Raw genomic sequence first — 144179 nt, 5'->3', positions numbered from 1 at the left:
AAACATACCTTTAACTGTATTTTTCTGGCTATTTCTCTTTCACAAGTGCTTCTTATTGTACATGCAAAAGGCTTCTCTGATTCTGTAAGTGAAGTGTGCTGAGGTAACGCCTTTTAGGAGTTGCATTTTACCTTCCTCATGTCTCAGGGCTTTTTATGGCCCCTGTACTTGACAAGTACTTAGGTATTCCCAGATGTCTTGCTTCCCTCACCACGTGCATGGAAACATAACCTGCATAAAGGTTTGACACCCCCAGGATAAGAGCAGAAGGCACACAGCTTTGTTACTCAGGAGGTACCACAGCATTTCTGAATTCAAATGTTTGAAGAAGCAGAAGTGATACTAAGGAATCATGGAGAAGAGCAGAAGACAGCTCTTATTCTTTCTTGTTAGGCTTTGAACATATCATGTGTTCTCCTTGAATTTAGATGATGGAAAGGAGTTGGGGAAATACACAGAGTAGAGCTTGTTTGTGCTCCTTTGGTTGACAGGTGATGGAGAGGCTGCTGGTTTGCACTAACCTGATCTGGAACTGCGTTAGACAGAAAGATGGTGTATGGTTTGCTATCTGTCCTCTGCCGTGCTGAGAGGAGCTTGGGGCGTTGGAATATTTAACCCTACTTTCAGACTGAGCTGCTGGGAAAAGGGTGTAAAGGGGAAATATTTTCAGCTGTGGACTGTGGTAAAGTGTGTGATTGGTTTTTATTACTGTTTTGTTTTGTTTTATGTATATTCTCTTTCCTCATTGGAATAATCAGTAAGTGCCAAGTTGATTACTCTTGCCTTTGTATAACTTTCTTTCATGAGTCATTCTCTCTATTTTTGCCTTTCTTTTCTGGAAGTATAATAATTTTGCAACTTTTATTTTTCCAGTTATGTTTCTCTGCATGTTCTATCCTAGCTTTGCAGTGTAGCTCTAATAAGTTAAACAAATGTGCGCTCTAAGCATTGGGTCAAAGCTTGATGTGAGTACCTGACAAATAATCAACATTTTGTTGCTTCTTACATGGATCCGAGGTAGAGGAACAGCCTTGTAATTTCTGTCACTGGCTTTCCCAACTACTCACAATCTTTACCTCTCAAAGCAGGGGTTAGTAAGGTTGGCTGAACAGAGCAGGACAGAAGAAGCATTTGCTATGTGTCAAGTTTCCCAACTGTTCTATCAATACCAAAAAAATTGATGTTTGGAACAGAAGTGCTCCTCTACTTTCAAAATCAAAGCCATAGCATGTAATATACTTGCAGTCTTAATAGTGTACCTTTATCAGATGGAAGCCAGCAATGTGTTCTGCACTGAAATACCATGGTTTACCCACTTTAATCACATTGCAGCAGGGTCAGATAGTGCCTGAAAGTGCTTTCCAATCAAAAGAGCCAGGACCATTTTAAATAAAACCTGATATTCTCCCGAAAGCTGTGTCAGCATCAGAATAGCAACAGTTGGACTCTTTCCATCTGTGCTTTTCGTTGCTGGATTAATTTTAGATATGCTGCATATGGATTATGCATAAAACATTGTTTTCCTGGTTTTCTTGTTGCTGTAATTGGCTCCACAGTAAGTAACTCTGCTGGGAATTTCATGGTCTGGCATGCAAGCCTGCTCTGACAGGGTTGTTAGCCCTGGGAACAGGAAAGGATGACACACACTGAAACCTAAAAAGTAACTATACATGCATTGAAAAAGACATTTGTGGCTCTGAATCAACCTGTGGCTGGGAACAGGAGAGGCAGGCACTAGCACAGGTTTCATCAGTCATGGCCAAGTCAACTGCTGTGCTTTGTGCAGAGCTGGGTGTTGTTAGTGATGTGCTGGGCATCTCTTCCTTCAGTTGGGGAGCTCATTAAGTTACCACACTCCTGAACCCAGTGTAATTAAGATGCCTCAAGTATTTTCTAGTGACTTTAGCAATGATAATAGAAACAGAAACTGATGTCCATGTAGTTCCTCTATTTTACAGCTGTTTGTTGTTTAAATAGTAATGCTGGGTCTATTGCTATTTACATTAGTCAGTAATTTATTTTTCATTTAAAATACAGTGAACACAGGGAAATATGACTTTTATTTTCTTTTAATTGAAAAAGTTGAAATCTTACCTTAGAAAGAAAAGCACCCTTTGATGATAATGTTCACAGAAAATGTTGTGTAAATGAAGCCAAGGAAAGCAATGTAACCTTTTAAACTTGGAACTTTTCTGCCACTGCACCATTCTTGTAAAATATGTACCTATGAAGAATAAATACAACTGATTTTTTTTTAAGGCACTTAATTAAACTTTTTATGCATGGCCCTTTTTATTTTTAAAATAATCTTTTACTGACTGTAACAAGCATGAACAATATAATGTGGTTGTTTAATCAGTGGACTAACATTAATGTTAAAAATCTCTTTGAGTTGAAGCTGTAGGGTGGTGAGATTCTTCTCATAAAACTGACGGGGTGCTATGTCCTTGTGTTAGGCAGCAGTACGGGTTTTGCACTATTCCCATATTTCTGAACACAAAAAATAGACATAAAGCACACAGAATGGAGTTTGTCCTTGAAAAATCACAGTATCCTTTGCTCCAACTAATGGAACTCTAAGGCAATGGGTTTAGGGTTGAGTTACTTTTCCTGCTTTTTTTACTCCAAGGTGGAATAAGTCATGGCTTTTCCAGTACTACTTTCTAAAATATTAAATGGTGTTTCCTGTGTATGTCACAGCAGAACTGTAGCAAAACAACTGGAATGAAGAGCAGACCCACAAATGAGGTTATCACTGACTTATCCTGGTGGAAGAGGGACATAGGTGTTAGTCTATCAGTGAGGGGACAGGCTATGTGCAACAGAGGTATGCATCTACAGCACTTTGGGAGGAGGGTATTTGAGGCATTTCATCAGCAATAGTTAACAGTTTGTAAAGTTGAGAGAGAGAGAGTAACTCAGAGTAAAAATCATGAGAATGAATGCCATGCAAAAATGTTTCCTTTAGAGTTGTGTGAGACTGTGTGAGCTGATCTAACCACTCAGGCTGTTGGCAGAAGGGAGGCTCTAGACCTTGCTGGATACTGCACTGAAACAGTTCAATGAGTGACCCAGTGATGAGCCATCGATTTCCTTCGGATAGCCACACATGGAGGCAGGCTCTTCCTTCAGGCCAGACTGGCTTTTGGCCAGCGGCTGCTGCTGCTTGTAGCAAGACCCAACAAGTGTGGCCATGGTGCAGCATAGGCTCTCGCCCAGAGGGGCAGGAGGGAGGAGGAAAACTTCCCACTTGGGCAGTAATGAGCTCTTGGATCAGCTCAGCCATCCCTTGTAACTTCTTTCTGAGGTTTATTGAGTCTGTTAAAATAGAAAAATGATAGAATTTCTTTTAGACAAGTGATTTCTGAGAGGTTTGAGGGGCAGTTGATTTGATGGATACTGCTGCTACGCACATATGGAATGAACAAACGAAGAGGAAGGATTTGTTAACTGGCTTAATTTTTGCACTGAGCAATTCTAATTTCCCTAATAAGGGAATCTTGTGGGAAAACAAGGGAAAAAAAATACAAAAGCTTGTAAGATAAGGGATAAATCTTTTCCTGAATTGATAGCCTGCGACTATAGACCTTTTGTTATTTCTACCACCTTGAATTAGCTACATATATTTTTGGATCCTCTTCTGGACTTTTGTGTCCATTCAGCATCACATCCATTGCAGACACATTTTATTTTTCTACTTATGCTTCTCAGTATTCTGGTGCTGTCAATTAATATTGGAATTTCAGCGTAAATCTTCAGTATAGCACAGAAGAATCACAAGCACGAGTTAAGTTTTAGCATACCTGATAAAATTTTTATTCTGTGCAACTTTTCCTCTGTATCTAAATTTCTTCTTTCAAATCTAAATTTAATTAAACATTGTAAAAAGGAACTTAGTCTGCTTCGTGTTGTAACTATACAGTGAGCTGAATAACAACAAGAGGAAAATAAACACTAAGTAGTCTTTTTTTCAGTGTTTCCTATTAACGAATGCTAATGTGTCTCTACAGACACCGTAGCATCTGCAGTTCCATTTATATGCTTTCTTTTGGGGCAAAGTACAATTCAAAGTGATAGTTATATGTCAAATAAGAGATGGAATAGTAATATATATTTATCATTTGCTTTCTATACAGTTTTTTAAAAGAAAACTAAGTTTTATTTTATGCAAAATGTAAAGTAAGGCCTGTGACCTCATAACAAATTCTCCACTACTGCTTGTATACAACACAGAATGCAGCTTTTCCTCTTGTGCTCCCTGGCCACTTTATTAAGCACAGTGGCTATTTGTGTAAGGCTGCTGCAAATTTAGACTCCACAGATTTTGGCTCATGCAGGATGAGATGAATATATGAACAATGTATTTAACATAAGAACAATGTGGTCCCATTCCTACAAATATTGTGAGTAGCCAAATGTCTGGCTAGAAATCCTCATTACTTATGTTTGCAAGATTAAACATGTGTTTGTAGTGTAATACTGAATATACTCACTATATTACATTGCAAATGCTGTAATTTTATAGGTTGTGTTCTCCATAACAGAATAATCCTATGTATCATAGCTTATTTACCTATAAACGTTGGTTACCAGTTGGTCACGTAAGGAATATTAGTGTAAGTTGGGGAACACCCACAGTTTCCTGTATATGTCAGATTTTATCAATAGGATTAATCTAGAGTGGGTAAAACCATAATGCCCAGAAGTACAGTTTGAGAAAGAGTGTTGATTATGTAGGAGAGCATGCCCTCAGCTGTCTACTTAGTATGAGGAAGATTCTGACTTATGGAAAATAGAAACTGATATCTTATATAATTGGACTCATTCAGGTAGAAAATCAGAAGTACAAATTGATGAAAAGTGAGCTAATGAAGATTAACAGCTTTGCTCTTCCTCCAGTTATTTTCTTCTGCCACATTAAAATTGTTTTCCCACCTCCTTGCTGTGCTCTACTCTCCTCCCTGGGGTGCGACCTGGGCTGTTCTGTGATTCTGCGATATTGTTGCTCTAGTTTAAAGGCCACCAGTTCACCCGCTGCATTGGGGCAGCATGATGAGTGATTTAGCACTAGATTTTTGACCTTCAAAGGAGCATCAGAGATATTTCTTTATAAATGGGCACAGAGTCCCTGGGGGAAGGAAATGAGTTACAGTTTTCACCTAGCATGGCTGTCCTCTAAGATGCTCCTTGCATTCCCCCAGGAGATCAATAAAAATAAATAACCCCATCTTCTTGTTAAGTAGTAAATGACAGGACTTCATCTCTACAATATGTGTAGGTGAACTAAGAGACTGTCAAGGATGTTTTTTGAGGGAGGTCTTCTCAGGCAGGAAAAACATCAGGAGAAAAATCGTAAAGTTTCTCCTATGAGAGAAGCCAAGGGGTGAAGTTGATGGGTGGTCAATAAAGATCAAGGATGCTGGCATGGCGATGTGAGAGATGACCACCACAATGGGATACGCAGTTACGACTTGGATGGACTGGTACTGGTGGACAAAAAGCTGGACATGAGCCAACAATATGCATTTGCAGGCCAGAAGACCCATATCCTGTGCTGCATCAAAAGAAGTGTGGCCAGCAGGTCAGGGAGGAGATTCTCCTGCTCTACTCTGCTCTTATGGGACTCCACCTGGAGTGCTGCATCCAGCTCAGGAGTCCTCAGCACAAGACAGACATGGACCTGTTCGAGCGAGTCCAGAGAAGTGCCATAAAAATAATTAGAGGGATGGAACAACTCTCCTAAGATGAAAGTCTGAGAGTTGGAGTTGTTCAGCCTGGAGAAGAGAAGGCTCCGAGGAGACTTTATAGTGGCCTTCCAGTACTTAAAGGGGCCCTATCAGAAAAATGGGGGCAATCTTTTTAGCAGGGCCTGTTGCAATAGGTCAAGGAGTGAGGGTTTTAGACTGAAAGAGGGTTGATTCAGACTAGATATAAGGAAGAAATTTTTTGCAGTGAGGCTGGTGAAACCCTGGAACAGGTTGCCCAGAGAGGTGATAGAAACACCATCCCTGGAAACATTTGAGGTTAGGTTGGATGGGACTCTGAGCAACCTGATCTGGATGAAGATGTCCCTGCTTGTTACAGGGGCGTTGGACTAGATGACCTTTAGAGGTCTCTTCTAGCCCAAACTATTCTATGATTCTAAACGGTATAAAGAGTTAATGGGAAACAGGAAGACTTGCAGGGACAGAAGGGCAACGAGCAGAGAGATTAAATGAAGGAACGTAGGTCTATAAAAATTGTTTCAGCAACATTATATTGAATAGAGAGAAAAAAGCTGCTAGAGTGAAGGTTTAAAAAAAGTAAGTTTAAACATAATATGTTGAAATCTTGGAGATGTGGGTAGAATGACGGATACCTAAGTAAAAGAAACGAGCAAAATCTAGAAAAAACCTAAAAGTGCAGATCCAGAGGGATTGTTGAAGTTATGAATTAAGTGGAGAGTAATTTAGAAATTCCAAGACTATTATAAAAATATTTGTGACAATAGTGAAGTTTTTCTTCATCTGAACTGGTACAGCTGCGTCACAAAATGCCCAGAGTTGATCATTCATGATGAGCAGTCTCATCATCCTTTAAAACTTCCTGTTTGTATGTCCATTATTCTCAAATATTAACAAAATATTTAAGACTATCACCTTTATTATAATCATGCTACTACGATTCATGTATATGATTAAGTTCACATTTTTTTATATCGTAGTTTGTCTAAGTTAATTTTAAAAATAATTTAACTGGCAGTTAAACTATGTACAGCAATGTTACACCACAGGTTGAATGAAAACCCCGAACAACTCAACATTTTAAACTACAAAAAGATTTTCTAGAGTGAACTGTTATATGCAAAAAGATGAGAGAAAGAAAAAAAATTATGAAAATAAAACAAAAAAATTATAAAAATATAGAAAAATCTTTTTTTTCCTAGAAATCCATTGGTTTAGGATCAAAGCTCAAAGTCTATCACTAAACTGGATGTCACCCTCTTTCCTCATGTCATATCAATACCTCCATTACAGACTAGATAGCAGAAGTGCTTCTTGGATTGAAAATAGCTACCGAGTTTTTTCTGTGTAAACGCAGAGAGAATCCCACAATTCTGGTCTCTCACAAACGTTTTTGTATTTATTTATGCCTTTGAAATAAGATCCTCAAAGAAAATATCAAACAGTTGTCTTAGATACGGCCATATTAATTCCTCTCTTTTTCCTCATTTTTGTCTAACGGGGTTCTGTTCCATCACACCACTTGAGCTCCACTTAGTCTTATTGATTTCAATGAGAATGACAATCGATTAAATGTGTGCTTATATGCTTTGCTCATTAATGAGGAAATTAAATGTACGCTTAAATAGTTTACTGGAGCAGAACAATGTTCTTTGCTTGCCTTTTAAATATGGGAGTGTGTGTATATATTCCTATCTACAGATATATGCACATACATAAAAACACACATGCGCAATACCACTCAGGTGCCTAACCAGCAGAGCAATAAATGCATTCAAAAATTTCTCAGAGCCAAGTTGTCTCAGGACTGGAGTTGTACCTCACCAAATCTTTGCAGCATGGACCTGTGCACTATGACTTTTAAAAGTGCTGCATGCCAGAACCTATAGAGAGGACAATTTCATAAGAATTTGCAATATTGGATAGAAAAATCAAAATACACTGAGTTCTGCTGTTGCCTAGATTTTGTGGCAGGTGGAAGGGACTATGATGGTGTCAAACTTTACAGTGTTTGATGTGGTAATCAGATCTCATCTCGTCTTCAGTCAGGTTTATTTAATACCCAATACCTAAAGGTACTCAGTAGTCCTGAGAAAATGTAGATTTCCCTGGCAAGCCTGCTGACTCCGTTTGCAATTTTATTTTAGTTTTTCTCTCATCTCTAAATCTCCAGGTTCCTGGTGCTCTGCATCAATCTTCATATCTTTTACGTCATTAATTTTGCCATTCTGGTTTCACTGTATGCCCCCATTTTTCAGCCATGTTCATCTTTTAGTGTTTGGTCTCATTTTAGTTCAGCCTGCATTTGTTTCCATGCTTCCATCATGAGTTATACTCTTCTATGCACATTCTTGTGCCTTGCTTTATCCCATTGATCAGTCCTATACAGTACTTAAACTACAAGCTGTAGCATATGTATAGCCATCTGTAGGGCCCTACACTGTTCATATCCAAGGATTTATTACACCTTGTAGTCTGTGCTATTAATGTAACGAAGGTGGTGAATTTGATATTCAGTTTATGACACATTCTCTTGTTCCATTTTACTCCACGTGTTGCTTATTTTTCAACAGCTCTTCAGAGTTAAGGAGTCTGATGGACCTGTTTTGCTCTGTTTATCTCCATTTGGACACAGCTCCATGTATATATAACCCCCATGCAGCTACATGCAATAATTCAGTAGAAGGAACAAAACTCTGCTCAGCCTCACTGAGGAGGAGGCTGAAGCTGTCCGGGAGGAGCACTGGCGTGTGCAACTGTGGCCGGTGAGCACACTTGTATGGCTTTGTTGTGCTATTAGTACGTGCCTTGCCATGCAAGAATGTCATGTTTGAGTTTTAATTGCTCGGTGTTATTTATTGTGAGCATCTTCACAAGGAACTAACTTGATTTCACCCAAACTCTCATTAAGAAAAGATTTTCTACAAACAACTTATTGTATTTATTGTTTGCAACCTCTACCTTTAACTGCTTTTTGCAGTCTGACCCCTTCTGCACATCTAGCTAGCCAGGAGTCATTGCACTTGGACAGACAGTGAAGTTTGAACCTGGGACTGTCAGCACAAAAAAGCACAAGAATGTGCTAAGATGAAGTACTAACAGCCAAAGACACAACAAGCTCAATACAAGAGAAGGTGAATGAGGACTTTATTTTGTGATACTGCGCTAGAAAAGTATTTGATGTAATCACAGTTTTGATGTAAGAGAGCTCTTTATGACTGTAAGAAAAAAAGACTTAATAATTATGCTTGGAGACACAAGGAGGTTGATAACTAACCTGTAGATGTTAAATTATCTATGCTGACTGGAAATTGAAGTACCAGTTATTAATATTACTTTCTGCACCTTCAGTAACAAATAACAAATAATTACTCTTTACTGAAAAGTAGTTTGGTCGAATCATCAAATCAGTTAGGTTTGAAAAGACATTTAAGATCATCAAGTCCAATCATCAACCTAGCACTGCCAAGTCTACCAGTAAACCATGTCCGTAAGCACCACATCTACACGTCTTTTAAATACCTCCAGGGATGGTGACTCAACCACTTCCCTGGGCAGCGTGTTCCAATGCTTGACAACCCATTCAGTGAAGAAATTCTTCCTGATATCCAATCTAAACTTCCCCTGGTGCAACCTGAGGTAATTTCCTTTGTCCTGTTGCTTGTTACTTGGGAGAAGAGACCAATACCCACCTCATTACAACCTCCTTTCAGGTAGTTGTAGAGAGTGATAAGGTCTCCCTTCAGCCTCCTTTTCTCCAGGCTAAACAACCCCCATGCCCTTGGCCTCTCCTCATAAGACCTGTTCTCCCGACCCTTCACCAACTTTGTTCCCCTTCTTTGGACACACTCCAGCACCGCAATGTCTTCCTTGTAGTGAGGGACCCAAAACTACACACAGTATTCGAGACATAAAAGGCAGTGGAGTTAAGAAAACAACAAATGCATGTGTTAACAAACTAAGCCTTTCAAAAGTTGTTTTTCCAGAATGCCATTCATTCCCAAAGGGAATAATCAAGTAGCTCATAGATAATTAAATTTGGCATCATCCTTCAAAGTGACTTATGCTATTATTGCATACCTATACCGAAGATCCTACTTTATTGTTGACCTAAGCTAGAAATCTCAAGCATAAAGCCACAGGACCCCTCTTTTGTTCCAGTGTAGTGCAGAAACCTCTGGAATGTAGTGTTATCAGTCTATATGGCTCTGTATTTTACTTTCAATAACAGTGGAGAGTACTGAGGCAGGTTTTGATTTATATATGAATTTTCTGAGTTCTGCTGATTTATGTACAAATGACACATTTTCCCTGCTATTATAAAAGTGGAGTATTTTTTGTCCCCAGACGATGTTTCTTGTAGACAACTGAGTTTAGATTTAACATAACATTCATTCACAAACCACTGCTTCCTTTGCAATATATAACATGACTCTGTTAGACAGGTAACATCAATGGGGGAATCATTTATGATAGTTGTATGACAAAAAACTGTAAGGTAATCTGTCAGCCTCAACAGGATATGAAGAACTTGTTCTGATACTGTTATATCCTAAAAAATGCTTGAAACAAAATAACAGTGATGGAGCGAATCCTTTGTCTGAAATCTACGGTGTTAGATAAGAACATGTATTAGGTAAGCTGCAAGCTGTGGTATATGTTTACTGCCACTTTGCATTACCGTTAGTTGAAGTCTTAAACTACAAATCTGACACCACAGTGTTTTTAACTGCCATGCCAGCTTTTGGTAAATATGATCTCAGACAAGATGCCCTATTTTGAGTGGTCTCAGTTTAATTCACTGTAAAACCAGGAAGGCTTCTTCTCCTCTTTGAATCCATGGCTTAAGTGTGCAATTGATTGTTACCAGTGAGTTCTGAAACACGGAAGGACAGAGGGACCAGGAAACCATTAATTCAGCTCATTAAATACAGATCCTATTACCATAGGTTAATAAATCAGTTTTTGGAGGGCAAAACACTTATAATCCTGTCTCCTTTGTGTTACATAACAAATCAACTATAAAATGGTGGGTTTCTTCAAATTCATTATATTTGTTTCGATTCTTAAATAGTTTGATGTGTAACACCAGTTAAAGCAGCTTTAATCTGTAGTTCAGATCTGTTAATCTTTAGTTAGGAATGTCAGTCACCTGTTACAAAACCGAAATTCTAAGATTCTGAATACACATGTGTGAAACTATATAACTTCTTGAGCATCATACCCTTTTGGTCAGCAAAAGCAAGTATCAAGTTGAAAGTAAAGGCTATATTTAGCAAATCTGTACATGTCAATATTTTCTAATTCATGAGACTTAATTACTTCTTTTGAAAGACAGCAGAAAGTACAAATGAAAAGACTAAAATTGATCTTTTAATCCAAGTTTTTGCTTGCTGGTTTAAATCTTAAGTAAGAATTTCACTTTAACAGTGTTGCACAACCACTAAAAATTGGTTTAACTGCATTTTTGAGAATAATTTTAAAGAGAAAGTGAACTTCTGAAAGTATAAATTTTCTATGTTGAATCAACCTCATGACAGATCAAAGAAAGTGTAGGAGAGGAACTGTCTCTGAAGTTTGGTCCTTTGTAACACCTTCATAGTCAGAATAAATTAGAACCTACTAATGGCTGCAGACATGGTGTATAGGATGTAAGGATGCAGAGAGATGCACTCAGATTCAACTATGCAACTCATAGCATATTTTATCAATCACAGGCCCATCATCTTGAGCTACTTATGTGCAGAAAAAAATCCATAATAAAAAAAGCTATGCTCTCATTGTCTCTTCCTGTATGAGGGAAAAATGAATCCTGTGTCTTCTAGTAAAAAACAATTGGAACACATTTGCATCATGGGTCCTTGCGGATTTTAATTAACCAACCAGCAGATGTACTTTTATGGCACAAGCAAAAGACACTGCTGCTTGTTTCCACTATAGACCACAAAGGGTTGATGTGCTCCAGTTTATTTCCAAGCCTTTGCTAGCCAAGAAGTAAAATTCTGTACTACAAATTAAAAAGATTGAAATATTTATCAAATGTCAGTAATAGGATAAAGATACCCATACGAGTTTGTATCCCAAGTAATCTCAGGACCATTTTCTCAAATAAAAGCTTAATCTTTGTGTGTATTTTATCAGAACTAGACAGTCTTTTTTACTACTTTGTTCACTAAACCACAGTTTAGAATCTACAGACTGTAACTTGCAGATAAGAGTTTGAAGTCTAAATGTAAAAAGGTATATCTGTGTGAGTTGCATTTTATGGAGCTATAGCAGATAAAGAGAAATACATTTTTGGAATTCATTCAGGTTATTTTTCCTCTAGATACGCATTTTGCAACCTGCTGCTCTGTTTAACCAGCTAATTAGGTAGGTCAATTCATGGTAATAGAGAAAATTCCATCTATTTACAGCCTCTTCTATGTGACAATTTAACAAACTAAAAAATGTTCTTTCACCCTGCCAGTTGTCTGGGACAGTTCCAAAGGGAACATTCTTAAGGCTATAGTGCTCCTTTGTGGCAACAGAATAATTTTGAATAACATTTTAAAACTTGTTTTGATAGAAAATCTTTTATGCTTAACAGTCTGAAGATCTTTCACCTAGAAAAGTCGTACTGGAATGGGAGGATAAGAGGCTGCACATTGTAAAAGTTGCTGCAAATTCACAAGTTGTCAGTATTGTATTTTGATATTTATGGAACTGTTACCTAGGCTTATCTTTCCAAATCCAAGCTTACACTATGTAAAACACTAATATGTGATATGGAACAGGTACTTTGTTAGTTTCAGTTATGCTCTGTGAAATTATTTTTGCCGCCTGAACTTTTGTGAATATCTAGGAATTAGGGATAAATTCTGTAGGAGAAATCCAAATAATGGAGCTTGCCCAATTTCTGTTATGAGTTCCAAATGCTGAGTGTTAGGATGCAGAAGGTTCTTCATAAGGCCTCACTGAAGCAAATAATATCACACCAGTATTAATGTAATGACTGAACAGGTCTGAAGCTCTCCCTGTAAGTTATATTTTTCAGATCGTGCTTAACGCATATTCATTGCACCTTCTCAGTTTTTCATTAATGGACAAAATATCAGTACATTCTTACTAAAGTCTTGTGAAGTTTCAGCCATCACTTAGATGTGACAGAACTTTACTTTTGCATTTTGAGAACATATTTGTAATTCGGAGCACAGACTTACGATGTACTAAACGATCATAATGTCTCAGCCCTCTCTAAACTGGGCTTCCTTTTTGAGCTCCCTCTTTGGGTTTATTTGGCCTGCCTTCCTCCTTGCAGACCTTGCTACAGCAGATTCACTTCCCACTCTGCCTTTTTTTTAGAAGGAAATTAGCTGTCCTGCATTTTTATAAAGCGTATAGGACAAAGAGATCCTAGTCTTGCTGAGGTAAAGTTGAACCAGTAAATAAGCTTAAGCAATATCATCTTTAAAATAAATGTGTGGTTACTTTTGCATGGCAAATATCAACTGCTAATCGAGGTCAAAGACACAGTGATTGAACTGCAGCATAAGGGAAGACATCCCAGCTTACAGGCTCTGGCTTTATTGTGGTGAGGTTGGACTGGGTATTTGGGTTGGTCTGGAAAAGAGGGCCTTGGGGGTGCAAGGAGAACTTAGAAGTAAAGTGTAGCAATAAATTTAGAGGAAGGGTTTCCAGGAGAGTCCTAAAAGATAGGAGACTTTGATAAGAAACATCAATATTTTACAGGGTTAGAAAATAACCTTGCAAAAACACATTGAGAAATATTGTGAAGAAAGGACCTAAGACAGTGAATCTTCTGAGTAATATATGCATCCACATAGAATGAAGTTACATGAGTAAAGGCATTTATTTATTACTATCTCTTGGCATGCTCCAAGAGGCAAAGTAATGTGTGTAGCAACAAACAGCTGCTGGTTATCTCACCGTGATTTTGAATAAACTAATTTTCTCAGTTTTTAAGTGAATAATCAATAACACTTCAAAATATCAGTAATGGATCTGAATATTTGTATCCAGTGAGTATAAAGAGCTAGTGGATGTATAGCATTAAAGCCTCTGAAAACTGAATATGAACTAGTAATCCAAGCAACAAGATGAACATAGAATTAAAGTTTTTAGATAAACGACTTAAATTTTCATATTGGTTGATTTTGGTTTTCAGCTTACGGAAGTTCACTATCTATACGCAAATTACCAGTAACACTGGGGACTTTTCTTATTTATCTTAACTCCAAAATGCATCATAACAAAGGAATTAGTACTGTTGCTAATAGAAACATGTCTTCAAATACACAAAAACGAAAAGTTGCAAAGGAAGGTTTAAGTTGCTCTCTAGTAAGCTATATTAATGAATACAATCATTCACTGTAAAATAACATTTTTATCCCTGTGCTAGCTGCACAGTGGCTCTACCAACTTAATACTTTTTGTTTACATCTTAGTTGATCCTCAGGGAGAATACTGTAAGTTTTCTTTTAGTTAATTAAAGCTGGTAATATAATATCCATGACTTCATCCACATGCTTGTGCCAGCATACTTTGAAAATAATTGTATCAAATCCACTGCAGGGTTTAACTTCTTAGGTGCCTGATGCCCAAAATGAAATGCCAATGCCTACGGTAGGTATGTAGGTTTCTTCTGCAGTGTCTGAGGAGGGACTGGGAATGACAGGGTGGGATCTGAATGCAATAAAGCTTCCTTCAACTAGCCAGTATAATACGCTGTGTTATACCTGAAACTGCTTTCTGGAACTAGGATATGCCTATTATTAGGGAGGTTCATTCCTAGAGATAGGTATCTATGCTCTTTTCTTCTGAAGATCTCAATGAAGCTCTCTATTTTTGTTGAAAAGGCAATTATATTGTGGGCATTTTATAGAAAAAAAGTTAGAGTTTGTAACACTCACTACAGACAGTGATCCTTACCCTAAGAAAGCTGAACCTCAGCTGTCTCTCCATAAAGCACCAAATTAAAGAGGTCTTCTGACTTGATGGTGGAATGATTTCCCTTTCTGCTATTGAAATAATGCTTTTTTATGGGGAAAAACTTTTGAGATGTATGAGTTAAACAGAATCTCTAGAGGCTTGATTCTGTAGGATGGGTTGATGAAGCTCATCTGGGAAACAATATACTTGAGTTTCTGCTGCCAGAATTTTATCCACAACTTTGACTGTACTTTTACAATACATCCACTGGATAAAACCTCCTTAAATGTAAATTAACATCTTAAGTACTAGGCTATGGAGTCATTGTACCCCTCCAGTTCCACTTTGGTCCAATTAATATTGAATTGCTTTCTGCAATTCTCTTTCACCAGAAGAGACAGACAATGTTACTATCGCTCTGAATAGCCTGCTGAGTGGTGTGCTCTGTGAGTAAGAGGTTGTGGATTTGATGTGAGCCTTGATGCCAGATTTTCCATGTGCTGAGTAAGTGCTCTGTTTATTTTATAAGAAAAATAATACTACCACTGTCACAACCACCTCTAAAAGGAGGTGACTGGATCTGTGACATGTAGTGCTCTGGTTCTCATGGATGCCCAGTCCACATTCTCAGTCTGTGCTTGTTGGATTAGCAAATTGGCCAGAGGATCTCCTGTTCATATGGGCTGGCTCTGGCTCTGCAGTCCTCTGGCTCAGGAGCAGACCTTGGTGCCTTGCAGGAGCTTACAGTCAGAGACATCCATGCTGCAGTGGCAGCTAGGTGGGGTTTTATTGGATCACAATTCTAGAAATATTTAATTTAATCCCACAAAACTTTTCCTTTAGGGTAAGTTTTTATGAGATTTACTGCACTCTTGTTCAAAAATTAGTGTTGGTTGGTCATATGTGTGGCAAAACTAGAGCTTGGTTTCACTTTGCTATCTCACTCAAATTTGAAAGCAAGATTTTCCAGTGTGGGAGGTGTTAGTGATTTGAAACACACAGCAGCTTTTCTACTGTTTTTCTCATTGCTCTCTCCTTTCCTTTGCTGCCCTTTTAAAGAAACAGATCACTCTATGTGTCTTAATATTCATAATGTTTTAGATGAGAGATAAGCTTGTAGTTGGACATTTTTCTCCATGATTCATCTATAAATCATGATAATGAATAAAATAATTTTATTCAGCTAATTGCTATCCAGTTGTAAGTTGTTATTGAAATTTAGTTTCCTACCAGTAATTACTCCTCAGAAATCACAGTTTATTCAATCTGTAAATCTTCTGCACCATTGATAGTGCTGTTATACCTATGACATTGTAACAGCAAGAGTGAAAATCAAATCAACGTCCTGCTGACAGAATAAGAGAAGTAAATGTCAAACCAATGAATATGGAGTGGGCATATGTAAATAGCCTAGGATAGCAGAGAGGTTCTTGGCATTTCTCATTTTAAGCATAGATCAACCTAAGTTTCACCTTGTGAAAGAAGCTTATGCAGTTCATCTGCCACGGCTGTAACTTCAGAAAACTTTTAAGGGCTTCGTGTTCTTGCTAAAAACTAAATAATGATTAATAGATGTCTAGCTTGGCAAGAATAAATTAAGAACAGGGATAGCACAAAGATTCCTTTCCATTCAGTGAAATGACATCTAGACTCAGAAAGATGGGAACTGAAAAGGTGAGGCGGTTTGGCTCTGCTCCATTCCCACCAGCTACCTCCTCAGAGGGAGCTGGACAAAACCTTTCAGAGGGGACAGTTCTCCAGGAAGAGAGGGTCAATTGTGGCCTGGTATGCCCTGGGAAAAAGTTTGGTGACGACTTCGGGTGTGGATCCGTAGGCCTCACTGAGCTCTCGTTCCTCAGCAAGTTGTGCTTTGGGGGGCAGACATGCCCTGTGCTGTGCTCCAGAGCTGACCAGGGCAAAGAGGCATGTTGGCATATGCCCCGTTTCAGTGCCCACGCACGAGCTGACCAGGGCAAAGAGGCATGCTGGCATATGCCCCGTTTCAGTGCCCACGCACCCTGATCCACTCCCTGTGGACACAGCAGAGGGAACAGTGTTGGGGAGGAAACATGCACTCAAGTCTTCCACATACCCTGGATGTACATCTGGTTTCAGGCACTGGGAAGTAACCCTAAACTGAGAATGCAGGTGTAACTTGCTTGTTTGGTTTCGGTTTGGTCTGGACAACCGCGTATATATGTTTACTGTCTCAAATGTTTCTTTCGCCAGCTTTTCTCTGATGTGATTTCCCATCATGGTTTGTGTTGCTGCTTGTGTCTTTAGTATTTTCTGAATCTGGTAATTGAAACTGTAAGGGATGCTGTTTACTCGGAACAACTCAAATGGCTACATGTAAAACCAATTTTTTTGAGAGCAGTTTCAAAATACTCTGTCTTCTAAAAAATCTCTTTTATGATATGCTAAAAAAAGCAACCAAATGACCATATGTGGCTTTCTCATTTATTGGTTTATTTTGATTAAGCTGGAAACCATCTCTGCTTATTTGAGAAAATACCCAACTTAAATATGTGGTATTTTAAAAAAAAATAATTCAGATAGGTAGTCAACTACATGAGAAGACATTGGCTAAAGAAATAAGCATCAACACAACAGAAGAAAAAGGAAGAAAACATTTGCATGAACAAAACATATCATAAAATGTCTGAATATTGTTTTCTGTGGATGTCCCAAGATGGATGCCCTCTGTGCATTGAATAGGTCATCAGAGGAATAATATAGATGTCAAGTATGTACTCTAAAGGTCTGGTTTATATAAAGCTTATTTGGGTTGAGAGGTTGCAGATCAATATTTCCTAGCCTGTGGCCTTTGAACTGTCACTATCAGTAAAAACTCTGAAAGTAGTTTGCAAATTATGGGAAAAAAAGTTTGAAGGAAAAGAACGAAAGTATATAGTGACTACGCTAGCCAAAGTCTTTAGACTTTTTTAAAAGAAATGTTAGGTCATCCATTTTTAATAAACAACACTATTGTCAGAGGATTTCCTAGACAACATGCTATGTGACTTCTTTAAATAGAACTAGAAGCAAATCCAAATCCATATTTAGATTGTTATTCAAGAAATTGGACAAAATATCCTTTCTGATCTGAGCAATCTTCTCTGGAGTGAGCTGCAACTACAATTTTGAGTATTTGCCCTTCCCTTAAAAGGCTTGAATAGATGAAATCAGTTTCTGCTTAGGAGCGATCAATCCCAACCTACTTGGTAGGGCCTGAGCCAGTGTCCTTTGTAGCAGTGCTTGTGCTGAACAAACTGAACCACCCATTCATCAGGAGAGTGGTTAAAATTTCCCATTTCTCATTCTTTCTGTTCGGTGCTATGCAACAAGTATAAGTACCTTTCTTTAACATTAATTTTGATAAGTAAGGATTTTAAATGAGTCGAGTTGAAAAAATAAAACTTTTTTTTTTTTTGTATGTGAGAATGTCTTCCATGAATCTAAATTAAAATCACTTAAACAAATGAATTCTCTGTTTTCTGTAGCAGTAGTTCAGAGACCACATGACACAGGGATTAGTATTCAGCAGACTTCTTATTTTATTGTATAAAAGTAATTACCTTTTAAATACTGCCTGAATTAACATTTTAATATCCCTCTGGGCTTATACATTTTAAAAGCATAATATAACTCACAATCTAATACAGAAGAACCCTATTTCCTTTTCTACTAAATTAGTCTGCTGTATAAATTTGAATAATTTGCAATGCAAGTGGCATCGATTTTTTTTTTTTTTTTACAAGTAAGACTCATGTTATGACCAAAGGCACTCAACATTTTCAGTACAGGCCACTTACAACTTGAAGAGCTTAATTTCCTTGTATGTGTATTTCTCGGCAAGCTATTTGTGGGAAATAATCCCTTATGTTAATGGTCTTTATGTTTTACTAGATCTCATCAAGGAAAAATGTGTGATTTAAAATATATAGAGATCCAGCTCAATTCTCTAGTGACTTTTAAAAGTCCCGCCTGACTGAAATAATATCTAAAATTCACATTTATCTATTAAAATTATTAAGAACATTTGACTGTTTTCATATTATACTTGGATATGTTTTTTCATGCTTTCATGTAAATTTTTCAATAGTGCCTCTTGTGATAACAACAAAAACGTTCTTCTTTTATCATTGTATTTATTTTTTGCTGAAGCTTGAAGCAAATTAATCACTATGTCATATGAATAAAACTAGCTAGCTTAGCTAGAACTTTACACTAGAATAACGGGGCAGCTAGGGAAAGGCTTTGAGTTTATAAAGAACAGATTAAGCTTGACAAAACAGGTGATGATGGAAGGACAGAAGAGATATAATAAAGCTGTAATAATCTGGTCCACCAAATATCTCAGCTCTCTGTTGACCATAAGAATACATCTGGAGAACAAAACAGGGTCAGGCACATAGTGAAAGATCAAGGGGTTTGCAAAACTTCTGGGAAACTCATTTTATTTATTAAAATTGACAAATGCAGTGATAAATGCTATAAGGCAGCCCTGTGAAAATGCGGACTGCTCACTGTCACATCCCAGCACAGGTTTGGTGACAGAGCTAGAAAGGCATCTTCTATAGATCCAGGACCATGAGTCTGAGCTGTGTTTCTGGCATGATTCACACTGCTAGACTCATATCTACAGGGCAGGTATTTGGATAACTTCAGTGTAAGGCAGGTCCATGTGCTGCTTTTGTACTACTGGCTACAGAAACTATTGAAAGCTCAACTCGTAATCCCAGTAGGCCATCCAATCTCTTGATTTATTTTCATCAGCCCTATTTTAACCTTCAAAAATACTGTATGCATTTGCTAGTCGAATATGTGCTTAGATTTGAGTGTCTCTTCTAGTTACTGCGTGGGTTTGTGCGTTGGTTTGAGAGAGGTGACAGACCTGACAGTTACAGTAGGAAAAAAATTAACTTCATCTTGTATGATAAAATATCAGTATTCTGTAGTTCTCTGTTTTGTTTACATGTCTGAAAACTCCTGGATGAAAAACCCTTTATGAAACAATCAGGCAGAACTACAACTTTATAGGTCCATGATGGCACAATGTATTCTAAAATAGTCTCATAGTTTCTGCAAGATTCTGGGAGTTTAATAGATATTAAAAGAAGCAAATGTTTATTAGGTAGTAATATATTTGTTGCCTTCTTTTCATGAGGCAGTATCATTCTAAACTATGAGGGGTGGATGTGCATGTTATATATATGTGTAAATATATGTGTCTAGAATTGTAGTTCCCTAACAGCTAAAAGCTCTTTCTGACTCATTTTTCCCTCCATTATATTTGTCTTAAAACATACCTTTTCACTTAAGCTTAAAATAAAAGCATTAAGAAACCCATGAATGTTCATAGAAATACGTCTCTGGTAGCATTTGCTTATGTGGGATTTTTAAAATAATTTAAATTATCCATATGAGGTATAATTTTTCCATGTCGCTTGAAGTTAAGGTTTTGACACAACATCAGAAACAAGGAAAGTGACAGTCTAATTCATTTAAGTAAAATTGTTTCATTGCCTTTGTGAAATGGACATGAGACCATAAAACTTAAAAATGAGTTTCAGAGTATTACCACTGCCCTTTATTCTAACAGTTACCTTTTTTAAAAGAAGAAACAGATTATTTTTTTTTAGTGTTACATTTATGGATCTATCATCTCCCTTTCTGCTTAGGTCCAGTTATAATATTATTTGCCAGTGTCATTTTCTACTTCAGCTGAAATTCTCTGAATGTATACTCATGTAGTTCAACCAGAACTGGTCCATTGACCATTGACAATAACTGTCCCATTTGCTGCTAAATACTTAAGGCTAACTAACTAAAGAGCATTGCTGTGTCACTCCCTTTGTGAAATAAAGAAAATTATAAGAATCATTTTGTTTCAAATGCAAAGTTCACAGTGATTAGTTTTACCAGCGAAGTACTGAAAAGAGTCTTGCTGACCTAGTACAATGAAAATGTACTACTCCGGTGCTCTCTTGTGTAGCTATAGAGTTAGTTTAGGGTGTCAGGATAGTGAGCAGAAGATGGGTTAGGCTCTCTGTCCTGGGTTTTATATAGGCTTAACGTGGATTGATTTGCATTCCATATTTATCTCTTGCTGATAAGCAATGCATTGGCCTGTGCTGGTATGACTGGCTCCTTATTTAGGTAACTATTGAGAATGTGTGTATTAATTTAAACAAAGGAAATCAAAGCTGTAACAGCATGTGTGGTCAGTGGATGATTTACCAGCAACATTTTGGTCAAACTGCAAGCAGAAGACTAAGTTATCACAAAGCATACGGCTACGGAAATAAGGCAAGTGCTCATCAAGATGTACCTTTAAATAGATAGCCTTTAGGAATGGTGTATTCCCCTGTATTGTGGATTGTATAACCATGCATAATTTAGAAAATACAAGGCGAAATGAATATGAGAACCTAAAAAAAAATATTCAAAGGCATATTTAAGGAATGATCCGTTGAATCAATTTTCCATCATCATTAACACCTGCTTATTTAATTTTTGTCAAGTCAAAAGGTTTTATTTTAATTATAACCAAACACTGGCAGAAATAACACTTCTTAAACACTCTTACAAAAATAACAAACATTGTAATTCTCAGGCTAGTCTATCTATCCAGTAAAACAATAAAGCAAAGAAAATTCTCCAGCCTTTTGTAGTTATTTGAGTTAAAATGAGAGAAAAATTATTTTTATAAATTGACAGATCACAAAAATGACATTAAAGCAAAGTAATCATATTTGTAAATTAACTGTGGTGTAATATGTGTGCTTTCTAATTCTGTCCCTTGACTTTTGTCAGAGCATAACTGAAGGCAGCTTTTTTGAAAGGCTGGAGAGAACAAACCGTGTGTATGTTAACAAGTAAACAGACATTTACTTAGTACAACAGAATGCTTTTACCAAAATTGGTCTTCTATTGTTGCCTTTCTCAATCCTATTCCAGGTGCATAGCATCACTTTAACACAAGCCCTGAAAGCATCCACAGAACCACCATTCCCTGAAAAACTCTTTTTGTGGTACAACAAAATACATCCGGTATCACTGATGATCTCTGAATGTTACACCAATGTTACAATGCACAAGCATGGTAAACATAAATGTATGCTCTTCTGCATCATTTAATGTGGCAGAAATCTGTACAGCGCTTTCTCTGCGAGTTTTAGTTGCATTTGTTTTTCCCACCCCGTGTGCCAAACTCTTATTGCTGAAATGATTTAGGTTTCTCAGGCAGACAACTTTTATATGTAGCAGCACTTTTCTCCATAATAAACAAGATGTGACTGCTTCCAATAGAAATGTATTTAATGTAATGTATTGAGCTCATTGAGTATTTTTAGCACATTCCCATCAAAAGAAGATGAAGTACATTTCATAAATCTATCCAGTTCTTCAGAAGCAAACTCTTCATTTTTCTTCTTGAGTTCTGTCTTGAATTTTTCTGGCTGCTTGGATGCATGTTTGGTCATGACTCTTTTTCCCTGGAGAAATGAGAACTTCTCCTGTTTTTAAAAACAAATTAGATGAGAATTGTCCTGGAGCAACTAAAAATCCTGATCCAGATACCACTGAAATAAATGGAAATATTTCTAAAGAGGCAAATTAGATCATGGCTAATGAGATAGTTCTTAGAGGTCCCATACAAAGGAGGAAGCTAGGGGAAAGCAGAGGATTCTGGTGGTTTTCAAGTTGTCTGTACTAGTTGCATTTTGGTTTGCTGTGAGAACTGAGGAAGTTCCCAGTCCTTTTTACAAAATTCAGTGGCAGAAGCCCAAAGTGACTTCAGAAAATGTAGCTGTTTTTACCATCTGGCCCACCTTTCCAGCCTCTGGTGGCAGCACAAGCCTACACGTGTCACTCGCTGCTCATGGAGACCTCACGCATGCAAGAGAGGGAGGAAGGACTCACAGCAATAATGAAGAATTCTCCCTCAATTTCAACAAATTTTCTATAGACAAAAGAATTGCTGTAAAAGCGGAATATATATCTTAGCTAAAATGACATTGTATTTCATCCTACCTGTAACAATATCACTCTAATTATAATTAGTGCAAACTCCTGCCTCTCTCTCAAGTTTGGTGAAGGGAAGAACCAATCCTCTACAGTAACCAGGCTGAAATGTTGTAGTAGAAACATCTGTGACATTAAGTTTTTGGAGCATCGCAATTCCAGTTCTGCCTGGCTATAGCAAGCAGCAAGGTGCTCCTTTGTCTTGTTATAGCCTCCCTGTTGAAATCATTTAATTATTCACATCAGGAGCAGGCATTTTTGCAGACAAACCTGCATTCTTATCCATTTCAAATATTTTGTTACACAAAAACGCATCCCGGCAAATATGGATCCAAATTAAAGGAAGGCAGGTAGGTAGGCAGGAACTTTGGAGAACTGACCAGGTAATTATATCCAAGTTCAAACTAGATATAAAGGAAAGCAAGGGCTTTTTAAAATGTCTAAAATGTTTTAGCTAATTGTAGATGTTTTTTAAAGCCAGAATGAAATTGTAGACTTTATATAATTTGCCTTAGGAAACATTGTTTTCTGTTCATATATTGCATCCACTGTAGAACAACTTTAAAGAAAATATATGGACGAAAGACAGTGAGTTATTTCGTTTTTGTGGCTAAAATTTTGCTTTTATAAATCTTTGTAATTCCAAATCATTCTGATGCTGAAATCTTTGTTGTTTTCTGTGCTGACAGGATTATTTTGGAAAGAGAAGACTAATCTTAAAACAAACAAACAAACAAACAAAAGGTTATTTTACAGCATTAACTTTATCTGTCTGATTGAACATCTGATTTTATTTTTTTTTTGTAATTGCAAGTTAAAGGTCCTTAGCATGATTTTCGCTTGCTGTATTTACTGTTTTGTTTGAAGAGAGAATTATGATTTATAGATTTCTCAAAAATACTTACAGTATACAAGCTAAGAAAAACTGTACACATTCTGTAAGGAACAGATAGGGTCTCTGCATGTTCGCAGTTAAATACCCAAAAGGTTTTAAGTTCTCTGTGCTTGTTTGGTTCCTATGTTACTATTTTATTATTTCTGTTATTTCTTCTCTATCAGGATAAATATTTGGGCTTCTTTAATGCTTTTGGCTTGGAGAGGCAATAGGTACCTTGAACAGGTCCTTAATAGCGCATCAATATGGTAAAGAACAACCTCATGTACCAGTATAGGCTGGGAACTGAGCTGCTAGTAGGGTAGGGGAAAGAGACCTGGGGGTCCTGGTGGGCAGCAGGGTGGCCATGAGCCAACAATGTGCCCTCGAGGCCAAGAAGGCCAATGGCATCCTGGGGTGCATGAGAAGGGGTGTGGTCAGGAGGTTGAGAGAGGTTCTCCTTCCCCTCTGCTCTGCCCTGGTGAGACCCCATCTGGAATGTTGTGTCCAGGTCTGGGGCCCTCAGCTCAAGAAGGACAGGGAACTGCTTGAAAGAGTCCAGCGCAGAGCCACAAAGATGGTTAAGGGGGTGGAACATCTCCCTTATGATGAAAGGCTGAGGGAACTGGGTCTCTTTAGCTTGGAGGAGACTGAGGGGTGACCTCATCAATGTTTATAAATACGTAAAGGGGGAGTGTCAGGAGGATGGAGCCGGGCTCTTCTCGGTGATGTCCAATGACAGGACATGGGGCAACGAGTGCAAGCTGGAGCATAGGAGGTTCCATATTAACATAAGGAAAAACTTTTTCACTGTGAGGGTGACAGAGCACTGGAACAGGCTGCCCAGAGAGGTTGTGGAGTCTCCTTCTCCGGAGACATTCAAAATCTGCCTGGACATGTTCCTGTGTGATCTACTCTAGGTGGTCCTGCTCTGGCAGACGGATGGGACCAGATGATCTTTCGAGGTCCCTTCCAACCCCTCAAACTCTGTGATTCTGTGATTCTGTGAATATACAGAAAGTGTACATCCACCTCACAGCAAACATGTGCTAAGGTAAAATTATTTTACTAGACCGCAAAACCACAGTAGCTCGCTCCAGCATTCCTTAGTGAAAGTCTCCATTAATTAAATATGCAAGGATAACAGTCTCTAAAATTGTTCGTAAGTAGCTAGTACTCAGTTTGGAAACACATACCATTAAGTTATTAATTTCTGTATTTCTATGAAGCAGCTGTAATATTTTGTCATTGCACTGTTTCAGTGTTGAGATTACAAAATTTGTTTACGTCATTGTTTTTACTTATTAGGCTGGGGTTTACTTTTGCAACTGTTATTGGGAAGTAAATGTTCATTTAATTTGCTTAATTTTATCTTTTCCTTGCAACCATCTTCAGGATGATAGATTTGCCTGAAGAATCTTTATTGTTTTATTACAGACCTGCCAAAATCCTGGCTTTCTCTTCTTTTGCAGAAAGTAAAAATAAGTATACTGTAAGCACAATTTTCTGGAACTAGCAAGACCACACAACTACTGAACTAATGAAATATCACTGGTTTTGACTGAGCAGATAGAAAACTAAAAGCAAAACATTTATTCCATCTGGTATGTTGGTTTATATAAATGCATTAGTTTCTTCTGGAAGATTTGATATGTCTGTATACATTCTTTTGCTGAAGTGACTTGACTAGTTCTATGTGAAAGATCACAAATGATAGAAATATAATTTCAATCAGTAAAGTCACAAAGTTACAAATCATCAAAATATTATCCACTACAGTAACCATCTATTAATATCTTTAGGAAAATACAGTATCTCAGTGGGGTTTTGTTTGCTTACAGCAGAAGAAAATTAATCTGGGAATCATAAGCACCTTTCAGTTTTCAGTAAGTAAAAGCCATTCTGTTCTATTGGAAATATCGCTACATGAGAAGGGGTTTGACAATGCAGTAGGGCAGCTGAAGGGGATGCCAGAATAGCGAGCGTGGGAAATGACAGGCCTACTTGGCAAAATGTTTCGAAAGCGGGTATAGAAGATGGTATTAATTCACTTCAAACTCATGCTGAACCCACTGTTTAGTGGCAATAACTATTTAAGATATTAAAATCAGTAAAGACTGATGTAAGTTTGTATTTCTTGTACATTGCAAAGATTACTCTTCTAATGCAGCATTTCTTAGGCTATTATTTATTTATTTATTTACTTGAGCCCTCCTCTTGAAAAAAATAATCCAGTCCTCACCATTCCTACGTAGGGGGTAGTGTCTTCTGTTCCTGGATATTAATAATTCTGCACATTAAGACCATTCCCCATGTCTTTGAATTTTCTCCCTTCTCTCTCCTTGCGTCTTCCTGAGAAACATTGTTTTAAAAGACGAGAACTGATTCTTAAGCAAACTGTGAACAGGGTTTGATGATACATTGATCTTGTGCGTTTTCTGAGATTATTATACTTTGAATGTTTTTTTATGGAAAGCTAAGCTGATATTTAGGGGAAAGGAACAGAACAAATGGCATTGCTTCAAAACACTTTGCAGTTCTGTACCTACAGCATCTTGGTCAGCAATCCCAAAACTTGCCTCAATAATGTTCTTCTAATGATGCTGCACTGACCCTAGTGTCTGGAGCAGGTGCTGCCTGGAAATCCATTTTCCTGCCATAAAGCAGAGGGGTAGGGAGAGAATGGATTCTGTCCGCATTATTTATAGGATTAATTTGATAAATAATTCCCTTCTCTAGGTCTCATTGTAGTGGATCTATTTCCCACTGTTTGACATACCTTTCTGCAGGTGGTGCTAGCTAGTAAATCATCTGAACAGAGCATGAAAAACATTACTTTTCTTCTCATGAAACTTAAGTATGAAGTGATAGACATATAATAATGAGGTATTATCATAAATTCACGTGTTTTACTACTCTGCTATTTCTATTATTACCCAGTAAGACTATTGCTAAACAGAGGAGTTTGGTAAGTGTGAATACTGTGCTACAATATTAAACCTACAGGCTAGTAGACCGTGGGAGCTGGGAGAAAATGCTAGGGATGAGGCTTCTACCACAGACGATCTCCCTCAGAAAAGCAGTGCTAGGAGAGCAAAGGTAGTACAGTTTTCATGATGTATTGATACTGCAACAAAACCTTGAGTTTTTGAACAAGGAGGAAAAATTCCATGGGGAATGCTACACTTTTTTACTGTCTGGTTCTACTGCAGATTAAATGCTACTGCAAAATGGGGAGAGTGGTTTACAGTAAGCTAGAATTACATTTACAAAGACAGCTGTCAGCAGGAATGGCAATGAAGAAGTACAGTCATATGTGACACCTAAGAACCTCTGAGCAGCAGTTACTAATTTGACTCTGGGTAATTAACAGAAAGAAACAGAGCTGGGAGAGTGTAAAGTGGGCAGGGAAAGCTGCAAAATTAGCTAAACTAAACTCTTCACAAAACCATTATCTCAAATTCTACTCCAAGGCCATTGCTTACACTAAGGAGAACTATTCAGTCTAAGTTTATTCCTTATCTAGATCCCTTCATGTAAGCTGACTTGTGCCCTTTTTATTGAGGAAAAATGGCATAAATATAGTGCATCTGAGCAGGATAAGACTAGAAGGATGCAATCGACTTCCTGGTAAAGTACAACCCATATATTGACTGCTATATTACTGGCATGAGGCATGCTATGGAAAAACTCTTTCAAGTAAAGCAGGCTCATCCAGGACCCCCTCACTTGGGATCCATTGAGGGCTAGTGTTATCTTTATGGATAAATTACAGATAGGGTATTGCTAGTACCATATAATGAGCTGTGTAAGAGGTGGGGGGTTTTGTACTTCTTTCAGAGCTTTACTTTGGCTTTTATTTTGGACACAGCTGATGTTTATCTTAGGTAAAATGTGTTTGTGATACTGAAACGAAGGACCTCTGGTACAGCTGTGACTAAAACTCCATTTAGGGAACTACCTCACTCAATGGTTGCTCTCAGGGATCTTTACATACACTTCAGAGGTGAATAGAGAGACATAAAGCAAAGAAGATCTGTCTGGCATCTCTCTGTGTTGATGTCTAGATAATCCTGGCAGCAACTGAAGATCTCAAGCTGCAGCTGAAGACTGTGACTGAGTGGCTGCTTGTGCTGGATGAAGAGGTGGTCTAGATGCTGTCAGCAGCTGCACAGCTGCTTCCTGATTTCCTCAGCTCCTTTCACAGACTATGGTAATCACTCTGAAATTGCTGCCTGAGCATTTCCCAGTATCATCTTGTTTATCCCTGTGTTTAGGCATGGTATAGCTGAGTGATCATCCCCTGAGCCAGTATAGGCAGCTACATTTCCCCAGAAATGCCAACCAGTAAAGAGAAAAAAAGCCCTAACCTAAAAATGCATTGTGGTGACTCCTTTCCTCCCTGAATAAGGAGAGGTAAATTCCCATTTGAGAGCTATAGAGGAGGCAAAAAGGCTAAACAGCTTCGTGAGATCCTGGAAAGCAAACACAAGTGCAGTGTGTGCATGAACTAAGCACAACTGTTTAAAGAACTTGTCAGTCTAGTAACTGGAAGCAAAATTTGGTCCTGCCACCTTCACCATACAGAAATCACATAGTGCTAGAAACCGATTTCAGAACTACCTGCTGGTAGAAAGATGGTCTAGGATGTACAGTAATACGACTGAGCTTTCTAATTGGAAACACCAATCGAGGATTCTGTAGCTAATAAGAAATGTTGCATTGAATTTCCTCAGACAAAAAATCCAGCTGGGGTAAGGCAAGCTCTGCACTATAGTTAATGGTCAATCCTATTCTCTAGGATAGCTTTTTCTATGCTTTCTTGTTTTCCAGACTGTGCTGCCCTGTGTACCCAAGGACCAACTCCAACCTTTCCTGTCAAACACTCGAACATCATACAAAGTGACAGACACCTTCACAGAAAACCTGAGATTGGCCAATATTTCAAGTCTTTCTCACTCTGTAGATTATGTGGGACTTCTCACATCTCAGACTGTGACTTAAGGATGAGATAGCTCAAATCTTCCAAACCTACCAGGAGTGGGGTTACAGAATTAGCTGTCACTGTTGTCCACATCCTTCCGTGACTACCATTTGTGGATTTGGACAACATGCAATTTCTTAAAAATAAAGATTGGTTTAGATTCCATTGCTTTTACATCTCAACAGATCTTACCTGAAGTCAAGATTCACTACGCACTGCTATTAAAAAAAATTTTTTTTAAAAATGGAGTTTTGTTAAATCCAGAGCAGTGTTGACCTGCAGAGCCCAGCTCCCCTTTAAGTAATTAGGTAGCAACAGTCTTTTCACTGGGATTGTACAAGCATATTTTAGAGAAGTTTACATATTTATCCTCGAAATCGTGGATGTGTATCCTTGTTGCCTCTACATTTCTGTGTGTTTTCCCAAAGCTATCCAATCACAAGTCTCAAACTTAGAACTGCTTCCATGTCTTGCTTCTGATATCTCAGCTTTTTTTCTGTTTTTGCTGAGTTAGTGTTATGCGGATCACCTTATGCTCTGGCTTATTCTGGGAGATTTTTATTACCATTTTGCTCACAACCCCATCTATTTGATTAATTCCCCCTTGCTTTCCCCCCAAAACGTGAAAGGACACACAGACCAAGAGAGCGATCTCTGCTAGCACTTGGTGCTAGCATGTACAAGGCTGCACACGAGATGATACAGACTTCTCATTCACCTCTTCGTATGTTACTCCTTTTTCAGATGAGTAGTGAATTACCTAATTAAAAAAAAATACTACTGCTGCAGTTAGGTATTTTGATGCAGTTCTATTTATTTATCTTTTAAAAACATAAAAAGTCCTGTTCTTGAACCCAAGCAATTAATTCCTTGTGCTTCTTATCTAAGACTCTTTCAGCTGGAATTCTGTCTGAAAACTTTCTCTTCTCAACACTGTTTACCCATGTGCTTTGGTAATGGGACATTTTTCTGATCTTCTCAACTTCTTTACTTTTTCCGTCAAATACAGCTCCATCTAACAACAGCTTCCATTTGCCACATAGCTCTTTTTGATTTGGCTGTATGAAGAAACTTGTTTTTTCCTTTCATTTTTTAAATTTCTTTTCTTTCCAAATATATCCAGAGATGAAAGTTGGCTCTTTATCTCCAAAAAACTTCAAGGGTTGACATATAGGCCATAACAACTCTTGTTCTTTCCTGGGCTCTCATTACCTGAAACAGATGGCAGAGGAGAGGTAGAGTCCTGCAAGATGCTTTCCCTGAGGAAAGCAATTGCCTTTAGTGACAGTTGGGCAAATGTTAATTTCTGACTCATAAGACATCTATTTCATTAAAAAAAAAAAAAAAAAATCTTATTTGGAGGAAACACAGCTTCTCAGATTTCCCTACAGAATAAAACTGGGCTGAAACTCCTGCCCAGAATACCGAAATCAGCTTCAGAGTTTTATAATCCCACTTGGAATCTTCACTGATATATTTATTTGTATATTCTCCTACATATCCTCACACAGGTAAAAAAATTTGCAGAAGGTCAGTGAAAACTCCTCACTTATGCTAGGAACTACGAAAATGCTACTCTGATAGGTAACAAAGTCAGAAACACCATTAATTTCATGTCAAATATGGAAAATATGCTTGGATTAAGATGAGCTCTACTCCATACGACAGAGCTTGTGGATACTCTGGGCCAAAATCTCTTGTCTTTTTGCACATAATATTTTTTGAATACTTAAGAGAAAACAGACTGCTCCAAATCAATTTGAAACTTCTTTAGAAAACTTTTTTGAAGTTGGGATATAGCCTATATCTCACTGCTAAAAAACTGATCCTTCTCTAAAAATGAGGTAAAAATGTACTCCCACTGTATGTATTCTTGCATATAAATCTGTCTAAAACAGCTTAAGCTTGTTTCAGTACAGACAGCTCAGGTCATCGATCCAGGTCTTGTGTACCTGCCTCTTAGAAGCTCATGTTTGCAATGATCTCTGTATGCTTTGAAGAAGGGATCTGGCAGAAACTTCTCACTATTTAGTCCAAATTAACATCACTGAATTCATTTAAGTCATTTTGGGTTCATATTTGAAAAAGTGGGGACAGAAGTTAGCCTAAAGGGTGATGTGCTGCTGAGGCAATTTGATAATGAACATGTTGTCTCCTCATCTATGCCCCAATATCTGAAAAAGTAGACTGAGCTCTAAAACAGTCCTCTTTCACTGATGTGCCCTGTGTTTCGTCTGCAACATGGTGTGCTGGTCAAACTTGGTCCAGAAAAAGCATCTTGTTCTTATGAGTTGTTTTAAATTTATTATTATTTTAGGTTATTATAGTAATATATTACATAATCAGTGCATTTTATATTAATACATTACTAAAATTATAATTGATGTATTTATTAATAATGAATTTTAAATACAAAATTTTTTTTAATAATATTTGACCCCACCCCACTGAGGGAAGAGCTTCGTTACAAAGAAGTAGAATCACGTACTTGGATAAGCTGCAGCGGTGGGTCAAACAACTAGAACTAGAAACGTTAAATTATCTTAATTCTTATGAAAAGCAAGGCTTTAAACCATTTTCAGCAGAAGTGATGACCAAAATCAGTTTGTAAGGATACAGTCCAGATGTCTCTGAATGTCATAAAGCCTTAAATTTATTTTTGCCTTACTGACTTCAGAAAGGAGAGAAATCCCAGGAAGCTAGAAGAGCTTTCAAATAGACAATAAATTAACTGCTGAAGTGGAACAAGGACTAGCCATACATCAACAGAAATTACTTGAGCACAGACAGGGTCTCCATCTAGATTAGAGAAGGGCTCAACTGATAAAACCAAGAGAATTAAAGAAAGAAAAGACGGACAAAGACCAGACAGCTCCTGAAACAAACTGTAATCAGACATATTTGTTATGTTAGAAATATAGGACAAGATCTTTACCTGGTGTAATTGGCATAGCAGCACTGCAGCTAATTGTGCTGCATGACCGTATGCAGCAGTAAATGTTGGTCCACATGACTTTACTCAAACTCTTATATTAACATTGGAAGTGTAACATATTCTGTCAGTGTCATAGTCGCTGAGTAAAGGCAACATTGAATTTCACAAAGTAGTTTATTTCCAGGCAACCCAGTAATTTAACGTTTAATGGCCTTTGTTTTTATAATAAAGGGTATTTCTAAACAATATACGTTCTTCAATGCAGCTTCTTCTTAAATGGTTTATTTTTATAATAACAAAGTGGAAAGCAATGAATTATACTGAAATTTTCACCATTCTCAGGTCTTTATTACAGCAAAAAGTTTTTGGGATACAAGATGCATCCAACATTCAGACTTACTAAAAGTTGTTTGGGGCCAAGGGCCAAACAAATGGGTTAGGCCAACTTTGCTCTTTCCTCACTAGCAACTCAAACATCCTGCACCACCTTTTACCCTCCCCCTTTCTGGTATTCCTCTTACACCCAAATTATTTAGATGGTGGTCTTGTTTCTCTAGGCTTGCTAGGACTGGTGGGCTGTACAAGAATCAAGATGGTTCTTCCCATAACTCTTTTTCCAAACCTGTGGGGAAAAAGCTACTGTGATAAAACAATAAACGATCATAGTAAAAGGATGAGTGACCTTACAGAACAAATTCTGGCTTTTCTGCAAGCTTCAGAGCCTCATGCATTCCTGCAGCTGATAGTTTCCGGTTGATATTCCTATATCTGCATTGCAGGAGGTTGCGATAAGTTGTCCTCAGGTCCCGATTGAAGAAGGCATATATAAAAGGGTTAATGAGAGAGTTTGCATAACCCAACCATAGAAATGTTCTCTCAACCCACAGTGGGATACAGCTGCATGCTGTACCACAGATGAAGGGCCTGGCGGTTGAGAGGAGGAAGAAGGGCAGCCAGCAGACAGTGAAAGCCCCAACAATAATGCCAAGCGTAGTGGCAGCTTTCTGTTCTCTTTTAAAGATGGAAATGTTTTTCTTGTCGTGCTTTAGGAGTCGTGAAAAATTAGTACATTCTTCAGATTCCTTGTGCAGTTTTACAACTCCATTCATAGAAATCCCTTCCATTTCATCCAGCTGGGGAAAACCAGCAAACTTGTGTTTAGCAGCACTCCTCTTGGCAGCTTTGTAAATCTGATAGTACATGAAAAGCATCACTGACATTGGAATATAAAATGCAACTGCTGTGGAGTAAATGGTGTAGCCGAAGTCTTGACTGATCAAACAAACCTTTTCATCATTTACATTTTGGGCCCAACCGAAGAGCGGTGGTATAGTGATAGAGGCAGATAAGAGCCATACGCACAGGATCATTTTGGCCATACACTTCCCGTTCTGCCTTACAGGGTATGTAAGAGGTCTTGTTATTCCAAGGTACCTAGAACGATAATGTAGAGTTACTATATAGTGTAGTGGTTAACTGATAAAATTATTTCATGTATTCTGCTCTGAAACAAAATATCTTTGGCTAAGGTTTCTATTTCACACTTTTCAATCTCTCTTTGTGTCTATTTCCAACCTTTAAATTCATGTACCTTTCACATTATAATTTATAATGCTGATATTCTGTATAAAAGGACTTTCATTCTAGAAGGAAATCTCCCATTGGCTGTAACAGACTGCGATTTTAATGAATTTGTACAATCTTCATGCAGATAACTCATTTTTGGGCTTTGAAGGAAATGCTGAAACATATATTTTATTTGGCTAACTTATGAAATCTTGGAGTATAGATGAATGCTCACTCCACAAAGCCTACGACTTTTTGTATTGAGTGCATGGTTAAGTTAAAACAAGCACGCATTCACCTTCATTCTTCTTACATATACAACAGTTGTGAAGATGGCTGCAACTAAACAGAGATGATGGGTTGTCTTTCTTACCTTCACATTTCAGGTGGGAACAACAAACTGTAAACATGCCAAAAGCAGATTATTTCAACACTACAGCAATTCATTTTATTATCATTTCATTAGAAAGAAATTATATTTATTCAACATTCAAACTGTTACTGAAAAAAATAACAATCATATTGTCAGTTCAAGAAGACCTGTGGAAAAAACACACTTTCACCAGAAGGTAGGTTTAGGGTGGTAAATCATAAACAGACAAGAAAAAAATGTTTATAATGTGTTGAGTTTGCACAGGGAAAAAAAAAAAAAAAAAAAAAAAAAAAAAAAAAGTCTGTTGACTACTACATTTCCTAAGCTGTGATAGCTTAAACTATGTAATTTTTTCTATTTTTAAAAAAATACCACTATGGCCCTACATAGCTGGGCAGCCATTTCCTAATTTTGTGTTTACTCTCAACTACAGAAAAATTCTTTATTTCCTTCTAGCTATGGAAAGTTCCTTTGGATGGAATTAGATGCTTTTCTTTTTTACACCTAACATTTTTGACTTTGAAATGTGGTTTCTGCTCAACTGGAATTTACTTACGAGTTACTGTTAACTTCTCAAATTGTTCTATTTTTCCTACCCCCCAAAAGAAAGAATCTTGAGAAAAATCACTATGGTTCACCTTGTTACTTGTAAATTACATGGTTTCAAATCAGGCTTCAGAACCCTTTTTTTCAAGAGGTACTAGTGTTTCATTACACAGTGAAGGTTTTGAAGGGTTACAAACAAGATATATAGTAACGTGATTAAAAATATTTTGGGGGGGAGAATTTTTTCTCTATATATTCAATTAGCAAATCAAATGAGTATTTGCCTGGCTCTGCGAGATGCTGCATTGTTGATTTTACTGCAATGCAGTAAATTACGGCCAGTGCTGCTGCTTTGTACCAGCACCCAGGTATGCTACAGTTCTGGAAAGAAAAAGAAGCATCATTTCGTGATCTGCTCTGATGAGTAACGAACAATCCCTTTCAACAATGCCATTGATTTTATATTGCTGCTATGGTAAGTGTTACACAAAGGACAGAACTTGTTTATTGTGCCCTATTCTTGACACCATGCACAAGTATATTACAGCAGGCCAGCATTTTGCTAGTGAAGCTGTGTCTGCTGGGGCTGTGAGCTAAGAAGAATTATTAAAATAATCTCAGATTACAGAAGTGCAATGCACGGACCACGCTATTAAAAAAGGCTGTTTCTTGTGCTCCTCATCATCAGCGTTAGCATATAGTCACTGGACCAGCTCCAGTGGCTGTGGGCATACTGTAGCATCTGTGGAGATTTCTATTTTGCAGCATCATGGCCTGTTTGCGCTTCCAAGGAGCTGAAAGTTGTCCGAGGCACTCCAAGATGCAGAAGAGCAGGGTTAATGCAGTGAAGTTTCAGAGTTTAACTACCTAAGGGATACATCATACTGCTTTAAGTAATGTAACAACAGCAAGGGCAAGTTATTAGCTGCAGCCCTTCCGAGACAAGAGTGGCACATGCTTAAAATTTGACTGAGAATAGCATGATTTAGCTACAAAACAGTTAAACACATCCTTTGTGCAGAAAGATTACTTGTCACTTACAACGCGTTGTTTAAAAAAAGTCTTTAAAATGTTCGTCCGCCTTCCTGAAGTAGGTATTTTTCTAGCTATTACCCAATTGGTCATTAAAAATAACACACTTATGAGGTGAGCTTTGTTATGTAGCTAAAAAAGTTAAACTGGATTTCTGTAAGAATTGGATCTGTGGGCTGCATGCACTGAACACCTGCTGATGCATTCTCATGCATCAGAATATAACAAAAAGGATTCATAAAAGCAGAGGTATACTGAAAAGAATTAAAATTCATTAGTTTTGCTCTGGCACCACTTTTTTTGGAAGCTATCTGAGCTTCAAAAATGCTATTTGAAATTAAAATACATTGATTAACATAAAAATACACCAGCATCCTTTCTGCCGTATCCATTTTGCTAAATGTAGTGTGATAGCGAAAAGAAGTAAGCAGGCATAAATGAAGGAATGTTATCTTTTTATCTCTACATGTGAAATCTATTACCCTTGAAAACTTACTCACAACTTCAAAATAATGTAAATTGCTACTGTTGTCCAATACACTAGAGAGTGTCCAAGACTTAACAGATTCATGAACTTCAAAAGTATTGTGTCAAATTCATTGCAAAAATACACAATGTAATGCTTAATCTTTGGTTATTATTTTCAAAAAAAAAAATTACTAAAGGTAAATCAGCCGAACTTAACATATCATCCAAAAATATGTAACATCTTGCCTTACTGCTGGGAAAGAAAGAAGTCAAATTCCCTAAAAAGCCCATTTCATGCATCCCAGCTACGCCCCACAAGAAAGAAGTGTCTCAGGTGTGTTATTCTGAGACTTGTTTCTTTTACATGCCACAGACGTTCATTTTGATCCTGGTGGGGAAGAAACTGTGCCTCATTTCTCACCTGTACAAGAAGGGCAATGCTATTTCCTATTCTTCCTCCTCTGAATTCCTTGACTATATCGTTCTGCCAGACAGGGCATCTATCCACATTACACCCAGTACAGCAAGGACTACATCTAGGTTGCTCCCCTAAAGCACAGCACTGCAGATGCCCAGCTCTTATTTCTTATAAACTGGTCATGGCATTTCTCATTCAGCATTGCCTGATGCTGTACGCAGAACACCAAAGTGCAGGATGCTACAGCAAATGACTGTCAGGCAACACCACGAGAAGCACAACGTGTATTCTGGTTGCAGTCCTGCTGCCACTGCAAGAAGAAAGGCTGCTGGGTGAGTGGAAAAAAATGAGAAGGGAGAACCTGGCACTAGTGTCTAATGGATGCAACAAAAAAAGACAATGGGACCTTTTTTTGTACTACATCACTGAAATGTGGAAAACAGCCCCTTACTCAAAGAGCTCAAAATAACAGCAGACAACACAGACCAAAAAGAAGGCAAATGGTGAGTGACAGAGTAAATTTATTTTTAAATGGACGTGTGTAAACACATTCAACATCCTCATTCTGGGTTGGTTTCTTATGATTTCTTCAGTGTCTCCACTTCCCCATGGAAGGATCAGAAACTGGCTCCTGATCCACAGTCTCATTCAGCTGTGAGGCACACACAGGGTGCCTAGCTCTAGGGAGGAAAAATCATCACTTGCCATCCTCTTTCTGGAGCTCTGTTCAAACATAGGCAGGGGGTAAAGAGCTCCCTCCTGTGTGGGGTGCTGTCGTTCACAATTGCCACTTGCCACAGTCACTAACAATGGTAAATGCAAATTAATAAGTCCTTTCTTTCCTTTTGCTTAATAGAAATCTGGCTCCCTGTGATTGAGTATTCTCTCCCAGTACCTCTAAATTGTTACCATTTAATGACAGGAAATTGTTATAGATAATTTAATGTAAAACCATTATAACCGTATAGGACTTCTTCTGAGATCATTCAGTTTGTTGTTTTTTTCGTTCTGGCTTTTTTGATACTGATGCATTAAAACAACCACGCAGATAGTTTTTATCCTACAGGGCTAAAAAAAAGTCTCTGTTGTCACTTGAACTGTAGACCACACAGGTATTTCTTATTACACTGTGCTCAATATATTAAATGTTACAGCAAGTGTTAAGATGTAATGTGTATGGAAAGAAGAATGGTATATGGCAGAGGGAACAGGCATCCATGGACCGTGGTGTCTGTTTCTGGCACATCATTTTTTCTCTCTGTGACTCTTTGTATTCCTTCTTCCCATTTATGTTTGTCTTAGCTATTTTCTTGTTGTGATAGCTGTCACACATTACAGCTTGCACAGTGATTATCAAACTGGAAACTGGACCACCACTGTGTTCCACTAGATGTTACTATATTCAAAAATATGAAAGGCTTCTTTTCTTGTAAATATATTAATTTCATTTTCTAATCTAGGAAATTGTGAAAAGTAGTTAGCTTTATCTGCACTACCATGGAGTGAGTTCACATGGTCATCTACTTATCATCTACTAGAAGAACTTCTCAGGAAGATCTTTCTCATCAATAACTCTCCATTTGTGGCTGAATTGATTAGTAATTCTATAGATGTAGATGATATCAATTTTTCCTCCAAGAATTTAAAAATCAGCAGTGCCAGGTATAGTAGTATTTCAGGTTAACCTGGCATGACTTTTTTTGGTGTATGTATGTGTGGTGAGAAAGTGATTTTTTTCAGTAGTACAAAAGTTCATTTCATTTTCTTTGTGCTTTTTTTCCAGAGGAAGATAAACATAGCTGTAATATTTAAGCTGTAAAAATGGTGCATTGTTCATAGCTATGTTGGAAACTTTAAGATGGGTCTAGTCCTCACACATTTTGAAATATCCAGAAAGCAAACTGAGACTTAACAGCTACATCAACGATGGAAAGAAAATAGTAATAGGATGGTCTAATTTTAGATCCTGCGTCCGAAATCTTTTGTTATTACCTCTGTTATATGGCTAAAAGATAAAGAAAAAAAAAGTAGAAAGACTTGATTCTCACTGTGAGCAAAGTCACAGAGTAATAGAAAACCTAGCAGCTAAAAGCGTTAAAACTGTTCTGAAGCCTCCCGCCCAACCCAATAATAAATTGAATGCACTGTGGCATCAGCATCACTTATGCCACTTTTGGAACACACACATGTAATTTCTCTGTGTCTGGTCTCCATGTACTTTATAGGCAGATAGAATTCCATTCTAATTAGTCCACACTCATTTCTCAGAATTCACTGACCTGATCTAACAGACGATTATTCCAGAATCAGATTAGCATCTTTCAATGTCTGACTTTGCTTTTACGAAGCAGATTGGATTACTCTGGAAATGTACTGGAAATTATATAGCTGTGTATTATAGCTATTTCTACTGGGGATCTTCACAGATTGTTCTGTTACCACTTACCTTTCGACTAGGAGTTGCAATCAACCTGAGGTTCTTTCAGTTCTTCCTATTTTTGTATTTTAAGAGAGTCATAAAACTGTTTTCTTTCAAAGACACATAAATGCTTACTACTTTGTTTTTGTGCTCTTTTTCTAGTACAGCAGCTTTCCAGCTTCAATACATATCTCCCTGTATTAGTGTCTTTGCCAGCCCACAGCAATAGAATCCTGTCTAATGATTCACCAGCAATAATAACTTATTATGAAGAATGACACTGATCTACTGTTCTTCCTTCAGTGGCTGTGATTCTCTCACAATGTTTCATAATTTTTCTGTTTAATTTAGCACAACATTAAAAGACACTTCATAAGAACAGGACGCCATTCCTAAACGCTATCCAGCATTCAGAAACAGTCTCCCTAGTATAGTGGTGGATCTAGATTTTTTTCCTTATACTTCAATACATTAAACAGGAACTTAAATATAAACGTAACAAGCTGAAACAATGATCAAATCTGTTATTTCTGTTACGGCTATGTCAAACTACCTAACAGAAGTTGTTTTCTTCTTTTCAGAGATATTGTGTTTACACTAAGCAAGAGATGCTTTGTCCCATAGACCTGCTTTTAAATAGAACAAGGTATACAAACTGATCAGGGAAATACTATTCCCATCACATAGCTAAGTACTTGAGATGGAAGTAAAGGGATAGAAACATAAAAAGACTTAAGTGCTGAGACATGAGTACCACAATGCATGACTTTGGTATTATAATGTGAAAAGTAACCTTGTTAATTATTGTATGACAATAGTGATACCTGCCTTTCTGCTATACAGATTTGCCTCATAATCACATCATGATAACTGCCAGTTTATTGTCTGGGAAGAGGAGAATATTTCAGAGGCGGTAAAATACTTTTCTCCTTCCCAGAAGTGAACAAAGGTACTAATTTCATTGCATATATGACAGCTTTCAGAATATGAATTAGATAATTTTAAAACCTAAACATGAAATATTGTGCAATGTCAGAGTGAGACAGCAGAATTAACAAAATAAACCATTACACAGTGGAGAAAAAAAGACTTTGTTCAACTAGTTCTGTGCACCATCTAGTTAAATGTTGCATCTTTTCTATGCAGTGAATTAGTACATAGTTTATAAAAAGTCTTAGCACAGTTGCCAGCTTCCGCATCTTAATTGTGTTTGCTAGAAATAGTTAAAGCTCTACTTGGTTCTTCTCAGTCAGGGAATGCAGTAGCGTGAAAGATCTTAAATGTATGATTTGGTATCTACTGTTCTAGATGCTTATCCTTCATGTTTCATACAATTTCAACGTTATTCTTATTATTGAAACAGTGATACTTTAATTTTGATACTTGGAAGAATGAGAATTAAGTATTCGTTTTGCTTTCAGCAAGGTTAACACTTTCCATTATTCCCCTTCTTGCTCTCAGTTAAATGTATTTCCTTAAATTCTCTTTACAAGAGGAAGATGTTCTTTCCCACTGTTAGAGCGGGTACATATTGAATACAGTACTATACTTTTACTGTACACAGTAAATGTTCTGACTTGATTTTTCTTTTTCTCAAAAATAATTGTAGGGTTTTATTTTTGATGGAACTCAAGAACTGTAGGCTTTCCTGGCAGTGGGGGAGGATTAAGTCAATCATAATTAAATATGTGTTCATTCTAAAGGAATGTAATTTGCATAGTAGAAGACTATGTTCTCCTCTCTTACATTTCTTTCCATTTCCCTGTACTTTCATGGACTTTCTTCCTCTCATATTACATAACTTTACAGCTTCATATTTTTCTTCTTTATTTTAGCTCATTTTTCATGCTTTTATTTTACTCATTCTATTTTTACTTCACTTTCTTGCCCTGCCTCATTTCTATGTCTCTCTTAGCTCTGTATTTTCCCCCTCCTCATTTTTGCCTGCTGATCTAAGACATCCATCCCATAGACCGGGGGATCTATTCTGCTGTCATTCTAAGAAATATGTAACAACTGTATTGCCAGAAAAAGATGTGCCATGTCTTTTTGTCTAACTTCTATTATCTTAGTCATAATTTCTGAAACCATATTCCTCTCTCCTTTCAGACCTTGGTAAATTTCTTTAACCTGTCCTCATCCTTTGCTTTCCTTTTCTCCTGCATGACTGTCAAAGTATTTGTCACCAGTCACCACCTTGCTCTTCACTTCCTGAAAAACAGTTTGGTAGCCTTTGGTTTTCCACTGCGAATAATATGTTCTTTGGAAAAAAGCATCCCAACATATAGTTGCTGATGTTTATCTTGCAACACTGCCTGAATGTTAGATAATATGTATTTCCTAGCCAATATTTTGCAATTACCCAAACAAATATTTTATATTATGGACTAAACGCTCTTATTAATTTTTTGAAGAAAACAGTACATGTATATCTTCTATTCTTCTGTCTTCACCAATGATGTAAAGATAGGAGACATAAGAAGGGAAACGGATTTCAGCCCATTCCATCCTTGACCAGCCTCCTAGAATCTAGATGCACTTGAAAACTGGAAGGTTTTGGCAACGAAACACTTCAAATTAAATTGCACACTGTAATGGAAGACTTCCTAATTTTAAATTTTTTCAATATGTCTGAACTCCAACTTTGTGGATTTCATCATCTCTGGTTTCCTGTATATAAGTGCAGTTTGCTTACTGAGAGCGATTGAATTAATCATATACAGAGCTTAAAAGTGCTTCTCACCCCACTTCTTGATGGATATTCTGTTACACTTCAAAAGCACTCTAGATCTGGGCAAGCCATACATAGGAAGAATCCATTTTTCTTTACACTTCAACAATGTGCAACGTTGAAGGAAAATAAAAAATAATGTAATGCTTTTCTAAAAGAAAATGTATAATTGTGTGAGGGGACACACTACCCAATACTGCCCTTTCACTCGCATAGATTTGAAAGTTTCCCTTAATTAACATTGATCTACTTTTTTGTGTGTGGAAGAAGTGGAAAGAGAGTCAAAAGGCTCTTCCTAATTTTTTCTTTATTTTCAAAAGTAAAAAATTGTATTAATCAAAATATATATCACAATACATGTTGTGATCACAATACACACTACTGACATTTCAGGAATATTCCCTAGAGAAGGGCTTCCCGGGCTTTTTAAGCAATGTCTCACCTCTCTGAAAAATCCTTCATGGAATTCATCATAGTATACACACAAACTGCTTCAGAAGTGCAGAAGGCCAGGCCCTCATACACTGTTACAGCTTCATACCCTATGGTATAATACACACTAGTTGTAAAGTCATTTCATCAATCAAGGAGAAAAAGGAAAAGCAAAACATCTTCAAAAATGCCATTTGTTGCTATCTTCAATAAGGTGATTTATATCGGAAAACACTGCTTTGTTTAAAATTCACACTACAGTTTATTCCACATTGAGTGCCTTTCTATCATTCCAAAATATTTTAGACTCATAGAAATAGATGCATACATTTGCATCATGTCAACTGTTGTACCTGTCTGAATATCTAATTACATGTAGACTAATGTCTATCTTATGTGACTATTTTTTCGTCTTCATGTGTATGATGCATAAATGATGTATCTCTTTTTATTAAGTTATTTCAAGATGCCTGGCCTCTTTTTGAGGAGGCAAAGAAGATATTTTAGCCTTCTGATACTATCAGAAGACTAAGGTAGGAAAAGCTTTGTTGTAGAAAAGAATTAAAGAGAAATCACATTCTCATTTATTTCTGCCTGGTTCTGTTGCAATGTTTGTTTGAGATTGGGTGTGCAGCAAAAACGTTCAGGTTGGAAGAAAGCTAGGAAAGAGGTTTTATCTCATATGGCCTTTTGTCCGGTAAAGGAGAATTGGTTAAATCTGAAAAGGGAAAATGAATCTGAGGATGACAAGTAAACGATCTGCCATGACTGTAGGGAGGTGGCACTGGCAGTGAGCTTGAGGAGCATCAGAGACCTTGAGCATGAATGCATATAGTTCAAAAGCTACTAAGAATGAATGAAGCTTGACTGAAATATCGCTTAGTGATGTTACGTGGGACTCAAGAGAGAAAAAAAGACAGAGAAGTACTGGCAGTTACTGTCCTCCTTTTATCAGTGTAGAGAATCTGAAACAGCAAGTGAATGGATTGGATGAAGGACTGGACCACTGGATGCTGGTAAGGCACTGGAGGAAAAATTACATAGCTCTATTCTTTCTTCTTTATAGTAAAGAAACTGGGGAGGAACGCTTTAGCACTGGAAGCCGTCTTTATGATGGCCTTAGTTCCTGAGGAGTTAATCTCATGTTCTGATCCTTACTTGCAAGCATTTCTACTTCCTGCACAATAAGTCTCACTGTCCTTCTGGCAATTACAGTCTATCAGAAGACAGGCGTTAACCATGATCTTTTGCTGAATGCCTACATGTTTAGAGGATCTAAAGCCTTAGATGATTCATTTGCTCATTGGCCTGACCGAGTTATACAACTTATGGGCTAACCAGAATAGAAAAAAATGAGAGATGGATGTCATCAGGATACCAAGCTGCCCAGCTGATAGGCAGCAGCATTCACTACAGTTGATATTTGCTGATAAGAAAAGGTTTATTTGCTGCTTTGCCTTTCCTGTGGTGGAGAGTAACTTAAGCAAAGCTGTGGTTTCTTGAAGCACCAGCTGAGATCAAATCCCTACTCTGTTACTCAGAGGCAGTTCCTGAGAAAAAGAACAGAGAGGAATGGAAAGTAGTGAGTTTTGCAGACTAGGAACTGGAAAATCCTCATTTTCCTCTTTTGGGTTCCCCCATCTTACCCCTCTCATCCCTCACTCCCAAGGCATTGTCAAAGCTAATGAAGATTTCAGGTTTTTGTCAGTCTGCAGTACTTCTAACATATTATTTTTCCTCCTTTAATTGCCTTCAGAAAGGGTTTTAGTTCTCAAACTCAGAACTTATTAACAGAGCTCAGTTTTCTCATCCTCCGATATCCTGACTGGTGTTGTCCTATGGCAAAGACAAGCACTTGTGATTCCAGGCCAGTCTGCTGGCTTCAGCCAGGCCAGAGGAGACGCGCCAGGAGACAACCACCAGACATGCCTCAGTCTGTGGACCATCCTGTTCTGTGCAAGTATTCAAGTAGGCTGTAACAAAAATTGCAATGTGTTTTCTCTCAGTTCTGTACCCTGCCAGACACCAGCACAAGCATCCCTCAGGTGAGCAAAGAGGCAGGCTGATAGCCCGCAGGATCTGTGTCTGTATTTTGGCCAATGTATCAGCCTACCGTCTTCTCCTCCCGTATGTGCACAGGCCCATACACTCACACACACACACAAGATGACCCCTTTGTATCTGGCAGCAAGATGGATCCCAGGATGTACATACTGCAAACAAGTTGAAAACAGAGCAAACTCCATGGGGACCTTCACAGAGGTACTGAGGTGCCTGCAGACGCACATGGGAGGGTGCATATGTGGATGCAGCTGAGGCAGCCTGGAGAGTTTCTCAGAACGAGTGGTGGAGGCTTAGATTGGGGATGGGACACCAGGCCTTTAGATGGTTCTCAGGAGGAGAGGTTGCCAAAACAGTAGAGGAATGTGCAGTTCAATGACACAAAACCACAGAACTTCCAAGTTTCTGCACCCAGCTGAGCACTCTGGCTGCTCCCTGGCACCATATTAGCGTAAGACCCAGGACTCTTGTGCTCCTTGCTTTTCACAGGAGAAAGCTTGAACACACAGGGAACTGCAGAAAGCTCTGCTTTGGGTAATCAGGGAACCTGAAAATCAGGATTTGCCCTGAGCATACCAGGCTGTCTCTTGAGGTGCAGTTTAAGTGGCCTGCTCAGAACCACAAGCTAAGCCTATAGACCCTGATCGCTGAGTCATAACAAGCCAAGGATGGAGCTTCAGTTGCATAACTGTTTTGTTTTTTTTTCTATTGCTTGAGGTAAGCTAACAGATACCTCAACTAAAATGTGGGGGGGCTTGATTTCAGAGCTATGAAAAACTGTCTTTTTTAGAAAGAAAACCCTCGTCAGACTCCCATAAAGTAGAAATGGCTAAGGTGATTTTCTCCAATCTCACTACGTGAGTCATGCTTGGATTGACACTAAACATCAGCTTAAAAGGAATTATTTTGAAAGTTATAATGGTGTTTCAAAATTAAAGCCTCCTACAACTTTAAGTAGAAAATCATGACTGATGCCTTTAGTATAATTAAATTAAGCATTTCAGAAACTTCCACAGTATAAGTGATGAATGAAATGAAAAATCACAGCCCATTGAACTGATAATACCACTATATTAAAACAAAGTATCTTCAGGGAATAGCTATTTAAATATGCTGGTATTTATGTTCCCTCTCTTCCTTCCTTGAATACAAACAATTTAAACATAATATCTCCAGATAAAGCACTTAAGGAACAACCCCTGTAGAATACATCTTCCCTCCTCCCGCTTCTTTCTTTTCCTCACTCTGAGGAGACAGGAAGAATACTGGGAGGACCTGATCCAAATTCTCCTCTTTGCTCCTCCTTGACAGTAATTTTGCAAGAGCCCTAAAGAATACCTATATAGTCATTATGGATGAATCTCAATACAGAGCTACTCTACTTGGACATTTTTGGTTTTGTCCATAGCTGTATTGGCCTGAAGGCAGATCTGAATTTGTCAAAAATCACACAAAGTTTTTGCTGTGTTCTGCTGGATTGAGTATGTAAAAATTGTAAATGTTCTCCTCAAGTTTTACTTTTTTGCCCAAGCACAGCAGGAAAAACCCACAGTATATCAATAAACTGTGTTAGATACACAGGAAAATCTGAGTCTAAAGCAGGTTTCACTAGAGGTATTCTTTTTAAAACTTTGGGATGTGCAAAGCATCTTGTATCGAGTCTGTATATATTTATCTGTATATATTTATCTATAACATTACCTGTGGAAATGTCAGCCAGAGGTACCTACTGTTCCTAGAAAGTGGGCACTGTGGGTTTTAATTTCACTCTGTTCCTGAAAAATACTTTTAAAATATTGTCATTGTAGTTCAGCGTAAAATACACTTTTCACTAATGTAATCCTCTCACAAAGGAACTCTCAATGCAAGTAGGTCTGAAAGCAAGAAGAAAACACACTAACAGAATAAAAGTGAGAAATGGCAACTTTGGGATGGCAACTGAAGTACTGAAGCAGCCAAAGCATCTAATTAATTCTGTTTCATAAAAAAGTCTGAGATGAAAAAGGATACTGTATCTCCTCAAACACCAACATATTCTGGCAGACTAACTTAGACCAGTGATGATTTACTTCAGAATAGTAGCAAACAAAGCAAAGAATTTTTGTAAGGCTGAGTCAATTAAAAAAAAACCCAAACCACCAAACTACTCAAAACATGAGGTAGGGAGTTTGTGATAAATTTCCAGAATATTAGCTACTAAGTACAACTCTAGTCAGAGCACTAGAAGTTACCACTGCTCAAAGTCACATACTGACAATTATCAAGCAGTGCGGTGTGAAGAATGAAAAGACCCATGCTGTGTTTCAGGAAAGCTTTAAAATTGGCCTTCATTCTGAATTTTATGAAGGAAAAATCCAAAGTTTATTTTATCCTGAATTGACTGGTTAGAAACACAATGGTGCACTGAATCCTGCTTTTTACATACAATAAATGAACTGAATCAACTTGCTCTGAAATATTGAAAGCGGACATCACTAGAAAATAACTCTAATTGTTACTTTAAAAAAAAATTTTAGCAAAATCATCTTAATTTCATAAAATATTTTGATAACAGAACATCCTATTCTGATCCCCCACAATACCAGTAGTTTGTTAAAGATGCAGACTCTGGAGCTGCTCATCCTCTACAGCAGTAAAAGCATGTCTCACTTCCCTATATGAATTGGTCCTATCATAGGAAGAAATCATAACCTGTTTTGGAAGGGGAGGCAGTGGATTGGAGAGAGTACAGCATGCAGGGAAGTTATCAAGGAAGGAAGGCAGAAGATTAGATCAAATTCTGTATCTGCAATTTAAGAACCTTTTGGAAAACTGCTATTCAGTCCTTTCCAACAAAAACTACTGGAACGGGGACTTAGCAGAATATAATAAGGTGATTCCTCCCCTGTAACTTATATAAACAGACTTCTTTTTTTGCCATTTCTTGATATTTTAGCAGTACATTGTCTGCTCAGCATGTGGTACAGAATGAGTTTATCATGTTTCATCATCTTTCATGTCAATGAATGTGAGCTCTACTGTAGCTACCACATCTCTCAACCTTATGTCATTTATTTCCTTAGCACACATTTTAACTAACATATTTGTTTATAGCAGGCTTGTACATCAGATCCCAAGTTCTCCCTTCACATGCAATCCTCCTGCCTGCTGTCATTTTCCTCAGAAAATGTCTCATTCAGCAATATTTTGGAATTTAATGTCAATAAATAAATTTGTCAGTTCAAGCTCTCTTCTATAAACTGGAAATAGAAAATTTGAAGGAATTTAGTATTACTTTACAAACATTTCTTCCCCCTGCAATTACTCTGAATCCTTAAATACACAGCCCCAGGTGCCCTTTAACTGAAGGAGAAGGTTGAAGGGGAGAAACATCTAGTGATGAAAAACAACTGCACCAAAACCAAATTGTGGTGGGTAAAACTTTATGTTCAGCCCTTCACCACCACAGTATTTAGTAGTTCACTTCTCATAATATTTACTCATTTTTACCGGCAGGTTTTGGAAAGTAAAAAGTAAGGACCAAACGGACACTACTTCTTTCTAGCTAACCAGTCCTCCACTCTAATGAACTTTGAACCTCCTGGGTCTTGCTCAGACCTGCCAGGCTGTGGTTCCACGTAGCTGGCTTTTTCCAGTTTGCCGCTTCAGTAAAATTTAATCAAAATCCAGAAGTCCATACTCCCCATTTCAGATGTCACCAGGTGCACTTTTGCAAAGGCAGCTCCAAGTAAACCTAGAGATTAATAGACACGAAACCTGAAAAAGGGAGATTAGCCAGGATAATGTGTCCTCTTTGTCTTGCTGAATAAGGGCCTGACCACAAGGTTCCCCTACAGTATATTCTTTTCCTTCAGCAACGTCTTTCATAATTTTACTCCTTTTTAAAATCATGCAAAATCTGCCACACTAGATATTTTTAAAATATAGAACTAATTTGAACACAACACAAACTGCTAACACCAACTTCACAGGCATGGAAACATAGTACAGAATAAACCTTTTGCTTTTCTCCTGTCAAGAAAGGAGTTTCTGGCTCTCATGCCCTGGACTTTCTGTACAGAATGACAAAATTTGAGGCTTGATTCAACTACTGGCTATCTACAAATGACCATTTGTCCAGCTCAGTTTGTGTGGGGGTTGGTCACAATTCTTTTACAATACTTTTTCACGTTCCCCGGAATTCAGAGTTATACCTTTATGCTGAAACAGAAATAGATACAGCTGATGATAGACCATCTCCTCCCCCAAAGTCTTTAAAGAGAGTGGGATGTGGATATTATCAACGATCCCAGACCTCTCTTCTCTGTTCACTTCACAGATGGTACGCCACAGGCGAAAGCAGTGAAATAAGTGGGATCGGTAGAAGGAAGCCCTTCTTCTCATCTCTCAGTATGTCTTTCCTTTGCTTTTCTCAGCAGGAAGTTGGCAACTCTAAGTTTCTTCTGAGATGTAGTGGCACCAACTTGGTGTGGATAAAGACTAAAATACCTAAGATTTATTGTTGTGCCTACAGTTTCTAATAATATCAGTTCTCATTGTCAGGCTGACAACTTTAAACATGTATCTGAATTTGGGAGCAGAACTCTGGCATCAGTATGGGATGAATCACCACAACTAGCCTATGGACATCTTGGGGAGCTCACTGCAAACTGCAGGTGTTTGGAATGTTTGATACGAGGATCCCTCCATTTTAACACTTAGACAGCAGTGGAGAAGCTTCATGTTAAGTAACAGGATTTGGAAATGTTAAGCTGCTTCTTGTGTTGTTTAATTCACAGGCGACTACGCTATTTTAATTTCAGTTAATGTTTTTTTTAAAAATGAAGATTGTGTTCTGCTAGTGACCAAATTCATCTAGCAAAAATAGCTTTTTAATATGAGACAATGCACTTTTGAGAGATTTCAATCTGTATTGTTGCTAAAACTGCTTGTGCTAAGAAGCGGATTCTCTGAATGCAGACTCTTAAGGTAAAAGGGAAACTGCAGCATATAACAATGCAAAAATTAAGTCTTTAGAGCCAAAGATGTACTATTTTTAGCATCTAAACATCTTATTAAAGAAAAGCTTTGTATCTTGTCAGCAGCTGTTTTGGGTCATGGGTATAAATATTTCCAAGTAATTTGTGGCCAGACAACACACTCTGACTTCATTCAGGGATTTAGTATTTCAACTATTCATTAAATGTCAACTTCTACAGCAAATAAACAAAATGTAACAACCCACATGGAGAACTGCTTACAGAAAATTATTCTGGCAAATGGTACTGTATCTGTGTATCTGAAATATTTCATGACAATCACAACATGTTTTCATGGTTCGTATTCATTATGACAGTTATGTTGCAAATTCTACAATAAGTTTAGATAATAGCATATACTTCTGTTATCTGTGCTCATGCCTTGCATTTCCACCTTCTAATTTTTATGCCTGTTGCCAATTTGTAAATATCTGTTACCAGAGTAAATCTTCCAGGCCGCTATTCTTTACTTGGATCCAAAAATCCCTGTATTTTCTCATACAAGAACAGTCCTCTAACTAGCAGACAGATGCAACTGACAACAGACTTGGGTTTTTTGCAGTTGCATTTTATGTCCCTCTCTGGAGATCTGCAAAATGTATGTTGAAATACATTGTCCCTAATCTCTAAGATCTCTCATGAAAATTGAACAGTTTACAAATAATGCACTTGAAGAAAGCTCTGTATTTGTGGCTCAGTCTAACTTCCAGCAGCAATCGGCCATATTTCTGATTGCAGGTACTCGTATAGCTGACGAGAAATGATGATTCCAATGCCAGCAAGGTTACTGATCAGTATTCTTCAGTGGGACCAAAGGTGGCACAGCTACATGCCAGGTTATTGGAGAAGACTGCATGATATGTCTGCCCAGATCTCAAATAACAAGCTCTCCCCAAAAAACTGGACAGCTTTCCACTCAAAAAAGTCAAAGTTTATTTAAATGAAAACTAGAAATTTGATCTGTTTAAATACAGCAAACTCATTGTATGGTGAGTTAGAAATAAAAAGATTTGTACACAATTCTCCCACAAAAACAGTGCCCTTGCAAGGCAAGCCTTTGCTTCCACTTCTGATTTTACCTGTCAGTGAGTGTCTTACATACAACAAACTCTGCCCAGTCTCCCTTGGTGTCTGAGCAGTATTTCCACCTCCATTAATATGTGGCAAGCTGCTGCTTGCTCCTCAACCTGCTACACCCTGCAGGACAAATGGCTCACAATTCGAGAAAAGTGTTACCTTTCACATAGCTGTACCTCCACTTCCCACAATCTCTGTAAAGAAACATAAAAAACTGTAAATAAAAATAGATAACGAACTTTCCTTGTGGTTATATTTTTAACTTACACTTCTACAAGCTAAAAAACTCGGTTTCAAGTTTTTGACAGTACCAAAAAACCACCCATTTCCTTGATATATCTCAGGAAAAAACTTTGCTGCCAGCTTTTTCATCAGGACACAATGTACATCTAAGAATAGATTTCACCCTAGTTTCTCCTTACTTTAAAAACCACTTATTTTTGTAATGTCCCTCCTTGGTTTTGTGTTTTGGGTTGTTTTTTTTTTTTAAACATTCATGACCATTTTACTGTGAAATAGCTGACCATGATGATGTTAACCCTCTCAGAGGTCTCTTGTGCTAGCTTACAATTTGATAGCAGAGGCCAGGATAAAGACAGAAAGAATAGGCTCAGTACTCACTTGATTTCCCTGCACATCTCAGTTCTGCATGTTATTAGAACAGCTGGCACTATTGGAAATTTCATTCTTGTCTGTGCATTACCCAAAAAACTTGTTTACTGTTAGAGGTGAATCACTACCTGGTTTGCATACCTGCTAATATGTATAGAACCACCCATATGTATCAGATAATCTGGATATTCTATATAAAGCCTCTTCAGTAAACAGCAAGGTACGAGAAGAAAATCAAAGCTGCTGCACTCTTTAATTTTGTTATGTAAGTTCAAACAGAATAGAAACAAATTTTCCCTGTGATGTATTTAATTACTGAAGCCTTTTGGAAAGGAAAACTTAACCTTTGTAGCAAGAGTTTGCACAAAAAATGTCATGTTTTCTCTACCTTCAGTATACATAGGAATAGGTATACTATGAATCAACCCTTTAAAAACAGTTGACTATCCAGTACAATATGAAAACCTAAAACTTGTAAGCTTTCCAGCTGAAAGAAATTATCTTCATCTTACAGACAGTAGTGACCATTAGGACAAAACTGCAGTAAGCATTGCTTTATGATGTTTGTGCTTTGTACACTCGGATATCAGAACCGGTAATTTTGCTCCCCAAGAAATTGTATGACGACTGCACCTCAGCAGACTCAACTGTTTCTCAAGCTCTTTTTTGTTCATGCAAGACCTACAATGGCCAGCTCTTTCTTCAGATTTCCTAGTCCACAGAAAAAGGACCAGATCTTTGTGTGATATACTGAGAAAGAAAGGAATGAGTTGTTTGTAGCTGAAAAGACAGCACCATACATACAATATAAACTGCAGATTAAATGGGATGTTCTGTTTCAAAAGTTGCCATAGAAGTTTCCAACAAAATGCTTCAAACTCAACAACAATATTAAAAATAATACTGGATTTCTTTTAAAGAAATAAGATATTCTCCTTACATAATTTACAGGGATTTTTATAAATAAGTTTTAGACAAAATTATTCCAGAAAAGTCAAAGAACACTCCTTGATGACTTTCTGTTCCTCTAGAAGGTTGTGAGAGCATGCTACCAGTGATACAGTAATCTTGCTTCAAACACAGTATAATGACTACGAATGTTTTGAGGTTTCATTCTGTGATACTCACTCAGGCCAAGAAAAACATTCTAGGAAAATATAGTTTGATACCAGTGTACACAGGTTATACTACATCATCATGCCAGTATGATATGCATTTGCATTTTTGTGATTTATATTAGGAGATATTTTTGAAAGCTCCCTGCAAAAAGTAAAAGGAGTGTTTCTACAATTGTATTTTTCCTGTGCATCTTGAAGCAAATCCAACCTGACATGGAAACTAATCTCTTAGGAAAAAAATAACTTTTAAAATATCTCCAGAATGCCCTGCTTGGCAAAAATGTGAATTAACGATCCCTTACCTCTGACTATCAGGCTCCTTTGAAATGTCTGGATGAACCCCCAAGAATTAGAGACCCCCAAATCACTTCTGAAAACTCATTCAGTGTTAAATCCTGGTAGGAGCAAACAGAAGATTGTTTCAAATGTGGGGGGAAAACGCAACATCCAATTTCAAGAAAAGGCATCCACATAAATGTGATGTAATTGCAAATCTCCTGGTACTGACTGAACTATAACTCCCCATTCATGCCTACCTTGGAATGTTACCAACTGCAGTCAGCTTTTCACCGCCACCCCTAGATTATATTGCATCTCCACACTTCATGATTCCGTTTCAGTAACACTGCTTAAATGCATCCAGATTTTTTTCTATAACATCCTTCAGCTTCCCAATCTTTGTCAGCCCCTATTGTGCAGCCACAAGACACACCTACCAAACTTCAGATCTTATGCCTGTTCCCACTGCAGAACAAAACCTCCACTCTTTTGGTGGTAAAAGAACCCCCTTTACTTACAAGTTGTTAAGTCTTCACAAAATAGTCCTTCTGATAGATAAAATATCTTTTATTTGATACCTCCTATCTTACTTATTGTGCATCTGACAGTCTAGTCATGAAGCACAACGTCTCTGCAAAACATAACAAAATGATTTTTATGGCCGAGACCAGGTTACAGCGTAAGTAACCACACCTCTTGCAGGCTGCCTACATGACATGGGAAAAGATGCCTGAGGATGCCACAGAAAGGTACCCAAAGAAGTGTGATCCTGTTAGTACAGCAGAACAGCCCAGTTTCATTTACTCTTTTGGAGTAAAGCTCAGTGAACTTTTATCTCAGCGAGAGATATCCATTGCGCTGCCTTGTACTACTTAATGCATCCAGCTTCTAACTCAACTTCTTCATCTTAGGATCTGGGAGCAAAAATCTATGTTGTACCTCTTCTCAATGTAAATAATAAAACGGAGATTGCAGAAGTGCTCGGCAAGAAATTATCTGCAAAAAGAAACTACAACAACTTAGGAACATTCAGTGGACTAAATTAGAAAAACTACATGGAAAGGAACAAAAACAAATTTGGTTTTTTCCACTTTAGTAGGTCAATGCTGTCCGCATCTTTCATAAGCTAGACAAGTTATTTACAGACTCAGAAAGAGTACAGTTGTTTATCAGGCTGAACAATGGAAAGAAGGGCTCATGTGATGGTGGTTGTGGTTAGGAATCAGCTGCAATATTGATCTCAAAACTTTCTTCTGCAACATAGACCTTAATTGCAGTAACAGTTTCTCTTAGGTTTTTCCTGATTCCTCAGTTATTTCTGTGTACATATATATACTGAACAAAATTTCATGGGGGGCACCACTGGTGGGTGCCTATACTTATTCTAGATCCAAAATATATTTCGTACAGGATTCTTTTCATATCTATCTCTACACATATACTCTACATGCACTTTCTGAAGGAACTAAGCAGGGCTGGCAGAATAGGCGGCAGCCTTTTCCAGCCATGGCCTAAAGGCAGAAGGAGACTTTCATACCAAACAGGGAGCCATGAAGGGCTCTTAGGTGCCATTAGGCACGGGAAATTGCTGACAGGGTTTTCAGGATGTTTTGGATGCAGGTAGAATTTAGATACCTGGATTCTACTGAAAGTGCTTAAGTCTATATTTAAATGCAGTCCCAAGTTCTTCCTGTGAAGCAATTTGAGGCCTCCTCAGTTCCCAGGCATGCACCAATGGCACTGGAAACGAGGGAGTTTTTAGGGACTAACTTATTCTAAGGTGAAGCATAAGGACTCATACTTACTTGGAGTATGGCAAAAAATACCTAACCAGGAGGGAGAGAGAACCGACCCTTGTGTATAAAAATCTCAGGATCAACAGAAGGGCCCACTTTGGTATCATTTGCACACAAATTCTAAATCCTTATCAACTAAACACAAAGTCTGGAACACTCATGAATTGTTGGCTAAGATACAGACTGCAAAAGTTCCCCAAAAAGTGTTTCATTACTTGTGTGGGTGTGGGGAAAGTGTTATAACTCGTCAACTATATCTGAGTAGTTACGTTACTTTATCACTTTCTAAGCCAAAGAGCTATTTTTAAATTGAATTAAAAATTGCTACTTATGCAGTTATGCAGTGGATACTCTCCAAAACAGGATTTCTGAAGCTATCTTCAGTCAGGAGAACGTGATGAATCAGCATGCAAACACCACCAGTTTAAATTCAATTAATTCCCTTTATATTTTCATTTACCCACTAAGATGTGGTTTGCATCCATCCCTCATAATTCATTCCTAATGTTTGCTCACTCTTAAATGGAAAGGAATCTAAATGTGGTATAATTTATTTAATTCAGAACTAGAAAAGTGGAGCCTTAAGAGACAAAAACCAAACAAGTGAATAAAAATGCTGAAAGGAGGCTACTGTTCACTGAGGCACAATTATCCTGTCAAAGTCTCTGTAACTCCTACCTTTCTCCAGAGCTACCCCTCACATCATGAATGTCAAGTATAGCAAAGGTAATACTGAGTGTCCGGATATCAAGCTGTTTTGCCTGTTTATCATTATGAAATTTGAAAAGGGAGAAATTCTCTTGCTTCTGCATCGTATCTGGTTTTGTTCTCACAGACCTGCCCGTAAGCAGACAGTCTTCTTCCAAAGTGGGGGCTTAAATAAGATAGAGATACCTCAAAAATAATGCTCATCTCGGGTCACCCTGATAAAGATCTGTAGAGGTTTTCATGTTGTGAAACAAAAGGAAAGATATGATCTGAAGAAAAGCGTAATAGTCCAAATCTTGGTATTTGGAGATTATCTCATGATCACTGAAAATTTAGTTCTTTGTGGATAATAAAATAACCTTTTCAAACTAGCTTCTTTCTTGTGCACCCTGTACAAAGTTAGAGAACCCCATAATAGCATACTAACATCTACTTTGCAGTCTTAACATTTATACAACTTAGAGTAGAAGCAAGTTAAAAAGTACAAGCAGTGCTTGATGTGTCTGACTAGGCAAAAAGATGGGAGTTTTCTTTCAACAGAATGAGACCAGCCCATTTGTAGACTCCATGCTAATCTGCATCTTTCAGAGTTTTCCAAATGATAAATTCAGCTGAAAAAACATATCCGCCACTAAGGGCTGTGCAGTAAAATATCTCTGTGTGCAATAGGCCTGCCAGCTGCTGGCATTTCAGGGCTCTCAGTGGCATGAGCTGAGTAGCACATATTTGTGCAAGGGAAACAAATCAAAAATCCTCTTCAATCTACTCATTTTATCCTGTTTGGAAGGGTCTCAAAGCCTCTTTTTTACCAGCTACAGTCATTTGTCTAATAAAAGATATTACCTCTCCTTACAAACCTTGCCTAACAGTCTGTAACAAACTAGGGTTTGGTTTGGGTTTTTGTTGTTTGTTTTTTGTTTGTTTGGTTTTTTTTTTTTAATAAAGATTAATTCAATAGTAACATTCTTTCAGCTATTTACTTTCAACTGATTCTCATATCTGCTTCAGGAAGAACTAGATGTTTAACAATGAAAACTAAAATATCCGACTTATTTGCTGTCTCTGCACTGCCTGCAACAGCCTCATCTTTCCCTTCAGGAGAGACTTTATGGGAACACAACAAAGGCTTCTTAAAGTGTCCTAAAGAGCCAGGTGGCAGTGAAATTCATAATTATTCTTTAAAAATGTTCTTTTTTGCCCTATCTTAACAATTCTCTCCCTAAACAAATGTCTCCTGTGTGACCCCAGGACACTTAACTGTGTTGCAAGGTTTAAGTGTATCTAAGTGTCACCAAGAATAGCGGCCAAGTTGAAGGACAGTGAATTTCATTCACTCCTTCCCTGCTTCTGGATTTCCTGGTTCATCTTGTATCTGTGTTCTTTGCACTGAGATGTTATAGGCTGTATCATCAGAGATCTTCTCCTCCTAGATAATATAAAACATGCAAGTGTTCCCACCAAACCCATGGAAAAAGGGTCCTTGTGAAAATGGTCCGACCCTCTAACGCACTATACACGTTGTGATCTGCAAACTCTTGTACCACATAAAATACTTTATCCGGAGGTACCAATTTTTTCAGAGGAAAGTCTCCCTCACTGATCATTCAAGGCTTTCCTAACTATGTAAGTGTTAAGATCAACTGCCAGTAAGACAGTACCATAAAAATCAATGCTACACCGGCAACATTTCATCATTCACATTTAATTTTCACCATTCTCCCTGATTTGTATATTTTGTACACGTTCACTATTCAAAGCTTAGTTAACATCCCAAGCTAATCTCTGGCCTGAATGAACAGTGTTACAACAGTATAACATCGCTTATTTTTAAATAGGATTACAAATAATGGATTTTTTTTAATTCTTTATTTACAAGTAGTAGAGAAATTTTGCTAATGAGTTGCTGGCTTGTTTCCTTTTACTTATGATATCACTTATCTTAACTGTGTGATGGATTTGGGTGACAGAGGTTAAGCATCAGGATTCACAGAATTTTGATTTCAAGTAGAGAGTAGAGAGCAGTATAATGAATTATGAAAAGGTCATGTTCAATAAAAATTCAGTGAAAGAAGTAGGAATGCAAAGACAAGAGGAGAATAATAGTGGTTTAAACCAGCACTTGTTAATAAAAATCAGTCATTCATAATAGGTTACATTCTGTTCTAAATACATAGCTATATCTCTTATGGGTGTTTTGGGGGGACGGGGAGGGGGGGAGAGAATGGAAAGAAAGCAGCAAGAGGCACAATCATCACTGTGATCAGTTCAGTCAAAGCCCCTGTTCAGCACACAGCAGTGACCCCAAATGTTAAACTGAGAAATGGAAAAGAGTAAAACTGAATTACTCCAGTGCTACAGTGTAAATCAGTCACACATCCTTACTTGTGTAAGAAAGCTTCATTATGTTAACCTGTCTTCAAAAGGTTATTAGGAATGGAGGTGAAGAACTCAGAGACGGACAACAAGAACAATCAAAGAATGGAAACACTTCATGTGGAGAGCGTGGAAAAATGAAATCGTCTATCTTAAAAATAGCTAAGACAGAAAAATAGAAAATAACATTGAGAAGGTAGATAAGCCTATTCATATTTTCTTACAATACTGGAATTGAGTTAAAAAGACAGCAAATTTCAAGGCAGCAACAACAACAACAGAAAACCCCACCCTTTGATAGTCAAAGTCTGTATGTGGATTTCATTGCTACAAGATGCTTTGCAGCGTCCTGCTGCATAACTGCTAGCCATTATAGAAGTCACAAAATAAAGAGCATTGGAGCAGGGGATGCTTATACAGAAATTAAATTTTTGAAATTAATATAAACCATGATGCTCCTTAGCATGAAACAACCTCCAGTTATTTTGGGAAACTCTTGAAAGTATTTCTTTACAGAAACCTAATACGAAGTTCATTCCAAAAACTTCCTGAAGTAGACAGTCAAGGCTACTGTAGACTATCGGACTTGATAAACTACTTCTACAGTCTAGTTAGGAAGTTCTTCAATTTCTGCAAATTGTGTTGAGTTGTAATGAAAACAGCCTCCCTCTAGACACTAAAATTCTTGGCATGAAATTTAGGCTGTAGAAGAAGGGAAGTTACAGGCTGCAACATACTTTACAATGGGACCTGGAAGGAATAAAGGAATCTGTTAGCCTTCCTCTGCAGAGGAGAGCTTAGACACAGGCAAATGCGAGATCTTAGTTACGGCCTTAACATCAGAAATGAATGCCTGAGATCCTCTTCTGCAGTCTGTATACACCTCCTTATTGCTCCAGTGCCCATATCTTTTGGAAGATGCTAAATGTCAATGAGCATATCTTGTTTTTTAAGAGGACAGACGAAATTTTTTAAACAGCAAATATTTGAAAGCAATTTTTCCTTCAAACAAGAAGTTATTTGTCAAAAACGGTTCTCTTAGTTGAAACGGAGCTATTCTGGAATTGTCATAGAATATGATAAAACCCTAATAAGCTACAAGGCCTGTGCCTTCTCCGACCTGGTAAAACTCCAGTGAACTGAGTGAGGTTACGCTTCCTCAGGGAAGGATCAGCTCAAATCTAGCTGTGGTTCAAAGCAGTTTAAAGACATAGGGTGCAAATTTTAAAGCGGCTGCAAATGCCCCATTGTTTGTACAGAGCCACAGTAGACGCCTACAGTTTTGTTCTGCCACTTTGACTCTGAAATGACAGCAGGGAAGTGACCCGGAGGGGAAACGAGGCACCTGGGCTGGGAGAGCGGGAGGCAGCACGCACGGCTCCGGCGGGCTCCTTCGAACGGGAGAGGCTGCAAGGGTCACTCTCCCCTCCCTCCGCACTTTTAGCACGTCTACAGCTCATTTCCAAGAGACCCGGAGGAGGCAAAAGGGGCCCCCGGTGGAACCGCTCACGGCAGGTCCCCAGCACCGGCGGCCCCCTCGGTCCCCGGGTCGGCGGCGCGGTGCCGGTCGCGCCCGGAGTGCCCCCAGGGGGCGGCGGGAGCCTCACCTGTCGATACTTATCACGCAGAGAGTCATGATGGAGGCCGTGCAGCACATGACATCCATGGCGATGAAGACGTTGCAGAAGAGGCGCCCGAAGATCCACTCGCCGCCGATGAGGTCGGTCACGCTGACGAAGGGCATGACGGCCAGGGCCACCGAGAGGTCGGCCAGGGCCAGCGAGACGATGAGATAGTTGGAGGGCTGCCGCAGCTTCTTCACGAAGCAGACGGAGATGACCACCAGGCAGTTGCCGGCGATGGTCAGCAGGGTGATCAGGGAGAGGAAGGCCCCGATGACAACTTTCTCCACGTTGCCGTAGCTGAGGATCTGCTCCCCGCACTGGGAGTCGTTGCCGGGGAGGGGGCTCGCCGTGGGCAGCGCCGACGGGGGGGGCGACGGGCCGAGCTTCGCCAGGCTGCGCGGGGGCCAGGAGCCGGCGATCATCCTGCCGCCGCTCAGCGCCCGGGGGTCCTCCAGGACCGAGGGCCGGAGGTTACCGTAGAGGTGACTGCCGTTGAGGGCGAGGACCATGTTGGCGTGAGCTGCCCATGAAGCCCCGCCGCCCGCCCGCTCGCTCGCTCGCTCGCTCTCCCCGCCGCCCGGGATGCTCGGGCTCCTCCTCGGGCACCCGGCACCGCCCGCCCCCTCGCAGCCGCCGGAGCGGCCCGCCGGGGAGCCCAGCCTTCAACTTCCCCCAGAGCGGCCGGGCTCGCCCACGGCGCTCCCCGGGCGGCCGGGGGGTGGCCGCGGCACCATCGCCCCCAGCCCGCGGGGAGAGGGGTGGGCGGGCGGGGGCGGCTGTTCCCCGCCCACCCGCGCCCACCGCCCGCTCCCATCCGCGGCTGCTTTCCGGCGGCGGGGGGGGCTGCTCCGCCCCCCCCCCCCCCCCCCCCCCGCTCTGAGCGGCAGGTGGCGGGGGAGCGCCCCTTCACCGCAGCCCGTCTGCGCCACGGGCGCCAGCTTCTCCTCTGCGGCCGCCCCAAGCGGGGGGCGCTCCGGGAAGCCCCTGTATATACACACACCTACATGTATAGGTAAGTGGCACCGAGAAGCTGCGGGCGGGTGGACGCGCCTCGAGCAGAAGCGACCGCAGGCTGAGCTGCTCCGGCCGAGACGGGCGGCAGCCTCCGGGCGGGCGTGCTCCGGTGCAGCCCTGCATCGAGACCGGCTGGTTCAGAAGCGCCTCTGCCCCCGCCATCGAAGCGTGCGTGCTGAAAGACTGGGGTCCAGCCGGCAGGACCCTGGCTGCCGCTCGCAGTTAGTAGTGGCCGCTCTTGTAAGATCTACCGCCAACAACGTGGTCATCTCCGAAGTATTTCTTTGTATCTTCAAGCTTACAGATTCTCCTTTCTACTAAATTAATGCGAATCCCATTACCTATATTGTCTTTTTATTAATATTTATATAGCATTATTTTCCATTTATTTACTGTTCCGTGTGCAATACTTTGAGTAAAGTTAAAACCAGTGACAAAATCCCATTGCTTTGAATTACCTGCTTTTCCTGCAGATTCCTTGAACTCTTGGATACCAGCCCATTGCTGGGACTCACTAGCTTTCTCCGTTCTTTAAATCATATTCTTGCCTCCAAGTGGGGTGAAAACTAACTGAATTGTCAGTTACTCATGGGATGGTAGCAGATTACACCTCTTGGTATAGTAACATGCTAGACAACGAGGATTAAAACCAGGAAACACCTGCTTTTGAGTGTCCCCTTGTATTTCCAACAAGAGACAGAAGCCAGATGAACCAGAGAGAGGAAATGAAAGGAGGACCGTTGACCCCAGATGGATCACCCATCAATGTCAGTGGCATCTGAATGAGGGGAGGCCTTGCAGGTAGCAACATTATAGAAAGCTTTATTTAAGTATGCACCAGACAGAGGGAAGAAGTGTGTGTGTGTGGCCTAGCAGTAAGAGAGGCTGCAGTATGAGCTCACATCATACAGACATAAAAATCTGCTTGAAGAAAGACCTAACAAGTACCGAGCTATTTGAAAAAAACCATTGTCTGACACTCATAGGCACTATTGAAACATAAATCCATACCAGTTGAGGCTTCCATACTTGGCTCATGGAATTTCTTCTTTTGAATAAAGTCTTTCATTCTGTCAGCATCACCTGTTCTTGAAAGCAAGCTTACTATCATGCGTGACTCCACGTTGGCCTAGCTCCCCTGTGAGTGTGCGCAGGACTGAGGGGTTGGGGTCAGAAATGCCTGACAATCTGAGCACAGGCAGTCTCCTGTGGTCAGAAATGCAGCAAGCCCTGAGCAGGGTTTGGGAATTCAGTTGCTTGCTTTCCCTTCCACCTCCGCATCCTGATTTGATTAAGACAATAAAACAAGCAAGCTTCACATGTTAAGGGTGAGATCTAGTTGAGCAGCTCTTTGATCATTATTAAACTGGAGGCGTTTTCCTATTCAGTCATGTATTTTCCTACATTTGGTTAGTTGCCTCACTGTGTCCACTCACAATAAAAGCTTTCCCTTTTAACCACCCGGAATGTGTTCATGAGCCTTGAGCTTCAGGCGACTTACCCCTCCGGGGCCATAAAGCAAGTTCTTTGTTCCTCTTTCCCAGCTAAGCAAATATTACAATGAAAAACACCTTTAGAAATGGCAAGGGTACATCAAAATAAGTTAAAGCACTAAGGCAAAACGTGGAGAGAGTATTTCCTCATTGTGTGAATACATTTTTTAAAAAATAGCGTCTGAAGTACAGCTAAGGAGATAGGAACTGGGTAAATTTTGCTCAAAATAGATTCACATCATAAAAGCTGATAAATTGTACAGTTTAATACCCACTGTAAAAGCAATTTTTCAGTTGCTTAAAATGTCACTGAGGCAGAGCAAATTATAATCTGGTGCTTCCTGCAAATGTGTTGACACAGTTCATTAAATCAGTCATTCTTGACGGATTTATAATACATTTCTGGAACGTGACTCTCTAAGTGTAGTCAGTGGATGGTATGCAGGATCATTTGTGTGTTACTTTTATGCATTCCAACCTGAAAGGAGGATTTTAGCCTCATCTTTTGTTCTGTACCTTAAATTACCATACAGTTCATTAGAAGTTGATCACCTGATTTCTTTCCTTCTCAAAGGTCATATGTCACCATTCTTTGTATTTACTCTCATAATCTTATCTTTGTAGATTATAGAGAAGGGTTTGCATACTGTTGCAGAGAAAGTGTGAAACCTTGGCAAGATGAAGCAGCTGATACCTTTGCATGAAGAATGATCACTTCTTGAAGTTAAATTATTTTGTTCACACCTGACAATGTAGTCTATTTGCAGATCTCATCTTTGATATTTCATTTTTGTTATATAGAAAAGTTCCAGATTAAAAATAAAAAAATAAAAGGCAAGGGAACCTTTTTCTTTGATTTTTTCTCTCTTCTCCAAAAATAATTAACTTTTATTTTTCCCCTCCTCCAGAAATAGTGTTAATCATGTAACATCTTCTGCATTTGTGATTCATACTAAGTGTATAATATAACAGTGGGCATTGGTACCAATTCTTTGCCCTGTATTAGTGAGGTGAGGTAAGGTAAGGTAGACATCATCAGGGCTAGGTAAGGAAATACAATTTCCCCAGCACACGCTCATTTAGTGAGGCCAGACTGTATCTATCTGTGTGTCTTTGTTCAACAAAACACAAGTGTTTCTGTTGAAAGAACTTGCACCAAATCATGGATCCTTCGCCCCTCTCTGGAGGACTTAATGCTTGCAGAGTCTATTGACACAGCAGCTCTTTGATAGCTTGGAGCACCCTGACTGAAACTGGTCAAGGAGTGCAGCACAAGATCTTCACCAGTGGAGGAGAAAGCGCTGACAGCCCAGCATGGTAACTTTCCCCCACACAGCCACCTCTAGAAAACAACAGCCGTGCTCATCTTAGCATAAAAGCTTAAAGGCGCTGATACATTCCTCTTCTTAAACAATGCAATTTTGGATGCGTGGCAGGAAGGCAACACAACAGGAGTATGCAACGTAATAAAGAGACAGAGAAGAAATTTTTCTTGCTTTTTTTCCTTGCTTATCATCCCCATTTTTTGTCCTTCTTTGCCCGAGCCAGTCTAGCTCCATAAACTGTTGTTTTCATTTGCCTGTTGTAATATTTTTTCTTTCCTTTTGTTTCCATCTTCTTTTCTTGGAAACCAATATAAGACTGGTGAGGACCTGCTGTTGGGAACAATAAATAAAGTATGGGTATATGTTTCTTCTGCCTCAGGGAAATATGTTGTCAAAATATTTAGAATACTTTAACAGAGACTGGTTAGAATTCTATGGAGAAATGTTACTGAAACCTCGATTTTTATTCCCAGCATGTACGGTTTAGCAAATAACACTCTTGTCCAACTTCTAGCAAAGATGTTGCAGCTGCAGTTTTCTTTTCTGACATTTCTTGTCTTTGTGAGAATAAATCATCACCACTCTGTGGCAGTAAATCAGAGAGGTAACCGTTCTCGTCTTTGGCATTTCTTATCATTGTCAAAATAAATACTTGCATCTGTGCAACTCAAATGTGAAATGATGTCTTCACTTTCTGGAACTAGCAAATACTAACAACAGCAAGCTGTCATCTGAAAATAAAATAACAAGGTGAAATTTATGCTAGAAATTCTGTATCACTCAGAAAAATAGAGCTCCCATCCCTGAAAATTCACTCTGCACCTTTACAAAGGAGGTTATTGAGGTTATGAGGTTATGATAAAAGCGATCATGACATTCATGTTACTGAGTTGCTGAGATAGATCGTACCAAATAATACCTTAGCTCCTTAAAAGTGCTAAATGCAGAACTAAAGCAAAAAAATCTAACAGTTGCTACCATGGACTGCCCGTTGAAAATATACTAGAAGAATTGTTAGTGTTTCTGCATGAAAATTTACTGAAAGGACTGCCTTGAGATCTAAGTGTATTGAGAAAGAAAACCCCTGGAGGGAGTAGATCTGGCTCCACCAGGAGGACTTCAGGACACCAATGAAATGAAGCACTTTAGAAACTTGTGGCTTAACAGTGAGGACCACAAAGATGTTTTAAGTAGATCACTGGGGCTGGCCTAAACAGTAGTAGTAAGATCTGAGTGATTAATATAGGAAAAAAGGTTGTACACTAGTCTCAGTATATGATTCATGACACCTGATGCTGCAAGTGTTTCATACTCAGATTCTTACACCATTAGAGCAAACGCAGTTCTGCAGATCTGCACAAAGATCTGTTTAAATAGTCTCCATTTTAAATGCCTGGAGGAAAGTTTGTTTCACTTGTATATTGCCAGACACAAAAGCTGCTTAATCCTGTTTGATATCTCTGAGCACTGCTGCAGTAGGGCCATTCACAAATAATTGATACATGTTTATGGATTGCTTCTTACATTCATTAAAACAAATTAAGTCAAGTTCCATGTATGCTCAAAGAAAACCTGGAACAATACGTCGAGCTCTTCCATTTTCACACACATCAAAGAAATGCCTTGACAATACCATTGAGGCTGTGCTGCTTGTTCGAATGACTGGCAAAGAAGCAGCAGTAGCTGATCTAATGTAATAGGCAAGCACCTTACAGACACAGATAGAGCAAAACAGAGCTCCTTTACTGAAGTATCTTGACCTGACATTGTCAAAAACAAACTGCTGCCACAGATGTGGCAAGAGCAAAGATGGTTTAACAGCTGGTTTTTTTCCCTTTCGGAGTGATGAATCTTTTCCCTGTCACAGAGATGTGGCAAGCTGTTGTCTACTGGCCCTCAAAGCTGCCCTGAGCTCCTAGCCCAGTCTCTGCAGCCCACCCTCTGCAAGCCCCTCTGCTACCACCATCTCAGGTCTTTGCAACTCATCAGACAGCAAGGCCAGAAACACACCAAGAAGGCACTACTGTTTCTCAGTCATCCATTGTAAACTGTGGGATCTCTTTGATAGAAATGAGGCAGAAGTCCCCAGGCACAGCTGGTGCAAGCTGTACCAAGGGCAGACCCCGTAAGTAGGGACGTACCAGGAGTTGGCAGCATTGATGCCTTGGCCTTGGTTAGAAGCATTTTTGCCTCATTAAGGTTTCAGAGCTCCAGTTACCCCACAGAATTCCCTTCATGAACACTTAGCCCAGCTTGAAGAAAGAGAAAGGCAAGGACTCCCAGCCTGGCTGCAGTCCTGGGGTGCCACTTGAAGCTGGACAGGAATCACAGACCTACCGTCTTCAGCAACTGCTGTAAGTCCCCAGACAAAAAAACCCTAGTGGTAATTATACCACCTGTATTTTGCATATTCTGTGCTATTTATCAATGGTAGATTTGTGCTTTTTGTAACACTGCCACACAGTGAATGTGTATTTGAATACTGGTCTATTACAATTCCTCAGTTCCTCAGTCAGGGGATACCTCTTGACATGCCAGCTTGGGGCTTTATTTCACGGTTTTTTTTAGCTAACATGAAAGAGAAGACCTTTAAACACCTCGAAAGGGTTCCTCTTTCTTACTGACAGTGCCCGGGTGGCGCTCAGCCAGGTTAAGCGGCAATCCCGCCGCCGAGTGAGGTTACTGCTCCCCCTGGCGGTACCCGGCAGGGCTCCGAGGAGCGCGGCGTGCCCGGCCGGCCGGCGCTGCGCCGGCTGCGGGAGGGGCGAGGCGCCAGGTTCGACCTCCCTCAGAGCCGGGTTTGGCCTTCCTCAGAGCCCCGCCTGGCACCTGAGAAATTCGCCACTCCGGCTTTCCGCGGGGTCATGGCAGCCCTTTGGTGGAGCAGCTCCGACCGACGACTACCCGCCACGACGTGAAACGCGCCCTTCGCTGGCCGCTGTGGCGTTGTGCAGGCAGCTGGCGCACACCGCAGGCTGCTGCCGGGGACCGGAGGGGACTACGAGCCCCGGGCTGCCGCCGGGCCTGCCGGGGACCGGAGAGGACTACAAGCCCCAGGCTGCAGCGGGCCGCCGGTGGGCGGTGCCGGGTGTCGCGCCCGGCCGCGGCCCGCCCCGCCGCTGCGCACAGCATGGCCGGCTTCGCCGACCTGAACCTCCCGCAGGGGCCGGACAAGAAGCCCCTGCAGAGCCTGCTGGAGGCCGCAGCGCACCGTGAGTCCGGGCGCGGCGGGGAGGGCGGCAGGGCCGGCCCGAGGCGCGGGGCGGCGGCGGGGCCGGGCTCGGGCTGCGGTGCGGAGCCGGCGGGCAGGAGCTGGGGAGGGCCGGGCCCGGCCGGGGGGGCAGCTGGACGGCAGCGGCGGCTCCGCCGGGCTGGTGGGAGCACGGCGCGGGTCTACCGGCCGGGTTTTCCCCCGCTGCGGGCCAGACGCTGCCATGTGCTTCCCCTCGCCTCTCTCCGCTCGCCCCGCTCGGCTGCGGGTTTTCTGCGAGTGGAGCCACCAGGTCTGAGGTCTTCCCAGTGCTCATGTGGTGTCTTGCAGGCTCCGTCCCTGCCCGTGTATCCCAGTGTAACAGCTGGGATTTCCCCAACGCGGACGCAATTTTTCCGCCTGCAGTTTCTTACGGCCTAAATCTGTTTCTGCAGAATCGTTGTACAGCCTGTCCGGTGTTTGGGAGCTGATTTGTCTTTGGCAAGTGTGCTGGCTTCCTCGAGTCCCTGCTGAACGGGACTTTCTCATCAATTTCGGCAGCATCTTTTGAATGCTCGCCTTGCATTCTCCTGTGGCCGTATCTCTCCCAGCTCTGCGTTGTCTGCAGTTTTAACAACTATCCTGAGTGTGCTTAACCATTTTCCCTAAAGAAAGCCATCAACAGGACCAAACTAGGGCAAAATCTTTGGGGACCCCTACCCCAAGTATTCATGTTCATAAAGCTCTGCCATCGAGTAGGTGTTGTCAGGGCTGGGATGTATTAAAAAGCAAAGTGGGTTTTTTTTTTTAATTTATTTTGAGGCAATTTGGGGGTGAATTAATCCTCAGAAAAAAATAGTGTGGAAGGTAAATATGCATGTGATTATTAATCTTGAGACATTTAAGTGATGAGTGTTTAACAGGTGTCTGCTTGAATTTGTTTCCATTAGTTTACCGGACAAATATTCTTACTATGTGTTTACTTTTTCAGTGGGATATTCTGTAGTTGCTCTTAATCATGTCATCGATTTTAAAGAAAAGAAACAGGTAATTTTTGTTGGGGTTATTTTTTGTTGGTGTGTTCTCTCTTTTAAATATATGTGCCTTCCCAAATAGCTTTATCTAGAATGCACACCTAGATGCAAATACAAATGTCTGCATTTGTGTTAGAGCTCCCATTTTATAATTCAGTATGATCACCCTGGATTTAGCTTTTAATATAGTCCATGTGTCATCCCTGGGAAATAGTTTTGTTAGCGTGGCAAATTTTATTTTAGGATTAGAACACAGCTTTTGTTTACATTGTAAATTTCACCCATGATGTTTTGAATAACTTTGTTTTATTCTCTTTTAAGGAAATCGCCAAGCCAATATCTCCTTCGGAGTTGTTTCCATCTTTGCCTATTGTACAAGTATGTCTAGTTACATGGTGTCTATGTATTATTATTCTGAGTTATGTTTTTTACCTTGGTGTGTTTTTATATGTGATTTTGTGTATTACAATGTAATCAAAAATGAGAAATTTGTCCCTTGCTTCATTGTTAAAACTCCCGGCATTGGAAGAATGATACGCTTGTGTTACAGGGCTCTATTCATTATTTTAGAAATTCTTAAATTTCAAAATTCACATGAAGAATTGAGTTTTGGAAATAATTTCGTTGTTTTGATGGAGCAAGATTTGGATATAATGAACCATGTCTGTATTTCAAATCATGACGTATGTTAATTCAGGAACTGCTTTTGCTTGCAATTGTGGCCTGTCCAGGGAACCATAGCAGTATTAAAACATAGTTAGTTTTTCTGCATGATTTTACTTTTTTTTTTTTCCTTTATTTCTTTCTTTCTCCTTTCTATTGACCCTTCCTCAGAGATACACAATGAGTCATTCTTTGTGAAGGGCGGGTATAATATCAAACAGAGCTATATAAAATAGGAAAGTTTACGTACAGACTCTGGAAAATTAGCATGGACAAGAATATGAGCAAAGGACCATTTTCTTTTTATAGCAGACAGGGTGAAAGTCACCGCAAATTTTTGCTTTGAAGCTTTTTGTGGTTTGGTTTTTTTTTTTTTTTTTTTGTAGGGGACATCTAAAAGAATTAAAGTCTTAACACGTCTAACACTAGTTGTTTCTGATCCTTCCCACTGTAATCTCTTGGTAAGTATATTTAGTATATTAATATTGCAATTTTTAATTTCTTTTATCAATGTATGAATGAAACTTTGGAAATTCTATGGGGAGAACTTTGTGGGTTTTATAGGACACTCAGCAGTGATTTCTCAGATCACATCTTTAAATAATGTGATCATGAAGAGATGCAGACTTACAAGACTGGATGTGGCTTCTGTTGATCATTTGTCAGTATGGGACAACAGTTCTGTTCCTCAGTTCTTTTTTTCAATGTCTGGACTTCTGTGTGTAAACTAGAAGACCATGAGCAAGCCCTATTTGTGTTTTAGTGCTACATGAGTGAAGCAAATGGTGTAAGTGTCTTACTAGGTGGGTGAGGCAAGTCTGAAATGAGAACAAATGACTTCACAGAATGGCTCACAGCAGAGATCTCCTATGTAATTGGATGATGATTTGCTTTGTTTTAGTATTTGAAAGTGAAAAAGGGATTTTCTTGCCATTATTTTGGTCATGATCGTTGTGCTTAGCTTTGTCATCTGCCAGAATTCAAGGTAGTAATTGTTTCGTCCTTTTGTAGAGATCAACATCTGCAAATATAAGGTTATATGACATCATAGCAGTATTTCCAAAGACTGAGAAACTGTTCCATGTAAGTACAATCCTCTGATTGGTAATGCTCCTTCAATAACTTTCAGTACCTTGGGCTGGTATAAGTACATGGTTTGTTTTGATTTTATTTCCCATTTTATAAAGGCCTGCATGTCATGGAGCTCATTAGGCAATGCAGACTGCCTAGTCAGTTGACAGACTGAGAAGGTTGGGAGGGATTGCAGGAGGCTGCAAGGCCTTGGGATGACTGGTTGAAGTCTGACACATCTACCTGATGAATGGGCTTGTATGCCCCTGCACTGTGGTTTCCTTTGCATGTCTTGTAGTCTACTGAGTACTCCTCTCTAGTAAGAAAAGAAAACATCTTTCTTTTTTTCTAATATATATATACACTGTTGTCACAAAAGAGTGATTTAGATGACTTAAAGAATTGCCATCAAAGGTACTGGCAAAAGTGATTTCAATATGAATTTGTCAAAGTGCAGCTTAACATAGTTCGCTGGCAGAGTTCACCGTTACTTACTACATGGAAGAAACATACAAAGCAAAATCGAGATAGAATCAAGATAGAATGATTTACATAGAGACCGGAGACACAAAAGGGTAAGGGAGACCTTCCCATTGATCCATGAGGTTCAGAATGGATCCCCTTGCTTTCTAAACTCCTTCACATAGAGGAGTCTAGGTGTGGCCAGATCCAGGCTTAGTCCCAGACTTGGTCAACGGTTGATGCCTAAAGGATTTAGACAAGTGGATTTCATTGGTATTAATTCAGCATGCTATCAGTCACTGAGGATCTGTTGTGAATAAGGGGTGTCACCGCCTTGGGTAAGGAGGTGTCTTTTAGTCTCAGGTAAGGAATCTCAAACCTTGTGAGGCATCCCAGCTCAAGGGGAGATCACAGCCATGCAACCCCACTACCTAGCAGGGAGAGCTCAAAGGAGGCACACTTTGGCTGCCGTGTTTGTGGGATAAAGTGGTTGGCTTGTATTCAAATTGCATACAATGGGAAAGGTATGCATGAGGCTCCTTGTACCCACAACTTCCTTTGTTCTTTGGTGAATGAGTCTTGGAGGAACCGACTGCTATTTGTGTATTGGTGTTCCAAGCTCATGCGTATCGGTGCTCACTGGGTCACTCTGCTCCTTTGCGGGTTTCCTAAAGGAGTTCTTGGGCCAGTTATGGCTTTTTACAGGCCTTTACCTCCTCTGGAGTCTGTACCAAACTACTGCAAGTTTGGTTAAGGGGGGTCAAGTGCATCCGTCACCACTGTCAGCATGTAGAAAACTTCTGTCTTGAACGTTAACTTCTCAAGCTCTGACAGATTCTCCAAAATTCGTTTGCTGTCTTCTGTGAGCACTAATTGTTCCTGGTCTCTGAAATGCCAGGAAAAGTGGGAGGATTTTAAAGCGCCACTAATGTGATTCTAAGAGTTACCTTCTTCCTTTTAGTCCTCTTAGGTCTTCTTTTGGAAGTTCAAATGAATAGCTGATCTCTTTTTCTTCAATTTTTCTTTTATTTCTTTATTTTAAATTGAGAGAGGAGCAAGAGCTTACGATACAGAGCTAGTTCCAGTTGTTACAGCACCTCATGAACAGATAAAATTTCCTAAGGTAAACATCCCTGATTAAACATAACTGCTCTTACTCCATTGCCAGAATGAGATTTCTGGTTTGGTTTTGCTTTTAGTGTTTTGGACGCTCAAGCTGAATGAGAGAAGCTTCACTTCTGTGACTTCATGATATGTTTGTTACTTTGCCTGCCAAGAAAACCATTGAGGCTGTACGAAAGTAGAGCAGCCTCAGGGGGAATACTTGAAGGGCAGTCATTTTCTCACTCAGATTTTATACTGGCTGTTCAGAGCAAACTTGCAACTGAAAACTGCCTCCAAAAAATTTGTGAGTCTTTGAAGGTATTGCTGTATCACTGTTACCAAACAGACATTTGTAGCAGTGGTAGCGCTCCAAGTGTGCTAGTGAGAGAAAATAGTGGGCATGAATCATTTTCAAAACCTTAGTTAGGCCTAATTTGTGACCTTAGCCCAACGCTGTTGCTTCTCACATAGATTTATGTTAATAGAAATGCAAACATTTTGAATGAAACTCCCAATACTCTGTCACGTCTATGATTTCAGAAAAACAAGGAGTTGCAAGTGTGTTTTGACCATGAACTGGTTCGGTCCGTTTCTGGTGTTTTGACTGAAGAGGACATTTATTATTTAGAGGTGATACCTAAATACAGTGATGTGCAGTAATTTTTCAGCTGTTACTAACAGCACCAAGCATTGTATTGTTTTCCAGCTTTTATACATAGCTGCTATATCTTGAATAGACCCTTCCTACCAGAAAAACTCCTAGCTTTAAAACACCATCTGAGGCAGAATGATCTCAGCTTGGTTTGTTGGGTGATAGGTGTTTGTTATCTCCATCTCTCATATTTTTAATGAAATTGTTCTCAAATACTTGGTAACAGCTGATGTGAGCGGTCTGATTGAGTAGAGCATCTGGAAGCAAGTTATCTTTTTGTCAGAATGTTTTTCTTACAAAACCCAAAATTGTGACATCTCATAAATAATAACATTAACTCTGAACTGGCAGAGTAGGTGGACATGTCCCATTTCTATTAGCCTTGGTAGGCAACAAGCTGACGTGCAGTTTAAAGCAGTGTGAAGAAGGCATAGGGACACCAAAAGCAAACATGAATCTCTTTGGAGGAGTGCCAGAATTTACTTTCAGAGAGCTTGTCAGTATAAAACAGTCTGGTTTTTTGTGGTGTGGGTTTTTTTTTTTTTGGTTTGGCTTGTTTGTTTTTTTGTGGGGTTTTTTTTAAAAGTTAAAGTTACTTTCTAGTACTGCTAAGTACCTGTTTTGACACATTAAAATGTGTCCAAAAAATTGTCCAAGTACAAAGCAAGAGGCTGTAGAAGAAGGTGAACTTTAAAGAATCTTTCAGCAGAAGAATTCAAGCATTAATTATACCAGTTACAGCTTAATGAAACTAATTTCTGACTGCTTTTATTTCCCCTGCAAGATTGTAGGACTCTTGAGGGTGTGAGAGGGGCGAATAGTTGTAAAATACTTTAGAGGGCCATTCTCCACCTCTTTCTTTTGGTCTCTGGCAACAATGTAAAATCTCGCATCTCAAGTGAGCTCAATCAGTTTATCATGTGTTTAAACAAACACCTAAAGCCGGGTAATCAGCAGGGGCGTGCTGTGTTGTTTTGGGGGGAAAGGGCGCTCTCTCATTTAAGGGTGGGTATTTTTTATTTTCACTAGTATCATGAGTTCTGCTGCAGCTGGATGTCTGGCTGCAGCAGTGTTTAAGCTGGCCTAAACAGCCACTCATTTCTGCAGGTCCCTGTCTGCTCTGCTGGTGAATCTGCTTGCTTAGCTGCACAACAGTTTGGTTTGAAGAACGTGCTTTTGGCTGAAAAGTAACCAGAGTTTGTGCCAAGTTATTTTGCAGGCAGATCTACTTTCCTGCTCTGATTCAGGATTTAGCCACATGGATAGTTGAGCTGGCACAAAGAGGATGGCTGTGCTCTGGGCAGGCCAATGCAGATAGCGACTGCTTAAGCTGATGCTCTCACAGGTGATGGACAGTGCCTTAGGAAGGAAGCAGGACTGTCGATGAGACTGTCTTCATTGCTTCCATGCTGGCAGCACTTTGAGCTGGGAGGGAACCCAGGCATGTTTTTTGAAAACTGCATGAGGTGAAAGACTCCATCCTTACATGTTCACATTCAGGGAAGATTTGCATGTTTGTCTTTTGCTTATAGATTTTAGGTTTTCTAATTCTCTGTGGAGACCTGTGTCAATTTTGTAGAGGTATCAACAGGGAGTCTGGCACAAGTGACATTTTGCATGGCATTTCAGCATATACCTCTGGCTCTTAAGACTTGTGGATCTTTCACTGTTAAGGATGAAGCCTTCTAGGGTGGGTCTTGCATCACAAATTAACTTTGTATTTTAAAATTGGCTGTTGGTAACTCAGCTTTACATCGAGAGCATGATTTTTGTCACCAACAATTTGGCACTTGGTTTATTCTCCATAGAACAGGATTTTTCATGTTTTTGTAAAAGGAATACGTAACCATTGGAGATGTGCTCTAATTTTAGCATGGCCCGAAACCAGTCTGTGCCTTCTTGTCACGTGCCAGGGAAGCCTTTCTGTGACTGAGTGTGGCAGTGATGTGTGCTGAAAGATGTGCTCAAATTCTCCAAATTACTTACATCCTCAGGGGTATGAGGAAGCTGTATTTGCCAAGATAATTGTACAACATGCTCCTTCTTTAAGTCTCCCAAGAGGATTGTTTTGGGCTGCATCAGGAATGCCCACTCCATGCCAGTAATAAGGTCTGTGCCTGTTTTTCAAAAATTTTGCTTTTTAAGTTTCTGGCTGTTTTAATGGTAGTAGTTAGTTCTGCCTGCTGTTTGTAAGCAGTTAGCAGATCACCAGTATCTAAAAAATCTTGCTTATATAAGTCTGAGGATGTAGTGCAAAGCCAATCTTCAGTGCTTATTCCTAAAGTATTTGCCAAAGCGTTCTTCAGGCCATCCAAGCAGTGCAAATTTATTTATTTATGGCTGTCTGGAGTTTCCCAGCAGATGGAGCTCTTGCCTGCGGTGTGGCTAGGCAGACGCTGGGCTGTGCAACTGCTGCATATCATTTTCTGTATGAAGTTTTTGAACTTCAGATCCTTTCAGCAGGCAGGGTAACTTTAACTTGCCTGCGTATGTGACTTGTCCAGGAGCCAAAGCTAGGCTGAACATTGGAGTGTTTGCAGAAATCTCCTCTCCAACTTCCCATGCAGTGCAGGAATTCCTCCTTATGGCAAAGTATGACTCTTAATTTTGTTTTTCCTTGGTAGTGTTTTCTGAAATTTTCTTGTCACTGGTATCCTGTAGATATCCTGGCATTTGGGTCACTCCCTTTCCCATTGCACTTAATTTGCAGAATGGAGAAGAGTTTTCCAGTGTTTCTGGAGCTGATTAGGAAGACTTGTTTTCTTATCACATGGGGCAACTTGCATGTTTCTGATGTGTGTTCTTGTTTCCTTCCTTTTCAGCTTTCTCTCTTCCTGAATTTCCTATGGCCTCGCTGAGATCTTTTCTAGGACATGATTCAGAGCTATTTGCTTTGTGCATGTTCCCATAAATCACCTCTGTCTAGATAGTAGTTTGTACTCCACTTAAGAAAAGGAGTAAAACTGGCTGTGGTAGAGCTAAACTTATCCATGCAAGTCTAGTTCAAGGCAATAGATTTCAGCTGTGTCCTGCCTGACAGACTTGGTAGAGGTAGAGCATGAAGGTAAAGTTTAGTCTGAAAGGTAGAGACATTTTAACATCAAAAACCTTGTGGTTTGCTGGATCTTTGAATTGCTTGCATGTGTGCTGTGACCCTCCTGTCTGGGAGGCAGTGCTATCAACAGCTAAGAAACATTCCTAAAGCTGGGCCAGTGCTCTCATCTCCATCCAAATTTCATGTGAACTAACTGGTAGAAGACTAGTTTGCAAAGCAATAACCCGCCCAGCGTTAGAGCAACCCAGCCCTGGGACTCCCCGCAACCCCCACTGCTTTTGTGCTGGTAGGAGGAGGGATGAATGGTTGGCATCTGGCCCAGGTGTATTTGGAGCAGTTGCTGGCAGGTTTCTGAATGCAGAGAGTTACCCTATGTGTAGAAAATTCCTTTTCAACTTTTTCAGTCTATTTTATGTTCTTTGTTACAATGCTGCTTACAGGCATTAATCTGGCCCTGTGTAATCATCTTTACAGGGTAGGCATATATAATTCCTACATATCTTGTGTGCATGAGATTATATGTAAATCAAGGGCTCCCTTTTATGTGCACTTTATTTTCTCTGTATGTCAGTGTGGAGATTCTCTGCCCTTTGTTCATGCATTCCATCTTTTAATACAGGCTGTAAATTGTGTTGTGAGTTCAAAGCTAAGCTTTTACACTATAACTTTCAGTACCATCTTCAAACTCCTCCAGGGATACGGCTTTCAGGAAGGGCTGCACGTTCCCCACCCAGCCAGGAAAGTGAGGCTCTGTGGATCAGCCTTCAGTACTGGGCATGCGGCACTACCAGTCACTGTCTAACATTCTGCTTTGTTTTCAGTGCTTTCTTGGTTGCTTCTGGTAAAAATAATTAATCCTGAAAACAAACAGTTACTACACTGGAATTAGTGACGGAGTAAGGGGGCATTTCTGGGGCTTTTCCCTTTATAAACAAGGGTTATCCTTCATTAGCTGTGAGTTCTTTCGCCAAAAGCCAGCATTGCTTCTTCATGTCCTATGTCAGTTAAAAACAAAGCAATAAGTCTTGCCTTTGGATTTGTCATTATTTTATTGGAAAAATAGTTCTGTTGGAGAGAAGGCTTGGTTTTTAAGCTTGAAATTCTCAAGCTGTGCATCTGTAGCCCTGCTGTTTTATTGACTTACCCTGCAATGCATAATACCTCTTTATTTTAAAACTGAACTCACCCTGGAGAGACAGCAGTTGCATTAAGAAATGAAGGAGAGTATTAGTGCACCTAAAATTGGTTATGTATTTTTTGGCATATCTAATAATCTGTTCCTATTTATTCGCTGTAGATCGCTTGCACAACTCTAGATGTGGATCTGGTATGCATAAATGTAACGGAGAAGCTGCCATTCTACTTCCGAAGGCCCCCTGTGAACATGGTAAATTTACATTTAAATTGCTTTCTTGCTGTTAAATTCTGTATTTAATGTCAGTCTGAGTTGAGTTTCCTACCATTTCCCTCCCACCATTCCCATTCAAGTGGTTCTTTTATTTTCTTGCACAATGTATAGTGTTGTTTCAGATGTCCTTCACTTCAAGGCCTCCACTGCAGCGTTTAATACACAGTGATGTATGTTTTTTCTTTTTCTCCTTCCTGTCGTCCACTTAAGGCAGAAGTGGTGTTCCTAAGGAATGGAAACAGAGCCTTAAGGCCACTACTATGCTAAGCAGTGAGATGTGGTGTGATTGCTGACTAAGCCACTTCTGAAACCAGAAGTGGTACAGCTGTGTCAGAATAGATAAACATCCCTGTGATTTAGAAGACAGGAGAATGTGAGTGACAGTGTTAATTTGGGAGAAGGTGTCATGCCAGTTATTTGGAGGACAGCTATATTGAATCCATGCTTAGGCAAAGGAATGTCTTGGCAAATGAACCAACTGTAGAATAGCTAAATATCTGCTGTGGGACACAAGATGACTCTCAGCATGGATCAAATATTTTGTTAATACAATTCTGCCTACTGTTGGTGGTTTGCCAGAAAGCTTAATCTGAACATACTCAGAGGAAAAAACTGGTTCACCTTAGAGTATATGTTAAGGTTCATTCCACACGGGCTGATGTAGTCCTTTGTGCATAAAAATTTATCTTTGGAACTGGCTAGAAGTCCTACCTCCTCTTCTACAGAAAGTTTAACCTAGAATAAAAATTAAAAAATAACTAGAATTAATCCTGAAACAGAACAAGAGTGTACTTTGGAATTTACTATACACTGGGAACAACATTCTATTTGCAGTAACAATTTTGTGTGAAATGTTTTTTGAAAGTACCCTAGTTGCCTAAAACTGCAGCAGCTGACCCAGATGAGTAGCTGGGTGGCTCTTGAAGCCCTGCGTTTGGACACGTTTCCTTAAAAGCTACTTCTCAGCTTCCACGCTCCCAGCTTCAAGGCAATCTGTCTATCAGACTGGTTTTGTGCACCCTGGGTAGTCTGTTTTGGTTGTTGTGATGCCAGACAGGCAGATTGGCAGGCAGCTGAAGTGGTGGGGATGAGGTTAAAGATCTGCTTGACTGGAAATTGGTGTATTGCCATCGCCTGTTTTGATTTTGTTAAATTCAGTCTTCTCTTCTTGTTTGCAGATGTTGAACTAGTTCTGTGTAAAACATATGATGTGTACCTAGCTTCTGCTGTGCTTGCATGCAGAGGTCATGCATAGATGGGAGCTGTGTTAATTCCATCTGTATTCAGTTCTTGGATTCTCCTACAGTATTAGCATTGCAGCATTTTGTGATAATAAGAGTATAAAGCATAGAGTAACATTTCAGGCAAATGTAGTATAGGCCATGGAACAAAAGAAACCTCATAGCTTTGAATTGTGTCTTTATCACTAACTCACTGTGTCCGATAGCAAGTTGCTTAACCTTTCTCTGTTAGCAAAAACGAGAATACTAGGCTTTTGGTGAGGTACTTTGACAGATGGCAAAGGATTTTAAAGCAGCTGAAAATATAATCAGTATTACTATTTGGAACCTCTCCTGTGACTCAATGTGATTTAACATTTTCACAAATACCAGAGTATGCTGTGAAACAGAAGAGAAGGGTCCTCATTGCTGCTTTTACAGCAGCAATTTACAAATTCCTCATCTGCAAGACACAGGTACTGTGGGAAGCAGTGGTCTTCTTACAGCAGGCTATGGGGCTAGGGGAGGAGAGTCCTTAAAATTTCAAGACTTGTTTCTGCCCAGCAGTGGTTACCTGTCTCCTCAACTCTGTGGTAGTGGAAAGCCAATTACAACTAATAAGTGGCTGGTATTTCTGTTAAACCTCATTTATCTGTCATCCCAAGATTGAAGTACACCTATCTGGTGTACAGTGAAGCCCTCCCACCCCACCCCTTTCATGCTGTGCTGTGCTCTTCCTAGAACAATTCCACTTTAATTTTTTCATATATAACATAGTTAGACTGAGAATAAGCTACATCAATAATAGACAGCAGTTGTTAGATTGTTATGTTTATCTCCTTTTGATTTTTGACCACTCTTTCATGTGAAGGCAATAGATAGAGGCATTTACTTTGAACTTCTTTACACGCCTGCCATCAAAGACTCCACAATGAGAAGATACACAATTTCAAATGCGATAAGCCTGATGCAGATCTGCAAAGGAAAGGTAAGCTCTCAAAATGAAAGCAAGCTAATTAATTCAGTTCAAATTCTTCTGGAGTTGTACAGACTGAGCCATTTTAAATGAGTTTGCTGAGGTTTCTGAAGCTATAACTGAATCTTTGCCTACTGATACAAGGACACATTTATTCTAGCTCCAGATACTTCCAGACATGCACCACTGCATGCTTTCTTCTTAAATTGTCAAACTGTTAGATTATTTTTTTCAGAACAACCTGCCTGTTAATATGGTATGCAATACCCAAAACAAAAGGGGGAAAAAAAGTGCCAGAGATCTGAGGTTTGCACTAGAACTTAAATCCGTGCACATCTTTAAAATCCTCAGTTTCGTATCTCTGACCAAAAGCTCTTTTTTGATAGTATACCTTGAATATGGGAGTAGAATATAATAACAAAGAAGTAGAAATCTTGGTTTTTGTTAAATGGTTAGTAAATTCCCAGTGTACAAAACAGATCCAACAGCTAGCTGGCCGTCAGCCAGGGCTTTGCTGCAGTCAGATCAACTGCATTCTTCCGTGCTACTGAAACCCAAGGAAGAAGTAATGCTTGCAGCTGAGATGCCTCTAATCCATTGTTTTCATACCTTACCTCCTCCCAGCCTACCAGGCTAAGCTGCCTGTCATGCTGGGTCCTCTCAGGCCATGTGTGTTTTTTTTCACAGGGAAGCATACGATAATACATATCCAAGTTAAAAGAGATTGTAGCTCCCACCACTTTTATTGGAAACGGCCTTTGCCACACTTAGCTAGTCCAGAGAAGCCAAAATTTGCATTAACCTGCAAATCTAGTCTGAAGTGGGATATACAGCTTGGAAGGCCAGTTACAGCTTGGAAGGCAGATCTGTCATTACCTCAGTTCCCCTCGGGCATGGCAGCCTGTTCTATAGGGCAGCAGAGTGGGTCAAACAGATTGATGCCCTTGGTGCTACAGAAGAAAGTGAGTATTTGCATGGCCTTTCCCAAGATGCTCAGCTCTAGGAGTTAATTGCACAAAATACTGACTTGGAGATGAGGTACCTACACACAAACCCCCTTTTCCTTTGGGATTCATTTTTGCCAGTGCTCCTCTTTCCTCTGTGCAGTTAAAGATGCGCTTCTGATGCGGTTGTTGATTTTGAGAGCACCAGTTAAGCTGGTATGACAAACAGAGCAAGTGAGACGTTTGGGCACTTGGTCTGTGCCCTTTCTTTCTACATCTGTCAGTCTAGTGCATCCTTTGTGCCTGGAAGGTAAATCAGCTGGAGCTGGGCATGACAAGCTGTTGTTAGGCACTGGAAGAGCTGGGAGAGGACTGCTAGCTTGTCTTTGTTTTTTGCCTCCAGGCTCAGTACCTGGTGGTGCAGCAGAGATGGTTATTAGCCCTCACTGGCAGTTTGTCTCTGTTAATTATGTAAAGGCCTTTTTTTAACAAGACATGGGATGGCTGGTCCATAGGCTGCTTCCCTTGGCAGCTGGCATGCAGCTTGCCTTCTGTAACCTCTAGATGCTGAGCTTATAGCAGCTTTTGGATCTTTTTGTTCCTCCTCTGTTGTAGTAGAGCAGAGAAGCTTCCAGAAATTTACTCATCCTCAGAGCTGGTGTTGAGTGGAGCCCTTAAAACATGTTCAAATGTGCAGGGAATGAGAGAAGGGCTCGCCTGCTTGCCAGACAGAAGGTGTGCATAGCCACAGTCCCTCACCTCTTGTGTTTTTGTAACCGAGCATGGGTACTGTGCCTGGAGCAGTGTACTGAACAGCTGCTGTCTTCTTTACCTGGGAGATAATGTTTTGTCTTTGAGTTCTTCCCTTCCCTTGGATTTGTCTTTGCCTGCCTCTCCTCCTCTCACTAGCAGTGCTTTTCTTGTTTTCTCTTGTCTCCTTCTCCCGTCTTACCCATCCCCTAACTGAACTGGAAGCCAGTTGCCTTTGAACCAGACAGAGCATGTCTCCAATGCACAGCAGTGAACCATGAACCTGTGGTGGTTCAAGATGGCTGACATAGCTCCTCTGGGAGCTTCTCTGAGCCTGGGAGACAGGCGTTGGTTGCTACAGCTCAGAGCAGGAGACTTGAATTTTCCCAGCAAACTCCTGCAGGCAGTACACTGAAGCTCAAAAGAACCCTTGGAATCCATAGTGCAGTCATTTTAAAGGTGAACTATGCAGAAAGAAATGTCCTAGCCTCCATCATGATGTATACTGTTAAGTCCCTTTGATGTATGTATTGCTTCTGCTTCTGGCTTTCCTTATACTAAGGCAGAGTTGGCTGTCCCATTCTTTCCTCCTCAGGACGCAAGGAAACCTTGGGCATAGTATGAGCATGCAGTCGTTTCCATGCAAATAGTTCTTTTACATGTTGAGCTCTAGCTGTGCACAGAGCATTTTCTTCCAGTGTCTGCCCTGCTCTTTGTGCTGAGGAGGTGGCAGGACAAGCAAAGCAGTGTGGGGAGGGGATCAAAAGCCACACCTTGTAACCGGAGGTGGTGTGATGTGTTGGTGGTACTGACGTCAGAGAGGGAAAGTCTTTCACTGCCTCAGTACAGTTCTCATTCCCACCCACTCAAAGCAGGAATTCCCAAAGCCTTTTGTTCAGTGTAATAAAAGATGCAAGGAATTTTTTGCTGCTGCAGTTACCACCTGTGCAAAACAGTCTCCCCCTGGGTGAGCATCCTTGGAGGTTTAATATCAGAAGAGCACTGGCAGCTGAGCTGTGATATCTGCCGGTCCCTGAGCAGTCACGTACCTATTCTGCAGAAACCCTTTGGGAGAGAAGGGAGAAGGATGTCTCTCAGCCTGGTGGTTTTTCATGGGAGTGACAGTGTTGAGGGATGTGAGTGTATGGCATGAATTGGCAGCCACTGCCTAGCTGCAGGCAGGTTACTTGAACAAGTGTTGGTTTGATTAAGGCCATTGTGAATGCTAAGGTTAGGATTGAGTTGTACCACAACACAAAGAGTAGGCTGAAAATTTGGAAGCACCAAACTGTCTAGAGGCAGTATATGTAAGCTGCTGCTGGGAGATCCTGGACTCCTAAATGCGTTTCTGTTACAGCTCAGACCAAGTTGTTTGTGTGGGGTCTCTTTTAGCTAGTGTAAATAAAGGGGGCACTTATTAACAATGTGTGCAACTCTGCATTTTTTCTTTACCCGTAAGGTCCCTTTAAAGTTCACTGTGAGAGAAACAGGCTGATAGGTGCTTGGTTACTGCTATCACTCTGACATTTACACTGTTTAGCCTATCCCACTAATATCCCACTAAAAGGTGCGATGCTTATTCAACTTACATCTGTGTGAGAGGTTTGTAAGTGCAAGGGAGGACTTGTCCCTGTGCCTCTCTCTCTGTAGGGGACAAGGAGATAACCTGGGTTTATTCATGTCCTCAAATTAAGATCCACACCCTGTAGAGTTCACTTCATCTGAGGGCATCAGATACTCTGATGTTTAATTGGGCTCTGAGCCTGAACTTAGCTAATGCTCATAAAGTCTTTGCTGCTTGTTTTTTTGGTGGTTTTTTTTTTTTTCATTTCTTGATGCTGTCTGACAGATGAATGTTTGTTCTTTTTTGTTTTCCAGAACATTGTTATATCTAGTGCAGCTGAAAGGGTAAGTCCCAGATTTTTTTTTTTTTGAAGTCAGAACAATTTGAGGATTTATCTGTGGCTGAAAATACAGCTTTAATTATATCTTAAACATAAAAAATTTGTGATTTTTAAATGTGATTGCCATCTTACGGGATTTTTTGATCAATCTATTTTGTCAAAGAATTGTATTGTGGGCTTTGTTTGGGTTTTTTTTTTCATTTGGTTAGGTGGGGGTTTTTTTGCTGCTGTGGTATTTCCCATGACAGTTTTCTCCCAGGTGGGGACTCTTGTTTTCCAAAATAATAGTATTTGCTTGATTTCCTAGTCCATCTGCAGCAGCTTGCTATTATGTAGTGTTTAATCTTGCCTTCCTGTTAGGCCTGTCCTGCCTGCTCACACTCTGTCAGCCTGCAAGAGAGTTTATGCATGCATCCATCCAGCCTTCTTTGTTTTGTTTTAGCCTCTAGAACTACGAGGTCCTTACGACGTGGCTAATCTGTATCCTTTTTCGAAGTCAAAAGACGGCTGTTCATAGTAACGTGTGAAAGTTCAAAGTGGTTTTGAAATACTTCCATCCTTTACCCTTCTTGAACTTTACACAGTGATGCTTGTTCATGAGCAATTCAATGAATCAGGGCTCTGAGTGGGTGTGGAAGAAGCAACAGATCTTGGTCATAGGGTGGCGTGAGTAGTCACTGTAAACAGTAATGTCTACATGTCTGTGTTCAGCTCCAGATATGTTTTGTTGTAATGTGCGTTGATGTCTCAGTGTAAGTGAGGAAATGAATAAAACCCATAAAAATCTACTGACACTGTGAGCCAAACCAGAAATTACTACTTAGGATCTCCAAGGTGCCACATTTTTGGTAGAAGAAACTATAAAATCATCTTAAGTTCCTGAGTACTAGTTAATTCTGTTTTGATCTTCCACTCCTTAATTACATATGTTCTGTTAAATAAGTGGTTGTGTTCTAGAAACCAAGGAGAGTGTCTTTCCTCCCCTCCTTTTAGGAGTTCAGATGCATTTTTACTACTCCCCTCCACCCCCCCACCCCACAAGCGAGGATCTGGACTGTCCCTTGAAGGGGAGGAGTGTGCTCTGAGTCATGAGAACCGTGTGGGAGGGTGTGTGGCCTGGAAGGATTTTATGTGCAATGCTTCCTTCCCTCTCACAAAGAGCAGTAAGGCTCAACCCAAACTGACATACCTAATCAGGTGTCATCCCTGCTGAAGGTGGCTGAGAACTTTTCAGTATAATGCTTTTGTATCAGACAGTGCCCTTTCCCCAAAACTGAAATTTTCGACGGGGTAAGTTTTTTGCTTTATTACGTGTATGAAAATGTTCTGATGATGACAGCCTTTTATTTTCAAAAGTACAGCTTCTGGTCTGGAAAAAAGCAATATTGCCAGGAGCTTTCCAGGAGTGCTGCTGGAGAACTGCAGCCAGGAGAATTGGGTGCCTCAGTTCCCTGTCTCTGGGTAACCTTATGCAAAATGTCGCTTTGAGTTACAGCTTTGCTAATTCCCAGTTATTTGTAGAGTAAGCAAACCTATCATGCAGACATACTTCCCTACTCTTGTTTGTTCCTTTCTGTGCGTTTTGGTCCTGAACAAAGGTGACAGAGGTTTGCTCTTTGGCCTGTCAGAAAGCGAAGCCAAAGCAGCTGTGTCTACCAACTGCAGAGCCACCATGCTTCATGGAGGTAAGTGGAAAGCACTTGCAAGCTTGTCTAAGTAACACGTGCATTTGTTAAACTAAGTTCATGTTAATGCATATTTTCCAAAAGGTCCAAGACATTATATAGAGCAAGTCAGCCTGAGGTTTTAGCTCCCTTGTCCAATGCATGAAGAGGAGCTTGTGTGGCAAGGGTGTTTTGTTTTCCCTTGTTGCCATGTTAGCAAATCAGTAGCTGAACTGTGAATGCTGTATGTACTGGAGTACTCACTTAACCATATTAACAAGTCATAAACTGTGTAGCCAAAACGCAGATCTGCCTGTTGTGCTTCGTAGTGAAACTATCCCATGGTTCAGAAAGGGTTGAATGCTGATCTTGGTGACGCCAGCAGAAACTCATCGCTGACTTCAAGAAAATAGGGATGTGTGTGTTTGCGTTTACCCTCTTGCAGATGAGTGCGGAAGCAACCTTTGCCATGTCCCTTCCTGATGCTTCATTATATGGTCTATTTCTGACTTGCTGTTCAGCGTGGGCCATTTCAAACTTGATGCAAGGTCAAATACCCTGAGTGCCTGCTGCTTAGACCAAAAAAAGAAGGTTTCATATAGTGTATGCTGGCTTGAAGTGTTTTGCTGAAATAAAACTTGCTTCTTTATGCTCTCAGCAGAGGCAGCTCACAGTAGCTCTCTTCTACTTGCCCATTTTTAATATTAAGAAAGTAGAAATTTAGCTTGTGGCCCCCTGCACTGGAAATCAAAAGTTTTCCAGTTGTATTTTGTGTCTTGGTGTCAGTGCAGCAAAGAGATGCCACAGTTTGCATTCCAGTAATCAATTTAGACCCTTGCTTTCCACTGTAGCACCAGTTTCTCCATCTCTACCCTCCCTTTCACATGCTTATTTATTAGTTTTTAGTGTTTCTTGATTTTTGTTGGGTTTTTGTGATGGCGGTTTAACTTTATGACTGAGTAGCTGCATCTAGCTCGTAATTCCTGCCTCTGTCAAGATTTGTTGGGTAGGTATAATTTCTAGTCACCTTCCCAACAACTTGAGTTGCTCTAAGTTTCAAACACACAGTGGGATTTGGTTTGCATCTCTTGCTTCAGTAGTGGTGGGGCTTCAACCTGCTGTAATTCACAGCAGGTAGCTTTGATCTTTTGGTGAGGGTATTTCTGTGAACAGGGTCCTCCTCTGGCCTGCTACTCTATTTACATAGAGACAGTGTGTTGGAAGGAATTTGGTCAAGATTATGTGAAATTTCTCAAGACCGTCATCTATGTCATCTGTGAAATTAAATAGCAGATGTCGTTTCCCTGTCTTCCAAAGAATAATGGCACAAAATAAGTCAATATATCTTGGCAAGGTTCTTGCAGAGCCTCTTTGCTAACAGAGTATTTGTAGGGAATCTCTTCTACCTCAAATTTTGCAGAGAAGCCTCTCACCAGTAGTTATGAAATTGGATTTGGCTCACTAGGTGGTTTGGCAAACATGTGAGGAGTTTGATAGCATCGCACGGTAGTATTTTATGGTAATGCGGAGGGTTCTGCAAATATAATATTCTTGAATACCATATACATACTTACTTGGTATGTATAGGGGAGCCTCTGCCAATATAGCTCTGCCAGCATTAGTCTGTTTAAGAATACATTTTCTTATTTAGCTTTTTTTTAAGAACAGTATGTTTTGCTCAGAAATGCTTTTGACAATGCTTCAAGAATGTGTCCTTCTGTGACTATTGAACTGATTAAGCCTGGTTTCTTATGGTTTTGTGTGTCTGCAGCCTCTCGACCCCTGCAGACCTCAGTTTTCACTTATGTTTGCTGTAATTCTACACCCACCATCGGATATCCCCCTTTAGTTTCCCCACTCCATAATGCAGTGTATCCCTAGCTCCTGCCCATGCACGTTGCTTACCTGCTGTGTATGCTGACTGGCTGGCTGTTAAACATGTTAAACTGTCCTTTGGGGTATGGACACCTGAAATGAGTATGCATTAAATGCATTAGTGTCATTTTATTTGAGGTACTGTGGTTTCTGCTTGTATATTCCAGAAACTCGGAAGAGTGCCTGTGGGGTAGTGTACACGGTGAAGAAGCCTCGCAAGGTTGAGGAGGAAGAAACAACACTGCCAGCCTGCAAAAAAGTTAAGACTCAAGCTTGAGGATTGAACCAATTGTCAACAGGAGCTTCCATCCCATCTTTACCCAGTGTTGAGTCTTCCCTCACCCTCCAGCTAGCCCAGTTCCTCTCTTATTACTTCATTTAGCCTGGAGAAGGATTATTCTTCTGGTGTTCAAGTGAGGAAAGCTGTAGGAATGAGACTGATGAATGGTAGTTCACCACATCTGAAAGGTCATGGTGGGCTTCTGGCCAAGGTCAGAAGACTGTCTCTCTACCCTGTCTTTGGTCTTCTGGAGTTAGTGCAAACTCAACACAACATTTCTAATATATGGAAGTTTTCAGTTGTACAGGTGCATTCCTTTTTTATTAAAAATGTTTCTAAGAACACATGCCTTCAAAATCTAGCCATTATGTTTTCTCAAGTTTTAAACGCATCTCTGTACTAAACCTTACAACTGCAAGCCAGTAGATGAAGTTTACCTTCAGTGGCCTGTGAAGAATAATAGTGCAGTTAAAAAAAAAAAAAAATCAGCTTCCCATTCTGTTTCGTGATCAGTGGCTATAACGAAGATCCCAGGATCTGTCACTTGCTAGGAGGTATCTTGGATTTGTGTTACAGTAGGACTGACTGACCTGACCAGCTGGACACATCCCAAAGGCCACCCCTGTCCTGCAGCCATGAGATGGTTACCACAGATGGGAAGGAAGAGCCCAAGGTTACACTGAATGTGTGCTCAGCATGGTTTGTTGCAGTCGCAGCATAACAGCTGTCTCGCCTAGGCCTGAACAGTCTCCACGTCACATCGTTTTTACAGCATCATTTCCTTCTTTATGTCCTGGTCTGGCAGCGTTGTCTATGAGAGTGTACATTTTGCTGCCTCCTGCCTTTCTGTTTTCCTTCCTGTTAATGCCTCAGTAAACCTAATCTGGCTGCCAAAAAAGCAATCATAACAGATTTATAATCGGCAGAGCATTTTCAGAGCTCTTCCAAATGTTGACTGAAGTTCTTCTTTTGATTAAACCAATATAAAAATTATGTAAGCTGCTGTAGTCAAGATACTCTTGAGCCAGCTTTACTGTGAATATTCCAGTTCTCTATTTGCATCTGACAAGTTGAGAATTGGAAGTTATAGCACATAAGATATTGCAGAAATCTTGTAGTGGGTCATCTTTGAGCTCTTAGTAACTAGACTGAGCAGAATAGGTTAAGGTCTCAGTAGACTAACAGTTCTATATAGTGCTGGTGTAAGTCACAACAGCTTTTGCTTCCTTCAACAAATAATGTATTTATTTTTCCTTTCTGTTATTGGTTTACTTGTTGGCTTTGTGATTCGAGTCTGTTTTATTGTAGGCATTGGGATGCGATATGTGTGTGTTTGTGTGTGTGTATATATATACACACACACGTATAGTCATTTGTTATTTATGGGTTTGCCTCTAAAATGCTGCTCTAACCAGAGAAGCAGCAAAATGTTTGGTGCAATTTTCTGAATAACATGTTATCTTGCCATGTACCTTGAGCATGACAAAAGTTGTTTAGTAACTAGCAGATGGAAAGAGGCTTTTGAATGCTAGAGATCTTTCTTCCTACTTATTTGACTTGATTAAAAAAATTACAGTCTGCATCTTTGCCCTTTAAGTAGAGACAGGGCTTCAGGAACTGACTGAAAAGTTTCTTCTCCCCCAGTTTTTTGAAGCGTGTTGTGCTGGCCACTTTGGTTCCTGAACAATTGAACTGCTCCTCAGTTAGGATGATAAACAGAGTTAGCCAGCACTGATGTAATTTCTGTTTCCTTCAAAGCATGCTCCCGGTGTCTGGGTAATTGTGCAGAAACAAGTAGTGAAGTAGTGGCTTGCAGAGAAGGGCAGCAAGTGGAGATGTGCCGTAATTTTTATGGAGAAGAGTGTTCACAAATAAAGTCTATGGCTGGCAAGGTGACACTTGTGAGTTACGGTGCTTGTGTGAGAAAGATCTCGTCTATCTGAAGCTGTTGGCCTCAGTCTAGGATAGCTGGCTGCAGACAGAATAGGTGTGTCTTCTGCTTGCTACTCTGTGGGGTTTCTGTAAATTCACTTAGTCTCCAAAATTGGCACTCCAGTAAAAAGTATTCATTGCTGCCCCCTCCTGACCCCACCTCAATGCCCAGGACATTGCTTTGGTCAGACTGTAAAGCCTGCTGGCTAGAAGCCATCTGACACGGGTTGGTGAAGGTGTGTGGGAGCCTGTGATGTATTCCACTGGAGGGTCATGCTGTGGGGCATTAGGATTTTAACTGAATGCAGCGTATAATGTCCCAGTGAAACTGGACATCACTGCCCCTGCTAGCAGCACTTAAGATTGTTCAGCTTCTGCTAAAGCAAAGGGAGAGGTGCCTGCCTTCCCTAGAAGGACTTGGCATCTCCCTTGGCTTGGGAAACTGTCTCATGTGCTCTGTGTAGTAAGTACTGAGAAACTGAGATTTTTAAATCAAACTCAGTAATAGAACTGTAACTATTTTACCAGCTACTCAAGTACTGTCTGTCTGCTTTTGTACATGTGTTTCCATTTAACTAGTAAGAGATGGCATTTACCTAGCGGGGCAGGAAGGTGGTTCAAGGGCTGTCTGCCCTAGGCAGTGGAGACTTTTTTTTTTAGTTTTTAAGAATTTTAGAGGCGCCAAGATATGAACTTTCTTTAAAGAAAGACAGAATTACCCTGTGCATCCTCACCACTCCATAATTCACTCCAGCAAATAAAAAGAACCACTCTGTTTATTTAATCTGGAATAGATCAGTACAAAATGTACAGAAAAAGCAGTACAAATTTACAAATATACATAATCTGGTTTTGCATTCTTCAGTCATCAGGCTTCCCAGTAGTCTAGCTAAAACAAAATTCACATTCCTGATACTGTCTCCTCTCACCTTCATAACATGGCATCTGAATCCCACAGCCCAAACGCTTACATGATATTTGGAACTCTGTCCTCAAGCTCCTTGTCAACCACCATTGCCAAGCCCTGTGTAAACCCTATTACTCAACTGCTTCTATAAGTCCACTTGGCACTTCAGTACACTTTCTTCCACTGCTCTTCCACATATCGCCACTCATTTAACAAATTATTTTAATAGTGAGAATTTGGCAGAGACAAGGCAGCAGTTGCAAGTTTTCACTATTTAGAGCTATTGGAAGGTTTGAGGGAAGTTGCTAGTGCAGTTAGAAATACTGCCATCTAAGACAAAAGGATTTATGTTGCTGGCAAAGATTGCATTAGGATGTAAAGCTCTATAAAAAAAGCTAAAATATTGAGAATAATTAAAAATTACTTTTTAAATAAATAAATAATAAATAGTAATAAATAAAACCATTTTAGAGCCAGTGGAATTTTAACACTCAACCTGCCTTTTAAAATAATTTCTTTACATGTTTGTTTTGCAGTTTTCAGTGAAGGTATCTCAAATAATCCAGTACCATAAATATTTTCAGTAAAAATGCTATGTTCAGGGCTATTTTCCTCCAGGTTCATATGAAGCATTTAAAAGCAGCAAAAGGAGAGCGGTCTGGGTTCTCTCTTCAGAACTTGCCTAGATGGACGCTTTTATAGGAATTGTCTTTCAGGCTATTGAATATCTCTTTGGTGCCGTTCTGCCACTGGAGAACAAGATCCATAGGGGTTTTCCCTTGCTGGTTAAAAAAAAAGCAGAGGAAGCAATATTTCATTCCAGTCAGTGATTACAGAGTCCTTTGTTCTTCCCTAAATATTTGTACAGTGCATCTGCCTGATGTGAGACCCTTCTGCATGCACAGGGTCAGACTTACTCTTGGCTCCCTGAGATCAGGGTCCTTTTGCTCTACAGATCTAGTCCCAGTCCTGGTCAGACTCATGATAAAATCTCCCTGGGTTTCAGTGGGTCTAAGCCATATTAGCAAATACTGTGACTAGCAGAGCGTGCAGGTGTTTCTTTTGATCTAGTTTAAGCTGATTAGAGATACTTTTAGGTGAAACCTCAATAAGTCACTCTTCTGTTTAATTGAGAATTCAGGTAAGAGTTTGTACTGGTTTAATTAGGTTATGAACCACATCTAAATTAAACAGGAGCAACTTTTTTTGTGCGGACAAAGCCTGAGAGAGCAAGTCTTTGGCCTTTGGGGCTTTACCTTTCATTGTTTATGTATCCCCGAAGTGGCCTTGCCTCTGGAGAGTGTGGGCAGACAGTAGGGAGTGTAAAGTGCTGCAGTGACTGGTTTCATCCTTGCCCTCTTAAGTTTTGCTAGATTGCCAACCAAAGACATGGTCTGGCCTTGGTAGAACCCAGTGTCCATCCCATTGCTGCTGGCTTTGGTGTTGGGGGGAAGGGTCTGTGATGTGCTGTATTTCAACAAGCAGTCATAGAGCTCCAGCAATGCATCTGCTGCTGCTGCAGTGGCTATGAGCGAAGTCAGGTGTGGGGCTTCTTAAACTGAAGCTCTGCTGAGCCATGGGGATTTGTTGCCCAACAGTCAGGTTAACAGCCAGTCATCCAGATGTAGTGCTTGGGCTTGCCATTGGCTGTGGGCTTAACAGAAAGGAGATTTCTCTGACAAGCTAAGATCTTTGTTGTCTTTGTGGTGGTTGAAGCCCAGGAGTTATGAAGACATTGTGTCTGTATGTTGTATCTTTCAAATATATGATATGTGTAATTAAATCATAGAAAGATGTGATGTTAAGTTGCAGCTGATAAGTTCTGGTTTTAGAAGAGGTACTGGTTTTCCCTCTTCTCCCTGACCTCCCCAAAGTTATACTTGCCCTATGTCGGCTCTGCTTTAATTAACTCTGAAGTGATCTAATTAAGTCTGTTCACAATAGTATCTGCTGGCCTTGAAACCTATGAAAGTGCTCTGAAGGGAAACTTACTCTAAAGTGGTTTGAATTACTGCACTTTTTTGCTATTACTTACGCAGTTCTTTATAGTTAGATCTGCTCCATACAGAATCAGAAGCCTGATCATTTTGTAGCGGTTCAGCCTCACAGCGTCATGCATCGGTGTGTCTCCTTCCTACAGGCAGGAGACATGGACCACAGCGTCAGTCCTGCTGGTCCAGTGCCACAGTCCAGCCCCAACCAGGTAGCTGGGGATTTTTACAGGCAAGTGGAACTATCGAGGCAGACAATAGCTTGATGCTACCTGATAGCTGACAGGTAAGAGGTGGTTGGTACTTACTCTGTCTCTGGCATTGAGATCTGCTTCACAGGCGATGAGGTGCTCCCCGCAGTCGTACTGACCCGTTCTCACAGCCACATGCAAAGGGGTACTGAGCAGCTGAGAGGTGGGAGGAGAAAGCAGTCAGTGGCATGGAACAGGTAAAGACTGCTTCAAGAACGGCTGCCAAAAATTATCTACTTGGACTAAGGGCCAGTTTTGATCTCCAATTTATAAAGCTGCAGAGTCCCAGAAGCACATACCTTGTCTCTTGCATTTCTGTTTATCCCTTTGTCCAGTAAGAATTTCAGAACATCCAGGTTTCCCCCACGGCACGCCCAGTGCAGGGCTGTAGATTCAAGCTGCAGCAGGAAAAACAAATGGAAAGTAATTTTAATTCATCATTATATTTTTGAAAAAATTAAACCATTTTGATCAAATTTCCAAATTAATCCAAAATCATTTTCATGCACTTAAACCTAAAGCACTTCACTGTGATCACTGATCTGTCTCTAGTAACAGCTTTTCTTATTTTGCCCTAATTTCTATAGTACTGTGAGTTTCTCACTCTTCACACTCACTGCATATTGCTGTTAAAGACAGAGATCTTTGCAACGCTGCTCTGAGAAAGGATGTGTTTTGTCAGTGCTGTTTACTTAGATGTTATCTTTAGCCAGGTACATGGCTGGTATGTGCTGGTTGATACTTTTTATTCGATGCCTTTTGGATTCTAAAATGCATAGAAAATTAAGCTTAAGAGAAAGAATAGTTCTCTTAAAAAAAAAAAAAATAAATGCAGCTCCACAAAGTGAATTAGAACCCTTTTCCTCTACAAGATTCAGTGTTTCTGCCCTTAAATCTGCGAGGAGGGGTGGAATGTCCCTTGAAGCTCTTGCTCTGCCTGTCATTCCTCCTGTTCCTTATGCTCTCCATGAGCACTGCTGGGTTAAGGAGGAAGAGCAAGGCTGGCCCGTTCCAACTGTGTAGCAAAGGCACGAACTGCTGGGAGCGGAGAAGCAAACAAGCAGCTGCAGAAGCTGTTGATACTCAGCTGCCCTCGTGGCTAGCATTCCAGAGGAGCAGAGGTCTCTCCCCAGCGCAGTCTTTGAATCCCGGTGGAGAATATATGCTAAGCCCTGGGTACACGCGTGGGACAGTGGCATCTCCACCGCCTGCTAGCAGGCTGAAGTGGCAGCCTGACCTCAGCCCCCTTACCCTGCGTTAGCCTTGGTTATTTGTGGCAGTCTACTGGCCAACGTGTTCCTCCACTTCCTGTGTTTTCCAGCAACCGTTTTGTCAAAGGGAGGCAGACACCCCCTCCTGAAACCTCTTCTCAACCGTGTTATTTTAAGGATAAACTTAGAAGACATTGTAAAGCTTTTTAGTGCTCCTCTTCTCTAAGAAGCACTTCTATAAGTGCTTCTCTTGGCGCTTATAAAACAACGAGCAGTTTTTTGAAAGCAGTGTGAGTTGATGTGCGTACCATGTCTTTCTGTTCAAGCCGGGCTCCAGCTTCCACCAACTTTTTCACCACCTCTAGATGTCCTTCAGAGCATGCCCTGTGCAATGCAGTACGTTTGTACTGGCAATTAAAACAGTGCAAAGTCAGATATTAAATATGGCACAAAGAGATACCTTTAAATCTGTTCTCCCCTCCTCCCCAGGATGATGGCAAATACATACTTTAGGCTGATTCATTTTCAAGAGCTAATACATTTGAGACCTGAAATCTGCTAAATTTTAATAGCATCCTGATAGCTGAGATCTGCCTACCCAGCATTTTAAAGGGTGTGAGAAATATCTGCAGTATGGCATTCAAATTTAAAATGATGCCAGTTGAGTTCTCCCATCCAACACGCTATGCTGCGTTTTGCAAATGCAGCTTATGCATTATGGAGTATGTAGGCAGCATTACTTTTTTGTCGTTCTGCAGACAGATTTCTTGTCTCTATCTGTAGCATTGGAAGATCACCTGTTACAGAAAATCAGGGTCACCTGAGCACCAACAGCTTACTTCAGATATAAAGATTCTTTCAAGGTAATATGACTTTGAAGAGTCCCAGTGGCCTCTTTATCACTAGAAAACTTGATACACAAAACTCCTGGCATTTATTTACTTCCTCCCACCTTTTTTCTCATAAGTGTGGAAGCTACAAAATCTAGTGGTAGAAGTTATTTTTGCTCTGTAATAACCTCTCTTCTGCAGCAGGCTTTGCAGTAAGAAGGAAGATTGTACCTCATCACAGACATTTGGATCCCCTTTGTCTGACAGGTATTTTTCAATTACTGGCAACTTATTCTCCAGTGCAGCTCTGAAGAATGTGGGTATATCCACTGGTCCTGTCTGATGGAAAGAAATAACAGGACATAAATGTGTGTGGTGCAAAACCCCATCAATGCTTTCCCAGAAGAAGGTACTTTGAAATAACTTACAATATCTTCTGGTTCAGGTTCCTTTAAAACAGGCGCTTTCACTTTCTTGCATTTTTTCTTCTTCTTCAGCTGAATAATTTTTTCAAGATCCTCTAAGTTTTCAAGTTTTGACCTGTCCTCTAATTTCTTCTTCTTCAGCTGAAACAAATCAGGGAAGCCAGCACATTGAGCTGCTTGTGACCACCTCTCCCTTCCAGAGTGGCAGGATAGCATGTGATACTGTTCGGCTGAATTCAGTTAAGACTGGATGAACTTTAAAATAATTTTTTTTTTTTTTTTTTTCTTACAGCTAGGGCTAATTGACCATTAGGATAAGTGTGTGAGAAATTCTACATCATCTATAGTTTTTCATACACCATTGGTACTCTTCCTAAATGCTGCTTCAGCCATATGTTGTGGGCTAGCTAGCATGAATTTTTGGTCTGTGTTAGGCCAGGATTCAAGAATTTGAGAAATCTGATGTGCAGCTTATGAAAGCTGGGAAGCCCCTGTGGTTTTAGCTGACTTCCACCAAGCATTTTTTCTTCAGCCACTTTCATGATGCAGCCCCCGATTTATTGTAAATTAATCCTCTTTGTTGAAAAACATACCCTTAAGTGAAGAGCAACCTTTGTACCAATCTTACCATTTTAGTCAGCAAGCGTTACGTTTTGGTAAGGTACAAAGAACGTTCTCAGTATCCTTGGAGAGGCAGTTCAATAAATGTTTAAGACTTCTTCAAGCCTGCTTGTAAAAGCCTCCCTGCATGAAGTCAGTATGGGACTCTGCTAACATCAAGGGCAAATGTGTTGCCTGAACTGGGGTCCCCAGTACCACGAGGTGTCCTTGACTTCAGAAGGGCAATTCAGAAACAAGGGGCATCTCAGGGTGAATACAGATGACAGATTCTGTCCCATGGTATCATTAAGGGTAAATACATCGGTGAGACCCTGTCATATGGTATACATTTTTTTCCAACTGAATTCTTGTTCAAGTTATTTCCATCTCTCCTTTATATTGTTCTCTGCATTTAGGGTTTGACCTGTAGATCATTGACTTAATGGAAAATAATTAAGTTGGCTGAATGGACTGTGGATCAACTGGAAAGCCAAAAAGTTCTTAGGACCCAGTTTTGGAGGAACTCAAAAAACCTCAGAGGCAAGTAATGATCTCTCTGTTGAAGGTCAGGGTCAGTAGTGTTTATTTTAGTATTTCCAAGGCTCACTTTCCACCCTTCTTTTTTCAGAACAAAGTCTTATGCTGCCTGCTAGTTAAACTTTTTCATTCCCAAATCATTTTACATTTTTAGGCTTGGCTGGTTGCTTATTCACCAAAGAATTTAAGATGTTACAGCTGCCATATTTTTGGGGGAAAAATGTATCAGTTCTTAGGGATATAGGGAGAATTGTTTTGCTCCAGGAATACAAAATGGTAGTTTTCTGCAGACCAGTATCACTTTCATTTGTAATTGTTTTTCCCGAATGTGCTAGTAAGCATAATGCAGTGTTTTCATAAAAAGAACATTTTCATGGTATATAAGGCTTCTGGCTTCAGAAATGTGCTCTTACGTCTTTCTTGGGCTAGCTATTTTTGGTGGCAGTCATTGGGTGTACAAGCTGAAGGTGTCTTACTGGCTATGATTGCTCCTCCTATTAACTGATAACTAGCAGGAGGTGACTCTGGGCAGGAGGGAGCCTTCAGTGTTTCAGTTAGATATTATAGGGGGAGTTTTGGGTTCTACTTCACAATGTTACTGCCTGCATCCATAGGCTACAGGAGCCAACAGACCTCCCCTTTGGTGGTGATCTCCCAAGGGTTTACCTAGCTCGCCATGCATGCATTTCTAACTTAGAAAGAAGCAAAACTTCAAGGTGTGCAGGAGAAAGCGCGCACAGGATAATAAAAAGCCAAGCACAGAACCCAAGATCCTACCTCTGCTTCTAGTTTTTTCTCCTTCTCATAAGCCAGATCACCTCGGGTCAGTGAGTGTTCAGAGACTGTCTTTAAGTCCTCCTGCTTCTCTAATCTTACTGCAGCTTCATACTCTCCATTTTTGAAGTCCTCAGGGAGGAAGCTGCCAGTCTCTTTGTCATCCACTTTCTTCCCAGTCACCTGTAAAAGCAAATGTGATATCATACAAGTAGCAGTTTTGTGACTGCAGTAGCCTGGGAACATGGATTACCTAGGGGCTAATTGCATGTCATTCCTGTCCTGCTCTAGGAGCGTGTGACAGACAGAGTGCAGACCTCATTCAGCCTGTGCCTGGATTAACTGTGTATGCGAATGGCTAGAGCAATCTCGCTTGCAGGCAGATCTCCCACAACCACGCAGCAACCCCCCCTTGGCATCTTCAGGGCTTGGATCAAGTTCCATGAGGCCAAGTCAGTCTAAATCCCTGCCTGGCTGGGGTCGAGGTGCTGCTGTAATAACAAAAGCCAGACAGCTGGGAAGAGCATCCTTTTTGTTCAGGGTCTTCTCGTTTGTTTAATCACCAGCATGTGTCAGACTCATCAGAAGGCTGTAAAACGTTGTGGTGGAAAGAGCCACCCCAACCAGCCACCAGCACCCTGTGAGCGTTGAGCAGGGGAACTGAGCAGGTAGAGTGGGAGGAGAGGCTTTCTCCCTTGGGACCTTACGGTTTTACTGAAACACATACTATGCAGTTAAATCAGGTTGCTGAGTAATTTCAAGGCGGGTTTTACACATCACTGTCAGTACCAAAGTCCCCATTTATGGCACTCAGCAAAATAGCAGAAGGTAGTTCCTGCGCAAAGCTATGTGATGCTGTGCAGCCCCACAGCTTTCACTAGCTTTCAGAAATATTACTGATGCTTAATTATGTACAAAGAAATAACTTGTTAAACTTAGTAGAGGCTGTTGCGTATTTTGATAGTGGTTCAGTGAATTCATGTGACCTAGACTGCCTTTTGACTCAGTCACCTTGTAAAATTGTGTTTGTTATAGAGTTTAACACTAGAGAAACTGTCAAGACCTTGCCAAAGAATTTAAGATGGCATTAACTAGTTAGGCAGTATAGCAGTTGCATTTTAACATAGCCGTCTGGGAAAAAAAAAAGGCAGTTTCTGCACGATGTTCCAGTGTTTTACTGTATCATTCCTGTGTTCCCAGTTTATTGATCAAATCAGGTGTTCTTAGTCTGACCCTGAAGTGGAATGTCCCATTATTTGTGATCTGGTTTAGACATGATTTTTCAAAAGCTTATTATACCATGAACAGCAGTGGGTGTAGCAACTGTTATTTTATTATTAGAAATTAATACTATTACTAAACTGTTCATTTAGTATCAGAAATTACTTTAGTTTCCCTGCATTGATACCTCTTCCCAGTCCCTTAGTGGATTGGAATTACTCAGTGTGATCATAAACTCAGTAGCTTCTAAAAAAAATAAAAATTAAAATGAAGTTCAAAGGCAAGTACATAGCTAAACTTTGGTCAGTCTCTTCTTCCTGGTGAACTATGCTCTGATGCAAAATCCAAATAGCTATGTAGTTGTACCAGTGGTGAGCCCCCTTCCCAAGGAAAAGTTAAATGTGAGAATGCAATAGGATAACATACAGTACATACAAGGTTTGCACCTAGAGCACTGCACTGCTGGTAACCTGCTGAATCACCTTGATGATCCACAGAAGTTGGCGCTCTCTGCTTGGTATAATGACAGTTTAGAAAAAAAAAAAAGTAATTATGAATAAATGAAAGAAGGTTGTACCTACCAGCTCTTCTACTTTCATCATCATCATATTTGCTGGTGTTTGAGGGTTGTACTCCTGTGTTGGTGAAACTCCCAAGTGCTCAGACCAGCTCTGCAGAGACCACCACACTAGCTTTGCTTATATATCTTTGGGAGAACTGTGCTTGAATGAGATAATCTTCCAACCTGGGAATCCAAGTATGCCCCTTGGGCTTGCCAGCTGAGAGGTAGGCTCACGCTCATTCCAGACATGTTAACGAGCCAGATCTGGTGTCGAGGCAGGGAGGGGGGGCGTCAGTTGGGCGAGGAAGGGTGAGCCTCACAGTCCAACCACACCGAGTATGTGAATCGGAATGAAATGTGAGCTCATCGTTCCTTTGGCTGTGACTGCACCGCTCAGCAATGTGAGTCATTCAGTGTTCCCAGTGCCCACTAGGACAGCTGTCTGTTGATATAGCATTATAACTTCATCTCTTTTTTTTTTTTTCTTTTTTTTTCAAACTGACATTCGGATGACTGTAAGACTCTGGAAAGGGTAAGTGGCTTATGTACAATACTTGTAGTAATATCTTCCTGATAACAGATTATGACCCCTTAAGTCTCGGAAAGCCATTCTTTTCATTGCTATTTATTCTTGGATGATAAACAGTTTTAGGGGAAAGGATTTTTCTCATCATGATGGCAGTCTTCTATATTTGTTGGAAGGAATTCTCTGAAGGGATTACTAAGTCAGAATGATGTCTGGTGCTAAAAGGGCCTATGACATGATAAGTTACAATCACTGTAAGATCTCAAAACAGCAAGCTTTGCATTTTTCTGGGACTTTGTCAGTGATCATAAGCAGAATAATAAATTATGTCCTATTATGCCAAAAAAAAAAAAAGTAAAACTAATACTGTTTTCTCAGGCAATATTTTCCTTTTGGATATGAGAGAATAGGGGCACAGAAGTGATTTGTCCGTTTTTGGAGATAAGATGGGATATAGACTAATATACACAGATGATGTGTGTGTTTTGGGGAAAAGGAGTTACTGAGTCCTTTGAAAAAGCTTTTCTTGTGCCATGAATCAGAGTAGCCTGGAAGCAGGAGAATGAACACCAGCAGAAGGCAATTGTTTAAAAGGAAGATGCATTTGAAAATTGTGGATAAATGCCAAGAAAAAACAGTTCTTTGCAATGGTTGGAGCTCCTGTGTGGTGAAGTATAAGCCTGGCTATAGGCACCCAGGTCACCTGGCTGAAATGAATACAACTGCTCAGGTGCTTCAAGTACGACACGTACATAAGTGCTTCACTAAATCAAGACCTAACTATCTTGGGTGTTGTTTATATCATTAGCATCATTAGCATGCTGCATTCCTGATACTGACCTTTCAAGGTGTCTCTCCTTTGAACTATCCCCCAGTAATCTGAGTACATCCAAACTTGTCTGCTAGTGCCCATCATACCTATGCCCTCCCTTTCCCTGAAATGAAGCTGGATATCAGGTGGTTCCTTTACTACTCAGAATATATATGACATTAGAGGATGAGCCCCAGAACTAAAATAGAGTATGTGGCAACAAGACAACCTTTCAGAATATTTTTTTCCAAACCTAAGTACAGCCAGGCTATCATTCCCCTCAAGTTGTATGTCCTGAATCATGCTGCTGGGCCTTTTTTTTTTTTTCCACAGCAGATTTTTACTCCTGCTATATGTTTCTATGATAGGAGGCAGCTCAGTTTGCTTTTTTGTCTTTACAAATGTGCTGTAACAGCTTATCTCCGTCTGTTTTGTTCTGTGGTGCTTATTTGGGAGATTGTTTTGAAATCCACAGCCCTAACAGGATGGCTGCAAAGACCAATTCTGGTTTAGTGGAAAAGATCACAGTGGAGACCTGATGCGAGAAGAGGAATGTAGGGGCTTGCTTTAAGAACAAAACCTGTTTAAGAAGCTGTGAACTACCTCTCGCCCATTGTATTTAAAGCTTACTTTTCCCTTTTTTTGCTTTCCTTTTTTTTTTTAAACAGCCTGATATATAAAACTGACTCAGCAAAACCTAAACTGGAAAGCTTAAGTGGATAGATCTTCCTCTGCAAATGGTATGTAAATCCAGAGCTAGGGTAGCTTTACAGGAAACCTCAGTGCTCAGAGAGGAAACACAAACTCACTTCTCACGTCATGGGTGCTACCAAAAAAACCCAGCTTATTTAGAGAAAATTCAGTAATTATGTTTAAAACTTCCCATCCCTGATGACTAAAAGAATAAGAAAGAATAGAAAAGACTCTTCCTTGACTATCCTGAATTTCTGCGTGAAAAGGGTAGCACACAGAAACCCACTTTAACCACAGGCTGGAATTTGGTAAATGCTTTTAAGCTAAATGTCATGTAAACCAAGGTAACCCTATTGAAAGAGTAGAAATGCACTGACTCATATCAGCTAAGACTCTTGGCTGGATGCTTATCGCTATTGCTTAATAAGGGAGGGGGAAGTAGTATAATGAGCTTGCAGCCTTGTACTGGACCGTAACCACTTAATCACCTTTCAACAAGTGATTTCTTGTTAAGGTGGTAATAGCAGATGGTCAGTGGGAGATGTGTAATGGGAATCTGAAAAACTCTTGCCACTCTGCTAAAGGGTAAGGGCAGAGCAATGATCTGCAAGGTGTAAGGCAATTGGATATTGTCATGAAAAACTTCAGCAAAAAAACACAAAAGTGCAGTAAGCTCAGCATGATAGAGAGAAAAACTATATGGCATACCCTGTTCCCTGCTATCAAAAGTTGTCTGAATAGTGTAAAGAATTTTTGTAATTAATTTTTTTAAGAGGTTAATGGTAGAGTGTAAGCTTTATGTGCGATACAGATGATATTGTCACCTTCTGTCAAGTGTATTACCATCATGTTTTCAATGCCGTCACTGCTGTACTCAGCTATCTTACATTTTCCAGCACTCTGCCCTTGGCTCTGTCCTTGCATCCGAAGATGTTGCCCTTCGGAATGCCATTGTGCCTGGCTGTCTCTGTCCATCTCCTGATGCTAAATAAGTAAATGTATTAAAAAATCAGTTGCTGGGGAGTGGTTATGCATCTAAGAGGGTGTTAATCAGCAAACTATGTTCCATGTGTATGCACTCAAGCATAAATTCATATCCAAGGTGCATGTAAGAAGCAGTAAACGATAGCTTACTCCTCCTGAATTAATGATCTGTTGGTGTGTAATGGCTTGTTTATTACTCAGTATGTATGGGCATCCAGCATGCCTTACATATATCCACGTACAACAGAGCAGTAAATAATAGTATAATAAAAAAACCTGTATTTGTTTCCTCCTCTTTTTTAGCTGTTTGTTTTCTATAAAAGGCAGGAAGCACTTTTATTTGTCTAACATATACTCTTTGATATTTATTGTCAAAAAGCAGAAGCAGTTTGGGTATGAGTTAACTATATGAGAATTATACTATTCATGCTCTTTTTTTCAACATAGTGATATATATGTCTGTCTGCTTTTTCTAAATAGATCAGGGAATTGCTACATCATCTGTCTAAAACCACTTGGAGGCTTCTTATTCAATGTATATATTTATAAAACTGCTAAAGAGAAACACATTGTCTCCTTAGGGAAAAAAAAAACAACACAAGTATTTCACCTAGGAATATAAGTTAGTTTTAAGTACAAAATTAGAATATGAGAAATTATTAAATTAAAGGATGAGGCTATAATTCCATTTTTTCAGATTAGTTGTTATAGAAGAAACAAAGAAGTCATAGTCTGGCAGGTTGCTGGTCTGGCCATCAAAGTCCTCTGGTGTCGAAACCCAAACCAGCAATGAGTCAATAGTTGCATCACTTACTGTAGGGCTTAAAAAAAACCCTTCTCAAATGGTGTTAGAGCTGAGGATTTCACCTAATAGGAAAAAATAAAAAAAAAACACAACTGTGATTTGTATTTAAAAATGAGGGATTTGAATTTATCTGAGGCCGTGAGTCTTATCATGTTGACACATGAATCTGGCTAATTCACCTTAATGGGTCTCAGTTAACAAGCAAGTGCAGCAAAACACACCAAAAGGGTTATCATCTGTGGCCATATGAGTTTATCTACTGGCCACTTGGCCTTCCTACTCAGCAATATAGGTCAAGGTTGTACTGCTCCAGCACACCTGTGCCGATGCTCTGTTCACATAACCTCTGACTACATTTTTGTCTGGTCAAGGAAGTAAAAGATTCCCTCAGCTGCTGCAAAAAGGCTTTTCTGTACCAATGTGGAGTTGTCTAAAAGGCTTCTGCCGTTCATAAATACTTCAGAACAGCTCCAAGTCTATCATGAAAGGAAAAGTGCTTAAAGTGGAGAACTGCAGAAGTTGTTGTTATCCTTACAGTGACAGCATGCCTGTGAATCCTGGTCACTTGAGTCATCACCCAACAGGTGCCTATGCTGGTCAACTGCTCTGCAGGAAAGTATGGGTAGCTTTTGACTGGCAGCAAGGGAGAATTCAGTTTCACTCCAGAGAAGCTGTGACATTTTTTAACTGAATTTTTATTTTGAATTTCACATTGTCTAACTTAAAACCTGCAGTTGTTGAATCTTGCTATACGTTTGCCTGAAAGCTCCTAAGTGCTGCCTCTCATCTCAGTAGTGCAATGCCTTTTTGCTGTATAAATGTAATGGCATGCTATAGTTTTGGGTGATACAAACACCCCTCTGAAATGCTGCTTAGCGTGTGCAGGACTGTTCCTTGTTTATGCAGAATAAATCCAGGCCCTAGCTGTCATTCTCTCCGCTTACATGGCAAAAATAGTGGCTCAGGAGACACAGGAGGGCTCCATCAGGCAGCAGTGCCAGACTTCATGGGCAGTTTGTTCATGAGGGGGAGATGGTCACTTGCAACTGGCAGCTTCAGCTTTGGGAATTCCACTCTGCAAAGGTGGCAAGTTTTTTGTGGGGCTGGTTACCAGCAGTGGCCAAGTAATATCCACCCATTGCTTCTCCCTGTAGCGTTACATTACAGCACATGTTGAAGTAGTTATCTAACAGGTTTCCCTATTAGCTCTCCAGGCAGAATCGAACAAATTACAGTCATAACATGCCATAACAGGGAGCACCTTGGGAGGTCATCTAGTCCAAGTTTCTGCTCAAAACAAGGTCAAAATTGAATTCAGGTAGGGTTGCTCAGGGTTTTCAGATCTCGAAAACCTCCAAGAATAGAGATTTTGTAACCTCCCTGGCCATCCTGATCCAATGCCTGAGTATCCTCATAGTGAATTTTTTTCCTCATATATAGTTGAAATTTTCCCTGTTTCAATTTACGATCATGGTCTCTCATTCTTTTCCCATAAATCTCTGTAAAGAGCCTGGCTCTGCTTTCTTTGTAACATCCTCGTAGGCTGTTCTTAGTTTCCCTTAAACCTTGTCTTTTCCAGGCTGAACAAGTCCAGTTCACCCAGCCATTTCTTACACAGTAAGTGCTCCAGCCCCCGACCATCTTGGAACTGATTTTACATCATTGCTTGGACACGTGATGAAAATACTAAACGTCCTTGTACCAGGAATTGATCCTTGTGGGAATCTGCTGGAAATAGTTACACTTGTTACTCTCACCACTTTGCGATCTGTCAGCGAGCCAATTTTTAGTTCTTCCAAAGTGCATCCTTTTAATTCCATATAATGCATGCTTTTTAATCATACCAACATATGCCATGAAATGAAATGCTTTGGCAAGACCCAAGTAAACTACATTAACATGAATGCTGCTCTCAAACAGACCTTTCATCCTGTGGAAAGAGACTTGTTTAAAAATATCTGCTTTGCATCCAGCCACATGAATTGGCATTCATTGCATGTAACGTGTCCAATTCTTTCTTGATAAAACTTTGGTTATCCCTTCCTCCTGTTTTCCCGAAACTGAGTCAGGTCAGCCTACCTGTTCTCTTTCATCATTTTCAGCCAGTCAAAATATCTTGAGACCTATGAAAAAACAAAAAGGAGCTTCTCTGCTTTACTGGCACTGAGGCTCGCCTGTGAGATCTTTGGATGCAACCCAAGCTTATGCTCTACCTCAGGAAGGTTCCTGCATCTTGTGAATAAAAGGGAGCTTGGGGAATCAAGGTGAGAAAGAATTGGATGGATTTTACTTTAAAATATGAGAATATTTTCATAGAACTTTAGTTTTGTAATCTCTTAGCAAAACAATAGTATGTCACAACCTGGTATAATATGTGCACCCAGGCATAGCAGCCTCTCGTGTACTGAAACCATATCCTCTATAATGTTGGAAACAGGTTGAGGAGATTTTTGAAAATTGCTATTACCTGGAAAGAACAACCCTTCTATGTTTTTTGGGGGGGTTTTTTGCTTTTAACATGTTATAATTAAAATGTAAATGCATAAATCTGCTTCACATTAAATTTTCTGAAAAGCTTCACCCAAACACACACCCCCCCTTTCATGAGATAAGGTTTCATTGGCAGTGAGACATTATTGGGTTTGCATCCAAGCTATTTTTAACAAATATCTCCTTTGATTGCCATAATACCAGTGAGAGTGGAAAAGCATTGATGCAACTTTGGAATTGCATTACATCATATTATTTTGGTCATCCTCTTGGGGCTAGAGGGTAAGTATTTCTGTGACTACGAACACAGGTGGAAAAATCAGGTTTATCTTTTTTATCAATTTGTTACAGGTACGGTGGATATACTAAAAATGCAATTTGAATTTAGTTTTAGAGAAGAGAGTGATTAAAAAGAAACAAAACAAAACAAAAACAATGAAAACAAAAATCCCAAACCCACCTTTTCCTCTAAAGCATCATAATCAGAGGGAAATTTACATCAGATGATGAACTTGGAAAAAACCTTGTGCCCTTCTGTAACACACAAGTTTTACAGGTGTCCGTTATGACACTTCGGCATGGGATTTCTGTATTCTGTTTTATTTCATGAGAAAATGTAGGGAATGCATGAAAAAGGAGGAAACAGGAGTGAATGATCTAAATTGGTTTCTCTGGGCCTGCAAACTGCAATGTATTCATCTGAAGGCTCTATTTTTAGTAAGTTGTTATTTCACAAGAGAAAATACCAAAAATTTCCCCCATAGCTATTTTCTCTCAGCAAAGGCATCTTGACACCAGAGCCAGCTGGATAAGGAGACCATGGGGTAGGCCTTTTTCCCCCAAAATCTGTTGTTATCCAAATTAAGGAGCTAGAAAGGTGACTAGGCTGTGACTAGCTAGTTCTTGCTAAGGCTGTACTAAGCCCATACTCTGCCCATATCTAACTCACAAACCCTGTAAGAAATTTTCCATGAGCTTTGCTTTTTTTTTTTCCACGTCTTTTTAGACCATCTGTGTGTCAAAGCCAGTGTAGGGGTAGTCTGTTCTCACGATACCGTGATAGAGACACCAGGAAGAGTGTTCTTTTCCCTCTCCCCAGGGCATCAAGGGGGAGGATACAGGACAGCATTAATCCAAATGAAACATTGAATTTCATGGTGAAGAAATGTAAGAACAGACACATGCTTTCCTTTTCCTGATGGATACAAGAAATAAATCAAAAAATTGAGAATACTGAAGAGCGTTCTCATTTATCTATGCCCAACTTTTCAGATGGCCAACAGTTCTCACTTGGTGACCACAGAAATGAATTCATTCAGTGATGTTCCCGTCTGAATGGAACAAAGAGGCCACTGCCTTCTCTGACACTCTGATACAGACCACTGTGTTGCCTTTATTACAAGTGAGTCAACATTCAGTTCTGTGAGTAACCTTATGCTTTTGCATCACACCACATGATGAGGAGGGGAAAGGGCATTGCTTTCCCTCTTAGCAGCACAAGTGGGAGAACTGATCTGGAGGAAATAAGAAATCACCAGGATCTTTTCCAAGAAACTTCAGCTTGTGAAACCTAGACCAGTTTTGGCTAGTTATTTTGTTTTCTTCATAAAGTCTCTCTGCAATTCTTAGTTTTGGCAGAAAGTGGAAGAGAAATATTGAAACATTGTATGTCCATATAAATTCTACTGGTCTCATGGCTTTTCTGAAGCCAGGAAGTATAGGACATCTCAGACTGACAACAACTTTGTGGGATTTCCAGCCCAAATAGGTCTAGAAAAACTTTTTCCTTTCCTTTTCAATGTTCTTGAGCCTTATTTGTCTGAGGTCAAACTCATAGCCACAGTCAAACTCTTAGGTTTGCACATGCTGGCTTGGCATGCCAGACTGCTGTTTGTAGCCAGATACAGATCAATTTGTGGTTATCCTTGCCATTTCCTATTGGGGTTTCCTCTTCTAGTGTTTGATCATAGAAATCAGAAGAAATTTTTTCCCTCTCTTTTGAGGGGAAAAAAGATTCACCTGAGAGGTATATGATGATTGTCGCCTCCCATCAGAAATCCCTACTAGGTGACCTAGAGACCTTCACAGATGGAAGATACAAGAATCGTTGGCTTTGATCAAAAGTCAATAAATCAACAACAAGAGAAAAAAATATATTCAGAAAAGAGCTGAAATAAAGCACTACCACGTGTTTTGAACATCTACCCAGCAACAGAAACACTGTGGTGTATTCTACGTCCCACAATGGGCATTTAATTTTTGAAGACTGCTGCCATGTACAGTCTCTATCCCAGAAGCACACAAACACAGGGACTTCAAACACTGAATTTGTGATACCACCTCTAGTAAAACTTGAAGAAATGAATCCCAAAAGTATGCATCTGTGCTTCCCTCAGCTTAATGCCTCAGATTTCATGGAAAATTGTATAGCTTAGTGATGATGAGTTTAGAAATTATGCTACTTTCACTATGGATTTTTAGAAGAGCACCGCATGCTATATCAACCATGAATTGTTGATGAGAGGACAAAAGCATCTTCTCATTGGAAATGAATGTTTGGTAGGATGAGCTTTCAAGGCATTACAGTATCATTCACATGAACACATATAGCTATGAAGCAGACCTCCAGCCTGTAGAACCAAATGAATTAATTCCAAGTGAAATATTAGACCTGTCAGTGTGAATTGATTGAGAAAGTAAAGTCAACTACTAAATTCACTTTGCAAGTGCAGAGGGCTTTCTGCTTATGATTTGCCAAACCGGAAACTAGTGGGAGAAAGTGGTAAATTTTACCTTCACGTGAAAAATGTGTACATGAAGCAGTTCCCGGATATGAAATCATAAGGCTATAGTGCCAGATTTGACTTTTACTCTCCAAACTATTTTTTCAGAAATGAGGCATAGTCATGTGAAGGTGATTTTTCCAAAGAAAAAATTTCTGGACAACTGCAGCATTAAAAGGCTTAGATTTGTCACAGTCCTACCCCTTCTGCTCTGAAGTTAGCATCAAGCACCTGCAAATACTTCCACGGATCCAGAGCCACTGAAGAACACACATTGGGATGCCCACTTCTCTGATGCTGAAAGGGAACAGTCAGAATGCATCTTCCCATGCTTGCTATAAGTTAACAAAAAAAAAAAAAAAAGCAGCAACTTTCACATTTCATATAAGATGATGGAAGGATATTCACATTTGTAATAACTTGTGACTTTACTGCTTATTTTTCTACTGACCTTTCAAAGAACTACCTTTTTACTGAGCTGCGTAAGCTGTAGTGTGCATGTGTTCATTATGTTCTACGGCAAGAAATGGCTTTAGAAAACAGATGAAAGCAAATCCAATTTTGCTTTTCTCTTCTTTAGTACAAGTTGGTAAATACTTAGCTAGAAACTCAAGGAAAGCAGCAGCCTTGCTGTCTGATTATCTCTTTAACATTTTGCTGCAGCATGTCACATACTCTTCCTAAAATTGACACCACCACCCCTCAAGCCCGTGTCCTGTATCAGAACTCTTTATGCATGCATAAAAATAATGATTGCGTGTTTATTTGGTGGCTGGTTGTAACAGAATGAAGACATTGAAAAAGCTGTCTTTATCCCTGGGTGCCAGCAGTCATTCATAAATAAAACTGGAAAAACCCATAACACCTCGAGTAAGGGGTTAAAATGTAATTTTTTTTTTTTTTTTTAATTACAACTGTACATTTGAGAACGGCACTTGTTAATCTCTTACCAAAGCATTCTATTCTTCTTTGATCTAACTATAATTTATTGAGAGTGGTTGCCGTAGGCATCTGTAATCCTGCTTTAAATCCCTCTATGCATTCCACACTGTTCCAGGCTGGCCTTTTTCCATCCAACACGGTGAATGTATTCTCCCTTTTTTTTTGTATGTGCATCTCCCTTTGTCTCTGTTGGAGCTACAGGCACTCACAGACACATGAATAGTCCCTTCAAGGGTATGTTTTCTTTGTAATTTTTTCACATGTTCATAAATTAATATGATTATTTACTATTCAAGAAGATCTCAGTTGTCTGTATTAATGGAGCCTTTAGAATGTGGGGAAAAGATAAACATTTTCTTGCTTGTTATTGTCTAAGAATAACAGCAGGGACACATGGTAGCAGCTTTCACAGAGGGATGGTGTTTCATTGACATCTCTACGACATTTTTATTAAAAAAAAAAATTAAAAGGGAAAGTTTTGAACCTCAGGCTAAGAGGTGGAAAATGATGTAACCTCTGCCACCTATAAATGCCAAGGTAAGTGGCGTGGGCAATTTTGAAGCAATCACATAGTTGTTCCATACTTGCAGTGAAGTGCCAGTCTTCCTAACGCACATAAGGCCTTTTGAATTGATGGTCTGTCCCAAAGCCATTGACTTGGCACAGAAGTACTGCGGTGAAATGTACACTTCTGAAAATGGTGTCTAATACATTCAGAGACTAATGTACCCGTTTCTTACTGAAAATAAAACCAAGCATAGAGGGTTGTAGCAATTGCTTAATCATCAGAAATCATGAGGGACTTAGGTGCCAACTTGGAAACAGAATCAGGTAACTTGCAGGTTCTTAACCAAGTTCATGATCAAGTCACAGTTGGGTGGAATCAGCCTATGTGGTAGACTGTTGATTTTTTTTTAAAGTATGAACCTACAAATACGTAGCTGAACAGGTGAATATTCAAGCAATTCTATGACTAAGCTGAATTACTGCACTATGTTAACATAGCCATGATGGGCATAGCTATGCCTAGGACACCAGTGTTAGACAAACCGATGTGTTGTTTTGGATTGTGACCTCTCCTTGCTCCTCAGGTCCCCACAGTGAATCACCATACAAAGATGTGCGTGTTGGCTTAGCTTAAAGAAGCATTGCTATGCAGGAGTTTTTCTTATTTCATCCTTTCCATGGTAACATAGATTCTTTCCAGATACAAGGTATAGGTGACTGATAAAGTATACAGACCAGATTTTGACATTCAGTGAGGTCTCCTTGCTATCCTAGTGACAAGTCGGTGTTTACCCTTAAGAAGTTATTGAAAACTGTTATCACATCGTTGCAGGTGAATTAGTAAAAACTTAAAAAAATAGGTGGTGGTGTCCACATATTGTAAAAAAAGTAGCATTTGAATTTCTGTTTCATCTTTGGCACTTTTCTCCCACATGGTTGTTCCTGTTTCTTATCAGTGCTAAAGAGTGGAGGCTTGGTCAAGGCTGGAACATGTGACAACAGGTGACTCACCTTGTTCACCTGCTTTTCACTCAGGTGGCTTCTCCATGGTGAAAGGCACTTAGGAGTGGCTTTAGATCACTTTAGAAGTTTAAGAGACAGAGGAAGAGGTGTACTTCAAGTCTTGCAGAAAGACCACTTCCCATTTGCTTTGTGTTAGAGATTGCCTTTTTGGATTTAAAGGCCAAGTGCCACTCCATGTATTCTGGATTATCAACCTCATCCTGTTCTTTCAACACAGGCACTTGTTTGAGGAAGAACCAGGCCAAGGAGTGAGCACGAGCAGTTGACTTTTCCATACATATGAAAGCAGGCAATATGGGAGATGGCTGGCAAGAAAACAGAGCTTGAGAAAGTAAGAGTGAGCTAGTGGATGGAAGATCCAATCTCAGCAGAAATAATCTTGTATTGAAAAAAAACCCACCACAATAATGAATAGCTTAATGAGTACTTTCTCTTAGGCTTGCATTTTCTTTAAAGCAGTTACTTCAGTAATCACAGCATTTCTTGACATGAAACTGGCAACTAATACAAGCTTATGCTATGTTCTGTTGACTTTTGATCTGAAAACATGCACTGTTCACATTAAATGATCATATGTTTACTTCCAAGCTGAACTCAAATCTGACTTACATTCTCCCCAAAATTGCAGAGGAACAAAATCTATTTTGAGAATTGCTTGGTTTTTAACAATTCCTGCTAGAAGCCTATTTTTCTGTCAGGTATCAGTTTCCAATTCTTTTGTAGTCTTCCTTTACAAGCATACTTTCAGACAGACCACTACATGCCTCTCTTAGGGCTTGTTTACATGAGTTATTTATTGTGCTGGAGGGGCTTTTTTGGGTAAATTTTCCCTGCATGTATACTTGGAGTCCTGCAGTCCCTCCCTTGGTGCGATGAGAGTCAAGTCACACACTAGGGTGTCCTGGAGACAGGTTCACTGCCCATGTGGATGCAGAGTCATCCAGCAATCACCACACTAGCTGCACATGCTGTGAGGTTAAGATAGGCAGCCTCATTATCAGTAAAGGCATGGTGAGTTCTATAGCCCCAGAGCCATAACACATTGCAGCGTATTGTATCCCAGCCCCTCCCCGTGCTTGCTGCACCAACTGGGCAGTGTAACCATACCCAGAGAGGCCTCGAGAAAACGTAAGGGTCGGAGGTGTTCAAAAGACATATAGATGTGGTGCTTAGGGACATGGCTTAGTGGTGAGCTTGGTAGTGCTAGGATAATGGTTGGACTTGATGATCTTGAAGGTCTTTTCCAGCCAAAATGATTCTATGATTCTATGACATACAGGCTTGCCATTAGCTGAGAGAGTTAGGTAGGGGAAAGCCCACTCTGCACATAGTAATTGCTTTGTATCTATGGTTATCATGAGTTTTACGTGCAAATCACAAGTCATGTCCTTGTGCAAGAGCCAGTAACAGAGGCAGACCGGTTCCTTTATGAGCTGATGGTTTTAACCACCTGCTGACAGACATTTGAAATCCAAACCGCTAATCACAGCATAAGGATCTGCCAGTTTCATCTTGTCAGAAATAGCCACAAGCACAAATTACATAAATTCAATCTATGTATAGAGTCTATAAAATGTAAGTGCATTAATGGGATATAGGTTATTAAAACGTAAGAAGACCTAATAAACTATTCACTGTGGAGAGAAGTGTTATCCCAGGCATAACCTGTGTTTTATTTTGCCTTATTCTTCTGTAGATATTGAACATCTAATGGCTTTAAACCTGTTAGGAGCAGCTATAATTCTGTACTTGTCAGAGTAGTCAAAAACATCTTATTTAGAAGTTACTTCAAACCCAGACTTTACAAACACATTTGCTCATTTTAAATTTTTGTACTTCCAGCATTTCATTCAAACAAATAATTCATAGTTTTTGGAATGAACTAGTAAGTTCTACCCATGGATTATCTGTATTTTGGGATATTCTATTTCTCTTTCCACATAGTAAGCTTTTCAGTTCACAGAATCACAGAATGTTAAGGGTTGGAGGGGACCTCGAAAGATCATCGAGTCCAACCCCCCTGCCAGGGCAGGACTACCTAGAGTAGGTCACACAGGAACGTGTCCAGGTGGGTTTTGAATATCTCCAGAGAAGGAGACTCCACAACCTCTCTGGGCAGCCTGTTCCAGTGCTCTGTCACACTCACAGTGAAAAAGTTTTTCCTTATGTTAATGTGGAACTTCCTATGCTCCAGCTTGCACCCGTTGTCCCTTGTCCTATCATTGGACACCACTGAGAAGAGCCCAGCTCCATCCTCCTGACACTCGCCCTTTACATATTTATAAACATTGATGAAGTCACCCCTCAGTCACCTCTTCTCCAAGCTAAAGAGACCCATTCATAACTTATATGAGTTGAAGGCTATGGCCTAAAATCTGTAGTCTCCTGAGATGTCATAGATGATTTCAAAGCTTCCCCCATAATCAGTTCTTACCTTAAACTGGTAAAAAACAGCTGGGTGAAACGAATATGTCCAAAATAGAAATGATGCTAACAGAAGAAGCCCTTGAGCTATTCTGTTGCTACACAAGAGCACCATCAGTTGAAAGCAGAAATCCCCAAATCATAGTCTACAATGCCTTTTGAAAACCCAGTAGGGACAAAATAGGTGCTACCTTCAGCATCTTTGCAGAAGGTTGTGCCATAGTTATACTGGGCTTGACCCTGCTTTCCCCAGGTCACATAAGATGACACACAACTATTTTACCCTCTCTTTGACCACCACACAGCAATTTTACCTCACTTATGTCTTACTGGCTGTGTGCTGTCAGCCAGTGAGATGACTCATGAAGAACTGTCACAAGAAGCAGAGTATCTGTATGGAAGGCATTGTTAGATGCAATAAAATGACCATGGTCATCACCATGTCCAAGTATGCAGCTTGTCTCTGTGTCAAGGCTTTTCACTTCTCTTTCCGGACAATATTTGTCCAAAGACCGCTAAACACAAAAACTCAACCACAAAACTGCCCAGATGACAGGACCAAGTTATTAATACCAGTTCTGATCATGGGAGAGAAACGGAAACAGCTTCTCTGAAAAATTCATCAAGTGCTGCTCATTCTAAACATAGATGAGTTTCCACAGTTATCTCTTCCCAACTTGCAAGGACAGTTTAGATTATTGCTAGGCTGAACTAGTGTAGTGAACTCTTGGAGCTTAGCATACTTCCTACCTCGTTGAGATGGCTTGAGCGTATGGCATGAAAGGGAATAGATGCTAATAGTATCTTTTAAAAAAATGACATGAGGTATTTAGTAGTCATAATAGTCCCAAGTGAGAAAAAGGAGTCAAGCAACTATTAGAAGCATCAGTCAGAAGTGGACAAACTCAGCTACTCCAAGGAGCTGAACATGGAGCTGTGAACACACTTCTCTATCAGAGCAAGTGCAACACCACCTCTGCAGCCTCTGTAGCTGCATGTTCATAGAGCCACTAAGTCCAGGGAAAACATGTCAGAAGCTTGCAGAGTTTTGGCTGAGGACTAATAACCTGAGCAGCTGCTGACTCTCCCTTCTACTCTGTCTATACAGGCAATGCAAGCCCTTCACACTAGAAACTATTCCCAGCTGCAGCTTCTAGGTATTCATAACAAATGTCTAATGGCTAAAATTGTGCCCTGTGGACAGTGTCACCTTTCATGTCACATGGGGACAATTGTGTGTTCTTCTCTGCAGTCAGGATACTGAGCTGTCATCCTAACATTGTCTGGAGCTATACTCCTGGACTGGGAACTGCTGTTACTGAGCAGTAAGTTCTGACCCTTGCTGATGCTTTCTTTGTATCAAGTCACTGTTTTCTAAAGTTATAGATATACCAGAACCAGGTAACTGCCACTGGCTCTCACTGCAAGAAAGGAAGTGTAACTGTAGTAGCCGTGTCTATGACTTGCATTTACATCAGGTTTGATTCCAGGTTACAGCAAGACAAGGGACGTGCATGCCCTATTCTAGAGTCCCTGCAGATCTGTGCTTCCTAAGGCAGCATGCCTTTTGTGCTGATGTTTGCTGTCATTGGGAGGAAACACAAGGAGGATTTATTCTGTTGATGAACAAAGGGAGCTGAGCTGCTGCTGGCCAAAGTGAAGTTTCTGCTGAATTGCTCTGAAATGCCTTTCTTCAAGTAATCCTGAATCAGTTGTCTGGGAAGAACATGCCTTTCTACTGATTTACACTGTAGAACTAATCTGAAAGAATATTTCCATGAATCAATCAATTTTCCAACTCCCAGAATTTTGCAATCTTAGGAAAATCTGCTTTTTGTTAGAAATAGTTTTGTTAATATACAATGAGATGCCACAAACTCTGATTTGTAAAGCACACAGAAAAACTACTACACTCTGTAGGGATGCCAGTGCAGGCCAGTGACCAGAAAGTGCAATGTATCCCATGCATCAGACCTGTTTGTTAGGGATACACACTGCACCAGTACCATGTGGGCCCCAGCACCTTCAGGTCACTTCAGTCCAAACACAAGTGGGTGGCACAGTTGACCTGATCATGTATCATGTTCAGACACATCCTGGATATGCTGGACTTAGTGAAAATATTTGGAACAACTCTGTTATGTGCACAGCAACAACTTGGCTGGGATTTCCTGATGTTCAGCAGCCAAATAACTGGGAGGTTTCCTCTTGAAGTGGTAGGCTGCGTATTGCAGTCTCAAATCAGCAGAGTTGGTGCATCTGATAATGATGATGATTGTCTGTCTTCCTCTAGCTCTAAATCCAGATTTGATGGATGGAGATTTGAACTCAGGGTCTCATACATAAGAGAAGGAAACATCACTTGCTTTCTCTGCTTTGTAACAGAAAAAAACCACTAGAGCCCAGTTCTGCTCCTGTGAAAGGACAGGACACGTTGCATTAAACAGTATCAACCTTTAAAAGGTTCTGGGGTTATTTTTAAAATTACAAGAACAACCACATCATTTCTTTCTTGTTTACAGGACAAATGTTCTCACAAAATAAATCCAGCAACAAAGGGGAGTGGTGGGGAAAGCTGAACAGCGTTTGGTTTCACTAACAGTCTAGTCAGATGAAAATATCCTTCCTATATCTGTATCTCAGGGTGTGTTGCTGGTTAAGTGAAGCCAAGTTCCATAATGTTCAGCCAAGAGAGCACCAATTTTGGTCTGGTGCGTCGATGATGAGACTTACTAGAGTGTATTTATGTGTACAGAATCAGTATAAAGAGGCACTGCAATGTTTGTTATCAAGTAGCGAAATGGCCTCATCCAGAAATGCACAGAGATCACTTGCCTGATGCTGAGCCACTAGACTCCTGTGTTGTTAATTGGACCCGAGAGCTTTTGGTATCTTAGGGTGCACCTCGTATGGAGGGTGACATACAGGATCCTGCTTCTCAAATGCTGACGAGCTCTCCTTTTCCCCTGCAGTTTAATTCTAGAATTTAGCACTGGCATGTATATTTTGTGTCCCCTTTTGCCCTCACACACACAAATTAAGATGCAATTGTTATTGAGAGATAAGAGGTAAAAGTCCTTTTTGAGTAATTTTGCCATAGCTGAAAGAGCTTTTTCTGATGCAAAGCAGAAAAATAGTGTCTGTCTCAAGGGAAAACTAAAACTTAGCACAACTTTGACTCAGTAACGCCTCTTCTCTCTCTGATGTGCATCCTCTCTTCATTACTAATTTAATCTTTCATTTCATAATGAAGCAATACCTGAAAAGGGTAAGGTTTGCAAGAATCTTGTCTCTGAGTTTGACTTGGGTTTTAGTTTGGGTTTCCATTGTTGAAGAAATGATCTTAGAATCTATTGAAGGCAATCTATCACTTGATTGATCTAGATTTCTAAATTCACTGACACCTTTTATAGAAGAATATTGAATATTTTTAAGGATTGTTTTAGCTCAAACTGACTCTCTGAACTGGATGCCAAGAAAGAAGCAGTTTACATGAAATGATGCAGCTGGGAAGGAAGAAAGAACCCTAATGGATTAGCAAATTCAGGAACTTGTTCAGAGTTTACATGTATAGAGGATCTGAGGTTTTGGCTTTCATGTATATGAGAAGAATCCTTCCCAGTCCCTCTGATGGTGGCTTTGTGTCTGCACTTATGAATGTCATAAACAGAACATACTAAATCCATCCACAATTACATTTCTTAAATTTACATTCACAACATGATTCATCATGAATACCATTATATTAAAAGTAAAAGGAATGGTGTTTAATTATAATAGACGCAAACGTACACATTGCTCTTTGCTATTCCTTTACTATTCCTTTGCTGTTTCTCTTACATGCTTTCTAACAAGACACTGAAAGTAAGTCTCTAATCCCTAACCTCTAATCTCTGATACCATATCCTAGCGTACTAAGCTGTTCCTGAAATAAACCCCTTTAGTTTCTTATGTCATTTGTATTCTCCAAGTCCTACCCACATGTTTGAAGCATTTGAGGCATAGTATATGCGTTCATACCACAACACAAAAGACAGCTATCCACAGGGCTGCAGAATTGTGTGGTATTAATTTACATAAGGTAAGTACTTATAAATCTCAAGTTACTTCTCTATGACAGCATGATTTAATGTAATTTATTCACATTCATACCATATCTTCTTAAAGCAACTGGAAACACTGCTATTTGCATGTTATTGTATTTTCATAAAATGGTGTAAGTTTATTAGAATACCAGGCTGGTATTGATTAAGTCTGAATGCAGCTGGTTTTAACCAGAAAGATAACATTAAAATGCCCATTACAACTCATGGATAGTTACAACAAACTTTACGAAGAATCATTAACTGTATTCTTTTGTTTTAAACCCCAGCCATCCCTGCACTGTGCTAATGAGCTGTGCTGACCTAGCAGGTGTTTCTACTAAGGACCACTGACTGGCTGACCGCTTGGCAGGTAGCTAATAAGAGAGGAGAGGAGACCAGGCCTACCCCCGCATGGGAAAGCAAGCTAGTGTGGAACAGAGCAGCTTTTGGTAACAGCAGTCTCCTCTCTAGCCCTGAAGTGCTACCTTTATTTTAGGCTACGGTTTGTGGAGGTGTGCTTGCTTTGTTTACAGTAATGTGCTGTATCCTGTTTACTATGTTTGTGTTTAATTGCCATATATAATGTGCTTCAAAGGATTTGTGCTTTGAGATTATTGCCTGTGTGATCTGAGATGTTGTGTAGATGCTCAGGTTTTGTTTGTGCGTTCGGGATTCTGTTCTTCAACTAGCTGCCGTTCCCCAGGGTTACTGACACAAAAGAAGTCAGGTAGGAACTTTGCTAACTTCTGTGAATCTGTAATTCTAATCTACTTGCTAGGCTTTTAGGAGTTCCCTAATGTCTAGGGCAGAAGATAAATAAGAAGAAAGGATGGGTATGACACTTGTGTTTCTTGCAGAGCAGTGAGAAAGGGAATGTGAATAGAAACCTTCAGTTTGTATTATTGGACCCTTTGCCAGCCTTCTGCAGGAGGAGTTTTTCCAGTGGGGTGGAGGAGAAAAAAAATAAATTCCCATATTTGCTTTTTTTGATTAATTTGCCTTTCTCTGCTGCAGCCTTCTAGTTCCCCATTTGAAGGTGAAAAAAAAAAAAATCCAAAATACAAAAGACCTAACCCTCAGATGGCCACTCTAATATTTGTCCAAAAAACCTTCCACTTCCCTTAAACCTACTGTACATCTGAGTGCCTTATACCCCTTGTTGCCTCCCTGATCCCAGTTACCCCCCCAGGCTGCAGGAGGGATATAGAGCACAGAACTAGGAAACCTCCCGGGCATGGGAGCTGCCTGGGGACATGTTAGTTACTGCAACACATCTGTGAAAAATACTACCAAGCACTGGAGGGAAGTGAGAAAGAAATGTGTGGAGTGTTCCCGTCTGCTCTGGAAGCTGAAATGTTCACACAAACCCCCATATACGGAGAGGTGCCTGTACCTGGCTGGAGTGGGGCACGGAGGAGCTCTGCAGCTGGCAGCATGTGGCCTCTGCTCAAAGGGCTTAGTCTCCACGGATGATAAAGTGTCGCTGAGTCCTGGAGGCAGCAGGTTCCTCTGTTTCTGTTACACTGAGAAGGCAGAGGCAGTTGAAAAATGCCTGCTGACATCAAGCTGTGTTTTGACTGGGAGTGCTCCAATATCCACCTTAGTACTTATCCATTGGTCTCAAGGAGCAAGAAAACTGTTTAAAAGAGTTGCCAAGCGTGGCAGATGTGAAGGAGCTTGACTTTTATAGGTATGTTTCCCTTTTGGCTTTGCTGCTTCACCAGTGTTGGGTGGCTCTCCAGGCACTCTGCAGTCTTTTACTCTCCGTAGCCAATAGCAGGTCCTTGTCAAAAGCCTAATTTTACCAATGACCTGAGTGGTTACAGGTCTGCAGACAAGGCAGGATACTGTCTGCTTTGTATCCATGATGGTGCATTGCGACTTGCTTTTCCCCCTCAGATGTTTAAAGATGCCATGATTGATGCTTTGTACCTCCTGTGCCCAAATCCTGTCACTTCAGTGGCAGCCAGAGCAAGCAAGCTGGATGACTGAATTGTGCTTGGCTGCAGCTCTCAGCCCGTGCCTTCCTGTGACTATCGAGTATTGCTAATACCCTGCTAACTCTCTCCACAGCTCTTGTTACAGGTGCTTTTGCTGCAGACACTAATCGTTCCTTCCCCCTGTCCCCCAGCAGCAGTGAGGCTGCGGAGGAATAATGCACAGCAAATAGTTTGACTCATGCCCACCTTTAGCCTCTGTACTCAGCAATGAGACCTGCATTTGCACATTGGCTTACAGGAGGAATGATTTCCATAGCAACAGCAAGGATATGTGGGATAGTATGAATACTGCCTTGGAGAGCATATAAAGCACCTTCTTAAGAAATAACTGACTACACAGGCTCTGAAAAATCACAATTGGCTATGTGGAGGAAGTGTTGTATGTTATTTTTGCGTGTGTGGCCAAAAAAAAAATTATATTCCTGTTTTGGTTTAGACAACACATTTTTTTAAAAGCAAATTCCTGGCTATAGAGAATTGGGGGACTTCTGCTTTACGTAAACTGTTAGTGGATGCAGATGGCATGGAAAGATCTGTGGTGATTCTTTAACAACACAGTGAATTAATACTCTTAGTGAAGATCTAAAGGGGAGTTACCTGAGGCAAATGGCAAGGGGGAGAGGAGAATGACAGCTCAGTTGATTGAGAGGGAAGCAGGATCAGCTGGTAGTCTCTTTTAAATAACAGCTTTTATGGTTATTACTGGGGGGCAGGTTTTTGCTATCAGAAGACAGGGAGGTGATGCTCTAGTACTTGGAGATGCAGAGAAACAAGGCAGGAAGTGTGCATGAAGGAATAAACCCCATGTAATTCTTTGTTAAATGCATATGCCTGTTTTCCCCTTGCTGCTGTTGTCCTCCTTCTCTTTCTGTATTTTTGTTGCATAGCTCCATGTATACACAAAGCAGTCCAGTATCTGGACATCCTCACCAGGCTTCTCTGGGGAAGATGGACAGAGCAGCATGTTGGCTTCTGTAGGTTTAGGTGTGTTACCACTTCAGGAGGGTTGGCCCCTTCCTTCTTGGTCCTTTTATGAGCTCCAGGGACATGTGTCCCTGGGCACACATCTGCAGTGAGCTCTGTGGTGCCAGCAGTGGTTACCCGGATACGCATGGCTGCATCTTTCTTGAATGGCATGAGAGTGGGAGGAATTGCTTCAACTCATTATAGGTGGAATAAGTAAAAGTAACAACGCTGATTTCATCATTTCCTTAGTAAGGTGATATCTAACCAACGTGGTGTGTTGCTCTGCAGCACAAGTATCTAAAAAAACAAGCAGTTTTGGAAGGGGAAAACTTCTTCACGTTTCAGATATTTGATTTAATCTGTTAAACTTATTAATGTTGAGGACAGATAAAACTATTAGAAATCTTGGATCCTGTGCTTGAGCTGGATGCTGCAAAAGAGTTCCATGTGCTATGGAATTCCTGCACCTTCCACACATAAAGAAATCTGGATGAGTTTGCATAGCCCATCTCCCTAGACCTTTTTCTAACCTTTCGGTAAATGATTACTGTCCCTGACCAGATTTATTTGCTGACTTACACAACAAGCCAACTTTTTTTTTCTTCCTCTCCAGCCTGAAGGTTGCATCCTATAACTGTCAACAGTGAGAGATTCAGGAAAATCCAGCATGGGGGGCTAAAGATGACATGCCTGTTTTTGTCTCTTTAGCACTTTAATAGTGAGAAGGCCAGTGCGGGGACAGTGACAACTGCCTGTTGGCTCTTTATGGGCTCTGCTGTGCAGAGGTTTAGCTGTAAAGCAGCTGCTGGAGGACTAGCTGGGCCCTCATATTTGCAAATCCCCTTTGGAATTGCATGGGCTCTAGCTCAGGCACTTGTGCTGAGTAGGGATTCTAGTCTTCATATGGGAGCAAAGAGCAGGGCTGCGGGATTTCTTCAGACAGTGAAATGGGATGGCAAGCCCTGCCTGCAGAGATCAATAATGGTGGGTTATCCCACAGCATCTGCTGCTGTGGGCTTTAGATCTCAGGAACAAAGCAAGCGATTTTCTTTTAATGAGTATCATGTACTCCTAGCTTATGCTTTAATAGGATTAAACAGTCTCAGCATGGCCTTGGCACTGTTGCACATACCCTAGGGCAGGAGAGTCCAGACTCCCTGTCTGCCCCAGGCATCCTCAACCCCTTGATGCTGGCATGTGAGCAGCATGGCACTGAGGGCACCTTGGCAGGTGCGGTGTGGCTGAATCCAGCCCTAACACAGGCTGCCTTAGTCTGGGATCAGGTTATTGTCCTGTAAGTGTGTATTTACCTGCTAACTTGAATCTAAATAAAGCCAAAGATGAGCTGAAATACTGCATGTACTGACATAAGCATTGTACTGAGGGATGCATTTGTCTCTGAAGAGAACTGGGCAGGAACCATTAGGAGTTCAATGCCATCTCCCTCTGCAGGAATCTTTCCCTCCTCCCTCTTTTGCCACCTTTCTTTCTCTCTTCTATATGTGACTTGGTCATATGGAGACATGTAATGTCTAACACAGTGTGACCATTTGAGGGTGTCCTTGTTCATTGGCTTGCTTATTCCAGGCTGATCTGTTGCAAAGCAAAGGAGGTTGAGAGTCTGAACTAGTGTGGGATGACAGCCAGGGCCAGACTGGTATAAGCAACAAATTTCATGCTGGGAGCAGGGGGTCTTGTGAAGCAAGACCTGAGTGCCTTCTCGCTTTCCTTTTCTGCAAGGAAAGTACTTCTCATTTACTCTGATGTCCCACCAGCTACATCTGCTCTGTTCATATGCCGGCTCTCCTGGCATGTCTGAGATATGGAAGTTGTGGATGCTAATTTTGGTGCCTGCCCAGCAAACATCGTAGAGGAAGAGTGTATGCAGTTCCAGGATGGAATCTCCTCTTGCTGGCACCTCTGAAGGCAGCTCTGTGGAAGCAATAACGTCCAATTAACATCAATGACTTCAGAAGACCAGTACTGGATGCTGGTTTTTTAATCCCACGCATCCATTTTCTTCAAGGAAATGCAACGTGTCTGTGTCAAGGCTATAAAATACCTCTTTCCCAGAAATTAATAAATTAATCATGAATATGTCAGATGGCATTGCCACATATGCTGAACAGAACAAAAAGGCAACAGCAGCTTGTAATAAAATTCGTTTTATTGAAGCAGTAAAGATCCACGTGATCTTCCACCTACCCTTTAAGATAGTAATAAAAGTGACTCAGCTTGGCAGCACAGGTAACAAGTTGTAGATGGCTTTAGAGCTGTTTTGTTAGAGGAAAAACACATTGAATACAGCCTTGGATTGATCAGGTATTGGCTCCTGAAATAAATGTGAGGAGGTGGATCTGCCTTACAGCTCTAAGGCTCATGCTAAACATGAACACTGTGGGGAAAAAAAGCATCCTCTGCTGCTAACACTACCTCTCTCCCATCTTTCTGGGGAAGCAAACAAGAAAGTTCAGAGGCTGTGGCGGAAATGGGAAGATGAAGATCTCTGAGTTCTCCTCTCTCGCAGTTGTTTCTAAGTTGAAATCACTGCTTTGAAGTCTTGCAATGGAAAGCTCTGTAGCAGAGTGGGATATTGAGCTCCTTGTTACATAAATGGCAACAGGAAGTAGAGACCCCCTCATCCCATTTTCATTCAGCTACTTCTCTATCATCTTTGCCAAACCTGGGGATAGAGATAACCTGCTTCCAGGATCTGGTCGTGAAGAGAGGTCAGAGAAACTCTTGTGGCTCCACATGAAAAGTAATAGCCAGGACAAGAGGAAGAGAGGGAAAGGGATCTGTTTTGCTTTTACTTAAGTAAATTTGCCTAGGTGCTCTCAGGGAGGAAGCATCTATTGGTGCAATTGGTTGTACATCTTGGGGGGCTTGTAGAGAGCATATTGGTGATTTTTGCTTCTGAAAAGGGGTAGCTGAGGGGTTATAAGACGATTTTTAGTGGTCTGCATCTTGTGTAGGTGGTCACCTATTGAGTATGCCTACTGGCCATATTCATTTTGTGGCAATATGGTGGTGGTATTCCTCTTTTTTTTTTTTTTCCTACCAGAAATGGAATTTTTACTTTTTAAACTGTCCCTGAATCCATCCTCAGCTTTGACCACTGAGTGCATAAACCTCTGCTTTCATTTTTGACATGTCCTATTCAGCTTTGGCTTTAGGCCAGGGAATCCTGCAGGTCCATACTCAAACCCATACAGTATTGCTTGGTAGTTTAATTATCTGCTACTGTATGTTGTGCCTGCAGACATCTGGAGTTCAGATTCAGTCATCTGCAGGAAGATGCCTTAAAGGGTATCTTAGAAGAGCAGATTTGAGCTGGAGCCCTGTGGTGCTGCTGTGTGAAGTAGAAAGATGTCATGGATGGCTTTGGAAAGGTGGAACCAATTCAGTTTAACTTGAAAACACTTTGGCAAGTGAAAACTTTGTTATTAGCTCAATGCAAAGAAAAGATGCTGAAAGCTGAGGAGTTATGGAGGAAGGGGGATTTTAGCTCTTGTGCTGAAAATACTCGTGTTTCTCAGTGTTGAGGAGTGGGTGAGGTCTGCTGGTGTTAGTTTCTCGGGGCAGAAAAACTAAAGTTCTGCTCCTGCTGGGCTCAGCAGAGCTTTTTGGGAGAGAAGATCATGGGCAGGAGAGCCCTGCATCCCAACGAGTAATGTAAGAGGGAGAGGAGCTTCTGTTAATAGCCTGCTGGAGAAAACAGCTCGGGTTTTCCCAGAGCAGCACTAAAGTGTAACAGAGGTTGATTAGCGGCATCTAGGGATAAGTTGTTCAACCTTGGCAGTGGTGCAGTAATAACCCTATTAAAGAGGCCCCTCGTTGTGAACAAAATATCTCAATGCCCTTCATAGCAAGTGAGACTTCTCCAACACCAGCGTTCTGAGGGTGTGAGTGATCCTCTTGCTCTGCACCCACAATTTACATGGTGATGCTTCTGTAAGATTCTGCAGACCCTTGTTTTTAACATGCAAAACTCTTAGTATTTCCTCCTCTGTGACCGTCTCAGAAATTGAATGGTGGTCATGTTTTGTGATGAGAGCAGCTGCAGATACTCTTATTTTGTTCTCAAAGGGTATGTCTGCTTCATGCAACCCAGTGCGCAGCTAACCCCTCCCACACACACTCACTGTCACTGACTGTGCTCTGGACTTCACATGAGGCAGCTCTGCAGCAATGACTGTTCACCCAGACTTGAAAAGCAGTGGAGCTGTTAGGAGGGCTGCAAACAGCAAGCTAGCTGATCTGGGCACTGCCCTGTATGGACATCACTTCTGTTGTGAACTTACCTAGCTTTGTGCATCTACACTGTCCCACAGCACTGGAGGCACCAGCAGAGCTGGCACAGAGGTAGCGTCTGTGTCTTGCCACAGAGCAGCTCTGCCTGTAGCATCTTTAGCAATAGTAGCACTGGACAGGGATCTCTGCCTTAGACTCTTTCAATTAACCTACTGCCTAGTCCTCTACAGTGGCATCTGCTGAGTTGTCAGCCAGCCTCCAGGTCTCCCATGGTCGGTAAGTGCACTGTCAAGTGCAGGTTTGCAAAGGAAATTAAACTTTCCCGGGACAGTCTCCAAGACAGTGACACATGTTCTTCTGCAAGATACACATCACTTCAGGCTTCAACAAAGCAAATTTCAATAACAAGGCATGCATCCTCCAACCCATAACACAAACATGTAGCAGTATGCATGATCTCGGGGAAAAAAACCTGCTAAAACAAGGCCCTCTACTACACATGCCTGGGGTGATGGGAGATAAGAACAAATAGCATGTGACAGGCCTTAGCTGTGTTTTCTAATGCTAGGCTGGAAGGCGCTCAGCTGATAAGCTGCATGTAGGAACCTAGACAGACCAGCACTGAAGAGATTTCCATGGATCAATGTGCTTTGGTTACTAGGGCATTAAGCAGTCGGCTCCAGTCCTCTTAGAAATTCAATTTAAAAAGAGAATATAACAGTTGATCCAGCTCTGAAATTGTTCTTGGAAGTCAAATGAGATTTCTCAGGGGTGTCTTGATCTTCTTGGATGGACATGGAGAGGGTCTGGGTCAAGGATATCAGCTGTACAAAGCACTCCTCTAAGCATTACATCAGGATGAGCAAATGTGGTTTGCTACATGGTGGTGTTTCCTGAAAGAAAGCACTTGCCCATGCATTTTTTTTTTTTTTTAATGAGGTTTGAGTGTGGTAAAAGAGGAAAAAGTAGAGAGGAGAAAACTTGCTTGTGAAGACTATGGTGAGCAGGTGTCTAAAATGGGGGGGTAAGGAAGAAGAGAGGGGGCAGAGTAGCTATTGGATGTCAGGTTGCTACTCATGATGCGAAAATTGTGGTTTAGGTTTCCCTCAACCTGTTTGTAAGACCTAATGATTCATCTTCTTAAGGATGAGTCATTTGAAATGGTGAACTGGCTATGAAAACATTTACCTTAGAGCATTTATCGCAGATTTGTCCTGTCCCGATTTCTTTAGTCAGAGCAACACATCTTGTTCCTTCCACTCTTTAATCTCATTATATTACAGCGGTTTTGATAACCTGGCATAGACCAGATGTTATATGTAGGAGAAACAGGAATGACGTAGAGGTTCTCTGTGGGTTATAGAGATAAGGTAAGAGTGTTGAACTTGTGCAAACTGGCTCACAAACGATTAGTAGAGGAAATGGCAGTTACAAGGTACCTCTTAAAATTAATTTTTAGAAAACCATAAGCCACTGCTTGGGATGAAACTTTCCATGTAGATATCTGTCTTGGGATGAGTGTTCCTGGGAATTTTTCTAATTTTCAAGAGACAGGCTTTAGACCTTAGAGGATACAAGGATTTGCAATGTGGAAAACATTCTGGCAAATTATTCTAGGAGAAAATGTTTTGAAATTATTTGTCCTGTATCAGAGATGTCCCGTAATTAACCAAATTTGTGCATTTATGCTTGCCATAAAATGAAGATAGGAAAAGAGAAGTTCAGAGTTATGATGGAAAATACAAGTGTGATGCACAGCTACTTAGTGCTCTGAGAGCTCATGTCATCACAGTGCAATCCTTCTTGTGGATTGCTTTGGTCTGGATGCCTACAGTTTGTGGCTGACTGAGAACAGAGTGATGGTTAGCTTAAGTTTACATATGTCCCATGATTCCAGGTTATGTTTTCTCAGTTTAATAGTCAATATCCACCTGGACAAATCTCACTGGTTTAGCTTCAGCTCATGCTTTTGCAGCCCACAGTACTGATGTGACAGCCTGACTCCTTCAATTCAGTGGAGTTAAATAAATGTTGCTGAGTATACAGCAGCCAACATCAGGCTTCAAGTGTGCGCTACTGTGTGGATTATGGACACCCCCCTCTTTGACTCCAATAGTAATTGTTGGTGATCTTGTAATAAAGCTTCCTTGCTATTATCATGTGAATAAGATGTGGTATTAAAATGGTGATACTCATCAGAGTAATGATAAAAACTTTTATATGCTTGTTCCACGTTGTTGGCCTCTGAGTAAGACGGGAGAAAACTTCACGCTGCCAGCCTTTGAAGCACTGCAAAACCAATCCCAGTACTTCCCGTTGCAGTAAAAGCTGGTCCTGTTTATTTTCAGGTGGAGTGAAAAGTAATTTTTATGGTAATGTCATGGAGCTATCAAAATGCCTAATTCAAGACAGCAGGAGCTTGGGAACAACCTTTAGTCCAAAGCAAAGAGCGAGAGGTCATATCAGGTCTTAAGATCTTCACAGAAAACAATCTACAGGCTGCTCTTATCCTGTTTCTATGATCTCTCTTTCTTTAAGAAAATTTTATCATTAATGTAAATATATAAGTGTCACTCCCTGGCTTTTCCTATTCCTTGCTTTTCTGGTTTATTTCTTTAATATAAAAGAGAAGGTGCTGCAATTTCTCTCCTTCTATTCCAAATTATTTCTCATTTTCTTCTGCTCACATTTTAAATTCCTGAGGCTAAGCCTTCCCTGAAGACTCTGGTTTTCCAATTTCTAATAACTCCAAGTTCACCCAACATAAGCTTATTCTCCTCCTTGGGCCTCTATTGCTCATTCTTTAGGTTCTGCTGCTGCACATGTGGCAATTTCACTTTGATTGCTTTCCATTTCGCCCTCTACCTACAGTAAATTTCATATAGCAGCCACCCAGCTATTCATCCCTCTTCTATCCTTGAGCTGCTACAATTCAGAGTCTTAATGTTATCTTCCCTCTGTCCCTGTTTCTCTCAAACCTAAATCCAAATTGCAGAATCTCAAGTAACCTGGGTCTATTACCTACAAATAAAGAACTAGGTGCTCTTTCTCTCCTGCAGTCCCTCAGATCTTAAATATCCACTAGGATGGATTCTTATTATCTGTCTTGTTTTCATGCTGTTTTTCTCTTTAGAACTTCCTGAGAAGTTTTCTTTGGGCTTGCTCATGCCACTGTCTCTAAGCTGGACCCCAAACCCACTCATCCACCCACTCACAGGGGCTTTCTGCAAAGCAGATACCTCCCCTCCTGCAGGAGAGGGCTGCACTGCCAGCCTGGGGCTGATGCAGGATGCCTGGAAAGCAGAGCCTCCCTCTGCACACCCTGGCTCCAAAGTCCCTTAGTTCCACTGGGAGTAGAACTGATAAGGATTTTTTTTAATCTGCTTTCCATACAAAAGCATAGATTCACTAATCTTTTCATGGAAACTTGCTCTTCCTTAAACCCTTGCAACACCAGAACACAAAAGCAGAGCAGCAAATAGCTACTGATTAGGACATTTTTTCTGGCTAAAGAGAAACAGGTTCAAAGCTCTTTTCAGAATAGGACATGGTAAGGTTGTGAACCTTGGTATGTCATGTCTCAGGTGAGTTCTTGAGCCACTGAATCATTGCAGGACAGAAATTTTATGTCCATTTATCAAGCAGTTTACTCTGTTCCTTCACTCTTCAGGGATTTATATAACAAAACAGAGGAATCTTTTTTTTTTTTTTTTTTTTTTTTTTTTTTTTTTTTTCCCCATAAAACTCTATTAACCTTATACTAAGTTACTATTTTTGATTTGTATATTTGATTTGTCTTGTGTGGAGGCTTGCTTAGGGAGCTCTTGGTTGGCACATGTTAAATCTGTTTGCAGATTACTAAATCCTATTGTATAAGAGCACATTCATATAGCCAAGGGCCATATGAATACCTAGACAAATGCTCATGTGGATAAATTGCTTCTAATAGCTTTGTCTTTCTGTGCAAACAACAGTTGCTTTCCTGCCAAGGAATAGTATTGGAATAAACATAGAAGTAATTCCAATTGTTCATATTTTTGTATTTTATCAATTAAAAAGACTTCTAAAGACATATGACAAGAAATGTAAAGCATTTAATACTATTTACATGTGATGCTTGGCATTCATTCTTTGTTTAAATGTTGATACAAGACTCCAGCAAGTATGGATAACTGAGGAAGGCAGCTTATTCCACTGGTGCATGCTTGACTATGTGCTTAAGGTTCTGTACTCCAAAGTGATCCCTTCTTAGGAAAGTGAGATACCAGCTAGGGGTATTTCTTCTGTAAACTAAAACTGAAATGACTTTTTTCTGTTTTGAGCCCTTCTTCCATCAGAACCCTGAATAAATGAGCAGAAAGATAATGATGTTCCCCTTACAATACCGTTCAAACTTACAGAGAGGAGCAGGCAAGAATAAAGATGATCACAGTGGAAAAAGAAAAGAAAATGGAGACGACTAAAAGTGAAGAGTTTGACATAGTCCTGAAAATGAAATATTTTTCTACAACTTCTCCTGCCATGACTGCACCATACATCTACCTCATTCCTTATTGTATGTGTTAGTGGAGAAGAGGGAGCATAAACTAAGAAACCACCTAAAATGCATGCTTTGCCAAAGTAATTAAATCTTGTTTCACTGCTGTGATGACTCCCTGGACTCTGCCCTTTGCTTCTCTGTAAACACTTTTTTCATGTGTGACCTTGAAATCCTCTGCTGCATCAATCCATTAATGCATCCACAGCCACATATAGTCAAAGACTGTTGAATTTACTCTCACTTGGAACTGCTGCACATAACAACCATGCCTGCTTTCACCAAGGAGTAACACTTAGCTGGCAGCTGGGTAAGTCCCTCAAATAAGGCTTGGGGCACTGCAACAGAAATTCTCGGCTGAGGCTTTCAGGTACTGAAGTACTACAAATAAATACATTTTATGATGGTGATCTGTGCATTGTTTTAGCAGTCAGCCCTTCCAGTAAGTCAACAACAAGTAAAGCATAAAATTATAGATATAAACTTGTTCTAACTGATTTGTGCTGATGACCTCTATTGTTTACTGTTCTTATGTAGTTGTTTAGCAATGCACAAAAGGATGAGAGGAAAGGGCTTACCCTTCAGCAAGGGAAGGAATTGTCTTCCAGTGCACAAAGGACAGTGATGACAACAGTCTGAAAAATAGTAACAATGCAGCTACCTGCAGGCAACGTTGGCCTCCAAGCAAACATCAGGATTGTGTTATCATTTATATCCCCTGAATTCTAGTTACTGGGCTGCTGAGAAGGCAAAGTTTACTCTGCCTTCTACCTATGATGGCAGTAAAATAAAGGCTGCCAGAAAAACCTCTCCTGACTTGTGTCAGGCACTCCATCATGGCATGATAAAGCAGGAAAGCAGAGCCATAAGAGTGCTAGTTTGCTGTGGAAGGGCTGTAGCTTTGCCTAGCTTCAATCTGCACGGGCTGCTTTGGGAGTATGAGTACTTACAGGTTTTCTGTGTCATGGCCCATGCTGACAGTAAAAATGCAGAGTTTCGCTTCCAGTTCTATGTAAGACAAAACTTCACGTGTGGCATCTGTAGCTATTTGAAGGAGACAGTCATTTTGCTAGCAAAAAAATAGTTGCTGCTTTTCCCCTGCTGTCCTTACAAAAAAGCTTATCATCCTCCAATGGCATTTCCATGTTTCATTCTGTATTTTCATCCCAAGAGTCTTCCCCCTGCACGCATTGTGACAGGGATGCAAACTTCTTTATTGAATAGTTCAGAATAATTACATAGATCTCAAATTTATAGGCAACTTGCAGGGCATAAAATAAGGAACAGCAGCTGGGAGTGCAAGTGGGACAGCACAGGCAGAGAACTGGAGCTGAAGCTCACAGCAGCCCCTTCCCTTAAATAAAGCAAACAGTACTGGCTGGAGTGAGGAACTTCACTTAATACTCAACAGCGATTCCCTGAAAATAACATGGCTGTAAACTCATTCTAAAGTATATCACGGCATTGCAGACTTGTGTTGACACCTCCTGAAACTGAAGTAACAGGGAAGATGCAAAGCAGGCTTCTGCGACCAGTCATTTCCCTACTAAAACTCGCTACTATGTAAATTCAGATCTACATTGTTCTTGTTTTTTCCCATGGCTATACTTGCATCTATGCTTAATGCCAGGAACAATCACCAAAACAGTGACTCTTAAACAAATATTTCAGAATCTGGTTAGAAAACAAATACTAAAACTGTAATCATGAGTAGTTTCTTTGGGAAAGATGAAGTGAAGTGTTACTTGTTTGTGACAGCTGGGAGTTAATCTGTTGTAATACTAATACAAAACATAGCTTGTGTTTTCATCTGTCTTGTATTTTTTTATATCATGTTTGAACCTGAGGCAAAAAAGTGAAAGGGGCAGAAAAGAGCAATTCTTCAGGTAACTTCTTAAATCAATTTATAGCAGCCCAACTGACGTCCCCTTCTTCCTTCTTGCCCCTTAAAAACCAAAGCAGAAGGCTGCAGAGGGAAAGGGAATGCATTCAAACCATGCTAACTTCAGCTGAAATCAGGAAGGCTGCCACCTCAAAATAACGGGTTTGCTCTCTGAAGCACCAGCTGATACAGTGTGTGTGTGCAGTGAATTTCTGTGGTAGGAGGTGAAAGATTTCAATAGGAAACTTCAGTAATGGTCACTCTAGTTTTCTTTTAGATCTGAGCTTTGCAAGCATTTCTTCCCCCTCTTTTTTTTTTTTAAGCCAAATTTCTTTCACTCTTCCACACAATCCAGTACTAGATGCACAAGTATAAATATATTGTAAGAGGTAGAAATAGAAAAGTTGATTTATCCATTCCAAGGGTTGTTTTTATTTGTCTGAAAATTGCCATATGGTCACTGCACTTGGTTGCTGTTGGACCAACAGTCAAAGGTAAACTTTATTGGTGCTAATTAGTGTATCTGTTTACTGCTGGCAACAAAAACATAAAGCAGGATTAGGGCCAGAAGACAGAAGCTGCAATAAAATTATCAATTCAACAGGTGTCTGTCTATGTAGGATTATTGAGTTATTGTCAAATCCTTGCTACTCCTACAAGTTGGAGTGAGAATAGGAACTGAATCAGCTGTTAAAAGCATCTTCTTTGTTTTCCAGAGTCAGAATAAATACCACTCATCCCAATTTAACTTGCAGTAAAAAGCCTCAGTAATGCATGACAGCATCAGCACCATTTCTTCTTATGGTGGCTGATAAATTCTCTTGGTCTCCAAACTTCTTTTTAATGTCAGGCAGCTTTTGATACTCCAAAATTGTTCTTGTAGCCTTACATTTGAATGAGAGCATGGTTTATACAAATAGACTTCATTAAGGTAGCAGGGTAAAATTCAGACAAACCAATAAATTTTGGAGTTTAATTAAATTAGCATCTTAATTTTGAAAGGACAGCTTTCAAGGTTATGGGTTTTCATACAATTTCTTGATAAATATTGTTTCTGCCAATAAAATTTGCATTGCGGAAGCAATGATTTACCTCTCTTTTCACCAATTATAGAAAAATAACATTTTGTGTGAGAAAGGTGTCAACTCTACTTGGAAGGTTCTTATCTTCTATTGTTGATAAACAATTATTCAAACATTTAATCCTCATTCAGCTCTACAAATATCACTGGCAGTGGGGGTACACCTGAATGTTCATGTAGCTGAAATAGGTTCTACAACTAGGATGACTTAAAGGATAACTTAAGTTTACATTCTTAAATTGTACACGGAGCTGTTTTTTGCTTTAACTGATGCAGTTTCTCCTATAATTGTGCTTATGAAACATTCCCCTTTGAGCATCAACAAAAAGCTTCTCAAAGCTCTGCTTCTAGAAACAAGCTGAGGGAGTGGGTTGCATTTAGAGCTGTCTAAATAAGCAGGGGCTTTTGTACCAGTGACTAAGCTGGAATATCCAAGAAAAACTTGGCTTGACTCAAGGTGAAATTCTCCTGGATTTTTCTCAGTAATACAAGGAGCAGATCTCTTTACCTGCAACTGTGTCAATTGACCCAAAAGCAGAAAGTTTGCTTTCTTTTAGCATCTGTTTGGCAATTTTCAAAACAAATGTCAGCTAAATGTCAAAGTATTTTGACTTTCCCATTTTTTCCTCTTTGGTCACCATCACGTGCTATATCCGAACTGAATTCATGAAAGTTTTCTCTCCTTATTTCCTCTTCCCAAGGGAAGAATTTTTCAACAAAATATTTACTGAAGTGTACTTATAACTTTAACTCAAACTTCAGTTGCAGAACTCCAGTCCAAAGTAGGTCTGGTGGCTTTTGAACAGGTTGGGCTTTGAAATCTTTGCCCGAAGGATGATGAAACCAAACAACCTCCAATGACCCCCATTTGATTAGAGACTTAGCTCTTTTTCTGCACATTAAGACTCTGGTCCATCAGAGGCTCTGATTTCCCTCAGATGGGGCTGGCATTAGTATTCTCAGAGCCGGCATTGCTGCCTGGGGTCTTGTTGCACCAGGCACTGCCCAGGTCCAGAGGATAAAGCTGGTCCTTGCTGCAGGGAGCTGGAATTGCGTCTCCAGGTGTGCAGACAGGTGACAGTGAGGGAGATGAGCAGCCAGGGCTCCCAGGATGGTGGGCAGCAGCCACTGCATTGCAAGCAATGGCAGTGAGATCCAGGTGCCAAACAGCTGCCAGCTTTTGTTGCTGCTAAAGCCAAAGAGAGGCTTGAAGGAAGGTTCAAAAGGAGATGAGTAAACACTGGCAAAACCATCTCTCCTCAAGCCTCCAGGGCAGAATGGCAGGGATAGAAATGCCTGTTTGAAACTTCCATTAGGCAATGAAGACTGACAGTGCTGTTCTGCTAAGGGTAGGACAGCACATGTCCCTGCCATCTCCATACTCTTTATGCCCAATGCAGATCAAGCCATCCTGTTGTGTAGGAAAGCTGAACAAGAGCTGTAGGTTAGATGAGGAAAAATAAACACAAAACCAGTTGTGCGCAGCATTGGTGCTGACTATGGTCCAGAACCAGCTTTCCAATGTCTGTGGGGGCCTGGAATATGGGAGAGGTCATGTGTTAGGTCATGTGCCATGTGTTAGGATGACTGCCCAAAGAGATGCTAGTCAAATCAGATTCCTTTGTGGTTTGAATGTGCATCCCTTCTGTACCTGGAGGACAGCAGGATCAAGCATATTGAGCCCTATTCTGGATTTTTTCACTCTAATTATGGCTGGAGATGTGGCCCAGGTACCAGGTTTAGGTCAAATGTTGGTTCCTTGAAGTTTTTGTGCACAGGAATCCAAGTCGTAGTTTCTTCCAGTTTTTATACAGTGTCACAGTAGTGTTTGGTACCTCATGGAAGCACACAGCCTTAGTTCCCAGCTTGCACATCTGTGCAACCCTTAAAGCACTCCCAGCTCACTATGTGCTTCCTAAAGCACTCTTCTCACAGTGCTTTTAGGACAACAGAGAAGTATGTGTGTGTAAGACTTCACACTTATGTAGTTTTTAGTGGTGAAAAGGGTTATTTGCTTTAATCAGTGCTAACTTTTATTTAACAACAAGGCTTTATACATCCATTGGTGCGGCTGCCTAATTTGTAAACTGAGAGATTCAATAATTCTTATATTCTGATAATTACTGTGATATAAAGATAATGTGAGTAAACTAGAGATGCCTTTCAATGTTGAATTGTAGATGTAGAATATACGACTTAATAGATTCATTAACATACTTATTTTTTAGCCTTGCCCATTCAGGAGGAAGGTTAAAATCACAAGTTGGGCTGACATAGAATTTTGGCACGTATTAAAAAAATGGGTAAAGCAGAAAGAGGAAACTTTTGAACAGATTTTCTGTTCTATAAAGCCCAAAATAAAAAGCTTTGCATGAGGGTTTACTGTTTGTTTAGACTTATCTAAATTACATTCAGTATTACATGAAAGGCCCCTCAGCAGCAGCTTACCATTGATGTTAAAGGGAGCATGGATGATAAGCTGCCATTATGGAATTGTTGCAAAGCAGCACGGATAGAGTAAAAGAAAATAACATCACTGTTTCGTGTGCCTTAAACTCTGACTACATCATCAGCTCTGTCCTTAGGTTACATGCTACCTGCTCACAGTATATCCACTTGAATGCGAAGCTGTGATCTGCTCTGCCTGCTCTGGTCCACCTGGGTGTCTGTCCTGCCCCTACAGTCTTTCTGAGCCACCAAATGCAAAATACAGATTCTCCCTTGAGCTTTGACCCCCTCTCCTTCACTCAAGCACTCCTGACTGTGCCAAACTGCATAAGGTCTTTTAAATTTCAGGGCTCTGAGCAAGAGGCTTTGAAACCCATTGTTTAAATTTGTAAACCCATAGTACAAATCTTATCTCTTGCTAGACCAGCCCTTAACTTCAGAGCTCTAATTTTATGAAATAATAGTCCCGGGGCTACTCTTGTTAGAGAGTTGTGTTATAAATGATTGCCAACCAATCTATTTTCCTTTCTACTTAGCAGTAGTGGGACTGCACCTAGTGGGACACAAGGGAATTCCAAGGATGAAGATGACACAAGATGCATTCTCTGCTGTAGGCAGCAGAAACAAAATGTGTATTTTTAGGCTATTAATAAGTTATGACCTCAAAGGAAAATAAGAGATGCCCCAAAAGTATTAACTGTAAGGACAAGGGGAGGGTGGTTTTTCTGTTCTGCTGTATATTTAAGGGAAGAAAAACCTGGCAGCCAACTACTGTAGTCAACTTCTTAACTCAGAGAAGGATGCAAGAACTATAGTCAAAGGTCAGTGAGATGTTATCAACTTCTCTTTGTGACTACAATAGTGTCTGGCAGTATATATCCTTCTTCAGAGGTAGGAAAAACAGATGACTAGTATCATGAAGACCAGCCTGATATATCACCACTATTTTCCCTCTAGGGAACTACAGAAGAAAAGTCCTTTGGAGGCAAGTTTGTAACGACATCCTGCAAGTACATGAGGTGTCCTAGATGCTTGCTGCCTTGCTCAGCAGAAAGGCACGTCGTTTCATGGCTTGGCTGTGGAAGAGAAGGCAGAAATTGTGAAGGAGCAGGCAGAACATGTTCCCCAAACTTAACCATTAATGTGCTTATGTTAAATGGAAATACCATGTGAACGTTGCCAACCAACTGCATCAGATTTTACTTAATTTGCGGCCTGGTTCAGTAACACAATAACAATTAAAATGCACTATCCTCATTAGAAGAAAGGAAAGGTTTGTTGTACAAAAGACTAATTAGATTATTTATACCCTCAATGTCAAGAGCTTTTGAAATTAAACCAGTAACTATGTATAATTCATGAGAGGCTTGTTTTTCTTCCATGTGTAATTACTAATCCAGAAAACCACCACAAAATGAATTGTGATTTACCTTTGAGGAGCCTGTAGCTCCTCAGCTGTGGAGTACAAGAATAAATTAGGCCTTATCCATTAAAAAACAAACAAACAAAACCAAAAAACCAACACCAAAACCAACTGAGACAGAAAGGCTCACAGGGAATCTAGACCTCCACAAGATGAGAAGTCTCTCCACAAGGACAGACTACATTCTTAAATCTGACTGACAATATACTTGCTAGTGCTCACAGTATCCCTCTCTCTTCCTCTCCTCTTCGAAACCCTTGGTGATGGATATCCCATGTGGTGTCTACAGAACGTACTACAGACTTTTACTAAAAGATGATTTCTGCTGCTTTAGACTATAAGTTGCTGGTTCCTCTGGGACATTCTGAGATGCATTAACCCCTCTCCATCTAGTATGCTCCCACCATAGTGATTAGACATGGCCTTGATGATGTTAGCAGCACTCTGTAAACAGCCCACACAGTATGGCTCTACTTAGCTGGAAAAACCCAACCAAACCCAAATAGAAGAACTGCATAGCTGAGGTCTATCTTAAAAAAAGCAACAAGATATTCCCTTAGACTCTTTCCTGTTGAGACTGTGGTTTCCCTCCTGATTTTAATTGCGTAATTATAAAATTTGACTCAGCTATTGAGTTTCATAGCAGCTCAATCTGACAAAGCTAACAAAAAGAGCTCATACATCGAGACTGCCATGATCACAAAGAAGTAAATCACATGGAGAGTGCCTATTCAGTCATGTAACTGTATCAGTTTTTGCCTCCTGGGAATGAAATGAAGGAGTCCTAGTGATGCCAAAAGTAATTAATGATACATTATCTGATGACCAAAAGAAGACTGAAGAAGCCCTGGGCCAGATCTACTGCAGCTACAATGCTTTAAGGCAATTGATTTATGTCAGTTTAAGTTAGCAGAGGATTTAATCCTCCTTGTTCAGATGACATCACTTTGGAAAAGCACTTCTAGATGAAAATGCTTCATTTTTCCCTCTCCTCCCCACTCACCTTTAAACAGTAGTAAGAAGGGAATGGCAATGTTATCTAGCTCCCCACCTCCAGAATTCAAGGTGTATAAGAACTGCTTTTTAACCGGCCCTGTGATGCATAGCTCTGGTACTTGCTCATGCCGTAGCCTAGCGAGAGAATATGCTCCTATTGAAATGCTCCTGCCCTTCTGGCCACTGTTGCAAGAAAAGCTCATAGGGATTGGGCTGACACATAGTGTTACAGCAGGGACCTGAGGGTTTGGGGGCTCTTTAAGTCAGAGACAAGAACAAGACAATGGAATGTTAATCTTTTCAGATGGATGCAATATGCTGTACAGCTTCCCAAATCTGATCATCTCTCTGAACATCCAGGCAGAAAGGTGCAGGCACTGGGTCTATTGCACAGGGAGACCCACACTATACATTCTGGAGGGGAACTAACAGGGTCTTCTCAGGGCCAGGGAAAGAAAAAGGTAGGACACTTTAAATACATTACCATGCTTGTGTGAAGAGAAAAGATGCGTCTGAGAGTTTAGAGATGCAATTGCTGAATGGTTAAGTGGAAAGTGGCTCTGTTGTTGCCCTGAACTCTTAAGGAGGAAAATAAAACTCTCTCCTGTTGATTTCCTCAGTGTATGTCCTAGTTATGCAGACTGTGTGCTAGGGGGTCGGGACTTGAGCCAGTGTTTGGCAACTGCAGAAATCAAAGACTTAGCACTTTGACTCATTTGCAAGTACCGTATAATGAGCTTTGAGAATTCCTCTTTAGTCTGAGTTTGCTCTCAGAAGGAGTTCTGTAGTCCGTGTATATTAGGGCAGCATAAATGACAGATGAGTCAAAGCCTTTTTCAGTCTCTTCTCTTTTGAACCTGAAGAAGAATTATCTGACTTGACTGTCTATGCTCTCCTGAAATTAATTAGAGTTTTACTTCCACTATTTTAAGTCTCAGTGAAAGTTTGTTTTCTACTTATCACGATGACAGTGAAAAGCTTCTCGGGTAATATTGTTCAGCAAGTTCAGCACTTTCTGCTTCCCCAGAAAAATTCGAAGGTGAGAATTTGGGTTCCTTCTCCTCTGTTTTCAGATTCTAGGAAGGTAACTAAAATCTTGAAGCTATCATAAAATTCTGTATAGAACTTGGATTCAGCCTTGTTGAGTGAAGGGGGGACACTTCCACTAAGCTAAAGACTACAAAATCAAGCCAGATCATAACTGAAGTATGCTTCAAGGCTCTCTCTGTGAGCCTCCTAACTGTGTGGAATAGACATTGGTATGGTTTTGTTCTTATTTGCCTTATTTTGAAATCTTTTTTTTAAATTTTGAGGTGCATTTCAGACTTTAGTTTTGAAAAGCATCTGATACTGGCCTAACTCCCACTGAAGTCAGCAGCAGCTTCAAGTCATGAAATGACCATAAACTAAGCTCACCAGAGTGACAAGTTGTGATGGAAAATAAATGAGAATGGGTCCTACTGGGGAATAAGGTGACTCCCTAGGACTCAGAAAAGCTGCTTTGGTAGCAGACTTCTAGTGTGATATCAACACATCACTTCTCCAGTGCTTCAGTTACCCTTGCTCCATAGAGAGGATATTTCCTTATCCAAAAGTAAATGATCTGAGATACCTGGCAAGTAAATGGCCTTATGAATGCTGACTCTTACAACTAACTAAGGTCACCCTTCTCTCTAGTGTAACTGTCAGTCTCTGGGGTGTTAACAAAATTTTCTGGTGTTACCTTAAAATCAGGGCCACAAGTGGCAGACTTGAAATCTTAGTAAGGAGCAACAGTGTGACTGTCTGAGCACTTAAAGAGTTTTGGCACTGTAGCTGAATCACACCTTGATATTCCTGCAGGTGGCAGTGATATGTGTTCTGGACATGGGACATCTCCAAAAGTTACGCTGTTTGCCTTCTGAAAAATGGTGAAGCTACAGCTCTTGTCGCGGTAAGAAATATTTTCTTGGAGTTCTGCTTTAGGACTTGCAGCAGATTGTACAACTGCCTGCCTAACACAGCTAAAACAGTCTCTTCCTGAAGTCCCTTCCAAAAGGAAAAGTAGGAACTCTGGTATGGGCAAGGCCTGTCTGAAAGGTGAGGAGTGAGAACCAAATCTAAGCAAGATATTTGGGACAGTAAAAAATCCAGCCTGCTTCTTACTATGTCATTATTCAGGGTTATCTACCTCTGAATAGTGGGGGAAGTCACACAAGCGAGTGCCTCTTCATGTCCAAATTCTTTCACAATTGACAAACTAAAGACAAACATAGGCTAGCCAAAGTTGTACAGCTCATAATGCTAAATACCAGCTGCTTCCTCATAGTATTTTTTATAAGCACAGCTAAATAATGGCAGGAGGAAGTGCAAGGCTGTTTTAACTATCCTTTCATGTGTGTATGCTTGTATTTATTTTTTATTTTAATTTTTATGTATATAATTGTATACGTATAACTTTGGGGGCTATATTTGGGCTTTAAATTGGTCATGCCTTTTTTAGATTTGCGTTTGTTCATTGGGTGGATCTTCTGTCCCAATTTGGCTGGGACAGAGCCATAGGCCAGCCATGCTAGGGAAGCTCAAGTCATCCAGGGCAGCTGACCTGAGTCAGCTACAGGTGTAGCCCATACCATAATGTCATGGTCATTATAAAGGGGGAAGGTTGGCTGGGGAGAGGGAGCTCCTATGGGGTTCCCTCTGCTCCTCTGCCTCTGCCCTCTCCCTGCTCCTGAGGATAGGATGTTCATTTGGCTAAATAGAGCTCTGTATATCTCTTGGCATTGATGTCGTCATTAAAATCCATTCTCACTTCCACCCACAGTTCTGCTCGCCTTTTCCCCCAATTCTCCTCCCTGGCTGGTGACGGGTTGTTGGGTGATAGAGTGACTGTTACAGTTTAGCCCCAGGTACAGGCTAAATGAAGACACCTCCCCAGAGAGAGTCAACCCCACTGTTAAAGAGTCCATCAGTTCTGCCTGACAATCTCAATTTTTGGTGAGAGCAGCAGTAATTAATATTGTCGTCTTACCTGCTCTGACTCTAGTTTAAAATAAAATAAATAACTCATTGAAACATTAACTTCTTACCATTAGAAATTAGGCTCTGCTGCCCAAAAATACAGTTGCATACCTGACCAGTTTTGATGGTATACCCTGCTAGTGATCACTTAGAATGAAATATAGGATCCAATGTTAAATACTTATTATCAGATCTATTCTGGCAGAAATCTTGCTTTGCATCATTGCTGTCTCTCTTCCCTATCATCCTCTTAGCTCCATTGCAGTAAGCACTATAAACTATACTTTTTTCCACATGCGTTTTGTCATGAAGGCAGAATCACTTGATGCAGATAACACTGTGAGCTCTGCTGCTGTATAACGAAGGAAGAAAAATGGGTAAAGGAAGAATTTGAATCCTGACTTCTTATGGCTGAATGGAAACAGAAAAATGTTATGGGGAAAAAACTTTCCAGAGTGGGATCTTGAGCTAGAAATAAGCCCTTTGCACTATGGAGTGTTACAACTGTAAAGTATAAATGAAGGGGCCTTTTTTATTTTTAAAAGTTCCGTGATTTTCTACCCTCCCATCTTGAAGGAGACCCAAGTGCCAAATCTGAATGTTTCATTGTAGAATAATGGTAGACAACTATTCATATGTATGTGAACTTGAGATAAAACTGCAAGGGAAGGGGTGGGGAGGCGGGAAATGTAGCAAGTCTCTCTCGAGCATCTTCTTTGCTAGCAAGAAAACAAGATGAGTCCTGAGCAGGGATTTAGTATCACATTGAGTAAACAAAGGGGCAAATTCCAATCAGTGCTCATCTGAATCCCCAAAGCTGCACATGACAAAGAACTTTACTCCATTTAGATCTCATCAAAATCTTTTCACTTCTCACCAGGAAAAGTGTGATTCTGATCATCATCAGCTTCTATTAAATTCTTGGTTTGTGCTATCATATTTGTCATTTTATGAGCTGGTGCTTGGTGCAAAAATAGAAATATTAATTCATGCTGGTGCTTGTATTGGATCTGGCATACAAAGAAGCAGTTCAAGAGATACAGGCAACTGGCAGAGTGCCATTTAGAGATGAGAAAATAATTCAGATGTGGTAAGAAAGTTACAAATATGCTGTATACGAGAGCAGTAAAATTCTTGTCTGCACTAATACCTTGCTATTTCTGGGTTACTCCAAGTCCAGTGTGTGTGTTTTAAATAATGCACACGTTCAATTGCATGAAAAAGTTTGAGTTTTAATCACAGTATAATTGCCAGAGATGGACTGAGCTCCTTGGTGGTAGGGAGGGACAGAAACAAATTCGGCTCCTCAGGTTTCAGAATATGTCTTGTCATAATTACTTTTATGCTTCCATGTAACTGATGCAAAATGTAGATAATGGGCTAGGCTGGGGGCAAGGAGGGTAAAGGTTATTAGTAGATCAGGCCTGAATGTGTATTTATTTATGCTCTCAGCATCTATAGTGGTCACTGCTGCTTGCTAGGGATTTTGTTTCCCTGGAAGAGGAGGCCATCGGAAAAACAAACCCATGGCAACTAGTACAGCTTGTTTGCTAAAAAGACAAAGCATGACTGTTGTGAGAAGTGCTACCTTTACAATGAGCACTTACATTACTCCCAGAACCTGGCACTTCACTAGGTCTTATCTGAGCACACGAACTTCACAACCAACTTCTTACATGTACCTGGACAGTTGGTGAGAAAAATTGTGCTGCTGTGCTCCAGGAGAAAACAAGACTCCAAATATGTTTGTTAGAGGAGGTCTCTAATGCTTGTAAGGTAAATTGTTCCATTAAACAGAAAAAATACTGAAGTCTTGACTTGAATTTAACCAGCATATATTGCAAGGAGCAAACCTTAAGACAATCAAAAACTAGTACTGAGACCACAGGTAATTCAGAAGCAAGGAAAGAATAATGTAATTTGCTCCTTTGATTAACAATACAGATCACTTAACCTTTGGTTTTATAGTCAGTTCTCCCAGTATCTACCTACCAACTTAAGTATTCAGAAATGCACTATGTCCTGTTTATTAAGCTGCACTAGTGCTTAGCATGGCCTCCCTAAACTGAGCTCCTCAAGCAGTGCTGCACCCAGGTGAATGATGCTTGTGCGGCGCAAGTAGTCATGTCAGCAGCTGCAGTGGAAAATGCTGTAAAAGCTGGCAGGCATGAGTTCCACAGCTGAAGACTTGTTTACCTTGAGCATCACCTGCCTAAGCTCACTTCAGTGGAAACAACAGTGAGCTTTTTTCAGTCTATGCAAAATCCTGGCATGTATGCAAATGCCGAGTGTCACTCTTTGTGCAGATAGACAGTAGCTCGGACAGACCACACCGTGCAGCACTGCTGTTCCAGTGTGGGGGTGACAGAGCATCTGCACTAGATGCCGGGCAGTCTGAAAGTGCCCTGCCAGCGTCTGAGTTCTCATTCTGCTCCACGGTGGTAGCTGAGAAGGAGGTGAAGAAAAGTAGGGGGGAAACTGAGCAAGAACTACAGCTAGGAGGAAAGACAAAAGAAAGGATGGGAGGTGTGTGTGTAAAGCTAGAAGAGGACTACAAATGTTGCTGTCATGCCATAATTAGCACTACAGGTCTTAATTTAGGGCAAACATGCCTTCCTGGTGCCATACAACCCTGTCCCCTATCACCTGTGTAAATGTTCCTAGAACAACATAAAGTTCTTTTGTGGAAGAGATGCCCATTTAGAGGTTTAATCAGAAATATATATTTGTTTAAAAATATGGTCAAATTGTTGATTCAAAGTAAGTTGCACTGGTATACCCAGGGTGCTATGATTCCTGTGTCATCCATATGATGAAGCTATCTTGAGAGAGCCTCATCTATGACTTGTTTCTGCTTCATTGCAGAGCTGATACCCTCCAGGTTTGGCAACTTGTTACGACTAACAACTTGGAAATACTGAAAATAGCTCATGGGGAGGGAAAAGGAAGGAAATCAAAGGAGACAATTTTACAAAGCAGAGCTTCTGCAGAACCAAGGAGGTATTTTCTGAAAGTTTGCTCTGATCCTCTTTCTAGTGAAAAATACTGTGTAACAGAAAAATGTATGGCTTAAAAGATACCAAAAAAAAAAAAAAATCTTTAAAGAGATTGAATCCTCATTCTCCTATTTATCTGAACAGAAATACTCGCACCTAATAGTTCTCTCTGAAAAAAATAAAAATAGAAATTAAGATGGATATCTGTTGATGTCTTTTTGCTTCTACAATAAGAAATGTCATTCACTAGATAACATTCTTTAAAGCAATGTATTGCCTTATTGATATTATGATGAAGAAGCATGTCCTTTGGTAGCTCAGTTGTGTTAATTGTATGAAAAAGTGAAACTATTGTAAATGAGAGCCATTAAGATGTTTTTAATCTGTGAACAATATTTGCCTTAAGAACTTTCTTTCATATGTGTAGATTTGCTGTGGATAGGAGTAGGAGGTGCTTTTTAGCTGTTGTCAATATATTGTTTCAATTGCTCTTTTCTTTCTCTAATTTACTTTTTGTGGGTCTGGGATTTTTTGGTCTAGTTTTCTAAGGAAACAAGGCTTATGCAATTGTGTGGTTGAATGTGATCATGCATCTGTCTGTCCTGCTGTGGCAGCTTTTTAACCCACTAGCAAATTTTAACTGAATTAGAGAGCTGCAGCAGTCTCCAATCAATTTATATTCTTATAAATTCATGAAAATCAAAAGCCAGTTACAGAGAGGAGAGGCTTTAAGAGTACCCCTAACAAGGGAAAGCCCCTCTACTGATGACTCAGCTCTTACAAGGCACAAGAGAGTCCACACAAGAGAAGCTATGTTATGATTATTCCAAATCCAGGAGAAATTCACCTAAAATTCACACCCAGTTTGCTACCAGTCAACTCAGCTCCCAGATAAAATCCATAGCAAACCAGGCTCCATTAGCTCCTCTGCTCACAGAGCCATTTGTCTTGTATATGTGACCTTGGTCAAGGGGAAACTACGTCCAAATGCTGCCTGTGCATTACTAATACCCTGTGTATTTAGATATATCTGGATTAGGTGTGAAGAAATAATCATAAAAATGCTGCATTTTATGATTCATTAAGCTTTCAGTTGACACTTCATGACATAACAAATAGAAGTGCACAAAAAGCATTTCTAGGGCCCTTTATTAATTTCTTTGTTTATGGGAAATTTGTTTGGAAAGTGGCCTGTTAGTGCCTCATTCTTCCCTCCCTTGCAACAGCATGCAGCTTTTTCACCTCTAAGGAAGTCTAACCAACACCAAAAAAAGTGGTGTTCCAGGTCACAGGCATTTTTAAGTGAGCACTTTTGACAGACCAGAATGCGATTTTCAAACCTTCCCTTGTTCTTCTTGGATGAACAAAAGTAGAAATACGGACTCCTTGCTGCTCTCTGTGCATTGGATTTGTCTTGATGGGGGCAATTTGTTGCTTCATTTTTGCATAAATGAAACTGTGAATGAAATCATCCTTTTGGCATGTTACTGCTGTTTGAATTCTCATTCTGTTGTTCAGCACTTCAATAGTTCCGAAGAAAATTAATCACAGCAATCCACTGGTTATTCTTTCTTGAGCTACTGGGTTTTATTTTCCTGAGAAGTTAAATGCATTTTCATGACACAGGTCAAACAAAAGGTGTTTTTTATAAAACATTGGTTTATGCCTTACAGTGTTATAGAGCTGATAATTGTGAAATTTTTCTATTATTTTCTAAATACAAAATTAGTGCTTCTGCTATTACTTCCTTGTTGAGGAAAAGTCTTAAACGGAAAACTGAGAACATATTCCATTTTATACTTGTAATATTTTATACCTGAAACAAAACTACTGTTGTTGGCTACTGCTGTAAGAAAGCTTGCACACAGAAAACATTTCCCTTTCATGTTGCTCCCCTCCTGCTTACAGTACTGATGGAAGTTAAGAACATTCAGCTAGCAGTCACTTGGGTTCTTCTGGTTTTCTTTAGCAGGTGGTGACTTTTCAAAGATCTGTCATCTATCTCTTGCTTCACTTAAATCTCTTGGCATGGACGAAAGTTGAGCTGAGATGTTTTTTTGTTCTGTGTATAGTTACTTCATGTTCACAAAGGACTGGAGATGTCACAACTTGTGTCCCTTCAACAATACTGCCCGTGTGCCAGAGGTAAATGGAGGTAAACCACTGAAGTAGGCCACTTTTCAGAGGTGCAGTATTAGCTTTTCTACCAGCTGCAGGTGACAATCAGGATTCAACGGCAAGTTACAACCTGAAGGCTTCTTGACTGTGTTGCCATAGGATTACTTCATCAGTGTTTTATTATATCCATCCCTCTCCATGAGGACAACTTTCTTACTTTCGCTATTAGGGAAACCACACTGCCTGGAAAGATGTCTATATTAAGATGACATATTATATGCTATATTTCTTCAAATGTCATTTCTTATGTTTAATGTACAACTTGGAAAGGAAGGCTCTGCTAAGAGCTGTCTCCAAAGATGCTTAAAAACTTTCACAGGAATTGAATACAGGCAGGGAATGATGCCTGACACCCAAATGCTCTTACCAAACTAAGTACTGTGTGCAAAAGGATGCTCTTGGCTTCTGTAGCTCTCTACCTTCTGTTCTGTTTACAAGAATTTCTTCTGGCTGCACTCAGAGGAGCCGGCTGCCAATGGGAATATTAGTGCAATAGGAGGGAGAACTGGACAGATCCAATATTGTTGTCCTGTAATCCCAGGGACGCTCTTTAAGCAGGGAGGAGGTCCTGCATTCTGCAGTCTTTCAGCATAGTTTGCTGGGAAAGCAGCTATCCTGTGATACACACAAAAAAAGATCTATGAAGGCCTTTTAAGAGAAAGGGATAGGAATAGGTTTGCACTGCCATCTTCAGCCCCAGGAGAAAATGGAGGTCTTTCATGTAGTAGGCAGAGCACATGGCTACATGGTGTATCCCACAGCCTGCTTAGAGCAGTCAGAGCAGAAACTCAGGCACGGGGATGCAAAAGATCCTTAAAGGTGTTTCTATGCCTCTTCATACCACACTGAACCACTCACCAGTCACATGGGAAGAGATGGAGTGATTTCCTCTATGCAGCCACTACAGGTGCTACAGAAGGAAAATGTATAACCCCTCCAAGGTATGGCAGGACAATAGAAATACAGGAGGAAAGTAATTGACAGTGAAGTAAAACCTGTGTTGGGAGAAATCTGAAAAAATGGGGCTGCTTAGAGTCCTAAAAGGGAGACTGAATAAAGAGCAGAAGGAGAGGCTGAGAAGACAGGAGGAAATTTGGGACAACGTCTCTCTAAGTCTGCATTTGAAGTTTGAAAAACTGGTTGCAGGCTTCCCCTCTAATACAAACACCTCTTTCCTTAATGCAGCAACACAGCTTCACTAGTGGTCAGAAGATACACCGTCTAGTAATTAAGTGCTTAAAAATAATTTAAGATTTTCCATCCATTATGTAGAAATACATACCCACCAGAGAAATTTATCATTATTATTGATTTAAATTGTTGTGGTTTTTTGCATCTTCAAAAATCTCTTAGTGACTTCTTGGAGAACGTGGAGCATGAAGTACTCTGTTGAGGTTAATGGGATATTTGTATTATTAACCCCTCCTGTTGCAGTATCTGAAACAAACTCTTAAGAATTTTACAAAGGACTCTACTGGAAATCTGAAAGTGTCTTAAAAAATACAGCAGCAATACTCCTTTACATAAAGCCACACATCTCTGGAAATCTAGCTGCAGAATGAGCTATCACATTACTGTAAAGCTGAATAGCTTTAAATACAAAATGCTGAATTTCCAAAAGCTGCTATCACTAGCCTTTCTGTTCTATGCACTATTAAACTGGTGTGCCACAAGCTGTCACTGAACATTTGTTCCACATTTTGCTGAATGAAGAATGAGTGCAAGGCAGCTAAGGTACCCTCCCTGCAGAGAGTAAAGATGAACAAAGCAGGAGCTGCTGCAGGGATTGAAAAGGTGTGGGCTACCAGCAGTGTGTGCTGCAGTGATGCTTATTTGGGGATTGTGGGAGAAGGAAGCAAGATGCTGGATCTTACTGAAATTGCCAGAGCTATTACATAAGCCGCTAAAAAAAAAAAAAAAGCTAAAAAACAAAACCAAAAAACCCCACCCCTCAACTCTAAGCTACTAGCTATGTGGACTATATTGCTAATGGTAGGGGTGGAGGGGAGATGTCTTAATTCGGTGTCTCTCTTGCAACTGGGAAAAGTTTACAGTGGATGGATATTCTCAGAAGACAAATCATCATTCACAGAACCACAGAATGTTAGGGGCTGGAAGAGATCTCGAAAGATCATCTTTCCTGCCAGAGCAGGACCACCTAGAGTAGATCATTCATGTCTACCAGGAGTTACTATCAGCCTCAAGAGTCTGGCTAAGCATCAAGCACACTTGGACTGCATCGCCTAATCACACTAGTCACAAAGCCACTCCTTTAGCTAAATATCGCATAGGACTTGCATCAAATCTGTTGGATAAAGGAATCTGACCTCTTTGCTAACAATTCAGCACCCTTCACACCCCTAGGTCTACTTACCCAAGAACGCCGTGGTAAAAGCTGTTGAGGAAAGATGGGTGAAATTTTCCGAAAAGAAAGATGGCATTAAAGCAGGCATGCTGTCAGGAGGGATTAAACTTGGGCTGATGAAATGTGCCTAAAATCTGTCCTGGAGACAGAAGTCTTCTATCTACCCAGACAGGCTTAGCATAGTTAATGTCAGCATAAGTGTATCCTGTCACATCAGTATGCCTCTTTCTTCACCTCGCTGAATAAGGCAGCTATGATAGTGTAGCAAGGACACACCTAGCTCCAGTTGTCACTCTTAAGTGGCTTTGCAGTCCAAACAACCTCCTGAGTCAAAGTGGTAACAAATAGAAAAACAGCGCTTGTCTTTGATAAGAAAGGTGAATTTTGCATTCAAAGTCTTCTGGGTTCTCCTGGTCCCTCAGTGCGGTGCAGCAGGGGCCACACTGGAGGTGTCTGTACATCACTGAGGGGCTCTATCTAATGGTTTAAGAACTCCTGTTCCAAGCAAAAGAAAAAGAGAGAGACGCT

General features: G+C 40.3%; 3 protein-coding genes across 3 annotated transcripts; 1 reads left to right on the top strand and 2 right to left on the bottom strand.

The window, feature by feature from the left end:
* Positions 1 to 31559: 31559 nt before the first annotated feature.
* HTR7 (5-hydroxytryptamine receptor 7) lies at positions 31560 to 58636 on the bottom strand. Its single transcript, XM_009955067.2, has 3 exons — positions 58110 to 58636; positions 32163 to 32909; positions 31560 to 31614 (listed from the first exon to the last, which is right to left on the bottom strand). The coding sequence occupies exons 1-3, from the start codon at positions 58634 to 58636 to the stop codon at positions 31560 to 31562; spliced, it is 1329 nt and encodes a 442-aa protein (XP_009953369.2).
* Positions 58637 to 65089: 6453 nt separating this feature from the next.
* On the top strand, positions 65090 to 84553 carry RPP30 (ribonuclease P/MRP subunit p30). The gene is made up of 11 exons (XM_086466540.1): positions 65090 to 65171; positions 66141 to 66196; positions 66505 to 66561; positions 67233 to 67307; positions 67858 to 67929; positions 74488 to 74577; positions 76690 to 76806; positions 80367 to 80396; positions 80835 to 80872; positions 81998 to 82077; positions 84099 to 84553. The coding sequence occupies exons 1-11, from the start codon at positions 65090 to 65092 to the stop codon at positions 84206 to 84208; spliced, it is 807 nt and encodes a 268-aa protein (XP_086322666.1). The 3' UTR covers positions 84209 to 84553.
* A 3168-nt stretch (positions 84554 to 87721) lies between these two features.
* ANKRD1 (ankyrin repeat domain 1) lies at positions 87722 to 95498 on the bottom strand. The gene is made up of 9 exons (XM_086467042.1): positions 95472 to 95498; positions 93673 to 93852; positions 91762 to 91899; positions 91565 to 91672; positions 90812 to 90910; positions 89592 to 89690; positions 89350 to 89448; positions 89086 to 89184; positions 87722 to 87832 (listed from the first exon to the last, which is right to left on the bottom strand). Exons 1-9 carry the CDS (start codon positions 95496 to 95498, stop codon positions 87722 to 87724), a joined length of 960 nt encoding a protein of 319 aa, XP_086323168.1.
* Positions 95499 to 144179: the final 48681 nt, after the last annotated feature.

The sequence above is a fragment of the Leptosomus discolor genome, chromosome 6, assembly GCF_034619465.1.
Source record: "Leptosomus discolor isolate bLepDis1 chromosome 6, bLepDis1.hap2, whole genome shotgun sequence".
In the NCBI taxonomy this organism is placed as follows: domain Eukaryota; kingdom Metazoa; phylum Chordata; class Aves; order Leptosomiformes; family Leptosomidae; genus Leptosomus; species Leptosomus discolor.
The sequence above is the reverse complement of the archived record's forward strand: the minus strand, read 5'-3'. Positions and strand labels throughout refer to the sequence as shown.

Bases quoted from the DNA above. Each gene is read 5' to 3' on its own strand.
- RPP30 (XM_086466540.1), top strand. From the start codon at position 65,090: ATGGCCGGCTTCGCCGACCTGAACCTCCCGCAGGGGCCGGACAAGAAG. The intron at 74,578-76,689 runs GTAAATTTACAT...TTTCATGTGAAG, and splicing joins GAAGGCCCCCTGTGAACATG to GCAATAGATAGAGGCATTTA. The intron at 82,078-84,098 runs GTAAGTGGAAAG...TGTATATTCCAG, and splicing joins AGCCACCATGCTTCATGGAG to AAACTCGGAAGAGTGCCTGT.
- ANKRD1 (XM_086467042.1), bottom strand. From the start codon at position 95,498: ATGATGATGATGAAAGTAGAAGAGCTG. The intron at 91,900-93,672 runs GTAGGATCTTGG...GATTTGTTTCAG, and splicing joins AGAAAAAACTAGAAGCAGAG to CTGAAGAAGAAGAAATTAGA. The intron at 87,833-89,085 runs GTAAGTAATAGC...TTTTTTAACCAG, and splicing joins ATCTAACTATAAAGAACTGC to CAAGGGAAAACCCCTATGGA.
- HTR7 (XM_009955067.2), bottom strand. From the start codon at position 58,636: ATGGTCCTCGCCCTCAACGGCAGTCACCTCTACGGTAACCTCCGGCCC. The intron at 32,910-58,109 runs GTGAGGCTCCCG...TTATCGTTCTAG, and splicing joins TGCGTGATAAGTATCGACAG to GTACCTTGGAATAACAAGAC. The intron at 31,615-32,162 runs GTAAGGTCACTC...GCCTTTACTCAG, and splicing joins GAAAAGCCAGAATTTGTTCT to CGACTATGACACTGACAGAA.